Below are 144,179 nucleotides of genomic sequence, written 5' to 3'. Positions count from 1 at the left end.
AAAATCTTTGGGATGCAGCAAAAGCAGTCCTGAGGGGGAAAGGCATCACAATACAAGCATCCATTCAAAAACTGGAAAGAACTCAAATACAAAAGCTCACCTTACACATGAAGGAGCTAGAGAAAAAGCAGCAAATAGATCTACACCCAGCAGAAGAAGAGAGTTAATTACGATTCGAGCAGAACTCAACGAAATCGAGACCAGAAGAACTGTGGAACAGATCAACAGATCCAGGAGTTGGTTCTTTGAAAGGATTAATAAGATAGATAAGCCATTAGCCAACCTTATTAAAAAGAAGAGAGAGAAGACTCAAATTAATAAAATCATGAGTGAGAAAGGAGAGATCACTACCAACACCAAGGAAATACAAATGATTTTAAAAACATATTATGAACAGCTATAAGCCAGTAAATTAGGCAATCTAGAAGAAATGGACGCATTCCTGGAAAGCCACAAACTACCAAAACTGGAACAGGAAGAAATAGAAAACCTGAGCAGGCCAATAACCAGGGAGGAAATTGACGCAGTCATCAAAAACCTCCCAAGACACAAGAGTCCAGGGCCAGATGGCTTCCCAGGGGAATTCTATCAAATGTTTAAAGAAGAAATCATATCTATTCTACTAAAGCTGTTTGGAAAGATAGAAAGAGATGGAGTACTTCCAAATTCGTTCTATGAGGCCAGCATCACCTTAATTCCAAAACCAGACAAAGACCCCACAAAAAGGAGAATTACAGACCAATATCCTTGATGAACATGGATGCAAAAATTCTCAACAAGATACTAGCCAGTAGGATCCAACAGTACATTAAGAAAATTATTCACCATGACCAAGTAGGATTTATCCCCGGGGCATAAGGCTGGTTCAACACTCGTAAAACAATCAGTGTGATTCATCATATCAGCAATAGAAAAACCAAGAACCATATGATCCTCTCATTAGATGCAGAGAAATCATTTGACAAAATACAGCATCCATTCCTGATCAAAACTCTTCAGAGCGTAGGGATAGAGGGAACATTATTCAACATCTTAAGAGCCATCTACGAAAAGCCCACAGCAAATATCATTCTCAATGGGGAAGCACTGGGAGCCTTTTCCCCTAAGATCAGGAACAAGACAGGGATGTCCACTCTCACCAGTGCTATTCAACATAGTACTAGAAGTCCTAGCCTCAGCAATCAGACAACAAAAAGACATTAAAGGCATTCAAATTGGCAAAGAATAAGTCAAACTCTCCCTCTTCACCGATGACATGATATTCTACGTAGAAAACCCAAAAGCCTCTACCCCAAGATTGCTAGTACTCATACAGTAATTTGGCAACGTGGCAGAATACAAAATCAATGCCCAGAAATCAATGGCATTTCTATACATTAACAATGAGACTGAAGAAAGAGAAATTAAGGAGTGAATCCCATTTACAATTGCACCCATATCTTGCATAAGATATCTAGGAATAAACCTAACCAAAGAGGTAAAGGATCTATACCCTAAAAACTACAGAACGCTTCTGAAAGAAATTGAGGAAGACACAAAGAGATGGAAAAATATTCCATGCTCATGGATTGGCAGAATTAATATTGTGAAAATGTCAATGTTACCCAGGGCATTTTACACACTTAATGCAATCCCTATCAAAATACCATGGACTTTCTTCAGAGAGTTAGAACAAATTATTTTAAGATTTGTGTGGAATCAGAAAAGACCCCGAAAAGCCAGGGGAATTTTAAAAAGAAAACCATAGCTGGGGGCATCACAAAGCCAGATTTCAGGTTGTACTACAAAGCTGTGGTCATCAAGACAGTGTGGTACTGGCACAAAAACAGACACATAGATCAATGGAACAGAATAGAGAATCCAGAAGTGGACCCTAAACTTTATGGTCAACTAATATTTGATAAAGGAGGAAAGACTATCCATTGGAAGAAAGACAGTCTCTTCAATAAATGGTGCTGGGAAAATTGGACATCCACATGCAGAAGAATGAAACTAGACCACTCTCTTACACCATACACAAAGATAAACTCAAAATGGATGAAAGATCTACATGTGAGACAAGATTCCATCAAAATCCTAAAGTAGAACACAGGCCACACCCTTTTTGAACTCGGCCACAGTAACTTGTTGCAAGATTCATCCACGAAGGCAAGAGAAACAAAAGCAAAAATGAGCTATTGGGACTTCATCAAGATAAGAAGCTTTTGCACAGCAAAGGATACAGTCAACAAAACTAAAAGAAAACGTACAGAATGGGAGAAGATATTTGCAAATGACCTATCAGATAAAGGGCTAGTTTCCAAGATCTACAAAGAACTTATTAAACTCAACACCAAAGAAACAAACAATCCAATCATGAAATGGGCAAAAGACATGAAGAGAAATCTCACAGAGGAAGACATGGACATGGCCAACATGCACATGAGAAAATGCTCTGCATCACTTGCCATCAGGGAAATACAAATCAAAACCACAATGAGATACCACCTCACACTAGTGAGAATGGGGAAAACTAACAAGGCAGGAAACCACAAATGTTGGAGAGGATGTGGAGAAAAGGGAACCCTCTTACACTGTTGGTGGGAATGTGAACTGGTGCAGCCACTCTGGAAAACTGTGTGGAGGTTCCTCAAAGAGTTAAAAATAGACCTGCCCTACGACCCAGCAATTGCACTGCTGGGGATTTACCCCAAAGATTCAGATGCAATGAAACCCTGGGACACCTGCACCCGGATGTTTCTAGCAGCAATGCCCACAATAGCCAAATTGTGGAAGTAGCCTTGGTGTCCATGGAAAGATGAATGGATAAAGAAGATGTGGTTTATGTATCCAATGGAATATTACTCAGCCATTAGAAATGACAAATACCCACCATTAGCTTCGACGTGGATGGAACTGGAGGGTATTATGCTGAGTGAAGTAAGTCAATCGGAGAAGGACAAACAGTGTATGTTCTCATTCATTTGGGGAATATAAATAATAGTGAAAGGGAATATCAGGGAAGGGAGAAGAAATGTGTGGGAAATATCAGAAAGGGAGACAGAACATAAAGACTCCTAACTGTGGGAAACGAACTAGGGGTGGTGGAAGGGGAGGAGGGCGGGTGGTAGGGGGTGAATGGGTGACAGGCACTGAGGGGGGCACTTGATGGGATGAGCACTGGGTGTTATTCTGTATGTTGGTAAATTGAACATCAATAAAAATTAATTTATTAAAAAAATAAAGGAAAACTGCATATTGTATCTATTTCAAATTATGTCCAAATGATTGATCTGGAGAACAGTGATTTATTAATACATAGAATATGAATATAGTTTTTTTTGTTTCTAAAGACAATAACATATATGTTGTATAAAAAAATTCAAACTAACTTCATGCTTAGATTGTCTTTTCTGGAAGTTGTAATCAACTTGGACACGAGTGGCAAGAACATTTGGCATTACGCCATGATACACAAAAGAAAAAGCAAGCATACTTTGAAGGACATTGGCCTGTGGCATAAACAACTGAAGGAGGAAACAATAAAAAGAACCCTCTAGTTAGGTGCATGCCCATTTATAAAATGAAAATGGGAAAGATGTATCAAGATTATCCAACAATGTTTACTTATTCCAGTATCTAGAAAGGAAAATTGAGCATATAGTAATAAAAAAGAATACATTCAGCTCATTAGGGATTGTTATAAAAGTTTTCATGCTAGAGAAGAAATTATGCAAGATTTAGGAAATAAGCACTATAGAATGGTATAAAACAATTTTGACTGTGAAACATTAACATCTGCATTGTTATTCAGCACACAGAGACATATTTACACACAAAGACACATATGGTGGAATGATGAGAAAGAGAAAGAGAGAATGCATTTTATTATAAACAGAAAGAAAAGCTCCAGAAAAAGATACTGTTAAAGTAGGAATTGCATTAAATATCACACTCTCCTAGTTTTCCTCTAATTCTCATTCTCTTTTATTAACTTTTTCTACTTTTCCCAACCATGAAATGTTGAATCGTGAATTGTCCAGGGTTTAATCTCAATTCTCAGTTTCTCTGTAATGCAATTCCTTGGTCATGTCATCTGTTTCCAATTTTATACACTGCCTCTGAAATGATGACTACAAAATTTTAATCTGTAACTCAATTTCTTTTGTAAACTTTATATACATATATAACTGTATTATATATTAAGTATATTATATATTTTATAAAAATATAAATAAATATAAATATAAAATATATAAGGTATATTTTATATATTTATATATTCATGTATTTATTTACATATGTATTTATATATAATATATATTTTAATTTATAATAAAATATAAATAAATAATTTTAATTAATTAATATATAAATATATTTATATATAAAATATAAAATTACATATATAAAATATATTTTATATATATTTTTATATATATAACTGTATTGCAACATTCCACTTGGATTCTTTAGGGACAATCTCAAATTTAACCTGTGCAAAACAAAATCATTTTTTTAAAATTTATTTATGATAGTCACAGAAAGAGAGAGAGAGAGAGAGAGGCAGAGATACAGGCAGAGGGAGAAGCAGGCTCCATAGGCTCCGATGTGGGATTCCATCCCGGGTCTCCAGGATCGCGCCCTGGGCCAAAGGTAGGCGCTAAACCGCTGTGCCACCCCGGGATCCCTCATTTTGTTTTTTTTTATCCATTACCTGCACCTCCCCCACATTCATAAGTGAGGCCCTCACAGAGTCAGTGTCTGTGTTCAAATAATTCTTCTGTGACTCAAGAGTTATTTGGAATGTTTAAAAAACTATGAAAAGATCAGAAAAGGTTATAAAATATTTAAGTGACTGTCATGGAGAAAACATGATTAATGAAGAGTTAGAGGTGTCGCTAAAGATGTCTATGGAAAGTGTTATCCTACACACAAAATGCTATCCCGCAATTATCCATAATTGAAAGTATGTTTGAGGCTACCACTGACTATATGTAATTTTATTTTCATATTTGACATCAGAATCTTACCTGGAAGATGCAACTGCACCTTTTATCATCAGGTTTTGTTTTGTTTTGTTTTGTTTTTTTAGTTTTTCAACATGTTATTTATAATCTGTTTTAATATTTTTTATGGTTAGTCCTATTTGTATATTTCCTGTCTTTGAAAAAAAACTATTCTTACATATTTATTTGTCTATATTGAGTAGTATCAACTTGTGCAGGTGCATAAAAAACTTCTATTTATTTTTTAATGTTAGAACTTAAATCTTTATAACACTTAATCATCTACTAAGAGTGTCTATTTAATTCTACTTGTGTATTTGTTAAGAGTGTACTAGAGTTTTCCCTATATGTTTGCACATTTGAGGGTTTTGTTGTTGTTATATTAGCTTTTTCCTAAATATATTTGTTTTCTTTATTTCTATTGTAAATGACCTTTCCCTACAATTATATCTTCTAACTGGTTATTTTTTGTGTAATGAAAACTATTGATTTCCATATGCTAATCCTACACTGTGATATGCTTTGTTGTTTGAAAAGTTGAACATGTTTAAATTTTCTTTCTTATTTCTTCTAATATTCATGTATTACTTATGGCTTTTCTTAAAACTTTCATGCAGCTATTAGATATTTTCTAATTATCTTGTTGTTCTTGAGTTCTAGTTTAATAACATTGTGGTCAATAAAGATGATCTCAATAATTTCAGTCTTTTGCCAGACAGGCCTGAACTAGTAGGAGGAGACACAGATTAAATTAGATTTTAGGTAGATGTTTTAATTTGTATAGATGAGAAGTGTAATATCTCAAAGCAAAAGTGCCTTATTCCCAAAGGTAAATCTAAAAGCTGTGAATTTGCATAAAGTATTGCCAGGGTGAATAGCATTGCTGGGAAGTCACATTAAAAATGTAAAGCTTTGTGTCCTAATGAGTGCACCTGACTGAATTCAGCACTTTCAATGAATATTATGAAATAATATATTCTAGGGCAATAGAGATGGCTTGGGGAAGATCACTGCTGAAAGGGAAGGGGCTAAAACTGGGCCAGGAGTACAACTATCTAAAGCTTCTTTAATGAAATAGAGAAACTAGGTGTCATTAAGGTAGAGAGAAAAAGAAGTAATAATCTCTAGCCATGATGATTCAAGAAATTGAAAAGTAGCAACAAAAAGGTTGCTGTGTCTTGATAATGTAGTGTGCCCTCATGCAGAACAATTAAACATGCTACATGTCCACATCTTAGTGAGAACCCTGAGTTGCTACACTCACACTATAAACTGGGATTAATACAGCATGGCCAATCCAAGTTCTATCATTGACTCTAGGAACTAACTACATGTATGAATAAGAATTGATTTGGAAATGACAGGGATTTTTGTAATAAAAATCATCTTATTGATAATTACCACTAAGATATGTTAAAGGGGCTATATTTCTACATACTTAATAGACCTGGGTATAAATTGATAACTCCTGCTTTTAAGATCAGTTCTATTTTCATGTATTATATTGGATCACAGATTGTATGGAGGACTTTAGGTTGTTTGGCTATACTTTATAGGTAGTAGTGTGCTGTTAATAAAATGGATTTGGTAAAAATTCATGGTGAAAGTTCCTTTTTAAAGATAAAAAAGATATCCTGCTTTTCTTCAAGATAGAGAAAATGGAATAGATAAACCAACTATGGAGGTTTTGTAATAAACAATCGTAAACAGATAATAATATCATGTGAGTTACAAATGGCTTTGTTTATATAAAGAATTTGGTATTGAAAATGAATGAAACTGTTAATTTGATATATTATACAGGTCAAGCATCTAAACAACCTAGTTTATTTGTTTGGGCAAACCATTTAAACATTTGACCTTTTTATCTCATCAGTAATATGAAGAAAATAAAATCTCCTTTAACTATTTCCCACAGCTATTGTTGGAGCAAATTAAGATCGTGATTATAAAATAAAGGCTTTTGAAAAATAAAAGCTATAATAAGAATTAGGTGCCATTATAATTAGTTGTAAATGTTAACGAGCTCTTATAAATGTCTAAAATAATATCAGTTTCACTTTAAAAAGCCAAGTAGTGTTTTTTTTTTTTTCAGTCCCTCTTTACTTTTTATTCTTTCAGTTTTTCCAAATGAACATATGGGAAGAGTTCTCCTTTATTACATATATAAATTCAACACACATGTACACACAACACGAACACATTTTTCTCTGACATATCAGCAACATTTTTTTTCTCTGTAGCTACACATTTTTCCAACATAATTATTCATCTTTGAAATTATTTTTTCTTTCTTCATGAACAACCAGAATGACCAGATATTATAGACCTGGTAAATATAACATAAGCAGATTAAAAAGACCATCGTCACACTAATGCCAACCAGATAGATATTACAGCTTTTAAAATTTAATAACTCTGCTTGCTGCATTTATTTCCATTGTGTTAATCAGGCCTTTCATCACGGTCATTAATCAAGGTAGATTATGTATTGTTGCACAATCACTACTATGACATATGAAAGTTTCTGTATCCAATTAGTTGCAGAAAGTTATATTGGATCCCGAGGTCTAGGTTTCTGTCCATCTTTAGTTGCTAACAGACATTGTGACTAGACTAGACTCACTTTGAAACTGTTTTCTTTAAGATAAAAGAAGAGACTAGGGATAAGATTATCTTTCTGATCCCTTCGAGCTTTAATATTTTATGATGTTATGGAACATTAACAGTTTTGAATTCAAACTCTTACTTTAGACCTGGATTCTCTGAGAAATATGAGGACAGCCTGTAACATATCTTAGAGGTTATTTAATTGTGATTTCCTCAACTTTTACAAGGTCACAGAGCTCTTACCTCATATCCTCAAGAGAGGGGAATTGTAAAGATTACAAAAATGAAACAAATAAAAAAACCCAAAACAACAACAAAAATGAAAACCTTGAGGACTATATCCTTTGGTTTTCTAAATAGGGAATAAAAATATAATTTTGAGAAAGGCACAATGAGAGTTCAAGTAAAAAATGTGAAAGCATCCAATCACTTAATAAAATTCTGTGCCAGCTACTATTGGCACAGCTTAAAATACATTGTCTAGTAGAAAAGGCTATAGAAATCAATGTTGAAACCTAAGAAGAATTATAGACAAGAAGACTGATTGCACCTAAAAACTTATCAAGGTCATTTCTGATGGCATGTTAAAATATTCTTTAATATGACTTCTTCTTTATTGCATTTACTGAGATATCTTTCTTTTCCCCAATCTGGGACTTTTGAACACTTAACCTACCCATATAAGCATGATAAAAGGTGTATAAATGTGTGATCATCTTTATAAATATCTGATGCCTTACCCAAATAGAAGAGTAGTGCTGGTGAAGATGTGCACGCAAGTGTGAGTATGCATCAGCTTTATTTGTGTGAGAATAGTAGGATAATCTTAAAAAAAAAAAAAACTCCAATAGGCAGTCATGTGACATTACCTAGTTTCTTGCATAGTATAGGTCTCCAAAATATTTTCCTAAATGGGAAATACATCAGTATATCAGTAATGTATCTTAAGCAGTGGTTTGCAATCTAAATCTAATCAGGACAAAATAAAGGTCATCAAGATAGAAAGACTGGAGAATCTGGTAGGAAAAAAAGTTTTAAAGGCAGAGTGTAGGAAGGAAACAAAGTCTCTGGACTTCAGAGTGAGGGAGTCAGACATGTTTTTCATTTGGGTCCTCTGTACATGTGAAAATGCTCGGAAAGCTCAAGATTATGTAGGAGAAACTAGACTATATTGGAGAAACTAAAAACTATATTGAAGAGTTTAAGGACTATATTAAAGAAACTAAAAATAATTTGGTTTAGAAAAAAAAATAAATCAAAGTAGCATTTTTTGTTAATTTTTGTTGAACAATTGATGTAAAAACACAAGTTATTATAAAATGTAGTCATTTTGTTTTTCATGACCTCTTAAGGAGGCCCTGTTATTTTTAAAAGAATGATATAAATACTTCCCCAAGGAAACCTATGTTTTTTCAGATTTAGTATCTATTTCAGTACAGAACAAGAAACAAAACAAACAAAAAGGCCAAAATATACAAACATTCTTTCAAGGTAGTTATAAAATGTTATATTATTACTGTTCTAAAACATTGTTTCAAACTTTAATTTCAAATGTGAATTTATATTAGTTTATTATTTCTATTTTGCAAACTCATTATAAACCAGCATGAAAAAACTTGCATTTCAAAAACAGAAATAATGTTAAATTAAGTCTTATGAATTCTCCATGAGATCAAATTTAATGCAATTATTTTTAGAATTACTAGTTAGTAAATATGTTTTCTTAGATAGGATTTTCTAAGGTGTTAATATAACAAAACAACAACTCTGCATGTTTCTTTTAATCAAAGATTTTTATATGACTGTAGTATTTAAAACTGAATCCCACATTTTGCTTTGCTAATAAATTTGAGCTATTATGAGGTTATCTCCCAAGAAATGCGATGATCTAATTATCCACTTTCTAAAAGTTTTTATTCAAATTCCAATCAATTAACATATGTTTTCTTTCAAGAGTTGACTCAAAGTGGTGAAGAATTATAAATACACAGGAACATGAACATGCATATCCATATAGCAAAAAAACAAAATTAATTTGAAATACTTATAAATTTTCAACATAGAATATAAGCATTGGATCCAAAAATCTAACATTCTTTTTATGAGACCTTAACATCAAGGAAAATATTCAACTATTATTATTCCATGTGCAAGAGATACGTGAAATTGTTGTTAAGATATTTTCTGTAATTTATCTTTCTCTCTCTTTTTGCATACAGCAACAAGGAAATATTTGGCCCAGGTGGAAATAATAGATGCCATACTTTTAATAATTTAAAATGCTTGCTATTTGTGGTCAGACATGCTTTGATAATTTGTGAATGTAGATGGGGTAATATGCAAAACCAATTAGGGCCTCCAACATCCTCAATTAACTAACTGTTTCTTTCACCTCTTTAAAATAATTTTTAAAAATATGAGTTATTTCATTAAAAAATGGCGATTTAAGGATATCAACTCTAAAATATATTTGTTCTGGACTTCAAGATAATTCCTAAAAGAAAGGATACATATTCTATTATTAAACACATAGTAATCCATTATTTCTCTATCTGGGCCAAATATTTTGTTGTATATTTTCTAATCATTGTTCTATAGACTTGAGTAATTTTTACTTACCATTTTCCCATGATTCAACAAATCTCTCTCTTTCCTGGTTTCAAGTGTAAATTCCTCAATTAAGCTTTCCCTGGTATCTGGAATACAAATATTTTTCTTTTCTTTGAAATTCCACAGCATTTCATCTGACAATGCATCCTTTATGGCACTTTTCCCCGTTTTTATTACACTTATATAGGTTTATATCCTCCCTTACTCAACTATGATCTCTACTGGAGATGGTTGATTGAGCTTTTTATACTAGTAGTAACCAAATGAACCTTTTGTATATAACAAGCATCCAAATACGTGTTGGTAAATAAATGAATGAGTATTGGATGTTTTATGTTCAAAATAAAGCATGCTTTTCACAATCTTTCAAAAACACTTATTAGAAATATTTCTTTATGTAAAATAATTAAAGCCTTTCAGGATTAAAGATCAAAATATCATTTATGCCTCAATTTCATGGTCATTTCATATGGATTCTGTTTGAATTTCAATGTTACAAAACATTACTTCCTATCTTATCTTCCTTTTGTAATAGTAGAAACAGTTTTAATGATATTATATATATATATTTTCAAAGTTTTAGTGATTATATATATGTATACATATATACATACTCCAAAGAAATAAGTGACACATCATCTACTTATCAGTACTTGGATCTAATTTTTAAAATTTGCCTTCTATGTTTGAAGTGGTGGCCCTATGAAGACTATATTTTCCTCAGAATAGAAATATTCAACATTGAAATTATACATGTGATTCTACAACAGATTGTTTCTCAAATATGCTCAATTGCAGTTTAAATAAAATGCACACCGTTAGGTGCATGATATTACTAGCCCTGAAAGTAGGATATGACATATTTGAATCATTATGTGGTTCACACAGTGTGAAATGCAAACAGTACCATGAAAATCTGTAAATAAAATAAACATGAATTTCACTCAAGTTCTCAATTTAAAACTTTAGTATGATCTGAAAGCCAAACTTTTGATGTTTGGAAAATAAAAATAATATTATATTTATAAATTAACTTGCACCTATACGTTGTCAAGGTGTTAATCTTAAACCAAGTGTAATGCATCTTTAAATTTGAAGTAGTCATCAACAAGAAAGTGGCATTTCTGTATCTACCCTACCAATAACTGTGTGGAGGTATTACAAATGTCCTGGAGGTACTTTTAAGCAAATGACTCTAAGTGTCAAGTAATCTGAATATTTGAGCGGGGATTTCACTACCTAAGATGAAATTCATTTTTTTTTCTTTATTGCATTGTGAATCTATATTTCAAAAAATGCATATAAGAGTAAAAATAGCAGCATCATAAACAATAGTATATAAAGTTGTCAAGAAAAGCTATAATTTGTACCTTCACAAATTCATATGTTGAAATCTTAATAGTTTAGAAGGTGATTATTACCACCTAATGGTGACGGTATTTGTTAGGAGGTGTGGAGTTTGGGAGATGCATAGGTCAAGAGGGCAGAAGAGTGTTGTTATAAAAGAAACCACAGAGAACATTCCAGTCCCTTCTATTGTATAAGTATGCAAAGAGAAGTTTGCATAGCAGAACAGGGCCCTCATCTGACCATTTTGGCATTCCGATCTCAGGCTTTGACTTTTATAAATAAATTACTGTAGTTTGTGAGCAACCTAGACTGTGGTATTTTGTTATAGTAGCCCTAATAGACATAGCAACTGTGAAATAGGAAGGAGAGCTATCTAGTCTTCCCCATTTTATTTCCAGTGTAAGGAATAAAATGAGATTAAAAGTTACTATTCATATCACTGTCCAATCTAATGAGCATATTTATAAAACACATATCTATGTGAAATAAAATATCATTTGGTCATCTCATTGTAGTTATAGTTAAATAAAATATAGCATGAGGCTTAGCTGCAATCCTGCTTATGTGGTTAAAAAAACAACTAATCCAAAGTGACAGAAAGATTTCTATCTCTCTTAACACTCCCAAAAGATTCTCAAATTAATTTGAAGAAATCAAATAGGCAGCTCTTTCACCTCATAATTAGAAAATACAGCTTATCTCTATAAAGTTACTTCCTTTCAATTATTTTTATTTATGGTATAATCTGTCATGTAATTTGTAGGGCTTTGGAATTTTCAAAAGCTTTTGTTTAAATTCCAGTTAGTTAATACATAGTGTAATATTAATTTCAAGTGTACGATATAGTGATTCAACATTTTCATATAACACCCAGTACTAATCATAGCAAGTGCCCTCCTTAAATCTCCATCACCTATTTCCCCCAACACTCACCCACTTCCTCTCTATCAGTTTGTTCTCTATAGTTAAGAATCGGCTTCTTTGTTTTTCTGTTATTTTTTCTCCTTTGCTCATTTATTTTGTTTTTTAGATTCCACATACAAGTGAAATTATATGATATTTATCTTTCTCTGACTTATTTTGCTCAACATTATACTCTATAGTTCCATCCATGTCTCTGAAAATGGCAACATTTAATTATTTTTGATGACCGAGTAATATTCCATTGAATGTATATACTATATCTTCTTTATCCATTCATCAGTTGATGGACACTTAGGCTCTTTCCATAGTTTGGTTATTGTAGATAATGCTGCTATTAACATCAGGGTGTGTGTACCCCTTTGAATTAGTATTTTTGTGTTTTTTGTGTAAATACCTAATAGTGCAATTGCTGGATCATAGGGTAGTTCCATTTTTAACTTTTTGAGGAACCTCCATTCTATCTGTTTTCCAGAGTGGTTATACCAGTTTCATTTACAACAATAGGGCAAGATGGTTCCCCTTCCTCCACATCCTAGCCAACACCTGTTGTTTATTGTGTTGTTTATTTTCACCATTCAGACAGGTATGTGGTGATATATTTTGGTAGTTTTGATTTGTATTTCCTTAATGATGAGTGATGTTGAGCACCTCTTTCTGTGTCTTGGCCATCCCCATATCATCTTTGGAAAAATGTCTGTTCATGTCTTCCACCCATTTTTTAATTGGATTATTCATTTTCTTTAGTGTTGAGTTTTATAAGTTCTTTGTGCATTTTGGATACTAACCTTCTATCAGATATATCATTTGAAAACATCTTTCCCTATTCTGTAGTCTTTCTTTCAGTTTTGTAATTCGTTCCTTTGCTGTGCAGAAGCTTTATATTTTGAGGAAGTCCTAGCTTATTTTTGTTTTTGTTTCCCTTGCTTTAGGAAACATATCTAGTAAGAAGTTGCTATGGCTGATATTAAAAACATTACTGCCTGTGTTCTCTTCTAGGATTTTTATGGTTTCAAGTCTTCGCATGTAGATCTTTAATCCATTTGAATTCATTTTGGGGTATGGTAAGAAAGTGGTCCAATTTCATCCTTTTTCTTGTTGTTTTCTGGTTTTCCCAACACCATTTGTTGAAGAGACTTTTTTTTCCCACTAGATATCCTTTCCTCTTTGTCAAAGGTTGGTTGACCATGTAGTTGTGTTCACTTCTGAGCTTTCTATTCTGTTTCATTGATCTATGTATCTATTATTGTACCAATGCAATGCTGCTTTGACCACATAACATCTATCATATACTGAAACTTATGCTCTGTGCTGATGGTAATTACTAAGATATTTGGAGCACATTTTCATATTTAAAAAAATCATTTGGACACTAGCGTTATATTTTTAAAACCAAAATGAACAACTCTTGTGAAATATTCTTTTAAAAATATATCTATAAAATACATATATAAACCACACCTCTTTCCATTCATCAGTCAATGGACATTTGGGCTCTTTCCATAGTTTGACTATTTTTTTAATATACTGCTATAAACATTGGGGTGCATGTGCCCCTTCAAATAAGTATTTTTGTATCCTTTGAGTATATATACATAATGGAATGTTACTCAGCCATCACAAAGAATGAAATCTTGTCATTTGCAAAAATGTGGATGGAGCTAGAGTGTGTTAAGTTAAGCCAAATAAGTCAGTCAGAGAAAGACAAATCCCTTACAATTTCACTCACATGTGGAATTTAAGAAACAAAACAGATGAACATGGGAAAGGGGAAAAAAAAAAGAGAAGCCAACCCTGAGAGACTCTTAACAATAGAGAATAAATTGAGGGTTGCTGGATGGGTGGTGGGTAGGAGATGGGCTAAATGGATGATGGGCATTAAGAAGGGCATTTGTTGGGATGAGCACTGGGTGTTATATATAAGTGATGAATCACCAAATTCTCCATCTGAAACCAATTTTGCCATATATGTTAACTAAGTAGAATTTAAATAAAAACTTGTAGTAAAAGAATAAATTTTAAAAATACACCTTGCAAAAATAATTTTTTATTGTTTTGTTTTCCTCCATAGATTACCAATATCATTCAAATTATTTTCAGATATGATTTGTTCTGACTCATTCTATTTGCAGTTTTTAAATAAATCTATCATCAAGAAACTTTTATTTTCTCTTTTACTGGTTTACCTACATAATTCTCAGGGCAACTTGATATGAATTTTAGATCCTCATATATCAAAAAATAACCCCAGTAATACCTTTATTCTGTTGTTCTTTTTAGAACACTTACTATATTAAGTATATAGATACCTTCTTTTAGTATAGACAATTAGACAAATAGTGTTTATTTTATACAGACATGTTTTAATTTTAAGAGCTAAGAAACAGCTTGGTTTATTATATGGCTTATGAGATGTATATTCTGTTTTCTTTTTTTTAAGATTTTATTTATTTATCCATGAGAGACACAGAGAGAAAGAGAGGCAGAGACACAGGCAGAGGGAGAAGCAGGCTCCATGCAGGAAGCCTGACGTGGGGACTCGATCCCAGATCTCCAGGATCATACCCTGGGCTGAAGGCGGCATTGAACCACTGAGCCACCTGGGCTGCCTTATATTCTGTTTTCTAATATCAAAAATAAACTAGTGTGGCTGATGAGGTGAAGTGTAGAGATCAAAAGTGGTTGCACAATATAGGTAAAAAAATAGTCCACAGTTTTAAGTAAATTTTGTTTTCCAATGTGATTATCTTTATACATTACATATTTTTAATAAACAGTCTTTCTAGAAATTAAGAGAAATGCAGGAACACTTCTCATGGTGTGTCAATATTATAAAATCAGTGCCTCTTTTATTTACTGCCCAAGTCTTGGAAAAGGTTATTGTGTTTATCTGCATAAAATATGACTAGCAGTCAAGCATGTCACAGATTCAATTTGGGTCTCTAAATTAAACATAGAGTAATTTACTACTAGGGTCATGTGGCCAAATTTCCTGTTACCCATGCGGTTAAGGTATTTTGTTTAAGTTAACTCTCACTGTATCTATTTACAAGTTCAAATAAAAGACACACATATAGGGGCACCTGGGTGGCTCATTCAGTTAAGCCTCTAACTTTGGCTCAGGTCATGATCTCAGGGTCCTGGCATTGAGAGCTGCATGGGGGGGAGGGGCTCTGCTCAGCAGGGGGTCTGCTTGTCCCTCTCCCTTTGCAACTCCCTCCACTCATTCTCTCTCTCAAATAAATAAAATCTTAAAAAAAAAAACCACATATAACAGTGATAATGTCATTCTTATATATATGGCAAATAAATCTAAACCTTTATCTGTAAACATGTACCAGCAAATATATTATTAATGTAACAAACCCTAAAGACTAATCATAGGATGAACCATGGCTTTGAAAAGCTGGGATTCTGTACATGCAGTTCTTCAAATATGAGACAATTTCATACTTGTGAATTAAATTGCAAGGTATTAATAGCAAGCTAGGATTTTTAATAACTGATGCTTAATGAATGTTAATGAAGAAAATGGGCCTCTACTGCTAAAATAAAGCTCAGAGGTCTCATTTGAAGATAGATCAAAAGGAAGTTTTATTAAAAAATATATGTAATAGCACCTTCTTTCTAAAATTATTGTATTCAAACCTATTTTAATTAATTCACTTATTCAGTGAAGTTTTTAGTTTAATATAACAAATATAATAAGAATTAAGTACCAGTTTTTCCTTAGGTTTATAACACAGATTTTATTTTCTCAAAAATCTTAAAACTTTCCTTGAATAAAATGTTCTTCAAAAGGGCAATATTCTATTTTATTTATTCTATTTTAGTTATTTTGAAGGAAATCACAAATATCTGCCATTTATATTATTTGATTATTCTAATTTATGTGCTTGATCTCTAGATACACTTCATTGGATGATGAGTAGGCCCCCTAGGAATCCATGTGTGTTTTTTGATTACCACATTACAACTTTGATTCATTACCTATTAATTAAGAAGGTCATTTTAATGTATCTAAGTTGACTGAAGAGCACTACAGCAATAGGTAAACAATACTTAGAACTTCTACTATTTCAGCTGAGTGATGTCTGGAAACAATAAAAGAAAAAAAAAACTATTTGTGCAGGTGAAGTGATACCTGAGGAAAAGAGTGTTTCAAAGGAAGATTTGGTCTGGGGCACCTGGGTGACTCAGTGGGGCTAAATTTCTGATTCTTGCTTTTGGCTCAGGTCATGATTTCAGGGTCATAAGATCAGCCGAGTATCTGGTTGTGTGCTAAGTGTGGAGCCTGCTTAAGATTCTCTCTCTCTTTTTCCCCTTCTCTGCAGCCCCCCTTTTGCTGCAGTTCGCATCTGCATGTTCTCTCTCAAAAACAAACAAACCCAAAACAACAAAGGGTTGTTTTGTATGTGGAGTATGTATGTTGAGTACATACATGATAGTATGTACTCAGGACAATTTCTTGATCTATAAGGAGTTTTTGAAAATGTAGAGATTAGTATAGCCCAAATTCAGATGAAATGAGAAAAAAGTAGTAATTTTGACAGCCTTGGAAATGTACACATGATGGAAGCAATATTGTAAACTAGATTTTTTTAAAGACTATAATTTTTTTAAAGAAAATTAATAACTTGGGTCTATAACATTTGAAATCTGAAAGTAAGTTGTATATTGACGACCTGGGATTGCACACTGGTAAATCATGGAGATTCTTTCCATACTTCTTTTGTGAATAAATCCTATGCATTTGGGTGGAACACTACTAAGAAGACTTACTGGAAATAATCATAGTGTAGGAATAAATTCCCAAAGTAAATTCACTTTGCACAAAACAATGCATATTTAACACACTTTTAATCACTCTTCCACTCTTCAATATTTTAATTTTAAAATGTAGCATTGAATTGCCATTGTTAATTACTCAGACACGCATTTGATTATTTCTAAATGAGATTCAAAATCTATGGAGGTCTTTGATCTTAAGAATATTTAATTCTTAAATATTAACCAATGGTTAATTTGTTAGCTAATGTATTATCATAGAAAAAAGTCCTGCTTATTTTCTGTTATATATTTCAATGTAAGCAATTTTTGTTGGCAAAATTTTTATTTAAGTAGGACTAATGCTTAGTGTATTAATTAATTAATTAATCCTAAACCAGAATTTAAAAATTCACTTGTCAATCTCCTATTACATATTCTAGAACAAGTGATTTTTAGTGGCAAAAAAATTATCAGTGTTGTAAGTAATCATAACAATATATGAAATCATAGTAAAATGTATTTTTTAAGTATTTTTTATTTATTCGACAGAGAGAGAGAGCATAAGCAGGGGTAGCAGCAGAGGGAGAGTGAGAAGCAGGCTCCCCATTGAGCAGGGAGCCTGATGCAGGGCTTGATCCCAGGACTCTGAGATCATGAACTGAGCCAAAGACAGATGCTTAGCCAACTGAGTCACCCAGGTGCCCTCATAGTAATCTTTAATTAAATAACATGTGAAATGTGATATATGATCAATAAGTTTTCATACTGGAAAGGCTTCATATCATAAAGTGGCTTTTTTTGTTATTTTCAAAATATTAGTTTTAGGATTTTAGTAAAAACTAAGCAGAGAAGAAAGAACACACATTATTTGTTTAAATGACCCTAAGTCAGTTGGGTAATATTGTCAAGCCATCCAAGAGATCATCCAAATAATAAAAATAGCTGATTTTTTGACAGGCATCCATATTTTCTGGGAGGAGATAGAGTAACAGAAAACACTGATCTTTGATGCTGCTTTGGCAAATAATTTCATATTCTAAGAGGATATAAAGGAATGACAGAACAAAGTTGTTCAATAAATAGTAAATATAATTATTTAAATTTAATTTTTATATTTAAGGTACATTCATTTATTTTTAAAAAGAACAGTCTTATTTTCTGTATCTTTATTGGATTCACTTCAACCTAAGTATGAAGTATCTGTTGTCCTACTTACCAGGCTACAGAAAGTCATCCATGATTTGTGGGTCAAAAAGGGGGAGGTTTATTATTATCTCTTGCTGAAGCACTTTCACCTCCCTTGGCACTTGATTCATTAGATACTTGTATGGTCTTGGAAATTACTTTCAAACCTTTCAAAGTTAATTGAGCTCTGAACTAAGGTCCAAAGCATCTGTACTTTTCTCCTTTACTGAAATAAAATATAAATCAGTGAACCAAAAAGCCTTCTATATTGCCAGTAATCTTTGAAATCTGCTATAAAATTGTCACATTATATATTAAGATAAAATTATATTTTCCTTGACTGAAAATTTATTTTTCCTCAACTAGTGTGAGATATTTTAAACTACTTTTCTTTCCTGTATGCCATAGTATTTATTTTTGAATTTGGTTTCATATTCTAGCCAAAACAAACAAAAGACAAATGAACAAAAAACTGATCAACTAAATAACTAAACTAAATATAAAAACTAATGTGACTAGAAAAAAAGAAAATAAGATTAAGAAAAATATGAATTTTTTCAATGTCATTAAGTATATTTCTGGAAAAATGGACCACTTCACTCTATTTTTTTCTCTATAAAAAGATAACATTCAGACTTCCTCTTTCAGTAAGGATGAAGTGATAGTAAATGTATCTATATCAATAGTTTTTCAGACACTGGACATCAGGCAAGAAGGAAGTTATCCCTGAGAGAAGGGAAACAAATGAAGTAATACTTACAATAGCCCCATCTTATTGAATGAAGACAGTTTCCAGAATTGGAAACTTTCTATTCCATTGAATAGAAACAAGCTGTCTTTCTGAGTGGAGGGGACAACATTCAGGGTTTATAGAAGCTAAAGCTGACAACATTTCCAGAGCAGATTAGTGGGAAAAAGAGAATTTCATATAAATAGAATGGGATTTGGATCTGAGAAGGGTTTTTTTTTTTTTTTCAGACTTCAGCTAAGTGCATATCAGTGTACACATGTGAAAAAACTCTCGAAAGTCACAGAGAGACCACAAGAAAGGAACTGGCACATCAATCATTAGGAGATACACTGACCTAATATTAGTTCATGATCCTCCAAACTGGAATAGAAAAGCTTACAGAATAGAAATTCCTATGAATTTTAAAACAACATTAAGAAGATGTTAAGAACAGCTCCATGCCAGTGTGTTTAACAACTTCAATGAAACGAACACATTTTTTGGAAAGATACTGAAATTCCATCAAAAATAACAAAAATAGCACTATATCTCATTAAGACATTGAATTTTCTGTTTAAGCACTTTCTCATAAAGAAAAATTTAGGCCCAGATGACTTTCCCAGTGAATTTTGCTAAACATTTAAGGAAGAATTTAGTGCCAATTTTACAGGAAAATAAAAACAGAGGAAGAACTTCCAAATTCATGATATGAGACCAGCATTACTTCAATGTCATGGCCCAGCATAGATATTGCAAATAAAGATGATGTTTATGGCAGCATTATCAATAATAGTCAGATTATGGAAAGAGTCAGATGTCCATTGCCTGATGAATGGATAAAGAAGACTTGGTATATATATATATATATATATATATATATATATATATATATATATAGTATAGAATGGAATATTACTGACACATCAAAGAGAATGAAATCTTGATATTTGCAATGATGTGGATAGAGCCAGATTGTAGTGAAACAAGTCAGTCAGAGAAAGACAAACACCATATGATTTCACTCATATGTGGAGTTTAAGAAAGAAAACAGATGAACATAGTGAAAAAAATAAAACCAAGAGGGGCAAACCAGGAAACTAACTCTTTTTAACTATGTAGAATAAGCTGAGGGTTACTAGAGGAGAGGTGGGTTGGGGGTTGGGTTAAATGGATGATGGGTATTAAGGAGGAGCACTTGTGATGAGCACTGGGTGACACATGTAAGTATGAATCACTAAATTCAACATCTAAAACTAATATTACACTGTATGTTAACTGACTGGAATTTAACAAAAACTGGAAAAGGAAAAAAAAAGATATATTTCAAATAAAGAGAACTATAAGCAAAATGCCCTTTATGTATATACATACATTCTTAACAAAAATTTAGGCAATAAATATAATAATGAAAAAAAGTATAAAACAGCATGACTAGATGAGTTTTATCCCAGAAATGTAATTTTGTCTAACGTTTGAAAATCAATGCATTTGTCCATACTATCAATATAAAAAAGAAAAAGTATATGATCCTCTCAACAGATGCGTAAGACTCATTTGATAAGTTCAATATCCATTCATGATAAAAGTTCAGGTAAACTAAGAAGGAAGTAAATATTTTCAATTGATAAAGTGCATTTGTAAAAATATATAGTTAACATAGTTAATAATGAAAAAACTAGGGCTGGGAGTAAGGTCAGTATGTATACTGTTTTATCGCTTTTACACAGCCTTGTACTGGAGGTTCTAGCAGTCCAAAAGGCAAGAAATTGAAATAAAAGAAATATTAATCTAGAACAAAATCCTCTCTTTTCTCTATGAGAAATGAGATATGTACATTCCCTGACATGGAATTCAAATACATCATAGTACATTATTGTAGTAATATTTTGTTATCCATAAGTTAAAGGGAAAGGAAATATTCTAGTATTTCTATGAAAATATTACCAAGGTAACTATAGCTGAAAACCTTTTACATGTACTCAAGGCTTCCTAGAAAGGGCAGACAGCTCGCTTGAGGTCTGGAAAAGGGGCTGAGCAGAAGCAGCGAGTGAAAAGCAAAGCCCGCTCTCCCGGGGCCCTGAGGGTCGGGGCAGCTAGGCGGGGCAGCCCTGCAGCCGCTGTCTCTCCCCAGCTGTGCTCAGCACCTGGAGTGAGGCAGCCTCCCCGCGACAGTGTTTCGTACGCCTCAAAAGTCATGTGCTGGCTTTTTTCTCTCTCCAGCTGCCCTCCCGGGCTGCCACAGTTAAATGAGATGCTTTGGTTGTTTCTTCTGAGAAGGTGTGTTAGTGGGGAAAGGACAGACCTGGCCTGCAGGCGAGCAGTGGCTTCAGCTCAGGCCCGGTCGTGGGCCCTGGGCCAGCCCTGGAATGTCTGGAAACATCCGTGAAGGAGATGGAGAACTCCGAAGCCCCTTCCACCGCCTGGCCAAGCAGTTCCACCACCTGGACCGGGGGAAGGTGGAGGTTTTCCAGGCGCTGGTGTGAGGGCCCCAGGGAGGCTGGGATCCGGCCGTGGCTCCGGCTCCTCCGGGCCCAGAGAAGCTGGAATTGCCCTGCAACCTCCAACATAGCCTGACAGCTCTAAATAAAATGAGAAGATGTAGGAGAAAAAAAAAAAAATTATGACAGATAAGATTCTCAGGTAGTTTCACTAAAATTCTTCTATAGTTCATATTAGTTATTCATAAAAGATTATTTTTTCAGCTTTATTTATCTGGTTAGCTTTATGTTTTCATGTTGTTACTTGGCATACTTCCATTTCAACTTGAAGACATTCCTTGAGCATTTATATTAAGTGATGATGAACTCCCTCAGCTTTTGTGTCTGGGAATGTTTTATCTCTCCTTCATTTCTGAACAACAGTTTTTACTGGGTAGAGTATTCAAAACTATTGCCAAAACATGTAAAAAATTTTAGAAAATATAAAAACTTGAAGGTCTTTATGGATATTTGCCCTTTCTTTAATTTTTTTAAAGATTTTATTTCTTTATTAATGGGAGACACACCCAGAGAGAGAGAGAGAGAGAGAGAGGCAGAGACCCAGGCAGAGGGAGAAGCAGGCTCCATGCAGGGAGCCCCGCGTGGGATTCGATCCCGGGTCTCCAGGATCGCGCCCTGGGCGGAAGGCAGGCACTAAACCGCTGAGCCACCCAGGGATCCCCCTTATTTTTTTTTTTTGTTGTTGTTGTTGGTAAAGTTATGCACATGCAAACACACAAACATACAATTTTACTATATCCAAACCATATACTCACGTAAAACATGGGCTAACCAAATAATGTATGTTTTACTTTGTGACAAGTACTTTATATAATAATTTTTTATAAATATTAGTGTCAGTTTTAGGGCTTTCAAATCTCTTCCATTTGTCAATCTGCTTATTCTTGGGCTTCAATAATATTTATATATATTTATATATACTGATATGTAATATATATTTATATATGCTATATATTTAATTTGTGTTAATAATCTAATGGAAAGCTCCTTATATCAGTAATTCACTATTTCCCAATATTTATCCTTCTGGAAATAGATAATTGGTAGAAACTGTTTTAGAGTTATAAACCACTAAACATAATTTAAAAGACATTACTAATTTTTAGTAATTGTAGTATTTGTAGTATTAACTGTAGTATTAAACAAACCTCAAAGCCCCAAAACAATACGTCTTACCAATATGTAATTATCTGTTTATACCAGTCCTTAAAGTTCTATTATTTTCTTCATATAATTCCCCAAACTTCCATCTAGACTTATTCTGAGATATTTCAGGTATTATATTGTATGAATGGAACATGTTTTTCTTTTGATAGAAAAATTAATAACAAATCTAATCGGTAATAATATATTTCAAAATATTGGAAAATAATGTAGAATCTGTCTACTTATCTCCTTTTAAGGCAAGGTTATTTGGTGACCTAATTGTCTATATTTCCACTATCTCCATTGCTGGTGCTAGCTTAAAGAAAATCATCTTTCCTATATTGACTATCATAAATGAATTTTTTTAGATAGGAAATTTCAATAATTTATATAGTAATTCAACATTTATTGAGATTATAAAATGATAAATTATAGTAGCACTTTACAATTTTAAGACTGGGGTTAAGAATTTTAATGTCGCTAAACTTTTTTTTTTAAGATATTTATTTATTTATTTGGGAGAGAGAAATAGAGCACAAGTGAGAGCACAAGTAGGGGAGGGCAGATGGAGAGGGAGAAGCAGACTCCCCACTGAGCAGGGAGCCCTATATGGGGCTTGATCTCAGGATCCTGACATCATGACCAGAGCCAAAGACAGATGCTTAACTGATTGAGCCACCCAGGAACCCCATTGCTAAATTTTAAAAAACAGAGTAGGCTCATAAATAAAAAGCTATTTTTCTGTATCCACTTCAAAGAAGCCATACAAGTTGTTTTGTTTTTTACCTAGTTGAAGAATGAAAGAAACAGATATTCAGACAGAATTGCAAGCAAAAATAAACTATATGCATTATATAGAGGACTATAAAAATTGTGACTCAAAAAGATTCATAAAAGCATGGCCAAAGGGGCACCTGGATGGTTCAGTCAGTTAAGCATCTGTCTTTGGCTCAGCTTATGATCACCTCCTGGTATCATCAGGCTCTTTGCTCAGTGGGGAGTCTGCTTCTCCCTCTGATTCTCCCTCTGTGCTCCCTCTCTCTCAAATAAATAAAATAAATAAATAAATAAATAAATAATCTTAAAATAAAAAAATAAAAGCATGGCCAAAGGCATTAGAAAATTGCATTAAAAATGGAGGCTTCCAATATTATCAGATTACATATAACTTAGAGAAAAAAATCATTAGACAAAATAAGGAAGTCACTTATGATTATAAATGTTATCTGTATAATCAAATAAAGTTGGTGAAAATAAAGTAAAAAAATTTAAAAAGTAAGACATTTAAAGAGAAATTACTAGGAACATATTTTTAGTAAATAGTGTCATTTTTTTTCATTTCCTGATGAATCAAGTAGATGAATAATAAATAAGGGAATTGAGGTATTGATATAATAAATAAGGCAATACAAATTAAACATAACCAATTACATACTATAACAAAAATACACCTCTGCACAATTCTTGTGAAAAACTTATAATAATTGGCATAAAAATTTGGACGAGTTCCAGAAAATACAAATAGTAGAAATAATTCCTTAAAGGCAAATATGGGAAAACTGGAAACTAATAATGTAGAAATATTCAAGATTAATAATATATAATTTCTGGAAACTGATGATGAAGGAAAGAAATTAAAAACATGTTTCTTATGGGATAAAAACAGAAATCCAATCCACTGTTTTAGAATATTGATATTGATAACTTCAAATTGGAAAACTCTAAGAACAAAAATATCTCAGCCTTAAAAAAAGTAAACTATTAAATAGATAAAAATGAATGAAATAAGTATTCAGTTCAAAAAGGTTAATAAATGACCAAGTACCTTATGCAATAAGGTAGGACACAATTCTCTCCAATCCCCATAAAAGTGTAAAAGAATTTAATAAAGTTGAAACTGTAAGATAGCAACTTAGGAAAATAGAGAACATGACAAATAATGACCTGAGTTATTCCTTGGAAAATAAATGGAAACATCTTCAGGTCAAGGACAAAGTGGGAGATCGTCAGATACAAAAGTAAAATGAGAATGCAGATGCAACCACTGAACTAAAGAAATGACTATATTTTACAATTTTATGCAAATAAATCTGAAAACACTGATGAGTGACATTCTAGACAAATATAATGAACAATCCAGGAAAACAGGAGTTAAATTGTAAAAAAGAGAGCAAATAAAAACTGATATAAGAACATCTGCTAAGATAAATAAAAATACTGACCTAAAAGAAGATAATTACATGAACATCTCAGGATAAAGACATCTTTAAAAGAATCAAATGTTTCTACTAATTTTTTATTAATAAAAGAGTAGTATAGAGGCACCTGAGAGGCATAGTTAGTAAGTGAGTGACTCTTGGTTTTGGCTCAACATGATCTCAGGGTCCTGAGACTGAGCCCTGAGTTGGGCTCCACCTTCACCCAGCATGGAGTTTGCTTGAGATACCCTTTCCCTTTCCCTCTGCCCCTCCTGTTCTCTGCCTCTAAAATCAATCAATCAATCAATCAATCAATCAATCAATCTTTAAAAAATAGTAGAATATGATTTATGTTTATAAGTTGACAGAAAATGTTTTCTTAATAAAAATGAGGGAAAAGATGGGGTGCCTGTGGGGCTTAGTCAGTTGAACATCAGACTCTTGGTTTCAGCTCAGGTTATGATCTCCTGAGTGGTGGGATTGAGCCCCGTGGATCCTGTCTCTGTGATTGCTCAGTGTGGAGTCTGCTGGAGATTCTCTCCCTCAACCTGCACTCTCTCATTCAAATAAATAAATCTTTTAAAAAATGAGGGATAAGTTAAAGATGCCATAATTATCTAATATTAAACACCTATATTAAATAAGGGGTGACAGCTGCTACAATCAGGTAAGATAAAGAGAATAAAAAATGAATACAGGATTGCAATATGCAAATATTATTATTAACAGAAAGTATTAGTGTCTATCTGTAAAACCTAAGAAGATCAAGTAAAATCTTTTACATATGATATGAAATTTAAATAATTTTATCAGGTATAATGTAACATGTATAAATCAATTCTTAAAAGAACTTTTAAAATGTGAGTAAAAGATAAAAATATTAATAATATTTCTGAGAAAATAGAGTATCCATCATTAATTTGAATTTTAAAACTTCAATATTAAAAATGATTAAAATACCATAATAGTGCTAGAGAGACTTGTGGAACATGATGTTCACACAAATCCCAACTCTATGTAAGAATATAATATATAGTGAAAGTATTATTCATAATCAATGGGTAAAAATGTATTTTTTAATTTAAAAAATTTAAAAAATTAGGAAAAATAAAGGTGGACCTCACATGATACCTTTGAATAAATTACAGAAGAATTCAAAATTTAAAAGTAAAAATAAACATATATATAAAATAGAAATGTATAATATATTTAAAAATTGTTCTAGTCCTATATAAGAATCTATTTATCTATATCTATCTGTATCTATCTATATCTAGATATCTTCCAAGTCTCCAATTAAGATGATTTTTATATATGTATGATTATACTTTTATATATATATAAACTTTTCAAAAGTTTAAAAGTATATATACTTTTATATATATATATAAAACCCCTTTCAGGTCTCCAATTAAGATGGATGTTTATTCATAGTAGTTTTTGTATCTTTTTAGTTTTTATACATGAATCTAGGGTTGGACCCTGAAGCATTGAAAATTATTCTGATCAGATATAGAATCTTTGGCTTACATGAAGATTATTCAGAAAATAAAGCAAACAGTTTACAAACTCTTTTTAAGAACAAATAAATAATTCAAGAAAATTTTGTCATATTAAGAGAGGAAAAAACAAATTCTAGATATGCAGCAGTATATTATTTTATATTAAAGTTTTTTTAAAATCTTATTAAAAAATCCATTATATTTTTGGACCATGATGAATAAAATTCTTTTTCTGTGAAACTTTCATAACATTTTATATCTATTCAGGTTTTGTCCTCTATCTTTCTTTTTTTCTTTTCTGGAACAACCAGTCATTTTACTTTAGGATGATATTTGTTTTTATTTCCCCCTTAAACACACACACACACACACACACACACACACACACATCTTTCATACCTTAAATACTTAAAGTCTAAGGTTTTGAATAACCAAAAGAACTGGGAAATTAACCTTAAGATGATATAAAGCATAATTTGTTTTTTTTAAAGATTTTATTTATTTATTCATGACAGACACACAGAGAGAGACAGAGAGACAGAGAGACAGAGACACAGGCAGAGGGAGAAGCAGGCATGTAGCGAGCCTGACATGGGACTCTATCCCAGGTCTCCATAATCACACCCCGGGCTGAAGGCAGTGCTAAACTGCTGGGCCACCGGGGCTGCCCCATAATTGTGTATGATGTTTGTTAGAATAATGACTCGATGTGACTAAAGGCACATTTACATTTCAATAAACCTATACACCTTGTAGTAAAGTGTTATCTTATTTGACTAGTATCTGTATAAGTTTAGGGAGCTTATACCCAAATAGAATAAAATATATGTTTTGTCTTATAATTAGCATTGATGATTCAGAACACATAGTTTTTTTATTACATCAAGAATATTAAGCTAAATTTGTTTGCCAAAGTTTATGTAAGTTTAAACTTAAATGTTTAAAAGATTTAGATTAGTTTTTATAATTCTTTTTTTCATATTTAAAATATTTAAAGTTTAGTGTTTTTCTTTTTATTTCTTGGGAGCTTTCGATCTCTAATTTATATAAACATTTACTTATTTCTAACTGTTTAGAATAGAGCTACCTTAGGGATTTTATAATTTTAATTTGGTACTAATATGGTAATCGGAATTAAGAAAACATCATACATATACAGTATATATAATTATATATACAGTATATATAATGTATATGTATGATGTTTTCTTAATTCCAATTACCATATTAGTACCAAATTATATATTATATATATATATATATATATATATAGAGAGAGAGAGAGAGAGAGAGAGAGGGGAGAGAGAGAGAGAGAGAGAAGTAGAGAACTTTAGCTTTCATTCTATAATCTTAATCATAATTCAAATATAAACACAGAAATTCAAGTGTCATTGGCTTATAACAAAGACTTAACTCTGCCTCAGTTTTGTATTTTTATCATGATTGTGTTTTTGGCAGATGGAGAAAATTGAGATTGCCTGATCAATATGAGAACTAAAGAATATCCACCAATATTTGTGGAGGAGACTTTTAAGATTTCCTTTGTCCTGATGTGTGACTTTATGGAGGATTTGGACTAAATTTTGTGCAAAGATGGAGGAGATTCTGTGTAGCCATCTGGGTATCTCCAAAGTCATCTGTGTATATAAAATATATAGTCTATTTCTTTTTTTTAAGATTTTATTTATTTATTCATGAGAGACACACAGAGAGAGACAAAGACACAGGCAGAGGGAGAAGCAGGCTCCATGCACGGAGCCTGATGTGGGATGCGATCCTGGGACCCTGGGATCAGGCCCTGAGCCAAAGGCAGACACTCAACCACTGAGCCACCCTGTCATCCCTAATTAGCTTTTTCAACACCAGGTGGTTATTTTTGAGTTTTCTTTGAGTCACCAATGAGAGCAGGAAGCCTCAGATTTTAGTGATTATAATGAGTTGAGGAGCTGGATGAGTGGAAAATTCTGGCAGGAGTGGAAAGTGGATGGACAAACTAGGGGTATTGAAGGGGGACAGATCAAAGGATTCAAGGGACCTGAAAGGAAAGTTAAAGGCAGTGAAAAGGAAGAAGGATGAGCCGGTATAATAGAAGGGAGAGGTCTTACATGAGCCAGTTTGGGAATATCTCAAATTTTCCAAAGATCATTAAAATTCCAAATTATCCTTATAAAATTTTGCCATTTTAAAAGTCATTGAACAGAACTAGTAAAAAATATATATACAAAAAAATAAAATAAATAATACAAAAAGCTGTCTGATCACACACACACAAAAAAAAAACTAGTGTCATAGTGACAGATCATATAGTCAGGGAGGGAGATTAGACTCCAAATGGATTGAGATTTATAGCTAGGAAGAGGAGGATTAATCAGAAAAAAAGAGTAAGTGAGAAAATTCTAACAAGAGTTTTCTCTAACATATAATCCCTGTTAGAGTAATCTTATTAGACTTTTCTGTAACATATAATCCCTAACATATAATCCCATTTCACACGTAATCCCTGTTTGGGAGCCAAAAGTAGTTTCTCACACAATCCTTGTCAAGATGCTGAAGGAAGCAACCCACGGACAATGAGTCAGGAAATCAAGAGCCCTCAAAAAAAGCCAAGAATTTTTTGCTGCAGAGTCAGGAGCAAATTCTCATTCAGAAAGATTCAACTGTACTACTATTCAGAAAGATTCTTGTTCAAATAGAAAGGAACCAGGAAGAATGTGTCATTGTTAGGTATTATGGACAGAGGCAGAGTGCAGGAAGGAAATAGATAAGATGATAAAAGGAAGGATGTTTGAGGGTGGTGGAAACGTTCAGTATCTTGATTGTGGGGATGGATACAGAACCTACATGGAGGGTTAAATTGTATAAAATCTAGTACACATGAACAAGCACAAATAAAACTGGGGAAATCTGAATAAGACTCATGGATTGTATCCATTTCAATAGTCCAGTTGTGATATTACACTACCAATGTGCAAAGTTACCATTCAGAGAAACTAGAAAATACACAAGGGATCTTCTTGTATTAATAGTTGCATGCCAATCTACAATTATTATGGCCATTAAGTTATTGGCAGTTTGAAGCAAGACTCAGCTCAACCTTTCTTAAACATGATATTTGAATATGTGTATATAGTCATGGAGAAGAAGTCAATGAAGAGAGAAAGAAGAAAGAAGAAGCAAACACAGTTGAAAAATGGCTCCAACTAGAGGTTATCGTCTAAGAAGACAATAAAACAGAATTTTTATAAGAATCAGCAATATAGGGCAGCCGCGGTGGCCTAGTGGTTTAGCGCCGCCTTCAGCCCAGGGTGTGATCCTGGAGACCCGGGATCGAATCCCACGTCGGGCTCCCGGTGCATGGAGCCTGCTTCTCCCTCTGCCTGTGTCTCTGCCTCTCTCTCTCTCTCTTTCTCTGTGTCTGTCATGAATAAATAAATAAAATCTTAAAAAAAAAAAAGAAGAATCAGCAATATAATCTGAGGAGAATGCTTGTAACTGGCTTTGAATTGTAGCTTATGAAAGACTGAAGGAATATAAGTTGATTATTTAAACTATAACTCCTTCACACTCCCACTCCTTAATGTTGGCACTGTTACACTCATAAATGAAGGACTTCTCTTTCTTGAGGTACGGACAAAAAGAAAATTAAGAGTAAAGAAGGAATTTTTTTAGAGATTATTTATTTATTTATTCATGACAGAGAGAGAGACAGAGAGAGACAGAGACACAGGCAGAGGAGAAGCAGGCTCCATGCAGGGAGCCCGTCGTGGGACTAGATATCAGGACTCAGGATCACACCCTGTGCTGAAGGCAGGTGCTAAACCACTGAGCCACCCAGGGATCCTTGTAAGTCAATTAGGTGAGAATAACATTCAAGAACTTCCACATTTCATTGACTCAGTTTTAATACTGTAATGGAAGCTAAAGCTGTCTATTAAGAAATGGATAAGTACATTCAGCACTTCCAAGAGTATAGCTGGTTACTTATATGATTTGGTCTCTATTGTGTGGATATAATTACAAGAAGAAAAAATATTGAGAGGAAGATATGGGCAAATACAAGTGTATTTGGCATAAAGAAGCAGGAATGATAGGAATTTTGGAACTCATTAATTCAAGAGTTTGGAACACAATTCTGGGTGATAGCAATGCCTATAGGATACCTATTTTGATGCATGACCGAAATAAAGAAATAAAATAAATTGCTTTAGGGCTATTGTTGGACACATCAAAAAATTATGAATTTGGAATGACAAAGAATTATCAAACCTGATGTTTCATTTCCCAAATATCATGCCAGATTTCATGAAATACCTTTTATATATCTTTCGCTATGCATGTTTAACATTTACACATTATCTAAAAAAGAAAAAAAAAGGAGGAAGAAGAAAAAAAACATAACTCTTAATTCATTGTGGAGGGGGCAAAAAGTGGCACTTGTTAATTCACTTCCGGTAGTAGAGGTACAGCCTCAGCCTCACTCTGAAGGATTTCAGTAACTTACTCAGGGCAAGTTCTGGCTGACTACCCTGGCTCTTGGTTACCATGCTCCCAAGCACTAGACAGCGAGATATTTTCTTTACAGATTCAGTCATGCCCAGTATCTCCTTTTAGGAGATTCTCTCAAAATGCACTGACCATGTTTTCAAACTCTCTAGGGTCATTAGCACACTATCTCTCTCTCACCTCTCTCTTATCGTTTCCTAGACTTCGGAAATTTCAGTTCACTTTTCTGTGAGTTGTTAAAACTCTGAGGATGCAGTTCTCAGTACGTATCATGCTAGAAATGTTGATACAGAATGACAGAATTTATCCATTACTTCCTAAATTTCCTCATACAATGAAGGCATTCAATAGAAAATTTATGATTCAAACATGAGGAATAAAAGGCTTATTACGTAACTCTTTGAGGAGGCATTTAGGCCACGACTAATCAAATCTGCAGTGTTGTTTTGCCTATTAAAGTTTACAGCATTCTAGGTATTGCATCTTTTTCCTCCACATAAATTCTAAACTAAAAATTTGGATTACTTTTCATATGGAATGTTTTATTATATAATGGATGATATAATCATGATGGCTTGAATGAGGTTAAATTTTTTGAAAAACATCTTAACAATTTAAGAGATTAGTTTAACATGAATAGAAAATAAGTAAAAAACACCAAATATCATTCCTTCTCCTATTATCATGGACGCATACTCTTTTTCCAACAATAGTTTTCATAAAGCATATTTTGAGGTAGAGAAATCTGCATGATCATCTTTATCAGTTTCCATTTTCATAGAAGTAAAGTATTAGTTTTGTGTAAAACTCATCCTAATTGGGGATGCCTGGGTGGCTCAGTGGTTGAGCACCTGCCTTTGGCTCAGGTCGTGACCCTGGGGTCCTGGGATTGAGTTCCACGTCAGGTTCCTGAGCGGGGAGCCTGCTTCTCCCTCTGCCTCTGCATATGTCTCTGCCTCTCTCTGTGTGTCTCTCATGAATAAATAAACAAAATATTAAAAAAAAACTCATTCTAATGGAAAAGGAACCTAATCTATTATATATAAAACTGTCATTTTTCTATGGCCACTAGACTTTAACATATTATTTATGTAAAACATATATATTGCTGTAAATATTGCCTTCATATATGTATCTTGCAAGAAGATACTGTGTCCAAGTTCAAAAAGGGTGTTAAAAAAAAAGGGTGTTGCCTGTGTTCTCCTCTAGGATTCTGATGGATTCTTGTTTCACATTTAGATCTTTAATCCATTTTGAGTTTATATTTCTGTATGGTGTAAGAGAATGCTCTAGTTTTATTCTTCTGCATGTGGATGTCCAATTTTCCCAGCACCATTTATTGAAGAGACTGCCCTTTTTCCAGTGGATAGTCTTTCCTGCTTTGTCGAATATTAGTTGACCATAAAGTTGAGGGACCTCTTCTGGGCTCTCTATTCTGTTCCACTGATCTATGTGTCTGTTTTTGTGCCAGTATCACACTGTTTTGATGACCACAGCTTTGTAGTACAACCTGAAATCCGGCATTGTGATGCCCCCAGCTCTAGTTTTCTTTTTCAATATTTCCTTGGCTATTCAGGGTCTTTTCTGATTCCACACAAATCTTAAGATGATTTGTTCCAACTCTCTGAAGAAAGTCCATGGTATTTTGATTGGGATTGCATCAAATGTGTAAATTGCCCTGGGTAGCATGGACATTTTCAAAATATTAATTCTTCCAATCCATGAGCTTGGAATATTTTTCCATCTACTTATGTCTTCCTCAATATCTTTCAGAAGTGTTCTATAGTTTTTAGGGTATAGATCCTTTACCTCTTTGGTTAGGTTTATTCCTAGGTATCTTATGCTTTGGGGTGTAATTGTAAATGGGATTGACTCCTTAATTTCTCTTTCTTCAGTTTCATTGTTAGTGTAGAGAAATGGCACTGATTTCTGGGCATTGATTTTGTATCCTGCCACACTGCTGAATTGTTGTGTGAGTTCTAGCCATTTTGGGGTGGAGTCTTTTGGGTTTTCTATGTACAGTAGAGAGGGAGAGGGAGGGAGAATTGTAAAGAGGGAGAATTGACTTCTTCTTTGCCAATTTGAATGCCTTTGATGTCTTTTTGTTGTCTGATTGCTGAGGCTAGGCCTTCTAGTATTATGTTGAATAGCAGTGGTGAGGGTGGGCATCCCTGTCGTGTTCCTGATCTTAGGGGAAAGGCTCCCAGTGTTTCCCTCTTGAGAATGATATTCGCTATGGGCTTTTCATAGATGGCTTTTAAGATGCTGAGGAATGTTCCCTCTATCCCTACACTCTGAAGAGTTTTGATCAGGAATGGATGCTGTATTTTGTCAAATGTTTTCTCTGCATCTATTGAGAGGATCATATGGTTTTCATTTTTTCTCTTGTTGATATGATCTATCACATTGATTGCTTTACAAGTGTTGAACCAGCCTTGGATCCCGGGCATAAATCCCACTTGGTCATAATCTTCTTCTCAATCCCACTTGAATAATCTTCTTAATGTAATGTTGGATCCTATTGGCTAGTATCTTCTTGAGATTTTTTCACATCTGAGTTCATCAGGGATATTGGTCTATAATTCTCCTTTTTGATGGCATCTTTGCCTAGTTTTGGAATTAAGGTGATGCTGGCCTTATAGAACGAGTTTAGAAGTATCCCATCCCTTCCTATCTTTCATAACAGCTTTAGTAGAATAGGTATGATTTCTTCTTTAAACGTTTGATAGAATTCCCCAGGGAAGCCATCTGGCCCTGGACTTTTGTGTCTTAGGAGGTTTGATGACTGCTTCAATTTCCTCCCTGGTTATTGGCCTGTTCAGGTTTTCTATTTCTTCCTGTTCCAGTTTTGGTAGTTTGTAGTTTTCCAGAAATGCATCCATTTCTTCTAGATTGTGTAGTTTATTGGCATATAGCTGCTCATAATATGTTTTTAAAATCGTTTGTATTTCCTTGGCATTGGTTGTGATCTCTCCATTTTCATTCGTGATTTTATTAATTTGTGTCTTTTTTCTTTATAATAAGGCTGGCTAATGGTTTATCTATCTTATTAATTCTTTCAAAGAACCAACTCCTGGTTTTGTTGATCTGTTCTACAGTTCTTCTGGGTCTATTTCATTGAGTTCTGCTCAAATCTTTATTAACTCTCTTCTTCTCCTTGGTGTACGTTTTATTTGCTATTCTTTCTCCAGTTCCTTAGGTGCAAGGTTAGCTTGTGTATATGAGTTTTTTTCTAATTTTTTAGAGGAATGCTTGTATTTTCCTCCCAGGACTGCCTTTTGCTGTATCCCAAAGATTTTGAATGGTTGTATCTCCATTCTCATTAGTTTCCATGAATCTTTTTAATTCTTCTCTGATTTCCTGGTTGACCCTTTCATCTTTTAGGCAAGATGGTCTTTAACCTCCACATGTTTGAATTTCTTCCAAATTTCTTCTTGTGATTGATTTCAAGTTTCAAAGTTACGGTATGAAAGTATGCATGGGACAATCCCAATCTTTTGGTATCAGTTAAGACCTGATTAGTGATCCACTATGTAGTCTATTCTGGAGAAAGTTCCATGTGCACTTGAGAAGAATGTGTATTCAGTTGCATTTGGATGTAAATTTCTGTAAATATCTGTGAAATCCATCTGGTCCTGTGTATCATTTAAAGTGCTTGTTTCTTTGGAGATGTTGTGCTTAGAAGATCTGTCTTTTTTTTTTTTTTTTTTTTTTTATTTATTTATGATAGTCACAGAGAGATAGAGAGAGGCAGAGACACAGGCAGAGGGAGAAGCAGGCTCCATGCACTGGGAGCCTGACGTGGGATTCGATCCCGGGTCTCCAGGATCGCGCCCTGGGCCAAAGGCAGGCGCCAAACCACTGCGCCACCCAGGGATCCCAGAAGATCTGTCTTTTGAAGAAAGGGCTGTATTGAAGTCTCTCAGTATTAGTGTATTATTATCTAAGTATGTCTTTACTTTGGTTATCAATTGATTGATATACTTAGCAATTCACAATAGGGGCATAAATATTCATGATTGTTAGGTCTTCTTGTTGGATAGATCCTTTAAGTATGATATATTGTCCCTCTTCATTTCTTTTTTTTTTAATTTTTAATTTATTTATGATAGTCACAGAATGAGAGAGAGAGAGAGAAGCAGAGACACAGGCAGAGGAGAAGCAGGCTCCATGCACCGGGAGCCCGACGTGGGATTCGATCCCGGGTCTCCAGGATCGCACCCTGGGCCAAAGGCAGGCGCCAAACCGCTGCGCCACCCAGGGATCCCTCCCTCTTCATTTCTTACTACAGTCTTTGGGATAAACTCTAATTTATCTGATATGAGGTTTGCTACCCTTCTTTCTTTTGAGGACCATTCGAATGGTAATGGTTCTCCAACCTTTCATTTTCAGGCTGTAGGTGTCCTTAAGACTAAAATGAGTCTCTTGCAGACAGCAAATAGATGGGTCTTGCTTTTCTATCCAGTCTGAAACCCTGTGTCTGTTTATGGGATCATTAAGCCCATTCACATTCAGAGTCACTATTGAAAGATATGAATCTAGTGTCATTGTAATACCTGCTCAGTCCCTGTTTTTGTGCATTATTTCTTTGGGCTCTCTCTTTCTTTTACAGAGTCCCCCTTAATATTTCTTGCAGAGCTGGTTTGGTGGTCACATATTCTTTCAGTTTTTGCCTATCTTAGAAGCTCTTTATCTCTCCTTCTATTCTGAATGAGAGCCTTGTTGGATAGAGTATTCTTGGCTGCAGGTTCTTCCCATTTAGGACCCTGAATATATCCTGCCAGCCCTTTCTGGCCTGCCAGGTCCCTGTGGAGAGGTCTGCTGTTAATCTGATATTTCTCCCCATATAAGTTAGGGATCTCTTGTCTCTTGCTGCTTTAAGGATCTTCTCTTTATTTTTGGAATTTGCAAGGTTCACTATTAAATGCCAAGGTGTTGACTGTTTTTTTATTGATTTTAGGGGGGAATCTCTTTATCTCCTGGATCTGAATGCCTGTTTCCCTCCCCATGTTAGGGAAGTTCTCAGCTATGATTTTTTCAAATATGTCTTCTGGTCCTCTGTCCTTTTTGGCAGCCTCTGGAACCTCAATTAAATGTAGATTTTTCCTTCTGAGACTGTCATTTATTTCCCTTTACCTATCCTCATGATCTTTTAATTGTTTTTCTCTTTTTTCCTCAGCTTCCTTCCTTGCCATCAACTTGTCTTCTACGTCACTCACTCTTTCTTCCACCTCATTAACCCTCATCGTTAGGACCTCCAGTTTGGATTGCATGTTATTCAATTGATTTTTAATTTTAGCCTGATTAGATCTCAATCATGCAGTCATGAAGTCTCTAGAATCCTTTATATTTTTGTTCAGAGACATCAGTAGCTTTATAATTGTGCTTCTGAATTGGTTTTCTGATATCGAATTGTAATCCAAATTCTGTAACTCTGTGGCAGAGAGTACTGTTTCTGATTCTTTCTTTGTGGTGAGTTCTTCTTTCTAGTCATTTTGCTTAGTTCAGAGTGGCTAAAAACGAGTTGTACTGGAAAAAGGAAGAAATAAAAAGAAAAAAGAAACAAACAGAAAACAAGTGGAGGTATCCTTTATTTCTGTGTACTGTAAATCCCTCAACTTCCCCTTAAGCTTTCCAGCACTGCTTGTTCAAGAACTTGCTCTTCCCCTGTCCTTTACCTTGCCTCATAGTCTTTTAATTGTTTTTCTCTTTTTTCCTAGCTTCCTTCCTTGCCATCAACTTGTCTTCTATGTCACTCACTGTTTCTTCTACCTCATTAACTCTTATTGTTACGACCTCCAGTTTTGATTGCATATCTTTTAACTGATTTTTAATTTTGGCTTGATTAGATCTCAGTTGTGCAGTCATGAAGTCTCTTGAGTCCTTTATGCTTTTTTTCTAGAGCTACTAGTAGCTTTATAATTGTGCTTTTGAATTGGCTTTCTGACATCGAATTGTAATCCAAATTCTGTAACTCTGTGGCAGAGAGTACTGCTTCTGATTCTTTATTTTGTGGTGAGTTTTCCTTTCTAGTCATTTTGCTCACTCTAGAGTGCCTGTATGAATGGGATGCATTAAGAATATGAACCATGACTAAGTAAATTTCACCCTAGATGATTCTGCTGAGGTCAGAGACCAGAAATTGAAAACAAAGATCAGAACAAAATAAAACAAAAGGATCATTAAAGTGAAAAAAAAAATTAAAACAAAGTAGTAAAAAATAAAAGGCCATGAATCCCAAAAAGAAGGAAAAAAAGAGAAAAAGAAAAGAAAAAGAAAAAAGAGGGGAAAAAAGGAGAGGAAAATAAAGGGAGGTGACTGGGGGATGCTGGTGTTGAGGAAGTTGTAGTGGAGGGAGAATGTAGTCTACCTGAGGGGTCCTAGAGGGTGATACTCTTGTTTCTGAGTATATTAAGTTCTGTATGTTAGAAGATGCTCAGTCCCAAATTTATACAAACCAGAAATACTTATAGAGGCCCCCAATATTGACCACCAAAACATAAATGGGATAAAAGAGATGGGCAGAATGGGAATAAGGAATCTCACAGAATGAACCAATATGGTATAGCATGTAGTTCTGAGTGCATGATGGTCATGTTTTAGAAGCTTTCAATTTTCGCGTTTGTAGAACCAAAGGAGGCAGAGAAAACAAAAAACACAAAACAAATAAAACATATCTTGTATATCTCCCCAAGTCAAGTTGAGTATGTTTAAGGGAATCTAAAAGTGAAAAATATATCTAAGACCTGTAATTTTAGAAATATTAAAGTCAAAAAGGAAGAATTTTAAAAATGAAGAGGTGGTAAAATATTGTAGTTAAGGTGGGAAAAGAGAAAAAAATTGTAAATTTACAGTCTGATTTAAAAACGAGTTGTACTGGAAAAAGAAAAAAAAAAAAAAAAAGGAGGCGTACCCTCTGGTTCTAGATACTGTAAATCCAACGACTTCTCCTGGAGCTTTCCAGGCCTGCTTGGTGGAGAACTTGCTCTTCCCCTGTCCTTCTAGCTGGTCTTCTGGGGAAGGGCCTGCTGGCTGATTCTCAGGTGTGTGCACCTGGGGGAGATGCCCTGACCCCTGCCAGATGCCGGGCTCAGTGGGAGCTCTTTACCCCATGAGGCCTCTGTCCCCCAGTGGCCCTGCCTCTCCCAGGTGCAAAGTGAAACAAGCAGGAGGAACAACACTGTCGTAGGCCAGCTCCCCAGCCCTGGAGTCCGCTCCCCGCAGTAACTACCACAGTCTCCCAGTCCGCACAGGCCTAGGTGCCCCCGGGGCAGCAGGGGGCGGTGATCTGCACAGCTTGGGGGTGCCCAGTAGCAAAAGTGTCCTCACTGTCCTGGGCCCTCCCCACCTCTGCCTATCTGGGGGGTGGGGGTAGCACAGGGTGGTGGGCTGTGTGGGCCCAGCGCCCTGGGTCCGGGGCCTGTGCTGCTGCAGTCGTTCTCCCAGGGCCAGGGCCCCCGAGGGCAGCAGGCGCAGGCCCTCCACCCGGAGCTGCTGCCCGACCCTCCCGCTTCTCCCCGGGGGCGCTCCAGCCCTTTACGGAGATCCGTGCAGCCTGTGGTGGACTCTTCCCTGGGCGCACCTCCTCTCTTAGTGACTCTGCGAAACTGGAGGCTCCACTGCCCCTCCGGTTCCTCTCGATTTCCCTGCCAAGCACCTTTCCATCCGGGAAGAATCCGGTGCGGATTTTACAGCTCCTCCTTCTCCAGGGCTGGGCTTCCCTGTCCTGGGGGCTCTCACGGGGCCCCTCCCCCACTGGATTCTTTTTTATTTTTATTTTTTCTGCCCTCCTACCTTATTAGAAGCGAAAACCGTTGTCTCTGTAGCATTCCAGCTGTTCTCTCTTTAAATAACAGGTCGAATTCGTAGGTTTTCAGGGTGATTTGAAAGTAATCTAGGTAAGTTGGTGGGGCCAGGTGAGTTGGGGACCCTACTCCTGCGCCGTCTTGCCCTGCCCCCTCTCTATAACCCTAATTTTAATACAACTTGTATCAGATGTTATTGATGCTTCATTCAGAATTTCTTGACTGAGGACTGTTTTTTAAGGCATAGAAAATATAAGGCATTTTGGTGAAAGCCAGCACAAGTGTAATAGGATACACATACACTTTTTTAAAAAAAGATTTAATAGGGGGGAGGGGCAAGATGGCGGAGGAGTAGGGTCTCCAGGTCACCTGTCCTCAGCAAATTACCTAGAAAACCATCCAATCATCCTGAAAACCTACGAATTCGGCCTGAGATTTAAAGAGAGACCAGCTGGAACGCTACAGTGAGAAGAGTTCGCGCTTCTATCAAGGTAGGAAGACGGGAAAAAGAAATAAAGACACAAAAGGCTTCCAAGGGGGAGGGGCCCCGAGGAGCCGGGCTGAGGCCGGGGCGAGTGTCCCCAGGACAGGAGAGCCCCGTCCCGGAGGAGCAGGAGCTGCACCGACCTTCCCCGCGGAAAGGGGCTCCCCGGGAATTGGAGCAGGATCCCCAGAAAGGCGGGGACGCCCTCGGGCTCCCTGGGACAGTAACAGGAACTGCGCCCCGGGAGATGCGCCGAGCTCCCTAAGGGCTGCAGCGCTCGGCGGGACCGGAGCAGCTCGGAGGGGCTCGGGCGGCGGCTCCGCGGAGGGGGCTGCGGGGCTCCGGGAGCAGCTCGGCGGCGGCGGCTCGGGCGGAGGAAGAAGCTCCGCGGAGGGGGCTGCGCGGCTCCGGGAACAGCTCGGAGGGGCTCGGGCGGCGGCTCCGCGGAGGGGGCTGCGCGGCTCCGGGAACAGCTCAGCGGCGGCGGCTCGCGCAGAGGAAGAAGCTCCGCGCGGAGGGGGCTGCGCGGCTCCGGGAACAGCTCGGAGGGGCTCGGGCGGCGGCTCCGCGGAGGGGGCTGCACCGCCGGGAGCGCGAATCCAACAGCGCAGGCCCCGGAGCACAGGGCGCCGGGACACAGCCCAGGATCCGGCCTCCCCCGGGACAGGCAGAGGCCGGGAGGGCCCAGGACAGCAAGGACGCTCCTGCCTGGAACTGAGCAGATCAGCGGCCCCGCCCCGGAGCCCCCAGGCCCTGCAGACGGAGAGCCCCGGAGCTACTGCGGGGGCTGACTCCAGGGTCCCAGAGCTGCCCCCGCCACTGTGGCTTCCTCCCGGGGCCTCACGGGGTGAACAACCCCCACCGAGCCCTGCACCAGGCAGGGGCAGAGCAGCTCCCCCAAGTGCTAACACCTGAGAATCAGCACAGCAGGCCCCTCCCCCAGAAGACCAGCGAGACGGACCAGTTCCAAGGGAAATCAAGGGACTTAAACTACACAGAATCGGAAGATACTCCCCCGTGGGTTTTTTTGTTTTTTGTTTTTGTTTTTGTTTTTTTTTGTTTTTCTTTTGTTTTGTTTTGTGCCTTTTTTTTTCTCTCTTTCTTCTTGATTTCTGATTGCTTCCCCCACCCCCCCTTTTTTCTTTTTTCTCCTTTCTTTTTCTTTCTTTTTCTTCTCTTTTTCCCCTATTTTTTTCTTCTTTCTCTTTTTTCTTTTTCTCTTTTCTTTCCTTCTCTCTCTTTTTCTCCTTTTCCCAATACAACTTGTTTTTGGCCACTCTGCACTGAGCAAAATGACTAGAAGGAAAACCCCTCAAAAAAAGGAATCAGAAACAGCCCACTCTCCCACAGAGTTACAAAATATGGATTACAATTCAATGTCAGAAAGCCAATTCAGAAGCACTATTTTACAGCTACTGGTGGCTCTAGAAAAAACCATAAAGGACTCAAGAGACTTCATGACTGCAGAATTTAGATCTAATCAGGCAGAAATTAAAAATCAATTAAATGAGATGCAATCCAAGCTAGAAGTCCTAACGACGAGGCTTGACGAGGTGGAAGAACGAGTGAGTGACATAGAAGACAAGTTGATGGCAAAGAGGGAAACTGAGGAAAAAAGAGACAGGCAATTAAAAGACCATGAGGATAGATTAAGGGAAATAAATGACAGCCTGAGGAAGAAAAACCTACGTTTAATTGGGGTTCCCGAGGGCGCGGAAAGGGACAGAGGGCCAGAATATGTATTTGAACAAATCCTAGCTGAAAACTTTCCGAATCTGGGAAGGGAAACAGGCATTCAGATCCAGGAAATAGAGAGATCCCCCCCTAAAATCAACAAAAACCGTTCAACACCTCGACATTTAATAGTGAAGCTTGCAAATTCCAAAGATAAGGAGAAGATCCTTAAAGCAGCAAGAGAAAAAAAGTCCCTGACTTTTATGGGGAGGAATATTAGGGTAACAGCAGACCTCTCCACAGAGACCTGGCAGGCCAGAAAGGGCTGGCAGGATATATTCAGGGTCCTAAATGAAAAGAACATGCAACCAAGAATACTTTACCCCGCAAGGCTTTCATTCAAAATGGAAGGAGAGATAAAGAGCTTCCAAGACAGGCAGGAACTGAAAGAATATGTAACCTCCAAACCAGCTTTGCAAGAAATTTTAAGGGGGACTCTTAAAATTCCCCTTTAAGAAGAAGTTCAGTGGAACAATCCACAAAAACAAGGACTGAATAGATATGATGACACTAAACTCATATCTATCAATAGTAACTCTGAATGTGAACGGGCTTAATGACCCCATCAAAAGGCGCAGGGTTTCAGACTGGATAAAAAAGCAGGACCCATCTATTTGCTGTCTACAAGAGACTCATTTTAGACAGAAGGACACCTACAACCTGAAAATAGAAGGTTGGAGAACCATTTACCATTCAAATGGTCCTCAAAAGAAAGCAGGGGTTGGCATCCTTATATCAGATAAATTAAAATTTACCCCGAAGACTATAGTGAGAGATGAAGAGGGACACTATCTCATACTCAAAGGATCTATCCAACAAGAGGACTTAACACTCCTCAATATATATGCCCCTAATGTGGGAGCTGCCAAATATTTAAACCAATTAATAACCAAACTCAAGAAATACCTTGATAATAATACACTTATACTTGGTGACTTCAATCTAGCTCTTTCTACCCTGGATAGGTCTTCTAAGCACAACATCTCCAAAGAAACGAGAGCTTTAAATGATACACTGGACCAGATGGATCTCACAGATATCTACAGAACTTTACATCCAAACTCAACTGAATACACATTCTTCTCAAGTGCACATGGAACTTTCTCCAGAATAGACCACATACTGGGTCACAAATCGGGTCTGAACCGATACCAAAAGATCGGGATAGTCCCCTGTATATTCTCAGACCATAATGCCTTGAAATTAGAACTTAATCACAACAAGAAATATGGAAGGACCACAAACACGTGGAGGTTAAGGACCATCCTGCTAAAAGATGAAAAGGTCAACCAGGAAATTAAGGAAGAATTAAAAAGATTCATGGAAACTAATGAGAATGAAGATACAACCGTTCAAAATCTTTGGGATGCAGCAAAAGCAGTCCTGAGGGGGAAATACATCGCAATACAAGCATACATTCAAAAACTGGAAAGATCTCAAATTCAAAAGCTCACCTTACACATAAAGGAACTAGAGAAAAAGCAACAAATAGACCCCACCCCCAGCAGAAGAAGAGAGTTAATTAAAATTCGAGCAGAACTCAATGATATCGAGACCAAAAGAACTGTGGAACAGATCAACAGAACCAGGAGTTGGTTCTTTGAAAGAATTAATAAGATAGATAAACCATTAGCCAACCTTATTAAAAAGAAGAGAGAGAAGACTCAAATTAATAAAATCATGAATGAGAAAGGGGACATCACTACCAACACCAAGGAAATACAAACGATTTTAAAAACATATTATGAACAGCTGTACGCCAATAAATTAGGAAATCTAGAAGAAATGGACGCATTCCTGGAAAGCCACAAACTACCAAAACTGGAGCAGGAAGAAATAGAAAACCTTAACAGGCCAATAACCAGGGAGGAAATTGAAGCAGTCATCAAAAACCTCCCAAGACACAAGAGTCCAGGGCCAGATGGCTTCCCAGGGGAATTCTATCAAACGTTTAAAGAAGAAATCATACCTATTCTACTAAAGCTGTTTGGAAAGATAGAAAGAGATGGAGTACTTCCAAATTCGTTCTATGAGGCCAGCATCACCTTAATTCCAAAACCAGACAAAGACCCCACCAAAAAGGAGAATTACAGACCAATATCCCTGATGAACATGGATGCAAAAATTCTCAACAAGATACTAGCCAATAGGATCCAACAACACATTAAGAAAATTATTCACCATGACCAAGTAGGATTTATCCCTGGGACACAAGGCTGGTTCAACACTCGTAAAACCATCAATGTGATTCATCATATCAGCAAGAGAAAAACCAAGAACCATATGATACTCTCATTAGATGCAGAGAAAGCATTTGACAAAATACAGCATCCATTCCTGATCAAAACCCTTCAGAGTGTTGGGATAGAGGTAACTTTCCTCGACATCTTAAAAGCCATCTACGAAAAGCCCACAGCAAATATCATTCTCAATGGGGAAGCACTGGGAGCCTTTCCCCTAAGATCAGGAACAAGACAGGGATGTCCACTCTCACCACTGCTGTTCAACATAGTTCTGGAAGTCCTCGCCTCAGCAATCAGACAACAAAAAGACATTAAAGGCATTCAAATTGGCAAAGAAGAAGTCAAACTCTCCCTCTTCGCCGATGACATGATACTCTACATAGAAAACCCAAAAGCCTCCACCCCCAGATTGCTAGAACTCATACAGCAATTTGGTAGCGTGGCAGGATACAAAATCAATGCCCAGAAATCAATGGCATTTCTATACACTAACAATGAGACTGAAGAAAGAGAAATTAAGGAGTCAATCCCATTTACAATTGCACCCAAAAGCATAAGATACCTAGGAATAAACCTAACCAAAGAGGTAAAAGATCTATACCCTAAAAACTATAGAACACTTCTGAAAGAAATTGAGGAAGACACAAAGAGATGGAAAAATATTCCATGCTCATGGATTGGCAGAATTAATATTGTAAAAATGTCAATGTTACCCAGGGCAATTTATACGTTTAATGCAATCCCTATCAAAATACCATGGACTTTCTTCAGAGAGTTAGAACAAATTATTTTAAGATTTGTGTGGAATCAGAAAAGACCCCGAATAGCCAGGGGAATTTTAAAAAAGAAAACCTTAGCTGGGGGCATCACAATGCCAGATTTCAGGTTGTATTACAAAGCTGTGGTCATCAAGACAGTGTGGTACTGGCACAAAAACAGACACATAGATCAATGGAACAGAATAGAGAACCCAGAAGTGGACCCTGAAATGTACGGCCATCTAATATTCGATAAAGGAGGAAAGACTATCCATTGGAAGAAAGACAGTCTCTTCAATAAATGGTGCTGAGAAAATTGGACATCCACATGCAGAAGAATGAAACGGGACCACTCTCTTTCACCATACACAAAGATAAACTCAAAATGGATCAGAGATCTAAATGTGAGACAAGATTCCATCAAAATCCTAGAGGAGAACACAGGCAACACCCTTTTTGAACTTGGCCACAGTAACTTCTTGCAAGATACATCCACGAAGGCAAAAGAAACAAAAGCAAAAATGAACTATTGGGACTTCATCAAGATAAGAAGCTTTTGCACAGCAAAGGATACAGTCAACAAAACTAAAAGACAACCTACAGAATGGGAGAAGATATTTGCAAATGACATATCAGATAAAGGGCTAGTTTCCAAAATCTATAAAGAACTTATTAAACTCAACACCAAAGAAACAAACAATCCAATCATGAAATGGGCAAAAGACATGAAGAGAAATCTCACAGAGGAAGACATGGACATGGCCAACATGCACATGAGAAAATGCTCTGCATCACTTGCCATCAGGGAAATACAAATCAAAACCACAATGAGATACCACCTCACACCAGTGAGAATGGGGAAAATTAACAAGGCAGGAAACAACAAATGTTGGAGAGGATGCGGAGAAAAGGGAACCCTCTTACACTGTTGGTGGGAATGTGAACTGGTGCAGCCACTCTGGAAAACTGTGTGGAGGTTCCTCAAAGAGTTAAAAATAGACCTGCCCTACGACCCAGCAATTGCACTGTTGGGGATTTACCCCAAAGATTCAGATGCAATGAAACGTCGGGACACCTGCACCCCGATGTTTCTATCAGCAATGGCCACAATAGCCAAACTGTGGAAGGAGCCTCGGTGTCCATCGAAAGATGAATGGATAAAGAAGATGTGGTTTATGTATACAATGGAATATTCCTCAGCAATTAGAAACGACAAATACCCACCATTTGCTTCAACGTGGATGGAACTGGAGGGTATTATGCTGAGTGAAATAAGTCAATCGGAGAAGGACAAACAGTGTATGTTCTCATTCATTTGGGGAATATGAATAATAGTGAAAGGGAATATAAAGGAAGGGAAAAGAAATGTTGGGAAATATCAGGAAGGGAGACAGAACATAAAGACTCCTAACTCGGGGAAACGAACTAGGGGTGGTGGAAGGGGAGGAGGGCGGGTGTTGGAGGGGAATGGGTGACGGGCACTGAGGTGGACACTTGACGGGATGAGCACTGGGTGTTTTTCTGTATGTTGGTAAATTAAACACCAATAAAAGTTAATTAAAAAAAAAAAAGATTTAATAAATAAATAAATAAATAAATAAATTTATTTTAAAAAGATTAAAAAGATTATTAAATCTTTAAAAAAGATTTAAATAAATAATCTTTTAAAAAAAGATTTAATAAATAAATAAATAAATTTATTTTAAAAAGATTAAAAAGATTATTAAATCTTTAAAAAAGATTTAATAAATAAATTTATTTATTTATTCATTTATTTATTTATTTATGAGAGACAGAGAGAGAGGCAGAGACACAGGCCAAGGGAGAAGCAGGCTCCTCACAGTCCCCTGATATGGGACTGGGGCCACGCCCTGAGCCAGAAGCAGATGTTCAACCACTGAGCCATCCAGGCTTCCTGGATACACACACGCTTTATTTATTTATTTATTTATTTATTTATTTTTCAATAATAAATTTATTTTTTATTGGTGTTCAATTTGCCAACATACAGAATAACACCCAGTGCTCATCCTGTCAAGTGCCCCCCTCAGTGCCCGTCACCCACTCACCCCCACCCCCTGCCCACCTCCCCTTCCACCACCCCTAGTTCATTTCCCAGAGTTAGGAGTCTTTATGTTCTGTCTCCCTTTCTGATATTTCCCACACATTTCTTCTCCCTTCCCCAATATTCCCTTTCACTATTATTTATATTCCCCAAATGAATGAGAACATACAACTGGAGGGTATTATGCTGAGTGAAGTAAGTCAATCCGAGAGGGACAAACATTGTACACATATGCTTTAAATTGAACTTTAAAATATACTGTTTCTGTTATCAGGCTAAATGAGGATAAAAATCCTTTCCATATGCTATACATTCCTTTGTGAATATGGATCTTATTAATACACTTAAATATATCGGAATGCTTATTTGTTGCTTCACATTCTATTAACTGTTTTTGCCCCTCAAATTACTAAATATCAGATTTTTTTTCAAAAAAATCATATTGACAATGCCATACAGATTCTCAGGGAAAAAATATTGTATCTTCATATTGAGCTTACCAGATTCTTTATTAATCTCTTCCCACTATATCTAATTATATAAGCTATCTGTGTATTATCCATCTTTAGAAGATTATCCTACAGATAGATTAGAATTATTAAAACACTAGTCTGTGTAGATGTATCCAAGCCTGTGTCCAAGCATGAGAATGGTATTAATAGTAGAAAATATTCAATAAAATGAATATAAGAGTAAAATTTCTGAGTCAATACTTTGTACGCTATGCAATTCTGTTGCAACAAATTTGCCATCAGTTCAGTCCTTCAAGCTATAAGAGAATATGCATTTCCCCATATAACATAAGGGCACTATTATCAATCTTTGAAAACTAAATATGAGTCAGCCTGATAAATGAAAATAGTATCACTTTGTCATTTTAATTGGAATTTTTCCTGTCGGTTAAGCATGGTTTAGCATACTGTATGTTTTGCAAATTTGGCCATAATATATTTTTCCTCATCAATCCATTTAATGCCTTTAACATTAAATATCACATTATTTGCTATGAACATGGCAATTATACTTTGATATTATTATGTTGTCATTAATATTTGCTGGTATCTTTTTGCTCATGGTTTATATAAAGTGTTATATTGGTTTCAGATGTAAAATATAGTGATTTAACAATTTTATACATTACTCAGTGCTTATCAAGATAAGTTTACTTTTAATCCTCTCTACCTGTTTTACCCATTTTCTGACCAAACTCCCTTCTGGTAACCATGAGTTTGTTCTCTAGAGTTTTTTCTCATGAGTTTATTCTGCTTTCTGCTTTGTTCTTTTTGTTATTATTGTTCGTTTCTTTCTTTTCCTAAATTCCACATGAGTGAACTCCCTAGATCCATCCATGTTGCAAGTGGCAAGACTTCATTCTTTTTTATGTCTGAATAATACTCTATTATCTATCTATCTATCATCTATCTATCTATCTATCATCTAGCTATCTAACATGTATCATCATCTATCATCTATCATGGTTATCTATCACCTATCAATCTATCTATCAAATCTAATCTATCTCTTCTTTATCCACTCATCAGTTGATGGACACTTGGGTTGCTTCCATAGTTTGGCTATTGTAAATAATGCTTAAATACACAAAAATGATTTATATGTCCCTTTGAATTAGTGTTTTTGTATCTTTGGGGTAAATTTCAAGTTATATGATTATAGATCATATGGCAGTTCTGTTTTTCATTTTTTGAGGAGCTTCCATACTGTTTTCCAGAGTTGCTGCACTAGTTTGCATTCCCATCAACAGTGCAAGAGGGTTCTCCATTCTCCACATTCTCACCAATGCTTGTTATTTCTTGTGTTGTTAATTTTAGCCATTCGGACAGGTGTGAGGTGATATTGGATTGTAGTTTTGATTTGTATTTCCCTGATGTGTGATGTTGAGTATCTTTTCATGTGTCCATTGCCCATCTGCCCATCATTTCTTTGGAGAAATGTCTGTTCATGTCTACTGCCTCATTTCTTATTTGGATTATTTGGGTTTTTTTAGTGTTCAGATGTATAAGTTCTTTATATATTTTGGATACTAAACCTTCGTTGGTCATTTGCAAATTACTTCTTCCATTCAATAGGTTATATTATAGTTGTGTTGATTATTTCCTTTGCTGTGCAGAAGCTTTTAATTTTGATGTATTCCCAACTGTTTATTTTTGCTTTTGTTCCCTTGCCTCAGGAGTTCTATCTAGAAAAATGTTACTATGGCTGATGTCAGAAAAATTTCTGCCTGTGATTTTTCCAGAATTTTTATGGTCTCAGGTCTCACATTTAGGTGTTTAATGTATTTTGAATATACTTTTGTGTATAGTGTAATAAAATGGTCGAGTGTCATTTTTCTGCATGTGACTGTCCAGTTTCCCCAGCACCATTTGTTGAAGAGAGTGTCTTCTTCCCATTGTATACTCTTGCCTTCTTTGTCAAAAACTAATTGACCGTATAACTGTGGGTTTATTTCTGAGCTCTCTGTCCTGTTGCATCGATCATCTATGTGCCCATTTCTGTGCCAGTGTCATAATGCTTTGAATACTACAGCTTTGTATACCTTTAAATCTGATATTGTGATATTTCTAGTTTTTTTTTTTCTTCATTTTAAAGATTGCTTTGGCTACTTGGGGTCTTTTGCAGTTATGTTAAAATTTTTCTAGTTCTCCAAAAAAATGCTGTTAGTGTTTTGATAGGGATTGCATTAAATCTGTAGGTTGCTGTGAGCAGTATGTACACCTTAATAAAATTTGTTTTTTCAACCTATGAACATGGAATATCTTTCCATTTCTTTGCATCATTTTCAGTTCCTTTCATCAATGTTTTATAGCTTTCAGAGTACAGATCTTTCACCTTCTTGGTTAAGATTATTCCTAGGGATTTCATTATTTTTGCTGCAATTGTACATAGAATTGTTTTCCTAATTTCTCTTTTTGCTACTCAATTATTAATGTATAGAAATGCAGTGTTTTCCATATATTTGATTTTGTATCCTACAATCTTATTGTATTCATTTATCAGTTCTCTTAGTTTTTTGGTGGTGTTTAGGACTTTCTATATAGAGTATTATGTCACTTGCAAATAGCAAAACCTTTACTTCTTCCTTGTCAATTTGGAAGCCTTTTAATTATTTTTCTTGTCTGATTGGTATGGCTAGGACTTCCAGTACTATGTTAAGTAAAAGCGGTGAGGGATCCCTGGGTGGTACAGCGGTTTGGCGCTTGCCTTTGGCCCGGGGCGCGATCCTGGAGACCCGGGATCGAATCCCACGTCGGGCTCCCGGTGCATGGAGCCTGCTTCTCCCTCTGCCTGTGTCTCTGCCTCTCTCTCTCTCTCTGTGACTATCATAAATGAATAAAAATAAAAAATAAATTAAAAAAAAAGCGGTGAGAGTGGACATTCTTGTCATTTTTCCTGATCTTAGGGCAAAAGCTCTCTGTTTTTCAACATGAGTATGATATTAGCTGTGGATTTTACACTTATGGCCTTTATTATGTTGATGTATATTCCCCCTGAAACTACTTTGTTGAGGGTTTTTATTATGAATCGATATTAAACTTTGTTATATGTTTTCTTTGCCCCTATTGAAGTGGTCATATGGTTTTACCCTTTCTCTAGTTGCTTTGAGTTATTACATTGGTTAACTTGTGTATACTGAACCACACTTGCACCCTAGAAATAAATCCCTTTTGATTGTGGTGAATGATTTTTTAAATGTATTAATGGATTTGGTTTGCTAATATTCTGATGAGTATTTTTGCATCTATGCTCATCAGAGATATTGGTTATAGTTCTCTTTTTATTCATGTCCTTATCTGGTTTTGGGAACAGGGTAATGCTGGCTTCATAGAATGAATTTGGAAGCTGTCTTTTCTTTTATATATTTTGGAATAGTTTGAGAAGTATAGCTATTATGTCCTCTATAAGTGTTCAGTAGAATTTGCCTGTAAACTCATCTTGTCCCAGAATTTACTTTGTTGGGAGTTTTCTAATTATTGATTTAATTTCATTGCTGGTAATTAACTTGTTCACATTTTCTATCTCTTATTCAGTTTTGGTAGTTTATGGTTCTAGAAATGTATCTATTTCTTCTAAGCTGTACAGTTTGTTGACACATAATTTTTTATAATGTCTTATAATCCCTTGTATTTTTGTGATATTTGTTATTATTTCTCCTCTTTCACTTCTGATTTTGTTTATCTGAGTCCTCTCTCTCTTTCTCTTTGTCTCTCTCTCTCTTTGATGGGTCTTGCTGTCAATTGCAATTTGTCAATTGCATTGATTTTTTTCCCAAAGAAGCAGCTCCTGGTATCATTGATCTGGTCTATTTTTTTTGTTGTTGTTGTTTCTTTTTGTTTTGTTTTATTTTAGTTTCTATATCATTATTTCTGCTTTAATATTTATTATTTCTTTACTCCTATTGGTTTTGGGTTTTGTTTGTCCTTTTTTTTTTTTTTTTTTTTTTTTTAGCTCCTTTAGGTATAAGGTTGCTTATTTGAGATTTTTATTCCTATGAACTTCCCTCTTTGGAGAGTTTTGGCTGCATCCCAAAGATTTTGGACCATTGTGTTTTCATTTTCACTTGTCTCCATGGATTAGTTGATTTTACTTTTGAAATCTTTGACCCATTCATAGTCAGCATATTATTTAACATCCATGCATTGTTTTCTTTCCAGTTTTTTTCTTGTGCTTGATTTTTAGTTTTGTAGTGTTGTGGTCAGAATAGATGCAGGGTTTGACTTCAATATTTATGAATTTGTTGATATTTGTTTTGTGTCCTAATATGTAATCTATTCTGGAGAATGTTCCATGCACACTTTAAAAGATTGTGTATTCTGTTTTGGGATGAAAAGTTCTAAATATATCTGTTACATTAATCTGGTCCAATGTGTCATTCCAAGCCATTGTCTCCTTGTTGATTTTCTGTTTGGATTATCTGTCCACTGACATAAGTGGGGAGTTAAAATCCCCTACTATTGTAGTACTAAAAAGTATTGTTTACTTTCTTTATGTTTGTTACTAGCTGATTTATGTATTTGGGTGCTCCCAAATTGGGTATATAAATATTTACAATTGCTGTATCTTCAAGTTGGATTGTTCTCTTTATAATTATATAGTATTATATTTGTCTCTTATTATAATCCTTGTTTTAAAGTCTATTTTGTCCAGTGTAAATATTGACACCCTGGCTCTATTCATTTCCATTTGCATGATCCTATTCCATCCTTTCACTTTCAATCTGCATGTGTCTTTAGATCAGAAATGAAATCTCTTATAGGCAGCAGATAGATGGGTCTTGCTTTCTTGCCCATTCCATCCCATATATTTTTTGATTGGAGCATTTAGTCTACTTACATTCAAAGTCATTATGGAAAGTCATGTACTTATTGCTATTTTGTTACTTGTTTTATGGTGGCTTTCATACTTCTCTGTTCTTCTCTGATTTCTTTTCTTAAAATTTGTTGGCTTTATTTAGTGATATACTTTGATCCTTTCTCTGTTTTTGCATATCTATTAGAGGTTTTTGATTTGTGGTTATCATTACGTTTGTATCTAACATCTTCTGCATATAGAAGTCTATATTAAGTTGATGGTTGCTTAAATTTGAACCCATTCCTTATTCTTCCCCTTCCCACATTTTAGGCATATGATGTCATATTTTACATCTTTTAATTTTGTGAAACCCTTGACTGATATGTTATTAAAGATTAATTAATTAATTAATTAATTAATTTGAGAGAGAGAAGCAGACTCCCTGATCAGCAAGGACCCAAGCACTGGGCTTGATCCCTGGATCCTGGGATCATGACCTGAGTCTAAGGCAGATACTTAAGCCAACTGAGCCACCCAGATGCCCCACCACCCCTTTGACTGATTTTTATATTAATAATTTATTTTAGTTCTATTATGCTTTAGCTTCCCTACAGGTTTCATAAGTGATTAATCTCCTTTTCCCTCTCTTCTTCTATAATGCAAATATTATTATGCCTGATGGTTGCTGCTTTCCCTAAGTCTATTTTCATCTTTTTAAATTATTATTTCTCATTCCTGTTCAGCTTGGTTGTTTTCCATTACTCTGTCCTTCAGGTCATGATCTGTTTTTCTGCTTCCTTTAGTATACTATTTATTCCATCTAGTGTGTTTTTATTTCAGTTATTGTGTTCTTCATCTCTAATTATTTTTTTAATTTTTTTTCTTTGTTAAGGGACTTACCGAGACCCATCACTCTTTTCTCAAGTCCAGCTAGTATCTTTATGACTATCACTTTAAATTATCTACCAGGCATATTACTTATCTCTGTTTCATTTAGATCTCTTGCTATGACTTTGTCCTGTTCTTTTATTTGGGATATATTCCTCTGTCTCCTCATTTTGTCTAACTCTTTGCCCCTGTTTCTATATTTTAGTAAAGTCTCCTATGTCTCTTACTCTTGAAAACAGTGACCATATGAAGAAGAGGTCCTGTAGTGCCTGCAATGCAATGTCCCCTGTTAAACAAAACTTGACATTTCAGGGGTGCCTGGGTGGCTCAGTCAGTTAAGCAGCTGACTATTTGTTTCAGCTCAGGTCATGATCTCAGGGTGGTGAGATCAAGCCCCACATCAGGCTCCATGCTGGATGTAGCCTGCTTAAGATTGTATCTCTCTCCCTCTGCCCCTCCCCACACCTGCTCAAGCTCATGGTCACTCTCTTTCTCTCTCTCAAAAATTAAATTAAAAAAAAAAACTGACATTTCAGGAGTGTCTCCTGTGTGCATTACATGTGCCCTGCTATTGTGGCTGAGTCACTCACTTTTACCATTAGTCCAATTATCTGCAATGGCTCTCTTTGCCTGTTATGGGCATTGTTTAGTCCCTGTGTTAGTGAGTTAGTCTGGGGCAGCCTTGGTCTTGAGTTAAATTATATTAGGTGTTTGTCAGAGATGCAGTAGCCCTGAGCTGCAGGGCACTTTCTCTGTTGTCTCCAAGAAGCTTTCATTGGCAGTCAGGGTCTGCAGTCAGATCAGGGTCTGCCCCTAGCCCACTGCCAGTACCACAGTTGTACTGGTATATGTGGTTATCTCCTTCCTCTGGGGTAGGTGTCACTTTGGAGTAAGACTAGCAGCCCCCGTTGGAACTGCTTGCACACAGCTGGGCTTGTAGTCAAGTTTCAGGTGGGCTCAGGTCAAGAACATATTAGAGAAGGCAGGATGGCAGGAATACATGCGGCCAGGGAAGGCTGTGCTAGTAAAATTTGAACTGGTCTGCCATGTGAGGACATTCATAGCTATCAGGACCCAGGCAGACAAGGTTGGTGGGTGTGGATCCACAGAAGCACATGGGTGCAGGATCCAAGGTATTCAGGAGGCTGATATAGGAGGAGACTTGGAGTGGAGGTAAGGCTGGAGGGAGCATGTTCATAGGATAATAGGGTGTGTGTGTGTGCTGTTATCAAGTTAGGTAGACTGTTGGCACCACACTAGGTGTCTGTGTATCTAGCCCGCGGGAGGGCAGGAGAAGGAAATGGGGAATGCCAGCTCCTTTGTTCCCGGAGTAGTCTCCCAACTGATCCCTGCCCTATTCAGCACACACTCAGATTAGTAAACAAATCCCCCCCACCACCACCAAATTGCTGTTTCTTTTTATATCTCTGCAGGGCTGTGTGTTGTGCTGTCCCTTTAAGGACAAGACTCCATTTTCTCTAGCCCTCCCAGTTCTCCCAGAGCCAAGCGTGCAAATTTTTCAAGTTCCATGTGTTAAGTCCACCAATCTTAAGAACTCCTGAGATGCAGGGCAGCCTGGGTGGCTCAGCGGTTTAGCGCCGCCTTTGGCCTAAAGTGTGATCCTGGAGACGCAGGATTGAGTCCCATGTCAGGCTTGCTGCATACAGCCTGCTTTCTCCCTCTCCCTCTGCCTGTGTCTCTGCCCCCCCCCCCTCTCTCTCTCTGTCTCTCTGTCTGTGTCTCTCATGAATAAATAAATAAAATCTTAAAAAAAAAAAAAAAGAACTCCTGAAATGCAGCTCCTTTAGTTCTCAAAGCCGAATGTTAGGGGATTTGTCTTCTCAAATGGGGCTCCCTAGTAGGAATATGTTACTCTCCTCACTCTGCATCCACAGCATTTCTCTGTCCTTAAGAGAGTTTGCCCCTGCGCCTTCTTCAATGTGGCCTTCTCTCTACATTTAGCTTTGGAGAGTCTGTTCTGCCCAGCCTGGGTCATTTTCTGAGTTATTTACATTGACATGTATGTTATCTAGTTGTATCTGTGGAATGAGGTGAGCTGAGGATCCTCCTACTGCACCGTCTTCCTCTTTTTGCCTTTTATTTTTACCTTCTCTTTGAAACTTTCTTTTCTTTACTTTTATTTTGTAAGGACTTAAGTATTGTGTTTTTTGTTCTGTTTAATTCTGACTCCACATTTCATTTCTCTTAGTAACTGTATTCCTGTTTAATTGAATATATATTTGTTCTTATCCATATTTTAAAAATGACATTAAAAAATGACATACCAAATTAATTCTCCTTAATTCATCACCACCAAAGTGTTCTCTATATACACTCTTCATCTTTGATGCCAATTGAGCAAGGTCTTTAGAAAGTATTTTAACCCTCTAAATTCCCTTAGAGGATTCCCCTTACCTTTCTGTTTCCAAAGCCTACGTTTATGAGGTTTAATATTTCTGTTACTGTTGGGTAGTAAGGTTTTCCTTGCAATAGGTCTATTCTCTTATAAGAATGCCAGTAGCCAACCATTTTCTTTTTACATGGAAATATATAGCAAAGCTCATTGGTTAACACTACCCTCCATTATTAATCTCTTTCTGTACTGAAATATCATAGATTACTCATTTGATTTTTGTTTGGAGTATTTTCCTTGAATGCCATAAGGAGTACATGATTTACTCTCAATTCTTGCATATTAGGTAATATCTTTCCTTATATAGCTTGGTTATATTTAGGATGTTAGTGTCTGTAGTTTTTCAATATTATTGTACTGCTTTCCCTGTAGTGTGTTGTAAATGAAAAGTCAAGATGCCAAGTATTCCTTAACACAATATGTTTTTTAGGTCAGGAAACATTCAATTTCTTCTTTCTTTCTTTCTTTCTTTCTTCTTTCTTTCTTTTCTTTCTTTCTTCTTTCTTTCTTTCTTTCCTTTCTTTTTCTTTTTCTTTCTTTTTTAATATATCCTATCTAGACCATGGTGAACTATTCCAAAATCTATAGATGGCTATAGATGATGTTATTATGTTTTTTTATTGTATATTCTCTATCGCCTATTTATTTTCTCTTTGAAACTTGTGTTATCATCAAGTAAGTTCTCCAAGTTCTGTTTTCCTTTCATTTTTATTTTTTTCATTATCTTTCCTCTCCACTCATATTGATTGTGTCTTTTTTTAGATTCTGCTTTACTTATTTGTGCATGACTGTTTTTTTTCCTTAGTTCAGGCTGATAATTTAATACTAAACAATAATTATCATTTCATAGCTCATTTATTTGAATTAGTAAATTGAAATTCATTTTCTAGGAAATATTTTCTTGTAATTAAGTTTGTTTGTTTATTTGTTAAAGTAACCCCCTTACCCAAGTGGGGCTTGAACTCATAACTCTGAGATCAAGAGTCACATACTCTATTGACTCACATAGCCAGGAATCCTCCTTGTAATTAAGTTTTAAAATGTCTTTACACATTAAACTCTGATCTTCTTTTTACAAGTTTTTTGTTTTTGTTTTTTTATATCTCACCAAGAATTAACCGTTCTAAGTGTTCTGCCTGGCATGTCTTAGTATCATTGCTGACTACCCCTCCCCCTTTTCATTTGTCTGTGCAAAGCTCTATTTATTCCAGTGACCAGGTTATATCTTTAGAATGCTTTCTGTCAAAGCAAACCCACATGTTATGATGTAACCTGTGATGAGGCCTAGGAATCTCAGAGGTTTAAATGCTAGAAGGTGGGGAGTTCCTAATTTTGTTCCTGTTTCTGATCTTTCTTCTGCTAATGTCCTATTCTTATCCAGCTCCACAAAGATCAGTGTTTCTCTTCCAATATCTTGGCAGAACCTTAGAATTCAAGAACACTGGGTTATATCCAGTCATGAATAAAGAAAGATTAGTGAATATTCACAAGGAAGGCACCTGCACTTAAATAAATGCAGCTTCACATCTGTAACCCTCCTGTGATATGCACACACAACACACGTGCACACACACACACACAAACACACACCAGGGCGTGCTCTCTCTCTCTGTATCATCTATAATCTATCTATCCATCCATTCATGGTACTACAGTAAATGTGTGACTACTTTTGAGAGTTCCCTACATCCTAATGTGTAGACAGCAGACCAGTTTTTATAGGCTGAACTAAAGTGATATACATCACTTCTAACCACATTATATCTGGATATGTAGCTAAACCAACGTGAAATAAATACTGGAAAATGTACTGTAACTATGCATTTAGGAAGAATGAAAAACAGGTTATATGAACACAATGCTATTCTGCCCCACATATTTAATTCAGCAATATATAAATATATATATTTGATATTTCTATTTACAAAACGCAAAATCTGTGTTAATCAACATGCAAAATTGGTTTTCTTGATTAATAGTGTTTTCCATTAAACTTATAAAACATCTAAAACCATCCTGAGTGCAGGTAGCAGGCTATTTTCTTCAAATCTGCTCATGACTACCTCTGTTAGTTGAACTGAGTGAGTAATATATGCCAGTTGAGTTTCTTTCTAAACCTCTTTGTGTCAGTTGCACTTTTAGTTTGTATTTATGTAAGTGAAATTATGTAATTCAATGAGTACACATAAATGTACTGATTTTTTACTTCATGTTTCATCAAAGTCTCATTTGACAGTTTATTAAATTTCCTTGTTAAATTGTTCCTTTTATAATTATGTACAAAACTGTGTGTTTTATTTCTGTCTGGTATTAATATTGCAGACAGAATATTAATAATAATAATATCATTTGCTATGTGTTTTTCATATTCTTTACATCTCTTTATTTTTACCTTTCTTTCATATATGTATGTATATGTGTTTGCTTATGATTTAGGTACTTTCTTTGAAGAAACAAAATACTTTTCATATTTTTCCAAGCCACTGAAATGAACAATGGAAAATATAAACAGCTTTGAAAACATCAATTGCCAGAAGTCCATAGCTTAATTCTTACCAAAAGTCAGCACTGATGTCTGCCTTTTACAGCTTCTCCTAGCAACATTGAACAATTTTCACATTTACTAAGCGATTCTCACTTGGTCCCAAATGTCAGCACTTACCTTTCTTAAGAAGTGGAAACAGGTGTCATGTTTCTTCTCACTTAGTCATATACTTTATAAATTCCTGCCACATCACAGGTTTTCATATTTAGTATCTGATTTTACAAGAGTTTCAGTTAGGAATTAAGATGAGAACACATTTTAGGTGTGGAGCATGTCATATAAAAAATACATAGTGACTGAGAAGTAGAGAAGACAGATCCATTTTAGAAGTATGTCATGATCATGGTATTAAAATAAGCAGAGTTATTATCCTTAGTTTGTGCTTGGTATAATCCTGCCACATATCAGTGACATGACCATGGAAGAATTATTATCCTTTTGAAGTTTCAATTTTTTAATCTATGTAATGGAAATGATGATAGTACCTACCTTTGACAGATAAAGTTGTGTATGTGTACACTTACTTGGTATTTCAAGACTTACATTTCAGAATTTAATTTCTATACATGCAATTTTTTGAGTTCCCAGTTATTAAATACAAGAAAGTTAATAAAAAAACTAAAATACTGTTAATTGATATAGCAGTAACTTTACTACTTTGACTACACAAAGATTAGAGTCAATTTTAAAATACAATAAGCTGATATTCTAATTTAAATTCCATTTAAGTCAAATTAAAAATTGAAACTGAAATTTAAATCTCATTTAAGTTTCTTTTCCCTTTAACAGCCTCGAATTACAGAATTTCCTCATAACATTAATTACTCCAAAACAAATTTTTAGCACACAATTTTTTCCACATTTTCTTAAAGATTTATTTATTTATTCATGAGAGACGCAGAGACATAGGCAGAGGGAAAAGCAGGCTCCTTGCAGGGAGACTGATGTGGGACTCAATCCCGGATCCTGGGATCACACCCTGAGCCAAAGGCAGACGCTCAACCACTGAGCCACTCAGGCATCCCTTCCACATTTAATTTTAATTCTTGCTTGGTTAGCACAACGAAAAGCATTCAAAATTATTTAATAACAAAAAATATACATGAGAAAAATCAAATGCCTATTTTATTTAAGATAGATTGACTCCACATAGATTTTATTTTCCTCTTGAATTCATATTGAATGTCATATGAAGGGATTATAATTGCATAAATTGGGGGGGAAGCACATTTAAACTGAAAGGCAAATTTAATTGACTAAAACTGAATGACTAAAACTGAATATAATACAGGTAAAATAATGGAAATGTGCTTAATATCAATTTAAGTTACAATATATTATAGTTGATACTTCTATACAATTTACCATTGTCCAGGGAATTTTTGAGGAAGAGAGACATAAGAGGTAGAGGGAGGGAGTGAAGGTTATTTCTCAAAATAACTACATGACTTCTGTGTATTTTTATCTTTATTTTACAGATAAGGACACTGAGACACAGAAATAGTAATGAATTTCCCAAGGTTATATACCTAGAAGATGCAAACTTATTGACTTTATTTTCTTTCTTTACATATAGAGTTTAAAATTTTAAAGTCATATTTTGATTTTCTGAATGTCAAGAGTAATATATAGTTATAGTCATTCACTTTCCAATTTCAAAGGAAGATTTTATCTTATAATTTGTTTCAGTACTGCAATATAGCATTTGAAAAAGCGGTTTTTAATGGTTCTTTAAAATAAAAATGCATGGATGAATAATAATGTCATAACAAATTAAATTTAAAATATAAATTGTGTATTCATTTCTTGAGAGAAGAGATATTTAATTAGTATTTAATTAATACTTTCAAGTACAATTTACTTCTAAATAAAAATCATCATTTATATTTTTGAGCATTCACATACTTCTTATTTAAAGATAACGATGAAATTTTTATAATCTATATAGTATGTCAACTCTTAGTTTGAGATATATGCTTCTCAAAGTAAAATCTCATCCTGAGATTTTTGAAGAAAAAATATTTTGATATAAAAGATTCAGTAAGCATCTATATAAGGAGTAGTTTTATTAGATGATTGCATCATTTAAAGAGTATTAACTATATGACTTAAAGTGGCTTAATTCCTATTTGAGTATTTGCTTTGTTAAAATAAATTCTAATACACAGTTTGTGTAGAAAGAATATCAAATCTTTTCACTATAGAACCTCAAATATGCTGAAGTAACCCCTTTCACATACTATTTTTTGTTTTGTTTTGTAAAATAGATTTGTTCAGTCATTCCTATCATTTAGAATCTAACTATATCTCTCTCCCCTTCCTTCTCCCTATCTGTTTCTGCTCTCTTCATTCTTCTTCTTTCCTTTCACAGTCATATTATTAAACTTCAATATAAACTCTTTTCTTATCACTCCAATGCAACTGCTTTGCCAGTCACCAATAGCCTTCAATTTGTTTAATGCAATGATCATTTTTTTTGTCTTTATATTTCTAGATATTTCATCTGCATTTGGCTTACTTGGCTTACTTCAAGAAATGATCTCTGCCCTTTCGGTTTCTATGGCACAGTGCTACTAGTTCTCTCCTTTTCCTGACCAGTAACTAGCAGGATGATTGATGACTCAAACATTGATCCTATCAGAAATAGGTGGTTTTCTGACACTGACCTATGCATGCTCCTTGACTAACTTCATTCTTTCTCAAGATCTAGCAACTAAACACAATAAATCTCCAGCCCAGGGATCTCCTTGATATTTACAGTTGTATACTGCTTATTACCTCATGGCTATCTAAAACTGATGCGGGCCAAAAGGACTCATCTTCTCCCCCAAGATTTCTCTTCATCCAAGTCATTTCCTTAGTCTCCAACATCTTTTTATTCTCCTGAAATGAACCTTTTATTCACCTGAAAATGAACCTTATCTGCTCCTCATATTCAGCCCTCACAAAATTGTATCATTGGAACCTCATTAACAATCTTCACATCTGTAGCCTACTATCCCATCACTACTTATGTTTTCTTGATCCATAACATAAAAACCTCGTTTCTTTCACTGTCCTCCTTCATTCCATTTTTCACTGAGTATCATAAAATTCTGTTATCATATAGCTCCAATCCTATAAATTATATTTCCTTGTATTTCCTTCTTATGCTTTATTTCTTTGTTTTTACTCTTATCTATATTTTATTGAAATATAATTAGCACACATTTTTATATTAGTTTCAGGTGTACAACCTAATGATTAGAACAATTCTATACATTACTCAATGCTTACCATGGTAAATGTAATCACCATCTGTCACCAAAGTTATTACAATATTATTGACTATACTCCTTATGCTGTACTTTTCATCCCCATAACTTATTATTTTATAACTGGCAACTTGTACCTCTTAATCCCTTTTATCTGTTTCAACCATTCCCCACACCCACCTCACTTCTGGCAATCACCACCCTCTTGTGTTTTATTCTTCTCAAACAGCACATTCAAATTAAAGTTACTATGTTTTACTCCTTGTTCTTTGCCAAGTGTCATGTATTCAATTAGTGGCACAGCTTCATATGGTTGCCCCAAACCTAGTTACAGTTTAGGCTTATCTTTCTCTTTAAACAACCAAGCAAATGACAGTATCTAAAATTTGTTGGTAAATCTATATTTTGAATCCCATTACCTTGGTCCAAACCACCATCTTCTCTTTTCTGGATTATAATAGTAGAGAAAGACAAATACCATATAATTTCAATTATGTGGAATTTAAGAAACAAATCAAATGAGCAAAGGGAAAAAAAGAAAGAGAGGCAAACCAAGAAACAGACTCTTAGCTGTAGAGAACAAACTGATGTTTGCCAGAATGAAGGTCGTACGGGGATGGTTTAGATGGATGATGGGGATTAAGAAGGCTCTTGTGTTAAGCACCTGGTGCTATGTGTAAGTGTTGGGTCACTACAATTACACCTGAAACAAATATTATGCTGTATGTTAACCCACTGGGATTTAAATAAAAACTTAAAAAATAGTCCCTAGTTGTGCTTATCTTTATTAATAGTATCTATTCACACTACAGAAAAATGGTTTTAACCAAATATGAATACACCATTTATCCTAATTTATGACTTCTGGTTTCCCTCAGAATAAAGCCCAAACTCCTTATCAGAATGTAAAAGGCTTTTTAGGCTCTATTTTCATATGTTCCAGCTTCATCTTGACCTTTTTACCCTTTTTTTTTCAGCCATAACTTTCTTGAAAAGTTTACACTTTCTTTGCTTCTATTCCTTTACACAAACCAGTGCTGACTTCTGGAATGTCTCTTTTTCCTCAGCCCATCTCATACACTTTCCTTGTTAATCTGTTCTGTAGGATTAAATAAAACATTTCCTCTGCACTAAGCTTTCCTCATGCTTTTTCCTCTTTAGAGATTAATCCAATTATGACTTTAAATTACACTTTCCTGCATGCTTGCCAATTTTCCCAATATGTTATTAACAGCATTGAGGAAGGAGAAAACATTGTTCGTCGTCTCCCAAGCATTGACTGTAAAACCTGACACATAGAGCCCAATCAATAAATATTTTTATAATGAATGAATTTTCTCCAATAGCTGGGCAACTTATGATATTTCTCTCTTACTGCCACATTGTTAATCAACTAATTTCAATTTCCCAGAGCTATGCTGTCACACATAATTACATTCTTAAACTTTTTTGGATTGCAGTGCTTATCTTCAGCATGTTTCTATACTTTGATTAATTTCAAATTCATTTTGTATACATTGAAGGTGACCTCTCTTTTACATAACTGCATGTTACTAACTCAGACTTGGTTAAATATCTTTTGTAAGACTCTCATGTGCCCATCTTTATTAGGCCCTTATTGAACTCTCTTGTCTTGGATTATCATCGATAGTTGTCTATAGTCCTCCAATTGACTTTGAAATTTTGAGGAAAGGTACTCTAAATTCATGATTCATGAATTTAGCTTATTCCCCAATAACTAATAGGGACTCAATAAATATTTCCTAAGTGAATAATATAAGCTATGCACTATCCTACTGAATGAATATAACCATGTTGTTTTTGTATAGAATATTCATTCTCTACATCAAGACCTGCTGAGATCTCACACATTCTTAATAGTTTAGGACACAAATGCCCTTTCCCCTATTAAATATCACCTTAGATATCCTTTCCTGCCAACACTCATCAAGGCTATTTAAGCTTTGCCACAGGTAGTACATTCAGCATGTTTGATTTATACTGTTGTATATCTTGTATTGTAGTTTGACTATAAAGTTCTTGGAGACTGGAGCTTAGCTCTATTCATCTTCATCTGCTCAGGACATAACAGATTGCCTTGCACATGGTTTGCCTACAATATTTTTATTTTTATTTACTTATTTACTTATTTAGCTAAATTGAAAGGCTCATTATTTTTCTTACAGGGCTTAATACAACAATTTTTTGATAAATAACTCCTTTTAGACATTAAGGGAATTTAAACCTGAGATTGGTAAAACCAGAAAAACATACTGCATTTATCACGAGCAAGAGACATAATATCTTTAGTTCTATTTGCAGATAATTGTAATGAGACTATAGATCACATCATCAGCTGATAAAAGAAAGAAATCTACTATGAATTTCTTAATTTTAATTTGGATTATGAATACAGACTATAGACTCCATTATTTTAATGTTATGGGTTCTCTTTTCTATTGAAAAGAAGGATTCCCTTTTATAAGCCATCATATTGACTCTCAGATTAAGCACTGTCCCAATTGTTAGTTGTAATACTTAGTTATACTACTATTTGTAAAATTTCTTAGGGCTTATTAAATTTTAGATAAACTAAACAGAAAAGTTTTAAACCCTGTAATAATGAAACATTGAAAAGTTTTGCATAAATATAGCTACAATTTGAATACTTTCTTGGTTGTTAAATTTTCCATTTTCCTTTTTAATAGTCCATCACTAGGTTAGTCACATACAAAATTAAATAAAAAGGGAATCATTCTTTGGTTCCTGGAAATCTCTCTTGTGCTAATTCCAGAGAGCACCCCATTTAAAGGTGTAAGTACAAGCAGGCAGTATGGTGAGGTGGCCTTTTACCTGACAGAATTTCAGTGCAAGCAGAAGACAAGAAGAAAATTTACCCTTAGAGAATAATTTCTATGTCAATTTTTCTACAGCAATTCCCTAGAGGTTAGGTTAAGAAATAAACTGAACACAAATGCAACTCTGCAGAAAATTGCTTGGGTTGGCTCAATTCTCCACTGAAAGGTATAACTATTTTTGTACTTCCACTTTTATCAGAAGATGGCTTTAAATGAATTATGCTTTAATGGGGATATTTTAGAGATGGAGAAGAAAGTAAAACTACTACTGGATAATTGCTTCCAAATCTAGGTTATTTTAAGGAAATGTTTAACTATCAGAGTGGTTACTCTTCCTTATATAATTTGTTGCTGGCATATTTCCATTGTTAAGTCAGCTAACACAGAATAAATCAGTAACTCCATTACAGATATTTAATAACAAAATATGTAACACCGCATGAAGGAAGCATCTATTATTAAAAAAAACATACTTTATTTTTAAGTCTGCAGTCTTCTCTGTTCCTTGATTTTTTTTCTGTTTATGATAAAACTACCAACATTAGAGATAGAAAGATGGCAGCAGAGTAGGAGACTGAGCTCTCTTTGTCCCACAAATACAGCTAGATAACTATCAAATCATAGTAAATACTCTTAGAAATCTACCTGAACAGTGACAGAACAAACTCCACAACTGTCAAGGGAGAGAAGAGGCCACATAGAAGAAAGTAGGAAGTAGAGAGAGGTGGTTTAGGGGAGAAACAGATCCTGGCTGCTGTGGAAGGGAGGGATCTATGGCCATGGAGAAGTATGATAGAGAGTGAGAATAGAGCATACAGGGGAATGTACAAGAATGTTTCTCCATAACCATTGTCTTGTAAAGGAGAGGGGCTGAATTTCTTGAGTTCTTGCAACCATCAGGGCTTAAAGTCTGGCGTTTTAAAAATCAGAGAGCTTTGCTGGGATAGAACATGGAGGGCAGCAGGCTGCTCCTGGAGAGAAGTCAGGCAAACAACCCTGGGGACACAAAGATTGGAAATAGCAATCTGAACAGTGTGTAGGCACACAGGGGGGAGATTATGTGCTTTTATTGGAGAGTTCTTCTGGGAAGCAACATTCATGGAGACACGTCTCTGAGAACAAAGGAGTTGGCTGGTGATATTTCCTTCCCCCATCCCTCAACATAAACACAGAGCTACCTGTGGGAAGCAGGCCGGTTAGACACGGCTGCCTAACTTCCTTATGCTAATTCCCACTCCCCTGCACTCTGGTGGAACTGTCTTTCTGAGTCACACTTGCCTCAATCTCTGTACAGCAAGCCCTTCCCCCAGAAGACCAGCATAAGCTCCTGCCGAAACCATGTTTCCTGACTAAATAGAGTTTTGCAGGGCCTCAGTTCCTGTGGAGGTGGTGACAAGTCTCATTTCACAAGAAGACCAAAGCACACCTACTTAAAACTCATTGCATTCAGGACAGGGATCAAACACTGTCCACAGCAGGCAAGAAGAGCCTTTGCAGACATCTTGCCCAAAGGATAAAATAGCCAGAACACAAGAGTAGAGGGCATGGCATTCCCTGAATACCAGGCTGTGGGTGCTACAGGGCCTCGTCTTCATAAGGCCATTACTTTCAGGAGCAGGATATATATATATATATACTGACTTTTCTAACAAAGAGTAGGCAGAGACTAAGACAAAATGAGAAGATGGAGAAATTTATCCTGAATGAAAGAATAAGATAAGGCCACAGCCAAAGATTTAAGTGAAACAGATATAAATAACATACCAGATGATGAATTTAAAGTAATGATTATGAGGATACTCACTGGGCTTGAGAAAAAAATAGAAGACACCAGTGAGATCCTTACTACAGAGATAAAAGAGTTAAAAAACATCAATCAAAGATGAAGAGTGAAATAAATGAGATTAGAAACAGACTTGATGCAATGAACAGTAGGCTGGAAAAGGCAATTAATGATGTAGAAGAGAAAGTAATGGAAAGCAATGTAGTTGAACAAAGAATGGGAAAAATATGGAACACAAGAATAGACTTAGGGAATGCAATGCAGTGACCCCATCAAACATAATAATATTCATATTATAGGAGCCTCAGAAGAAAAGAGAGGAAAGGGGGCAAAAATTCTTTTGAAGAAATAATAGCCAAAAACTTCCTTAATTTATGGAAGGCAGCAGACATCTAGATCGAGGAGGCCCAGAGAACTCCCATCAAAATCAACAAAAACAGGCCCACGACAAGACATATTGTAATTGAATTTGCAAAATATAGTGATAATGAAAAAACATCTTAAAAGCAGAAAGACAAAAAAAAAAAAAGTCATTAAATTACAAGGGAAAACCCATAAGGCTAGCAGGAGATTTTTCAACAGAAACTTGGTAAGTCAGAATAGAGTGCCATGTTATATAATAGAGTGTCAAAGTGCTAAATGGGACAAAATTGCAGCCAAGAATTATGTATCCAGAAAGGCTACCATTCAGAATATAAGGAGAGATAAAGAGTTTTCCAGACAAACAAAAACTAAAGGACTTTATTATCACTAAACTAGCCCTGGAAGAAATATTAAAGGGGACTCTGAGTGGAAAGGAGAGACCAAAGTGACAGTATAAAGGCAAGAAACAAAAAAGGAGTAAAAATAAATATTTATCTTAAAAAACCAGTCAAGGAACCCACAAAGAAAGGATATAAAACATAATAGTATATACCTAAAACATGGGAAGCAGAGGAGAAAAGAATAGGTTCAAACTTAAATGACAACCAACTTAATATATACTGCTATTTGCAAGAGGTTATGTATAAACCTAATGGTAACCACATTTCAAAACCATGGATAAACTTGCAAAGTATGAAGAGAAATAAATGCAATCATATCACTAAAGAAAATCAGCAAACATGAAAGACAAGAAAGGATCAGAGAAAATCCGTAGAAACAAAACAAGTAATAAAGTGGCAATAAATACACATCTATTAATAATTATTCTGAGCATAAATGGTTTAAATGTTCCAATCAAAAGACATAGCATGTCAGAATGGATAAGAAACAAGACCCATTTATAGGATTCCTACAATAAAGTCATTTTAACCCAAAGACTCTTGCAGATTGAAAGTGGAAGGATGGAGAAACAGTTATATGCAAATAGGTGTCAAACAAAAGTCGGAGTACCTATACTATATCAGACAAACTAGACTTTAAAACAGAGATTGTAACAAGAGAAAAAATAAGAGTCTATTCAATATATAGGGGACAAATTAACAAAAAGATATATTAATTGTGAATATTTATGCACCCAACATAAGAGTACCCAAATACATAAAACCATTAATAACAAACATAAAACAAACATAATAACAAACACACAAACTCCACCTTAAAATAGCAGAATACACATTCTTTTCAAGTGTACATGAACATTCTTCAAAATAGATCACACATTAGACCACAACACAGGCTTCTGGAATACAAGAAGATTGGAGACATACCCTGCATCTTTTATGACCACAATGCTATGAAACTAGAAAACCAGAAGGAAAAAAATTTGGAAAAGCCACAAATATACAGAAGTTAAACAATATGCTACTAGATAATGAATGGATTAATGAGCAAATCAAAGAAAAAATTAAAAAGTACATGAAACAAATGCAAATGAAAACACAATGGTCCAAACCTTTGGGATACAGCAAAACTGATTTTTTTAAAGACTTTTTATTTATTTATTCATGAGAGACACGCACAGAGAGAGAGAGAGAGAGAGAGAGAGAGAGAGGCAGAGACACAGGCAGAGGGAGAAGCAGGCTCCATGCTGGGAGCCTGACATGGGACTCCATCCTGGGTCTCCGGGATCGCAGGCTGAAGGGGGCGCTAAACTGCTGAGCCAACCGGGCTGACCACAAAAGTGATTTTAAAAGGGAAGATTGTAGACTGGGTGGTTCAGTCAGTTAAACATCTGCCTCTGGCTCAACTCTTGATCCCAGGGTCCTAGGATTGAGCCCTGCATGAGGCTCCTTGCTCAGTAGGAAGTCTGCTTCTCCCTCCCTCTGCCTCTCCCCTAGCTTGTGTCCTTGCTCTCAAATAAATGAATAAAGTCTTTAAAGAAAAATAGAGGGAAGTTTATAGCAATACAAGCCCCCCTTAAGAAGCAAAACATTCTCAAATAAACAACCTAACCTTACATCTAAAGGAGCTAGATAAAGAACACAAAAAGCTTAAAGCCAACAGATGGAAGGAAATAATAAAGATTAGAGTAGATATAAGTGATATGGAAGCTAAAACAAACAATAGAAGAGGTCAAAGAAACCAGGCGCTGGTTCTCTGAAAAAATTAATAATTGGTAAACCCTAGCCAGACTTATCAAAAAGAAAAGAGAAAGGACCCAAATAAATAAAACCATAAGTGAGAAAGGAGAAAAAGTAACCACCACCACAGAAACACAAAGGATTATAAGACAATAGCATGAAAAACTATATCCTAAACAGATTGGACAAACTTGAAGGAATGAATAAATTCCTAGAAACATATAAATTACCAAAAACTGAAACAGGAAGAAATATAAACTTGAATAGACCTACCTATAACCAGAAAAGAAATTGAATAAGTAATCCAAAACTCCCAACAAACTAAAATCCGGTACCAGATGGCTTCACAGGAAAATTCTACTGAACATTCATAGAAGAGTTAATATATATTCTTTTCAAACTATTCCAAAATATAGAAAAGGAAAGGAACTCCTAAATTCACTCTATGAGGCCAGCATTACCTTGATATCAAAACCAGATAATGACACAACAACAACAACAACAAAGCAAACTACCAGTCAATATCTGATGAACATAGGTACAAAAATCAACAAAATACTAGCAAACCAAATCCAACAATGCATTAGAAAAATCAGTCACTGTGATCAAGTGGGATTTATTCCTGGGTTGAAAGGGTGGCTCAGTAATCACAAATCAACCAACATGATACACATTAATAAAGGATAGGAACCATATGTTATATCGGTAGATGAAGAAAAAGCATTTGACAAAGTATAATATCCCTTGATGATAAAAACTCTCAATAAAGTAGGTTTAGAGGGAACATACATCAACATTATAATATATATTATGAAAACCCCTCAGCTAATCTCATCCTAAATGGGGAAAACCTGAGAGCTTTTCCTCTAAAGTAAGGAATAAGACAGGGATGTAATTGGGGTAACTGGGTGACAGATATTAAGGAGGGCATGTTATGTAATGAGCACTGGGTATTATTTAAGCCTGATGAATCACTGACCTCCACCTCTGAAATAAATAATGCACTATATGTTAATTAACTGAATTTTTAAAACTGTTTCTACTTCCTAAAGAAACCTACACATTAATGCAATCCCTATCAAAATACCATCAGCATTTTTCACAGACCAGAACAAACAATCCTAAAATTTGTATGGAACCTTGAAAGCCCCAAAGAGTCAAAGCAACCTTGAAAAAAGTATATGTAGTATATGTATATATTATTTAATAAATGGCATGATACTCAAAAAATATAATTGTCTTAGGTATCTGTGTTTTCAAACTAATTTTTTCCTATGACTTTGCATTTCCTTCCCTTCTAATATGCGTGTTCATGTTCTATTTTGCTATTGATTTTGGAATATAATTCCTGACATATGCTATTTGCTATGAATTTCTAGATATAATAAAAGTCTAAGTAATATATATTTTAAATATAGTTTAATTTGTAGGAACAATTACAAATAGGGAGTGTTCTAATTTCTACCATTGGGAATGAAGGTAGGACAAAAAGAAGAAGTATATTGAATGAAGTAGACAGAAATTTTTGATCTGTTAAGTCCATTAATTGAATTTTCTACTCCAAAATAATTGCATGAAATATCATAAAAATGTAATGAAATGTATTTATGACAATTTATGATCATCACACACATGAAATATTATAATATTTACCACATTTATCATACCAAACATAATAAAATGAGTTTTCTGATATTAGGCTGAGTTAAAGGTAAAATACAATGTATCAAAGTTAGAAATAAAGAGAGAAAGAAAGAAAGCAAGAAAAAAGGGAGAGAGGGAAGTAGGCAGTGAAGAATACAGGCAGGGAGGGAGAAGAAAGAAGGAAGAAAAAGAAGTAAGGAGGGTAGAACAGAAGGAAAATAAAACATGATATTGCTTCTCCTGACCCATTTTGCACACAGCAAATAAATTAGTCCTTAATGGGACTTAAGTCATACTGATCACTACCCCAAATACTGACAAAGTTTCTTAAAGTTAAAGCTTTATAGTTTAACCAACCAATCAAGCTTATTTCTTACTTTATTTGTTTTACTCTTTCTTGCCAATTATAGTAATTTATTCTATATATTTTTTGCATGAATGTATATGTAATAAGCTATTTAAATTTACATCAAAGGAGATTGATTTATTTTTTTTTAATTTTTTTTTAATTTTTATTTATTTATGATAGTCACAGAGAGATAGAGAGAGAGGCAGAGACACAGGCAGAGGGAGAAGCAGGCTCCATGCACCCGGAGCCCGACATGGGATTCGATCCCGGGTCTCCAGGATCGAAGGAGATTGATTTAAATAAGGTATGATGCATCTATAAAATGAATCACAGTTAAATGAGTTAAACATATACATGCTGATTTTTTTTAAAATATCAAATATAACTTCTTAATGGAAAAAAGGGAAATTGTAGAACAGTGGGAGTTCTTCCTTGTATAGAGAGATTGAGAATTCATACTATATAAAAAGCTATGAATATTGAATATTTTAGGAAAGGTACACAAAGACTATGTACACACAGTCATGGGACTGTGACTACAAGTTAAATGAAATTTTATGTGCATTATGATACCATTTACAAAATTTATTGAGTGCAGATCTTACTTTCAAATTTTTAATTTTAAGCAAAAAGGTATCTTGGTTAAACATTAGTACAAATAAGAAATAATTCTGCACAATTGCAAATCATATAATGTTCTTCCAAATAACTTATAATTCTGCATATACATATGGATTAGATTATTATTTAATTAAGGATTTTTATTTTCTAATTATAAAATAAATATACCATATTGGGGAAAATTAAAATATATTAAAACATATTTGACTCTAGTAATATATATGCATGTTTTGATACCTATAAATAAGCTTGATTTTTTAATTTTTTATATAAATGGATTTTGTATATTATCTAAAATATCACTTCAATGATTATAAATACTTCCATCATATAAATATCATAATTGATTCATTATTTTATGAATATTACATACATCCCTGAGTATCCCATAAGGCAGAATTAAAAAGTAAAAGATTATGTATCTTTATTTTTTATTTTTATTTTTTTAAGATTCTATTTATTTATTCATGACAGACACAGAGAGAGAGAGAGGGGCAGAGATGCAGGCAGAGGAAGAAGCAGGCCCCATGCAGGGAGCCCAACGTGGGACTCGATCCCAGGTCTCCAGGATCACACCCCAGGCCAGAGGTGGTGCCAAACTACTGGGCCTTGTGGCTGCCCAAGATTACATACCTTTAAAGGCTCCTTTTCTATCACTTGACCAATTAAAACTCCCACCACAGTGTATGAAAATTCCTTTTTCCTAAGCATTATGGCTTCCTTTAGGCTAAAGTATCATGTTTAAGAAGAATTTGTAGGTAATAAAGTTTTGTTTGCTTTCTGTTTTGTTTGTTTTGCTTGACATCTTTAAGAGGATCTTCCTTTTTATCTTCACAAATAAGTTGGGAACATGGCTGTAAGGAAAATTCTTGAATCACAGTATTATTGAAGTGTTAACTTATAAGAATAAACAGGGAAATCTATAAAGTGTAATACTTTATATCTGAAGATGCATTGAATTTCTGATCAAATAATCAATCAAGTAAATAAAATGACCAGAGACAGGGACCATCAAATATGGAGTGCTGAGAAAGGACAGATGGCATATTTACTCTGAATCACTTGTTCTAACATTTTGCTGAATTCTGAGGTTGCTTTAGATTTAAAAGGCTGTTGTGTCTTGGGAAGCTTATTTGTATTATTTTTTTTCTCTAAGTTTCAACTAATATATTTTCAAGTTTTCTCCCCAAGAAAGATGAATCAAAGGATACAATCTTATAGAATTTGAAGATTAAAACTTATTGATAGCTTTTGTTTTCAGTATACAAAACCATTTCTCACTCTCTTAAGTTTCTCATTTTGCTTATGTTTAATCCCCACAATTATTTTCAACTCCAAATTCTTCATTAGACTATTCCCTAAGCAGTACCTCTTAGCAGTAAGAGGTACATTTTCAATACACTTAGAAGGAGTCTTTGAAGGAAGATTATTGCAAGCCTAAAAAAACATTATAACAAGGAGGTGCCTGGATAGTTCAGACACTTAAGCATGGACTCTTGATTTCAGCTCAGGTCATGATCTCAGAGTCCTGGGGACAAGACCTATGTCTGGTTCCCTGCTTAACAGAGAGTCTGCTTGTTTTCCTTGTCCTTTGTCCCTCTCCCTGTTCTCTCTCTCTGTGTGTCTCATCAATGAATCAATCAATCAATCAATCAATCTTTATAAGAATGACTTTTGTTTATTACACTAAGTATAGACATACATTTATTTTCTGAACCTAAGCCACTAGTGATATAACCTCTAATAATTGGAGTAATGTAAGAACATATCAGGAAGAAAGTGTGTTTTTTAAAGATTTGTTTCAGAAAGAGACAGAGACAGTGTAAGCACAAGGGGGGCAGAGGGCAAGGGAGAGAGTCCTAAGCCGACTCCACACTGAGCACTGAGCCCCAAATGGGTTCAATCTCATAACCTTGAGATTCCAATCTGAGCAAAAACCAAGAGTCAGTAGCTCACCCTTGTAGACCACCCCGGTGCACCAGGAAAATGTGTTTTATGTGGCTTATTAATTTAGATGGGATTTCTAAAGACTGTCATTAGGAAGAGGATTATCAAAAGAAGAGGTTGACTCTAAAAAGTACAATGGGTAAATAATATTTACATAAAAATAGAACATTTCAGTCTGTAAAGTTTACAAGAGTCATTCACCTGAGAATAATGGTTGTAAGACATAAAAGGTATATTAAATACAACCTGAAAAATATTTCAATGTATTTCATTCAATATGATAAGTGATAAATATAATTGTATCTTCCTCCATTTGAATGTGTCTATGTTATAAAATGAAGCCCCCTCTTTGTTACTGAGGGTATCACTTTACTTAAAATAAGTGCTAATTAAATTCAGTTACATGCGAAATCTCAGCATAGAGCATTTGGACATGTGTTCCTACCATGGTAAATCATTAATAGCAATTTCTGTCTCTTTTTAAATTGCTGCAGTGGGGATACACTTTCAACCACAATTTCTTCTTTTTGCTTTTACAGTTCACTTTTCCAAAAACTATCACCAATTCTTCCTAATCCATTTCTGAGATTTATCATATCTTCACTCTGGCTCACCTTGTAAATGGCTCAGCCACTTCAAGCGATCATAAAGTTCTCATTTCGAATTTTTAGTGTGATATCTTGCTGAGCACTTTTACAGCACTGAAAACACTTTCATTCTGCAGACACCATTCCCCAGAATGCAAATGAGCGGTACACGAGATGCCTGGAGTGAGGACACAGATGGGCAAGTAGTTCTCAAACTGAGAAGACTGCAGTAGAGCAACGTGGCTGTCATTTATTGGTTGAGTTTGTGAAGTAGTACTTATGTAACCATATCATTGGGTGCCATAATAAATATATTGGGTATGGACTATTTGTATATGTGAATGTACGTATGTATATATGATGAATCAACATGTATAGGTTTATTACATTTCATTTTTAATATAATGTGTGCCAGAGACATACCAATATTTGTTAAATTTATGAATTGTTTTTGTACATTTCACTTTGTCAAATTCTTATAGATAAAAATAAAGTTTTACACTGTGTCTCTTTGTTAACTAGTTATCCAACTGATTCATTTTCAAAGTATGTTTATAATCTATGGAATTTCTGTGTATCTTTCATGTATTTTTTTGGCATTTTTATGTATTTCCTAGACTACATTTCATAAGACTCTTAGAGACATTTTTTCTTTCTTTTTTTAAATTTTTTTTAAAATTTTTATTTATTTATGATAGTCATACAGAGAGAGAGAGAAACAGGCAGAGACACCGGCAAAGGGAGAAGCAGGCTCCATGCACCGGGAGCCCGACATGGGATTCGATCCCGGGTCTCCAGGATCGCGCCCTGGGCCAAAGGCAGGCGCCAAACCACTGCGCCACCCAGGGATCCCGACATTTTTTCTTTCAATGTGAAAAAAATATTAGTTTTATTGGAATATTTTTAAAAAGTTTTAAACATTTAGAAATTAAATATTAATATGTAAATTGCTAGTAGAAATCACAAAAGTCATTTTTTAAGATTTTATCTATTCATGAAAGACACAGAGACAGGCAGAGACATAAACAGAGGGAGAAGCAGGCTCCCTGTGGGAGCCTGCTGTGGGACTCAATCTGAGGACTCTGGGATCATGACCTGAGCCAAAGGCAGATGCTCAACCACTGAGCCACCCGGGTGCTCCAAAAGTCAAGATTCTTAACTTCCTTAGAATATTTTGTGATTTTTTTTTCAATGTTAGATTATTTGTCTCTTTGCCAGTTACATATATGTCATAAAATGGAACAATTGATGAAAATCCATGGTATGCCTTTCTCATTATTTTATCCATATTTAGGTTATGAGGAAATCCATAAAAGTAAAATGGAAAAGGACAGAAACATCTTAAATGAATGAAAATTACAGTAAATGTCTATAGCAAGTTGCATATGAATGTAAGGTGAATGGTCATTAGCTCCTGTTTTCTTTCTATCTCCCATCTCAAACAAGGACTAAAGTTTTTACTTATTTTGCAGAGAGTTTTTAAGAAATGACTATTTCTTGATCACTTGGTCCCAAACTATATTGTATAGTTGTCTACTGTAGAAGCTTCATTATCTTTATTTTGGACTTTTTGTGATAGTATAGACCAAATAAAAAGTATTTTTTTTCATCAACTCACATAAAGTTGACCCCTTATATTAGATTATTAGATTTTTGAATCACAAGTATACAATAATGGCAAAATCTCCTATTATATATCAAGAATGGTAATATATATGTTATTTTGACTGAAACTGAAACGTTTCTTTAAAAAAAGATTCTGCAATGTCTTTTAAATAGAAATTCAAGTGAACAGAACTTTATCAATTAAAAAAGTGTTCTGTTTTCACATGAAATTTAGGTAATATAAAGGAATTTGAATTGAGGAAAGATTTGTGGTGAACACTGAACTAATATCTGCTTGAGAAAAAAAAAAAAAACACGATGATTAGATATCTTCCATTTACTGCATCTTCTTATGCTGCATCTCTATCTCTCTCCAGCTTCCTTCTGTGGCTTAGAAGGCCACATGGGGAGTGTCAAAGATTCCTTGCTCTCTCAGTTTAATTTAGATTTGCCTCCTCAACCTACAGGAGATCAGAAACTGGGAGTAAAGGAGGTAAAGGAATTATTCACAGGAATCACTTCCAAATATGCTGCCTCAGGCTGGTCATGTCTGTCTTTAGAATCACCACTCCTGTCAAGCAGCACTCTCCATTCAAGAGCCTCCTCTGGTTCTGATAGTATCATGTCTACCCATTCAAGAGCAGAGTGATTATCTTACCTCCCATTGTATTGCACTCTCCTTTCTGGTTTCCCTAGATTTCTTTATTAAATTGTTGACAGTTTGAGTGTATATGATTTCCTGTTTGAAAGCTAACAAATACAGCACAATTATTCAAGTATGCCTATTCTTTTCATTATACTTTTCTGAAAAATGTGACTGTTATCTACTTGCAAATAGAAATGTCTTGATATATTTCATCATAATTAAAAACAAATAGCAGCATTTATGTGAGCTTTTATTTGCTAATCTGTGGGTGCCTGAATAGAATAGGCTCTTGATTATTAGACAATGATAGTCAAACACCACTAACACATAAGAGGAAAAATCTAAGATTATTTGAACATTATGATTGGAAAAAATATAAAGGAACATAATCATAATATGATAAGCACTAACATTTTGATGTCCCAAACCAATAAAAAAAAGTAAAAAAAAAAAAAAAAAACATAGTTTTTTCTTTAAATAATCTATTTTTAAGATTAAAAATATTCCACCATAATAGACATTTCTGATAAGGAGCCCTATTTAGATCCACCATAATAGACATTTCTGATAAGGAGCCCTATTTAGTACAAAGTAAATTTTACAACTCTTCCATGCTTTAATGATGTAAGAAATGAACTAGAGTAAGCTTGAAATTTTTATAATTAGTCATAAATGTGTTAAATTGAGCCAAAATAAAAGTTAAAATGGTTATAGTTTGTGAAATGTAACATTATTTAAAACTAAACTGAGATGATCAATATGATTTCATGGATATAATTCATAATATCTATCAAAGGGTATACCTTGTTAGTTACAAATTATCAAATGAAACTGGAAGAGATCTTAGGAATTAATTCAGGCATGCCTCCCAACATTTTATCTATATCATCTACATATATATCTTAATACATCGTTTTTTAGAAGAGAAATTGAGAAGGTACATTAAGTATTAAAAATACTTAGGAATTTTAAAACTTTCCATAATAAATTTTCTAAATGCAAGAATTAGAGAGAAGCTCCTCATCCACTTTCTCTATGTTTCTGGGCATTATTTTATTTTTTAAATTCAACTTCTGTTTTAATAATTTAAATGAAATGAGATATATGTATCTTAAGTGTTTATTTTGATGCCTTTTAACAAATGTTTATAATCATAGAAGCCATGTTGAAGTCAAGATTAGAACATCTCTATCACATCAAAGAATTCTCTTGTGCTCTTTTTGAAGTCAAGTTTCACGTAAGAGGTATCCACAGTCATGATTTCGAAAAGTATACATTAGTTTTGTTTCTGCATGAAGTTCATGAAAATATAATCATATAACATGTGCTCTTTTGTCTCAAACTCAAAATAACATTTGAAAAGTCCATCCATTCTGTTGTATCAGTTACTTGTTCTTTTTTTTGGTTGCTCCATTGTGTGGCTATACATTTCATATGTTCTCTGTCAGGTGGAGAGACATTTGGGTTATTTCTAGTTTTTGATTCTTATGAATAATGCTACCTATAACATTTTACACAAGATACTTTATGAACACATATTTTCATTTCACCTGAGTGAAATGGCTGTGTCCTTGGATAGGTTTAACATTAGAATAAGCTGCCAGACTGTTTTCCAAAATAGAGGTTTTATTTTTTGTTTTACCAACAAGGTATGAGAATTGCAGTTGTGCCACATCTGGGGCAATATTATATCCTGATAATTATCTTGATTTTAGCTATTGGATTAATATTTGCTGTAATAAATACAAAACTTTGACAAATAAAATATAAAAATATTGAAAAATTAAAAATATGGATTATTACTAGAAAAAATGGACACAAGTGAAAAATAGCAATGTACATTCAATAAACATATGGAGAAAAACTTCACATTTCACATATCAAACAGCTGCTAATTAAAATATGATCCCACTCTAAAATGTGTCAAATTAGACATAATTAAAAATAAAAACAAACAATGTTGGGAGGGTGGAGTACAAAGGGGATTTTATGTTTTTTAATTAGGATATAGGTTTTTTAAAGTTTTTTTTTAATGTAAGTTTATACATATGAATATTGTACAAATGGATTCTAATTGTGTGATTTTTAAAGATTTTAACAGAACATGGTGTAACAACAGTGGTGTTTTAAACTTTATTCATTTCAATTATATATATTATACCAAGACAGACATATTTATGGGTCTTATTTCTTAAAAGAGCTGCTTCACGTATAAATGTCTCTAGTTAGTAGTTCAGCCATTCAATGTATAATTTAATATACTTTCTATGAATTATTCTGAAAGTTTTAAATGGATGATCTCATAGGATGTAGATTTTTATATATTTCTTGGAGAAGAATTAGTAGTATTTATAAAAAGTTATTAACATGTCCTACATACTTGTTATCTAGTATTTCATCTTCTACATACATATAAAAGGACATAGTGAAGGCTAGATATGGAGAAAGAGATATTAGCAAGGATATTTATTGAAAGCGTGTAACGTTAACATACTGAAAATATTTAAGAAACGTAATTGACGGATGCCTGGGTGGCTCAGTGGTTGAGTGCCTCCCTTCAGCCCAGGTTGTTATCGTGGAGGCCTGGGATCAAGTCCCACATTGGGCTCCCTGCAAGAAGCTTGCTTCTCCCTCTGCCTGTGTCTCTGCCTCTCTCTCTCTGTCTCTCATGAATAGATGAATAAAATCTTAAAAAAAAAAAAAAGAAAAGAAAACCAAAAGTTTAAAAAAAATAAGAAATCTAATAGGAAATTTTTAAATTACAGCCTATAAAATATTCTTGAATAATATATAGCCATTATAACACATTTTAGAATATTGTATAAGCCACTAATGTTTAAGCTTAAAAATATTATGTATAATTTGATTTCTATTTATAGTAATATATAATCACATATATAAAGTGTGCACAACTATATACCTGGAAGAAACATTTGAAAATTATTTGTGCTAAATCTGGATGATGGGCAGCCCCGGTGGCACAGCGGTTTAGTGCCACCTGCAGCCCAGAGTGTGATCCTGGAGACCTGGGATCGAGTCCCACATCGGGCTCCCTGCATGGAGCCTGCTTCTCCCTCTGCCTGTGTCTCTGTCTCTCTCTCTTTCTCTTTCTGTGTGCCTCTCATGAATAAAAAATAAAAATAAAATAAAATAAAAATCTGGATGATGCCATTATTTCTGATCTGTCTCCTTTCTTCCTTTCAAAAAAAACCTTATAATATGTATTATTTTAATTATTTTAAAATGACTATTTTCTTTCTATTCATATATATTGTTTTATATATGATCTGTATTGTTTACCTTCTATGTGCATTATCTCTAACTCACAAAGTGGTATTATTCTCCTGTCCTACTATTTTCCACCACATTTACTTATTTGCTTGGTACTGTGGAAAAGACTTCAAATAATGAAACTGTATCCTTAATTTTACTTTCACTCACTACCCCTTCAAAACATCCTTCTTCCCCACATTCACACACATCAAAAGCATTTAGTATGAGGTATATGCACTTGTCATCTCATATTTATAACATTTAACTTGTAGCACTGAAGTGGGCATAAAAATACTGTAAATAATTTGCATAAACATGAATAATCCAAAAATACTTTCATAAGAGTAGAAGTGTGAACTGATTGCTCCACATGGTGAGTCAGTGAGTGGGGTGTTTGTATGCCCTCACAGAGCTTCAGATTTGATTTATTTTCATTATTGAAATATTTCACATAACAGATTTTCAACTTTATTCAAAATATCAAAAAGATTTGACAATACTGGATGTGTGACTCTGAAACGGCTGAAGAAGAATATCGAATGTCCCCTGTTTGTGGATACTTTTTTCCTAATATACTTTACAGATTTTAACTATTTGTTTTTATTGAATGAAAATTCACATAACTTAAAACTAAGCATTTGAATGTGTACAATAACTTGTGTTTAGTATGTTCACAATGCTGTGCAACCACCAACTCTATTAGGCTTTAAAATATTTTCATCAGCTCAAAACAAAACCACATATTCATTAAGGTGACACTTTCTATTTCCAACTGACCCCACACACTGACAACAACTGATTTGCCCTCTGCTGCTATGGATTCACCTATTTTGGATTGTTTCACATAAACAGAATCATATAATTTGTAATTTTTTATGACTGACTTCTTTTAGTTAGCAAGATGTCTTCATTGTTCATTCTACTTCATTCACTTTTATGGTTGAATAAAATATTCCATTGTGTCTATATACTATATTTTTGTGTTTTCCTTCATCTGTTGTGAACATTTCTTTTTTTTCCCCTAGCTTTTGCACCTATGCACTATTGTGCTATGAATACTCTTTTTTTTTTTTTGGTTTTATTTATTCATGAGAGGCACAGAGAGAGAGGCAGAAACACAGGCAGAGGGAGAAGCAGGCCCCACGCAGGGAGCCTGATGTAGGACTCAATCCCAGAATCACACCCTGGGCTGAAGGTGGCACTAAACCGCTAAGTCACCCGGGCTGCCCCCTATGAATACTTTTGTATAGGATTTTTAATTCTTTTTGTTATATACTGGGAGAATAATTGCTGGGTCAAAAAGTATATAGGCACTCCTCATTGATCACCAGCATCTATTATTTTGCTTGTTTCTTCTCTCTTATTTATTTATTTATTTATTTATTTATTTATTTGTTTGTTTGTTTGTTTTTGGTTTTGGATTTTATTTTTCCTTGATTCTTCCAGCTGAATTTCAATTTTTTAAAAACGAGATTTTATTTATTTATTCATGAGAGACACAGAGTGAGAGGCAGAGAGAGACACAAGTGAGGAACAAGTAGGCCCCATGCAGGAAACCCGATGTGGGACTCGATTCTGTGTCTCCAGGATCACGCCCTGAGCCAAAGGCAGATGCTCAATCACTGAGCTACCTGGGATGCCCCTGAATTTCAGCTTTAATTAGATAGTCAGTCTTTGCCTATTCAAATTATGGAAGTCAAGAGAAACTATTTATCCAGGTCTAAAAGTGAGTCCTCGGGATCCCTGGGTGGCGCAGCGGTTTGGCACCTGCCTTTGGCCCAGGGCGCGATCCTGGAGACCCGGGATCGAATCCCACATCGTGCTCCCGGTGCATGGAGCCTGCTTCTCCCTCTGCCTGTGTCTCTGCCTCTCTCTCTCTCTCTCTCTCTGTGACTATCATAAATAAATAAATTAAAAAAAAAATAAAAAAAAATAATAAAAGTGAGTCCTCATTAGTTTGGCCAATTGTGATAGCTAGATTTCTCTTGCAGGTAATAGCTTCAGAAAAAAATCAGCTTAAACCTTGATGGGGTGAATATTTACCTGGGGGTTGTTTTAGCCATAAAATGGACATGCGACCTAAAGCGAACCAAGCCAGATAAAGAAAGAACTTCTATTCAAGCCTTATAGGGAAGGCTCTTTTTCATCTTCTGGACATCAAATGGAGGTAGGTATTGTCAAGAAGGCGCCACAGTGCCAATACAGAGATAATAGGGGTAAACTAGAAGAAATCGAACAGAGTCTTAATAACACTATACCTGATGCTGACCTTCTAGCTGGACTTCCAGTCATGATAAACAGATTGCATAAGCTTAGTTGTTTGAGTCAGATTTTTATTACTTGCTGTGGGAAGCATCTATTTAATAACCCCATTTAATGGGAGCATATACTCTTTCACTTGGAAAAGATTCATTTGCATTTATCTTCTGGGACTTATTTATACTTACCCATTTATATTCCCTGTGTGGCTCTTCAAGGTATTTGAATTAGCAAACCCTGATCTAGAGAATTTCAAAGACAGATTATATTTCAACTAATCTTCCCCAAATGATGTTGTATGTGTGTGATGAGGGAGGTAATGATTTTGATTACATATCCTCATATACATTATATATATATATATATATATATTTATAATATGTATCTAGAAAAAAAGACATTTGATATTATATCTTAAAGAAATAAAATAATATATTTGTAATAGCTGTGTAACTTAATTGGTGTACATCACTGATTAAAAAGTATTCTCCTCCCCAAACACCTTACAATGCCATGAGTTTCCTCAAAAATAACTTTGAAAACTGAAATATGAACAAAATAAATTCAGTTCAAATATTTGTTTGGCCTACAATAATATTTTAAATTATATTACAACATAGTAAAATTCCACTATAAATTATATCTAGAAAGTTAATGTTTAAACATTTAACATAAGATGTTTAAGAAGTTTCCTCCGGATAACAGAAAAAGATTGACTTTTATTGTGACACTGACAAGTCTTTTGATTAAATAATCATCAGAGAGTTGAGGAGTTATCAATAAAGTGCTCTTATAGTTCTTGAAACAGCACAAAGGAAATGTTTATATTGCTATTTCTTTATGACAAGAGAGAAAGGTAAATGCACCTATTTCATTCAAAAGTTCAATCAAGACATTAATATGAGTTAAAAGGAATGGAGACAAGAATACATCTACTTTTTTAACCTAGTTAAAAAAATTTCTGATTCTCTAAAGAGTCTTCCTTGTCTCCCTTTAGTATTAAAGTGTAGTGCTATATCAATAAAACCCCAATATATAACATGTTGTTGACATTTGTGTGCCTAAGAACATTGAAGCATAAAGAACTGTTTCAACTGCTCTTCCCTTTGGAAATTTTTTTTCTAATGAAAAAAAATTGAAAATTATTATAAACACATATTTTTATGATTACTAATAGAATGATGTAGCATGATGACACTAGAAGTATTAAATGACACAGAAAATAAATTACCTTCTCAAATAAAATTACCTTTTTCTAAAAAAGTGGAAAATTACTTATGAATAAATGTATTTTTAAAATCATGTACAGCCAAAGAAGTTCTGTTGTAGATACTTCATGATGCAGATACAATATTAATCCAGGAAATATTAGTGGAATTTCTTTTTTTCTAGAAAACTGTATTACTACAATATTTTAAGGAATTTCTTTCACATATTATATAAAGGAATGTGAAGATTTTATGGAAGGAAATTAATTGGGAGTATTTGAATTCTTTTTCTAATGATTTTATTTTTAATCTCTATACCAAATGTGGGGGTCACACTCACAACCCAGATATCAAGAGTGACTGAGCCAGTTAGGTACCTAGGAGTTTTTGAATTCTTATCTGAATATTTTGCAGTGGGGTGGGTGGGAATGTAGCATGAAGAACTATTATGCTTAGCATATTCAAGCATATTGTTTCAAATGTAGTTTTGTTTTCTTTAAGTATTATTAGATATTGATACACTATCCTAATTTTATAAATTGGTTTTTCAAATACATAGCTGCATATGACTAGAACTAATTTCTTTGAGAATAAAATTAAAATTAATGTAGTGATTATTTTAATAGAAAAGTTACTTACCATAAGTATCAATATGATGACTAGTTCTATCATTTTCAGATTTTGAAAATATTTATTAAAATATGTTGTTATTTGAGCAAACTAATATTTTTATAGATGAAGGAAATCCATTAACTGTAAGTAGACATATTTTTTAGGGTAAATAATCTTTAACATTACTAATTAAAATAGTTTGTTAAATCATTTAACAGACAGCTTTAAAGGGCTAATTGACTAATTCAGTCATATTTATTTGTTACTGAAGACCATTCAAAATACTGAATGAAATGAAGTGTTTTAAAACAAAATTAGAAATTACATGCAGTCCTGAAAGAGGAACTCAATTTACTTAAATATGTACAACATCTACTTATCCATCCACAAATCTCTCTAGCTAACTTTCTATGTATGTTCTTATATGTGCTAGTAAGAAAATGTTAACTGTGTTAGCCTTTGGAAATGGGAGTTAGATTAAATAGATTAAGGGGTATTGTTTTATGATGCACATTTTTTGTATTGTTTGATTTTTATGATTTGCATACAATTGTTTATAAGGAAAAGGTCAAATAAATATTTAATAATATATTATACAATCAGTAATTTTAAAATTAAATTACTAATTCAACTGTTTGAATTAGATAAACGATGGGACTGCTGTATTGTTCAAGCTATTAGAAAGAAATATAGACTGGGAATTAAGATATAAATTGACAATCCAAGCATCACCGTATTGATGTTTGGTATAAAGAAATAATAAATAAAAAAATAATTTAGAGACACTCTAAATTTAAAATCTCCATAATTGCAAAATAATTACATACCTATTTAACTGAAAAGTGTATGTTAAATAGAAAATAAATTAAAAAATAGGCCCCCAAACTGTTTCTTGTAAAGGACTAATGATGCTACTATTTTTTTTTTTTTATTGAAATCATACTTCTTTTATTACCACTTAGCCAATGCCAAAAGTGGACCAACTCAGCCTGGATGAAAAAAAAGGACGTTATACAGTTCCATATACTATGTTTTAGAAACCAAGCAAACAAACAAACAACAGCAACAAAACATCAACAATAATGAGAGCAGTAGCTGCAACAATATCAGGACATAAAACAATGGGATAAGACAAATGTAGCTTAGAAAACTAGATGTAAAGTTAACACATGAGAAATACATTATAAACTGATTTTTTTCATGAGGTTGCCAGTAGATGAGTGGAGTCATATCAAAATATCATCTCTAAGAAGGAAGATACTAATCAGTGTTCTTATATGCCCTTTCACTCCCATGTTCTTGTAAGAGTCCATGATTGCATGCACTTATACCTAAATTCCTAAATGTTGATATGTGAATGAAAACTCCTTGGTATTTATTGGAGCTATAGTGTTTCTGAAAATCATATTTGGTTTAATTTCCTGTTTTAGTCAGAGAATATTCTATTAGCCTCAATTGGTTAGAGCATAGTAAAATTGTAGATCATTATTTCACTCAAAAATATGAACATTTAAGGAGTGTCTAGGTGGCTCACTAGGTTAAGCATCTGCCTTCAGCTCAGGTCTTGATCCTAGGGTCCTGATACTGAATCCTGCCCTGGGCTCCCTGCTTAGCAGAAGCCTGCTTCTTCTCTCTCTACCCATCCCTTCCCCACTGTGTGTGCATGCCTGCTCTCTCTTTCTTTCAAATAAATAAATAAAATCTTTAAAAATATGTACATTTAATATTTCACAGGTGTTTTATAATAGTCATGGCTTCAATTATGAAAGAGCTTATTTATCCAACATACACTTAACAGAACACAAGAAATTTGCTCTTGTGAATTTTCCCACTTCTATAAAAGAGGAAATATTGCAAATAAAGGGTGGAATCCCTATTCCAATTCTGGCAGCCGACAGGTATTAAAATCAAAAGGAGAAGGTTATTTAGTAATTGAATTCAAAATAAGAAGGCTGATCTAAGATTTACTGAGCACCTACCTTTATGTGCCATGTAATTTCATGTGTATCATATCATTTAATTCTCCAAACAACATTCTTAAGTAAAAATTACTGTCTGTCTATTCTAAGTGTATTTCTATAAGCTTCAGAAAAAAGGAAGTTCTCAACAGTTAAACAACTGGAGCACTTTATTCTCACCAATACACAAAATTTTAAAAAGAAAGATTAGGGATAAAGGGATAAATTACACGATTGAAAAATATCTTTTATTGGAGTATAAAATATGTAAAGAGATAAATATGAGTTATAACTATGCAACTCAATGAAAATTTATAAAGTGAATTCTCTCATGAAACCAGCAGCTACATCAAGAAATAGAATATTACCAGCACCAAATATATCTCTGGTGCCTCCTTCCTGGTACTGACCTTTAAGATAAGTGGAACCTAGATTTTCATGCCATAGATTTGTTTTCCTGCTTTTGATTTACATATAACTGGAATAATACAATTTACGCTTGTAAATTCTGGCTCCTTTTGTTCAAATTTTGAATGTGTGAAATAAATTCATGCTGTTAGAGAAATAGGTTATCTTCCAAGGAGCAAAGTTCTTAACATTTTACTCCTGGTGGCCAATTATCTTGCTTCTAACTTAGGACCATTATGAATAGTTCTTCTATAAACATTTTTGTGCATGTGTTTTTGTGAAAATAGGAAAGCATTTCTGCTGTGCAAGTAAAGAATTTCTGAGTCACAATGTAGATGTATTCAGCATTTGTAGCAAATGCTCAACAATTTTCCAAAGGAATTATGTCAATCATAAATCCATCAGCAGTGTACCAAAGTTCCAGTATCTCCATGCTAAAATGTCGTTTTATATCTTTAAATATTTTTATTAATCATGATAGAATGAAGCATATAAAAGACTATTTTTTGTGGTTTTAATTTTAATTTCCATGATTACTAATAAGCAGAGGGCACATAGTCATATATGTTTTGGCTATTAGGATGTCTTCTTTTGTGAAGAGGATAAAACTCTTTTTTGCCCATTTTTACTTTATGGATTGACATTTTAATGTCTTGTTTAAGAAATCTTTGCCTGCCCTGAATATACGATGATAGTCTCCCATGTTTATTCTGATATATTTATTGTATTATTTTGTTGTTTAGATATAGTGCCTACTTTTGGGATATATAATCCATGATTTTTATATTAGTATATAAGATAAGCATCAAATTAAATTTTATATGGCTGTCCAATTCACCTAGAATCATTGATTGAAAAGATATTTTCTTCTCAACTGTGTTGTAGTATCAATTTTGTCATGAATTAAGTAAGCCTAATTTTGAATGTGTTTATTAATTTCTGTTATGCTACCTTTTTTTTTGCTAAGGCCATAATGTCTTATTGTATCCTTAGATGAAATGTTTATATTTATTGTTATATATCATGTTGATTTGTTCTTCTTCAATATAGTCTTGATTATTCTTAAAATGTAAACTTCTGTCTAGAAACTACCCCTCAATTTCTATGTTGGCATTTGGTTGGGATTCCAATGTACTTGTAAATCAATCTGAGTTTGACTAAATCTTTTACACTTTTCAGTGCTGAGGTCTTGCAAATCTTTCAGTAGACCTATTTCTACATTTTAAGTGGTAATTTAAATGGTATACTTCAAAACTTTTATTTTCTATTTGATGTATATACATATAAACACACATATATGCACACATGCATACATATATATACACATATATCACTATATAGATTTCTTACATTTTTATTGTAGTTCCTCTAAGTTGTATTTTTCAAGAATCAGAACCATTTTATCAAACTTAATTTAATTATAAAATTATTTGTAATTTCTTCTTAATTTGTTTTTAATATATTTAGAATCTTCAGTGTTGACACTATTATTCTGCATACCAATATTTTATGCCTTTTCTTCCTCTCTCTTTCTATTGTCTTTTTTTTTAGTTATATCAACTATTTAATGATTTTTAAAAACTTTAGTTTGGTGTTGATATTTTTCTAACTTGAAAATATTCATTTATTTTACTAATGTTATTTTATTTTTATTATTCGTTCCTTTTATTTTCTTTGGGTTTGACTATCTCTTGTTATTTCCTTGCTAGTTAGTGAGGTTAATGCATATATGTATTGACACTTTATTTTATCATTTTCATTATATTTATTTTTGTCATTTTGTCCTCTTACATGTTTGTTTACGTTTTCATTATTTCCATGAGTGACTACATGTTAATGATACATATCCTTTGGAAATTAACATTAGTATAATTTTACAGGATATAATTGAAATGTCAGAAGAAAATAAAGTACTGGGACATGGAAATCAATAACCTTAACAGAAACAAAAACCAGGTAAGAGTATAGTAATAAAGACACACCTTTAAATATCAACTAGAAGGTGAAATACTTAGGGATAAACTTGACAAGAAATTTGCAAAATTTATATGAAAACAATTTTATTTTTTTTTTTAAGATTTTATGTATCATTTGACAGAGAAAGAGAGAGAGCATAAGCACGGGCAGCAGGAGGTAGAGGGAGAGGGAGAAGCAGGTTCCCCACTAAGCAGGGAGCCAGTTCCATCCCAGGCTTGTTGCCAGGCTCAATTCCAGGACGCCGGGATCATGACTTGAGCTAAAGGCAGAATCTTAACTGATTTGACCACCCAGGTGCCCCTGAAAAAAACTTTAAAACATCCCTGAAAAACATGCAAGTAGACTTGTACAAATGGACATTTTTTTTCTTATTCATACAAACATTTGTTCTCTTAAAGAGTGAGGGGTACTAGCCTCACAAGATATTAAAATGCACTATTAATATATAGTAAAGTATGTATGTAATAAAATATAAAATCATATATACTGTCTAAAATATACTAGGAAAGTTAGACTTTCCTCTAACATATGAATAGACAGATCAATGAGTTAAATAGAAATATCAGACTGTACAAATATATAGAAATAAATTACATAATAAAGGTGACATGAAAACAATGTATCAAAGTTACATATTTAAATAAATAATTATGGAACAACTGAACAATTATTTGAACAAAAGATGAAAATAGTTCCGTGCCACATACTATATACATATATATCAGAAATCCAAATGTAAAAAAGTAAAACAGATAAAGGCTAGTAGCACCAATATATGAAAGCTAAAATATTAAGGATGAGGGAACAGCAACATCCAACAGAAAATTGGGCTCAAGTGGTAAACAGACAATTCTCAAAGATAATATAAGATATACCATTAAATGTTTCTTTGTCTGACTTACTTTGCTTAACATAACAAATACCATATGATTTCATTCGTATGTGGAATTTAAGAAACAAAACAATAAGCAGAGAAAGAGAGAGGAGCAAACCAAGAAACAGGTTCTGAATTATAGAGAACTAACTGATGGTTACCATAAGGGAGGTGGGTGTGGGGAGATGGGTTAAATAGGTGATGGAGATTAAGGAGGGCGCTTTTGATGAGCATCAAGTGTTTTATGTAAATATGGAATCAATAAATTGTACATTTGAAACTAGTATTACACTGTATGCTAACTGGAATTTAAACAAAACTTTAAAAAATGGCCGTTAAATTTTTTAAAGTTCATTTACACTCAAAAGAGAAATTAACTTTAAAAGTATACTGAAATATACTAAATATTAAAAGACTAAATTTGTCCTTACCATCAGGAAAAGGCAGGATATCTACTCTTATCAATCTTATTCAGAATACCACTGGAAGTTCTACCTATTGCAATAAGGCAAGAAATGTTGATAAAATGCATATAGATTGGAATGGAAAACTAAAACTGAAGATGGCATTATTAAGTAGAAAATGATATGAGTCCTAGAATAAGTGAGTTCAACAAGGTCACAGTATACAAGGCCAAAAACACAAAAATGAATCACATTTTGACATACTAACAATGAATACAAGGAAGCCAACATTAAAAATACGCTATCTCCCGTAAACAATCCAAAAAAAGTAAAATATTCAGCCATAAACATACAGCTAAACACATACTGAGAACTACAAAGTACTGATAAAGAAATCAGAGCAGGCTGAAATAAGTGGATATATGTTTGGAGTTCATAAATTGGAAGACCTTATATGGTAAAGATGTTAATCCTCTTCCCTCAAATTGATCTATTGATTTAAAACAATTTCTGTCAGAACCCCAGTGTTCATGACAAAGAAGAATAAAGAGAGGAATCACTCTGCTGATATTCAGGCTTACCATGAAGCTAGAGTATTCAACCCATAGCCAAAACCAACCAACCAAAGCCATCTCAAACTACACATTATAGGCTTTAAAACTTGAACATAAATACATACAAGATTTATAATACTCATGTACTGTAAAACACAAAATCATAAAACCTTTAGAAAAATGCATAAGATAAAATCTTTAGGATCTAGGAATGAGTAAAGAGTTTGTAGAGTTCACGCCAAAAAGCACAGTCCATTAAAAAAAAAGATTAATTGTACCTGATCAAAAAGATTAATTGTACCTTTGTGAAAGTCTATATGAAGAGAATAAAAAAACAAACTGGAAACTTATGGAAAATATTTGCAAAACACCTGGCAAAAGAGTAGTAGCTACACTTATGCATAAAAAAAACTTCAGACTTTCAACAGTGAAAATAATCTAATCAGAAAGTAGGGAAAAATATGAATGAACATTTAACTGAAAAGGATATGCAGATGAAAAAAATGAATAAAAATATGTTCAATGGCATTTGACATCTGGGAAATTTATACTAAACCACAGTGATATATCAGAATGGCTTAAAAAATTGTGGTATCACTAAATGCTGGTTATGATATAGAAAAATTGGATCAATAATGCGTTCTGGGGGATCCCTGGGTGGCTCAGCGGTTTGGCGCCTGCCTTTGGCCCAGGGTGCGATCCTGGAGTCCGGGATCGAGTCCCGCGGTGGGCTCCTGCTGCTTGGAGCCTGCTTCTCCCTCTGCCTGTGTCTCTGTCTCTCTCTGTCTCTGTCTCTCTCTCTCTGTCTCTCTCTCTATGTCTATCATGAATAAATAAATAAAATCTTAAAAAAATATTACGTTCTGGTTGAAGTGTAAAATAGTATAGCTACTTTAAAAAATGATTTGGAAATTTCATATAAAACTAAACAGTTTCCTAGCAAGTATACTCTCATACATTTAACCCAGAAAAATAAAAGCTTATGTTTACATGAAAACTTTTCTGTGATTTGTATAAACTTTATTTGTAATAACCCCAAACTAGAAACAGTCCATATGTCTTTCAACAGGTGAATGGTTAAACTGTTATACATCTATGCCCTAGAATACAAGGAATCAATGCTAGTATTATGAAAGAACAGATTTGTTATACACACAACTTGACTCAGTGAAAGATGCCAAAAATCGCACTGTATGATTATATGTATACAACATTTTTGAAATGACAAAGTTTTAGAAATGGAGGGTGGATTATTTGTTTACAGGGGTTAGTAATGGGAGTAGGGGTGGGTGAGGGAAGTCAGTATCATTACAAAAGGACAACACCAGAGGTGCTTGTGGTGATGGAAATCTTCTGTATGTACACTATGGTGATGAATTCATGAATACATATATGATAAAGTTATGTAGAATTAAATTCACATACACACACATAATACAAATGAAGAAAAGTAAAACTCGAGAAATCTGAATATGACTGGTGAATTATATCAATGTCATTAGTCAATATCCTGGTTGAGATAGTTTTACTACACAAGGTGTTTCCTCTGTTAGAGGAAATGAGAAGAGTACATGTGATCTCTCTGTATTATTTCTTATGACTTCAAGTAAATCTAAAATTATCTCAATAAAATTTTAATACAAAATATTACCCTGGAACATTACTTTTCATCTATTATATTGGAAAATTACAAAAGCTTGATAAATCATTCTTTTGTCGAGGCTGTGAGGAAAGAGTTACTTTCATATACTGCCTGTGAAAGATGAAATGAGTACATTTGTGGAGAATTGGAAAATGCATAATAAAATACATGTGCTTACTTTCTGATTCAGCCATCATTGTAAATATTTATCCTGATTATACTTATCCAAAAATATCACTTATATATCCACAATTTTGTTCCATTATTTATAAAGACAATATATTGGAAATAAATATTCAAACACAGAAAAGTAATTAAATTGAGGTATATCTATCTTTACAATGAAGTATCAAATAACACTTAAAAAATATGGACTATCTTTATAAATTGAACTTTCAGGGAGTAATTCCCAAGGTGTAGTTTTAATGGAAAATGATAAAATTTTAAAGATACATATAGTATGATACCAATACCTTTTGTATAAGAAATAAGGACAAATGTATATATCTGCTTCGTTTTCCCAAAAAGAAAGAGAGGAAGGGCACCTGAGTGGGGGCTCAGTTGGCTGAGCAATGGACTCTTGATTTCTACTCAGATCATGATCTCCAGGTCATGAGATTGAGGTCCACCTTGAGCACTTAGGGCAGAGTCTGCTTGGGATTATCTCTCTCCTTCTTCCTCTGCCCCTCCTCCTTCTCAAATAAACAAATAAATAACCTTAAAAAGAAAGAGAAGAATGATAAACCAGAAACCACTGAGAGTGATTACCTACAGGATTTGATTGGGAATGGGTAAAAGAATAAATGATGGGGATAAGGTGGAATTAATTTGTGAAAGCAGTACTTCTCTGAGTATACATTTTTAAAAAACATTTTATTTAAATTTGATTTGCCAACATATAGTATAACACCCAGTGCTCATCCCATCAAGTGCCCCTCCTTAGTGACCATCACCCAGTCACCCCAACCCCCCAATCCTCCTTCCCTTCTGTAACCCTTTGTTTGTTTCCCAGATTTAGGAGTCTCTCATGGTTTGTCTTCCTCTCTAATTTTTCCCCACTCAGTTTCCTCCCTTTCCTTTATAGTCTCTTTCACTATTTCTTACTGAATTTACATTTTTGTACCATTTTGACATTTAGAATCCTGTCAACATTCACTAACTCAGAAAAAAAAAAAAAACTTTTAAAAAGACTGGAGAAAAACAAAATATATAATAGAAGACAAAAAAAAAAAAAAACACAAGTTAATCCAACTATATTTCAAATGATTAGAGATGTGGGTAGCAAACTAACTTCAATAGCTATTGAACAGAGTATTTTGATGATAAATCCTCAGATTAAAAATACAAAAGTACAGAGTGACCTAAAAATACTAACAGTGAAACAAGTACTTTCAACATTCCCTTTCTAAAGACAAGGAATCTGAAGCTGTAATGTGATTTTCTCAAACTGAGGTATGTATTTGGAAATACAAAATAATTATAGTAACCAGTACTTAAATCATTTTATTTTATTTTTATTTATTTTTTTAAATCATCATTTTAAACACAATTCCAAACACATCATTTATACTTATTATTGCATGGATTATTCAGTATAAAGAATCTCACTCTTTCCATTACTATGTGCCGCAGTAAACCCAGAATTCACTGAAATGCTAAATAATGATATAAACATCCTAATTATTTCAATAACTGAAAGGAAAATGACCATAATGAATTTAGTTATTTTTTTTTTTAATTTTTATTTATTTATGATAGTCACAGAGAGAGAGAGAGAGGCAGAGACACAGGCGGAGGGAGAAGCAGGCTCCATGCACCGGGAGCCTGATGTGGGATTCGATCCCCGGTCTCCAGGATCGCGCCCTGGGCCAAAGGCAGGCGCCAAACCGCTGCGCCACCCAGGGATCCCGACCATAATGAATTTAAAATTCAAATGCCTATGCTAAAAACAAATATTATCTTGATATTTCCAGTGACTGACAACTCAAAATATTTTATATGAAGCCATTCATATGTCAGTGCATTTTAATTTTTGAAAAAGAATAATGCCCATGAATAAGCTGTCACCTTAATTTTGTTGTTTTGAATTCATAAAATTAGTCACAAGACATACCCTAAAATTAAAAATAAATTAAGCTCTATATTAATTTTTCAAGAAACTAATTTTATTATATATCATTTATTCAAGCTGAGAAATATTGACAAACTCTTATCACAATATATTAAAACAAAACTAACTGGATATTAAAATACCACCTAAGTAGTTATCCTAAAGCCCTACTGAATGATTATATTACAATTAGGTTCATACACTTGTGCACACATACAGATATTATATATATATATATTCACATATATAATACATACATAGTTTTAATAGGTCTAGTTTTTTACATATGTCTATTTCTCTTGGAATTTGTGGACATCAGTTATTACATTAAATCTGAATAACAGATACCCAAGGGTTATGCAATACAGAATGTTAAGCACATATTTTGTTTTTTGTTTTTTTCCTAAGATTTTATTTATTTATTTGAGAGAGAGAGAGAGAAAGAGCACACAAGCGGTGTTGCAGGGGCAGAGGGAGAGGGAGAAGTAGACTCCCTACTGAGAAGGGAGCCCTACACGGGGCTTGATCCCAAGACTCTGAGATCATAACCTGAGCCAAAGACAGATGCTTAAGCAACTGGGCCATCCAGGTGCCCTTAGCATATGTTTAATGAGATAATATCCATAAATTACCTGGACTTCATTAGAACCAGGTATTATATAAATATATCATGAATATCTCAAATCTCAAATGTAGGTGCAAATTAATTTAAAAAGTTTAAAATAGCATAAAATCCAATTTAATGTGTTTGTGAGGTTTTTTTTCGTTAGGTGGATCAATAGCCTGCTTTCAAAAATTGATTCAGAATCCTAGGAACTGAAGTAAGATTGATGTTTAGATTTCTGTATATTCCTGAAAGATTATTTGACACTTCTCCATTTTTCTATGCCATTTTGACCTGAACATAGTGTCCTTTGAAATATGCATTGATGATTTGAGTCCTTTGAAGCTAATAAAATTCTCAAAATTATGCCTGCCCTGATGTGCAAATGTGCCAAACAATGCCATTTCACGGATGTCATTCACTGTAAGACAAGGTCTATGATGGTTAGTACATGACTTCCAGAAATGCCAGAAGTACTTTACTGATGAGCCTGCCTTCTTGTTGCCAGGCCACTATCATTTCATCCTGGTCTGACCAATAGGTCTCTGTGTCAACTCCATTTAGAGTATAAAATTTGTTGTCTCTAAGTTTATCTTTTGTGGTGCGGTAGTCTGTTATTTGAGGCCCTGTCTTCTCTGATGCTTTATTGGAACCACTAGGCAAACACAAATATAAAAAGAGGGAAAGGGACATCAAATAGGAAAAAATAAAATGTTATAGAGTCATCTCTATGACTTCCATCATTTAGTTTTTTTCTTTTCACTTTTTAATGAGGAAAACTTAAGTGAGAGTGTAAATGAGAAAAAAGCAAAGTGAGATAAAGATAATAATGAGCCATGAAGATATAAACTACAAATGTAGTTTGAGGAACAAGAACATGGAGGAATTTAGGCATTTTACTTCGGAGACAAATGGAAAATCTTTTTAAAAAGTTAAAAAAAACCACCAAAACCAACAAGTGCAGAAATGGTTGCCAGTTAGTTAAGATACTTATAACCTTTCTCCATTTTGTATTTTAGGTTAGTTTGGCTCTCTGATGCACAAGCTATGGCCCCTCGGTCAAAATCAGCTCACTGCCCATTTAAATAAAAGTAAATAATAAATAAATAAATAAATAAATAAATAAATAAATAAATAAATAGTAAATAAAAATGTAGATAAATAAAAATTTAGGTAAATAAAATTTAATTAGAGCAAAATATGCTCCTCTCTGTCTCTGTCTCTCCCCCTCTCTTTATAAAATATATACATATATACAATCTATGACTACAATCGTGTGAAAATGGCATACTTGGGTGGTTTTCTCAGAATTTAAATAACCCAGAAAGGTTTAATATTCACTATCTGGCACTTTGTATAAAAAGTGTGCTAATTCTTGCTGGTCTAAATGACTCGCTTCTGAAATGCCTCTATGCCAGTTCTTTTGAATCAACTTTATGTCACAAAATGCTAGAAATGTGCACTTTTTGAGCAGATGAAACTATTTGAAATAATAAGCTGAAGTTATGTACTATCATCTGAAAATCATAAAAAAAATTCCAAAGAATATTTGGAGGTTTATGAATTATATTTGATGATATTCAATGAAGGGTATAATTTAAACTCCTCAAACACTATTAATTTTTGGAATATGTGTGATTTTTTTTACAGATTTATTACAGATTCAAAATGCTTGTCTTAGAATAATATTCATGGATGCTTTAAGAAACGTGCTATCAAATGTACTTTAAAATAAACACTAGCATTCACATCAGCAAGGTCTACATAAAATACAATTACTAAAAATATTGCATAGCTGGAACTTATTAACACTAAATTTCAGCATAATTATTTAAAGGCCAGCTTAAATAGTTTTCTTTTAAAACCTAAAGGAGAACATAATTAATATAAAATTTTACTTCTAATTTGAAATTTAATATTCAAATGACTTTTAGGGGATAATCAAACTAGGATCTATTCAATACAGGTTAAAACATCTAACTGCTTTATTCAATATTTTAGATGTAGACCTACCAAAAATTGTTTCTATTATAAACAACTAATTGAAATCTTTTGAATGTTTCTCTTTTCATATGTAAGATGTTGGCTCAACCTCCCTAAAATAATTTCATATACAATATATTTTTTAAAAGTTGCTGTAGACAATCTATCTTTGGTTTCATGTTATTTGTATTTGGGAAAACTCTTTCCAAACATTATTTCAAGAAAAATATATACATTAGGGGTGCCTGGGTGGCTCATCTGTTGAGCTTCTGTCTTCAGCTCAGGGCGTGATCTTGCAGTCTTGGGATCAAGTCCCACGTCGGGCTCCCTGCATGGAGTCTGCTTCTCCCTCTGCCTCCGTGTCTGCCTCTCTCTCTCTCTGTGTCTCTCATGAATAAACAAATAAAATCTTTAAATATATATATATATACTTAAAATTTTAATAAACAAAATGATATTATGCTCTTTTTTTCCTCTACCATAAATGACTTGAACTTAATGTACATTTTATGGACTTCAGCTTTAATTGAGAAATAAGTTTATTTCATTGGGATGGTGAGTCAATTAGGTCAGACTTTTTGGTTTTAAGTGAGACAAAATCTGTTCATGAAGTCCAAGGGACCAAGGGATCAGGAAATGGACATGCAGATCTTTGGACACAAGGAACTGGTCACAACCCTGAAAGCAGGGCAATAGCCTCACCAAAGTGAATGAGTGGTCCCTGGAGATGATGGAGCTGTCAAGCTGCAAAACAACCTCCTCCAACTGTTCTGCTTCTGGGTAAGGCGAGATTTGTTAGTATGAACATCTGAGTTTGCTTGAAGGCTGACAGGAGCATGGCCCAGATTTATGCAATCCACCAGTCCATTTTCAAAACCCTGGTGGCTTTTGATATAGTCAGATGAGGCTTCTCAGAAGAGATTGGAGACATCCACATCCAGTATGACAGGCCCTGCTGGTAGCTGATCCCCATCACAGCAAATCCAAAATGTTTGGAGGTATGGTGTCTGTGCTCCTATTGGATATCCTACTGATAATCATATAATCAGAATCAGTGTTTGTCTTTATAATAAACAATGATGGTAGGACATAAAGTTTCAAATATATATATATATATATATATATATATATATATGTATATACTATATATATATATACAATGATGGTAGGACATAAAGTTTCAAATATATATATATATATACAATATATATATATATTATATTATATATATATACTTCTTTCCTAATATTTTATTTTTCATTTCTAGCATATCCAATTTTCACTTTTTCATAGTTGTCATATCTCTGCTAAAATTTGTCATCTGTCTATGAACGTTTCAGTAGTTTTCTTCTTAGCTGCATATATGGCAGCAATTTCTCTTCTGCATTCTGACTACGGAGAAACTCTTTGAGTCTTCTCCTTTTTTTTTTTTTGAGAGGCATGTCACTTTTTTCACATTTAGTTCACCTGGTTGCTTTGGGAACTCAGCACTAAAATTGATTCTGAGGGCAGCCGCGGGGGCTCAGCGGTTTGGCGCCTCCCTCAGTCCGGGGCATGATCCTGGAGACCCAGGACAAGTCCCATATCAGGCTCCCTGCACGAAGCCTGTTTCTCACTCTGCCTGTGTCTCTGCCTCTCTGTCTCTCATGAATAAATAAATAAAATCTTTTTTAAAAAATAAAAAAATAAAATAGGTTCTGAAACACTACAACTTAAATGAGTTTTATGGATTTTTCTCATGGTTTGGATGAATGTGATGCTCTCTTGCTTCTATTTAATTCCAAATTGGGAGAACAAAATTTGAATTTATGAAAAAATCAAATCATTAAAGTACTAGATGAAAATATGAACAAATTGCCTTATGAAGTAAGAAAACAGAAATCTTTCAAACTGTGAAAGCAGTTGACATCTAGAATCCTATAAAGTGATACTTTTATTATATACAAATAAGAGCTGCTTTATGGCAGATGATGCCTTAAGGAACATCAAAAGAGATGCAAAGGGAGAAATATATTCACAGAAAAAGACTAATCTTCCTCATTAGAAATATGGCTCCCAGTAATTGATAAAGAACAGACAAATTCTACTGAGGAAGTTCAGGAAGTATATAATAATGCAAAGAAAAAGGAATACAAAATGGCTCTTAAGCTTATATGCAAAAATGTTCAAACTCAATAATAAGTGTCAATTATGTAGAAATGGCATTATAAACATTGCATAAGTCAGTAGTAAACATTTTTACTATTATTCACAAACCTACAGGTCATCTTTGTATATCTATAGATCCAAGCTGGGCTTGCTCCATTCATCTGTGGTCAGCTGTTAGGACAGCTGAGGATATTAGGCTCATCTAAAATAATATCACTCACTTTGTTGATGGGTAGTTGTTTGTGGGCTGGCTGTTAGTTGGCTAGGGTAATAGAAGTGAATGGGCCTCGTTATCCAGCAAGCTAGCCCAGGCCTATTTACGTGGTGGTAGAAGAGTTCCAAAAGAAAGATCAGAAATACACATTATCTCTTGAGGCCTAGGCTGAGAACTGGCACACTGTCACTTTTGTGAAATTACATTGCCAGAGTATGTCATAAGGCCAGCTCCTACTCTACAAGTGAGGAAACAGATTTTGCTTCCCAATAGTAATAAATGCAAAATCATACTACAAAAGGTATGAATATAGGGAAATTGGAGAATTTGGGTCATTTTTGTTATCAATCTATCACAATAAAAATACAAATTAAAACTCTACTGAGATAAAATTTTTCACATCACAGACTGGCAGAAAAAAAGGGGCAATGTCTAACAGCATTTTCTTTGTATAACTACATGTAAATCGGCAGTGTTATTATGTCATAGGAGGGTCTTTTTGGCAATATTCATCAAAATTGCAAGTGCATTTGCCCTTTGACTTAGCAATCTCATTGTAAAGAATTTACATGCATATATGATTTATTGGGCCCACCACGTATATAATATTATCTCTTATCAAAATAAAAGGCTAAAGAAAATTAAAAAAAGATCATTAATAGGAAATCAACTTAAGAGACTCATAGATTCATATTCTTATTAGAATGGTGCAAAAGAGAAAGAAAAAGTGGTAATACATGCAAGAGTGTGGAAAATTCTTGAGAGGACACTCCTGAGGGGAGGGTATGGATTTACCATATAAGAATAAAGGATAACACACTCTTTAGTCACACATATGATATATTGGTACAGATATAAACTGTTGAGAAGTGGTGGAAGGAGATGTAGGGATTATTTTCTAATTGTTTCATATATAACTAACAAAATCTTCAAAAGGTATAAATTAATCATGTGAAAGTACAGATAACTGAATGTTACTCGTCCTTTGAGATTCAAGGGATAATATGAAACAATTGTTGAAGAGAATAGAAGAGTAAATATGGGCTTTCTAAGCCCCACTAAGGACCAAGGAAATGTAGATTGAATAACTGTCATTTGCATTTCTCCAGCCAGTTGTAGCTTCCTCTACACTGTGTAGTAAGAGTGCACTTAACACTTGTAGTAAGAGGGTAAGAGAGAGTTGGGTTTAACTGGAGTTGCATTTTTTCTTAAAAGATAAGGTGGAGAAAGTAAGTGAAAAGTGCTTATAAGAAAATTAGAATAATATTCCTCAGAATTTAAGTTTGATAAAGAAGGGAATTAGCTTGCAAGGAATTAGCTTTGCAAAACCAAATGGCTGTAGGCCCCAGTGGGGTCAGAGAATTATTGCAGCTAGGTACTTGTGAGAGGAACCTAAAAACACAGAAATTTTCTTCCAGAATGTAATAATAAAAGTGAAAATTAGGAGGGAAGTAAAAGTAAGTTACAGAAATAAGACTTACATCAATAAAGAATTGAGGACACTGTTTATTTCAAAAACTGAAATCTCCAGGAAATGATATAAGAGAGAGGGTAATAGCTGGTCATACAAAACAGTCGCCTAACCCTCAAAACTGTTTATTATTGTTGCTATTATTGTTAATATTACAAAGGGAGCAAAGCACTGATCTGGATGTAGCTCAGAAAAATGCCTCTGTCTCACTGTCAGTTGGCAATGAAGAGTATGATAGAGAAGTGGCAAATGAGTAGAATGGTTTCAAGATATGCATATCATCAGGTTTCAGTTAGAACAAAAAGTTAAAGAGGACATTCTTAGAAAAGTTTGGTGACACAGGTGTTTTGCTGGTGCCTATTAAGCATGCCTTTAGGCTTTAGGAAATAGTTATGGGAATTGAGAGGGAGAGTTGGAAAATGAAATCCAACAAGGTGATGTTAAATGTCATTTGGACTGTGGATTTTGGGAATAATAGATAATCTGGAACTAGGGTTTCTTATAGGAATATCTAAAGAGATAAATATTATTATGGAAATAACCTATTTAATTACCAATGGAGATAGTACTGGTTGGACTGTGAGTATTAAAGAGTTTAGAGAGGGAGATGATTTTTTTTCTAGAATATTCATGATTCTGGCGCCTCTTCCCTCTTACGAATGCAATTTGGAGCCCCGTGGGAGGCAGTGGTACAAAAGAATGGGAACTGTGTGAGCACTTTCTTCATTCATTCACACTGTAATATAGTATCTGATTCTCCAAGTATTTCTTACAGGTTTTCTTGACTATTCAGGGGTACACTAACCTCCTCCTTTTTTGTGGCATCTCAGAATGGGTTTAGGACAGGGTATCATAAATTAAACCAGCAACATTCTATTCTATGACTTTCTTCTATAGTCACATCTTCTGACTCTCTTTTAAATCTCCCCTTTCCACTTCCAACTTAATAATTTATACAAAGTTCCTTAGGTAACCTATCAGAGGTTCTAGGGAATAGGACATGAACATATTTTGAGGGCCATTATTCAGCCTACCAGATTCCATTCTCTGTCTCCCAAAGATTCTTGTCCAACTTACATGCAAAATGAATTTATCCTAAGTTCCCCAAAAGGCTATACTTAGGATCTAACCAAAGTCCAAAATCTTATCTAAATATCATCAACTAAAAAGTTATCTAAATCATCTAAATTAGTTTCTGGATGTGATTTATCCTAAGACACATCTTCATCATCTGTAGACCTCTGCCAAAATGTGATGGTGTTACAGGCATAAGGTAACTATCACAGATGTTCCAACTCAAAGGGAGAAAATGAAGGAGCCACCAGTCCTAAGCAATTCTGAAACCTAGTCTGGCAAATTCTATTAGGTGTCATAGTCTAGGAATACTCTTTTGTGGCTGTGGCTCCATACTCTGGACTTGTGTCTCTGACTTCTGAAATGTAATGTAATAAAATGAAATTTACTATTTGAGACATTTTGTTGAGCTTGTTTCCTGCCTATAGAGATTTGGGGTTATGAGAACCTTTTTTAAAGTTTTCTGTCCTTTTTGGTCCCGTCTAGTGGGTAGCATTTCTACTGGTATAAAATACCAAGAACTTCATAGTTCTTCTATGTATATCATGAGGATTTATTCCATTACAGAAGAGATCATACACACATCTTTTCTATATAACCCATTTCTATTTTTGAAAGAGATGACTCAGGGAACATATCCATCGAGTTCCTAAGATTCTTTCTAATTTGATTGAGAGCATCTGTGATATATCCTTAATCTCTCTAAAGAGACTTTAACTGAATCTTTTGACCTTCTCCTCTTTCTAAGATATTAGCTAAAGGTTGTACGGCCACACTTAAGTCTTTTTTTTTTTTTTTTTTTTTTTTTTTTTTAGATTATATGTTCATAGCAGTGAATTTTAGCATGTTTTGTAATCTGGATAGACTAAGAATTTCCCAAATCATCGATTCCTCTTTTCTTTTTGTTTAGTAATTCTTCTCCCAATTTATTTCCCCCCATCATTTTTTTACTGTTTGTGCCTAAGAAACAAATCAACATCTTAACACTTTGCTTAAAAATTGCATCAGCTACATGTCCAATTTCATTGTTTACGATTGCTGCTTTCTACTTAACTGTAGGTCATAATTCTCCTAAGTTTTCTGTCATTATACAACAAGAATTTTCCTTTCCTACAGTTTCCAGTAATATGCTCCTCATTTTCTTCTGAATCAGCAGTGCCTTTAGTATCTATGCTCCTAGCAACAGATGAATTAGGTATTCTCTGATGTGATACATGTTTTCTATACCATGATCTTTTCATCTTTTCAGATAGTGATATTTTTAACATGCACATTTCTACTCATAGTCCTTTTAAGGCAATCTAAGTCTTTTCTAACTTGTTCCTAAAAATTCTTACAGCTTCTATTTATTGTCCAATTCCAAATCTACATTCACATTTGTAGGTATTTGTTATAGCAATATTCTACTTCCAGGAATAAAAATATTTATGAGTTTTCTATTGCTGCTATAACAAATTACCACAAGGTTACTGGCTTAAAATGACATAAATTTACTGTCAAATGGTCAGACATACTAGATAGGCCTGTTTGATCTAAAATCAAGGTGTCAGCAAGACTGTATTCCTCTTTGAAGTATGTAGGAGAGACATTTTCCATGCCTCTTCCATATTCTAGAGACCTGTTCCTACTACTTCTAAAGCCAGCAATATTGCACATCCCTGTGCCTTATGTGGTAACATCTCCCTTTGACTCTCATCTCTTTCTGTCTTCCATTTTTAAGAACTATTGTGATGATTTGGGTATATCTTGTTAATATACTATGATTTCCCCATCTTGAGTTCCTTATTCACATCTGCAAAGTCCTTTTGCCATGTAAGATAATACATTCACAGACTCTGGAGATTAAAATATTTAGAGGGCTATTCTGTCCACCATATCTCCTTAAAGATATGTGTTAGATATGTGTATTCCTATATCTATCTATCTATCTATCATCTATCTATCATCTATCTATCTATCTATCTATCTATCTATCTATCTATCATCATCATCTATCTATCTAATTATCTGTCTATCTTATCTATCTATCCATCTATCTATCTATCATCTGTTTTCCAGAATTGCTACATCCTGTATCATAACTCTGCTCAAATCCTGGTCATTCCTCCCCTGAAGTGTTTCAATAGCTGCTTAAATAGTGATTCTGTTATCATGCCTGTACACCTAAACTATATTCTCAACACATCAGCCCAAATGTTATTTTTCCAGTATTATCATACCTTGCTCATATAACTCCAATGTCTTTACCATATCTATGGTAAAATCTAATAATCTTAGGATGCTACAAACCGGGATCCCTGAGTGGCTCAGCATTTTAGCGCCTGCCTTCGGCCCAGGGCGTGACCCTGGAGTCCCGGATCGAGTCCCACATCAATCTCCCTGCATGGTGTCTGCTTCTCCCTCTGCCTCTCTCTCTCTCTCTCTCTCTCAAATGTGTAAATAAATAAAATCTTAAAAAAAAAAAAAAAAAGTAAGCTTCTCTTTGGTGGAAGACAACAAGCTTTGTAAGCAGAAACTGATCAGTTCTCACACTGGGCCCATAAATGAATTTCTAGCCCAAATATCACTACAAAGCAGGAGCAACAGCCTGTGTTTACAATACCTGGCTTAGGATGGAGACTTATGACCAGGTAGTACCATCAACACAATACTGCAAAACTGTGAAAAAGTCAGGGATAGATATATAGAAGAATAACAGCTAAAACAATGAAGAAAAACAAAAATCCCTCCTAACTCAGCAAGTGCCTGCAAAACAAAGTTGCCAACATACAAAAGAAATCTATTATTTAATGGTAACAAAAATAAATTTTACCACAAAAGAATATGACTTTAGCCAAATTAAATAATTTATAAAATGTTTAAATTGAAGATATTCCAGCCCTTAAGGTTGAAAGGTTGGTCAGCCACATACTAATCATTAGATTATCATAATAACAATTATTAATGTTTTGCCATTCTTTTATGTGTATATGTTTATATGCATATATATGCTTACATGTATATATAAAACATATATACTTGCACAGAACTGTATGTATTTGTGTGTGTGTGTGTGTGCATGATCCATGTTATATTTATGGAAAATATTTGTAGGCAAAATGACGGTTTCTAAATCTTGTATCATGCACATTGTAAGACAAGGACATTTCTCCTACATAAATACTTCTATCAAACCTAAGTACTTAGTATCTCAACCATATTCAAACTCTCAAAATTGTTTTCAAAATGTTACATATCTTTTTTTATGTTAAATCAAATATCCAGTCAAACTTCGAATGTTGTTTTAGATATTCATCTTTTTACTCTAGAAACATGACTCCCTCCCCACCTTCTTAATATAACACTAACTTTTTGATGAGACCAGACATGCTTTCTTGCACAATGTTCCATCTTCTGATTTCCAATAGAATGATATTTATACTTAAAGGTTTAATTGAATTTAAGTACTTTTTTCAATATAATTAAGTGATGCTATGTATTTTATTATTAAATAACATCATAAAACATGCACATATGGTTTACTCATGATTATTGATGCTGAGTTTGAACTTGAATGCAATTTGCTACTCGTCTATTAGGTGATAAGGTGACACTATTGGAATATCTTGTTTGCCACCATATTGTATCTATTATTTTAACACTCATTGGTGTTCCTTATCAGCATATATACTTATTGAATATTACAAAGAAATTATATGTTTTTTACCACCCCATCTATATTTATAATTTAGGATTCTTCTATAAAATAGAGCTTATTTAATCTACTGGAATGACAAAGGTTACTCATAAAATGAAAAAGTATATGCTTATAGCTTTTCCTCTAACAACTATCTTCATTTTTTTAATGGAAAGCCATGTATTGTCTTCATTTATTGTATTTCAAATAACTGTGTTTCCTAGTACAAAAAAAAACCCCTAAAAATTGTTTCTGTAATGTAAAGAAACATACAACTTTAATAGTGAAAAACAAGCACCATAATTACTATAGTCATTTCTACAGTTGCCATATTTCTTAACTATCTTGTCTGATAACCAACACAATGTAAAGAGCAAGTATGAAAAAGATATATTTACATATAGTTCTAATGACTTACTAGGATTTTCTATTGGCATTGGATGGCAAATTATAAGCACAGCTACAGTAACAGCATATGCAAATGCCTGTTGTTTCATAACACTGTGCATATTTGAAATGTTACTTCTATATTATTGAGTGCTATCATAACATTCTGGGAAGTCCCCATTGGATCAGAGAATTGGACCATTTTTCAGATGAAAGAGTTGGTATATAGTCATCTAAAGTGGAAACATAAAATTTTAAAGGTTTACCTGACTAACACAGTGGACTCCGATTTTTATTTAGTCAGTCTTTGAAAGCAATTAAAACAATCCTTTTGATGTTCAAATTGTCTTGAATTTGGTGGTTGCCAGCCTGTGTCCATTCATTTTACTTCCATTAATCTTCTAACACTGCTTTTTGGCATAAGATACTCCAAACTTAGCCTACACTTTCATGGCTCCAGGTCTAGAATCAGATAATTTTCTGAGGCGCTTGGGGTTTTTTTATTGGGATATGATATTTTAAAAATCAACATGGACATTAGGAGTCCTCATTTCAACTAAAGTATTATTGCTTCTAGGCTCCTATTAGTGAACAGAGTTAGGTGATATTTTTTGAAAATATTTTTTAAAAATAACCGTGTTTATGGTTAAAAGTAAAGAACTGTTTGCTGAAGTTATATGATTTTATATTAGCATCTCTTCTCTTAAATAGAAAGGATTTTTTTCTAGCATTAATATGTTACTCTATTAATGCTACTATAAATTAATAAAATTAAAAAGGAACAGAGCAAAAGAATAATCAAGCCATGATTATACATGAGAATTTCCCCATATTAATCTATATAAATAAACGATTAATATTTATGGGAATAGGAATGCATATATATGCATATATAATGTTTGTCTCTCCATTATATGCAGTATCAGGAAATTCAAAACAACTCAAATGTCTAAAAGTAGGAAAAGAAATATATCATTTGTGGTATACTCATATAATGTGATATGGTACAGTAGTCACAATAATGTAGTAGAGTCAGATTTTCTTTATGAATAACTGCTCAAAAATAATATTGAGTAAAAAAAAGTGGCCAAATAGCAGGGTATAATTATATTTGAATAAAAGAGAAAATAACAAAATGCCATATACAGTCTGTAAATATGTTTATATCTCTAGTAAGAATAACAAATATGCTAGTGGCAGTGATTGCTTTTAGGTAAGAAGGGGAAAGAATATATTCGTCATTGGATAAGAATGCATATTTTTATATGTGATTCATACATTTTTAATATATTCATCCAATAACATTTATTAGAACCTATAAATGCTAGTCTTGTAAATACAATTGTTCTCAGAAATAGTTTCTAATTTAGAACCTAGTAGGGAAAATATAGAAATAAATAATAATGATGATAGATTTGCTAAATGCTTCAGTAGTGATTAACAAAAGATCACTAAAGAGAAGACAACATATCCTTGAAGGATCAAGAAGGATTTGGGGGAATAAGGAGCATCCTATGATAAAACCTGAACTTAAAAAAGCAATAAAGAAAAAAAATCATTAAAGAAGCAGCATGCACAAAGATCTAAGTTCAAAGATACCATCAATGTATGTAAGCAAGCATTACTGGCAAAAACCAAGTAGCAGGGGAATACTTGAATATACCCCTTTAAATAATAAAAGAACTACTTACAGATAATTTGAGATTATTAAAAAGTTGAAGGAAGTGTGTGTATGTGTGTATATATGTAAATATATATACAAAGTCATTGATCCATTAATTAATTCTTCAGAAAAATTATAATAATATATCCTTGACTCATTTAAAGAAGAAGAAATTAATGGTTACTAAAAGCACAAGATTTGGACTGAGAAAAATAATTTTTTTAAAGTGATTTTTCTAGTTTCATACCACTGTGGCCAGAAAAGACACAGAATATGACTTTAAATTTATTGAGATTTGTTTTGTGGCCCAACATGTGATCTATTCTGGAGAATGTTCCATGTGTACTTGAAAATAATGTGTATTCTGTTGGTTTTGGATGGCATGTTCTGTACATATCTGTTATATTGAACTGCTCTAATGTGTCATTCAAAGACATTTGTTTCCTTATTGATTTTCTGCCTTGATAATCTATCCATTGATGGAAATGGGTTTTGAAGTCCCCTACTATTATTGTATACCATCAATCTCTCTCTTTATATCTGTTAATATTTGCTTTATGTATTTCGGTGCTCCAGTGTTGACTGAGTAGATATTAACAACTGTTATATCCTCTTGTTAGATTCATCGTTTTCTTATTATGTAATGTCCTTCTTTGCCTCTTGTTCATCTTTGTTTGAAAGTCTATTTTGCATGAATATTGCTACTTTGGCTTTTTGGTGTTTTTTACTTCCCTTTTCATGGTAAACGTTTTTCCATCTCTTCACTTTGAATCTATTTGTCTTTTTAGGCTTGAGTCGAGTCTCTTGTAGGCAGCGTATAGATAGATGGGTCTTATTTTGATCCATTCTGCTATCTTTTGATTGGAGCAGTTAGGCAGTTTTTATTTAAGGAAATTATTATTTTTTTTAATTTTTATTTATTTATGATAGTCACAGAGAGAGAGAGAGAGGCAGAGACATAGGCAGAGGGAGAAGCAGGCTCCATGCACCGGGAGCCTGATGTGGGATTCGATCCCGAGTCTCCAGGATCGCGCCCTGGGCCAAAGACAAACGCCAAACCGCTGCGCCACCCAGGGATCCCTATTTAAGGAAATTATTAATAAATATGTACTTATTGCCATTTTGTTAGTTGTTTTCTGGTTGCTATTGTGGTTCTTGTCTGTTTCATTTTTCTTCTTTTCCTCTCTTTGTGATTGATGGGTTTCTTAGCCTTATGTTTGGATTTCTTTCTGTTATTTTTCATGTGTTATTATAGGCTTTAGGTTTGTAGTTACCATGAGGTCCATATATAATATCCTAAGTGTATAGCAATTTAACGTAATTTGGCATCCTGGATAAAGGTTATATGTGCAAATAGATTTGCAACATTTTGTATAAGTATACTATTTCTTGAAGATTCATTATGTGCATTGTCATATTAAAAGCTCTGAGAATGATGAGTAATGAAGTAAATGAGTGTGCATATTAATATTTATAAACTCCATTCTTAAAGAATAAACAATTCTTTGTATTTCTGTAGGAGCTCAACTGTACTACTACAGCTAATCAGCCAAGCAATATAGCAACTACAAATCCTAAAGTATTGTCTATAGTAAAAGGACAATTTTACAATAAAAGTAATAGAATGTTATCTCAGCATCAGGTGTGGTTGCAGGGAATTAGAAGAAATTTAGATTTCAGTGCCAAAGAGTGGAGATATCTGGGCCAGAACTACATTTGGCAAAGATACATATGAGTTTAAGAATATTCATCAAAAGCTTTAACGGAGGTTGCCTACAGTGAGGAAGAAAAAAAAGGAAATAGAGAAAAAACAGGAATATATGAATGAATAGGTAAATAAATACATCACAAAAAGAAAACAGGATAAATCAAAGAGACTGATAATAGTAATCCATGAGCACTGAGGTGGAATTAACTCAGATCTCTAAATCTGAAACGAAAAAGAAAGAAGCAGAAAGAGATAGGCAAGAGGAAGAGAGGAAGAGGAGGAGGAGGAGGAGAAAAAAAAAAGAGAGAGGAAGGAGGAGAAGGAGGAGAAAAGGAGGAGAAGAAAGAAGAGAATATGGTATTACCAGTGGGGAAAATAATAACAATGAATATATTGCATATGCATCCTATTATACATTATGTCCCATGGGTAAGGAGAGGAAAATTCTTAGAACAAATGTAAAATTTTTGAACAAATGTAAATATAAAAAATAAAGATAAAATTGATTGTTTAAACAGTTAGGTAGTCTGAAAAAATAAAACAGCAAAATAATCCAGAAATAAAGTATAATTATATATATAAAGAAATGGTTTGTAAAATAAGAGAATTAATGAGTTCCAAAAGTTCACCTTTTAAAAACAAGCATTAAATATATATGCTAAGAGACAATTGAATTATAAAATGGGGGACATAAATTATAATACATAAAATTGTAAGTAGAAACGTAACAGAAGTATAAATAATAAGCTTTTAAATTTGAAGAATTTAATGAAATCCATATTTCTTTAGGAAAGTATAACATAAAAGGGTGATCCCAAGGAAGCTAGGAAATTCATATTATTCAATTACTGTGACAGTAAAAAGGAAAAACTACCAAAGTGTCCTGTTCCAGGAAATCAGGAAGCCAGAAAATTTCATGTATTCCTCCTATCAAACATACAGAACTGTTTAAACTTATGCAGACCATACAGACTTCAAGCCTTTATATAGACTCAGAATAACATAGATACCAGCATCTGATCATCTACACAAAGGCAAATGGGATAAAAATCTCATTGTGAATATCAAAAAAAAGATTCAATAAATTTTAACAAAATGTAGCAGGATATTCAAAGAAGAATACATTTTGACTTATTACAGTTTATTTCAGGAATTAAAAATATTTTAATATTAGAAATGCTAGTCATATAATTCATTGCGTTAGTAACTTGAAAGATTAAACTGGTGTTTTTAATATTGAAAAGGTTTTTCATAAGAAAAAAAATCATTGGGAAATACTGAAAAACTTCCCCCAAAAAGTTATAATTCAATTTATACAAAAACACATACATCTATAAACAAAAATATCACTCTAAAGATGTAGTGTAATATTTTCTGCAACATGGGTAAAAACTATTAAATGAAACAGAACTTTCAAAATAGTGAGAGTATATATAGAAACATATGTGTATAAAGTGTCTGGAAACTGAACAGTGGTTGCCTCTAGGGAGAAGGTGGGAGACAGACGATGAGGCACTGTGTTAGGTTTTTACTTGAGATGGGTTTAAATATTGCTTGTTTGTTTTGTTTGTCACTTTTGTCCTTATACATAAATCTCTTTTATATTTAAAAGGTATAAAATAATAGAAATTACATTACTTACTTCAACTTACTTATGCACTTGACTTAAAAGAGAAATATGGCCCTGGGTGAATCTGGAGTACATGATGCCAAGCGAAATAAGCCAGTCACAGAAGGACAATACTGCATGGTTCCACTTATATGAACTATCTAAAAATTGCCGAATTCATAGAAGCAGAGAAAAGTATGGTAACCAGGGAAGGAAGGAAGGGGGATGTGGGGAATTCAATGGGTATAAAGTTTCAGTTATACAAGGTGAACATGTTCTAGAGATCAGTTATACAGCATCATGTCGGTAGTTAACAATAATGAATCATTCCCTTCAAAATTTAAGAGGGTAGATCTCATCTTAAGTCTTCTTAATACAATATAAAACATATGGTCATATAGATTTGTCCTTATATGTACAATAACAATTTTTACCCAATCTCTAGAATTTTCAATAGTTCTCCCAGCATTTTGCAACTTTACCTAAATCTTTTAAATGAGGTTATTTCTAAGCCCTTATATTAATAAGGAAATTGTCATTGGATATCAATATATTTGACATAATTGGTCATATGTACATATGATTACTATATTCTGATATTATTGATCACACTTACTATAACATTGATTTAAATCAAATAATAAATGACTTGGATATATTTATGAAAAATGTCTTCATTATTGGAAACAACTGACCTTTCTGTCTCCTAAATTTAATTAAAACAAAGCCCTATGTACAATTTTAGTACTAATAGTAAAAAAATTGTATTAGGTTTTACTTCATTTGGAAAATTAAAAAGAACTTTTTGGTCACAGAAATGCTGAAGGGAAACATTGTATTGCTGATTTCAAAATCACAATACAGAGGATTTTTTTATTTTTACTGGAATGTTGATGCCTAATATAATGCTCACCAGCATGACAGTACTATACTCTCAGTGAGTCTCCAATGTAAACTATCAAAGATTAGAGGCTTGTTGTACCTTCCAGCCAATGACCCTTCAATTGCAGGGGAAAGATTGAGACAAAACAGTTTTTCTATAATATCTTACAATACATTCTTTCTGTTGTTGTACATTTATCAAAACTATATGGTAGCCCTCCTAGAATCAAATCTTGATTGTAGGCTTATTTGAAATGTAATCTTTATAGCTAGAAAATTAAGGAGGAAATTAATAACTTTCATACTTATTTGATAAAAATATATAAGGGAAAATTATTAAAAGAAGTGAGGCATGGAAAAATAAATATAAAACAAGACATTTTTAGAGTAGTTTAAATTTCTTAACTATTTGAGTAGAAGGTTCAGAGAATTCTCATATATCCCTGCCCACACTTGCATAGCTTCTTCCACTACCAACATTGACATGTACATTTGTTACAATTAATGGATCTATATTAACACATCATTATAACCCACAGACCATAGATTACATTAGGGTTCACTCTTGCTGCTGCACATTATATGGATTTTGGACAAATGTATAGTAATGTGTATCTATTGTTATGGTATCATATAGATTTTTTTCATACAGATTGCTTTTACTCCCCTAAGAATCCTCTGTTCTCTCATCTATCATCTCTCCCTCCCTTGGAACCACTGACAATTTTCCTTGAGAACCACTGATATTTTTACTATCTCCATATAGTATGTAGCCTTTTCAAATTGGCTTCTTTCACTTTGTAATATGCATTTGAGATTCTCTTATGTTTTTTCATGACTAGATGACTCATTTCTTTTGAGTCTTGAATAATATTTCATTGTTTGCATGTACTGCAGTTTATTGATTTACTCAACTAATGAAGGACGTATTACTTGCTAAAAATAGGTCTTTTAAACAGAGGTTCTTACATGGGTTTCAAAGTCCTGAATCCTCAAATTTTGCATACATCATTTGGGGCATATTTTTATTTTTCTAAGGAGTAATTTTATCAACATTTATCAGATTCTAAACTATGCAGAAGACCCAACACAGTTTAGAGATATATGTAATTAAATAAGTGATTTTAATATAGAATTTGCATTGCATAATATGTGGTATTTATAATTAGATAGACTTTGCCTTTGTTACTTTTAAAGTTTTAACCACAAAATATGTGTAGTGCATTTATGGGTATCTCAAAACCATTTGTGTGGGAGTGGGGAAGTAGGGGAGATTATGAATGCAATTTATTAACTTAAAGTGTATATGAAGATATGATAGGCCAAGAAAAAAAGGCACACCTGAAGAAGATGAACAGAGTGGAACTATTTGCCATACTGTATATCAAGACCTCCTATAAAACTAGAGAAATTAGAACACTGTGGTCCTGAGGCAAGAACTGAAAAAATGCATCCCCTGAAAAAAATTCCAAAACAATGGTCATATATAGGACAACACATAAATGGACACTTTGTTGAGGGCAAAGTTATAGATAGAGCACTGAAGAAAGGAGAGTCTTTTCAAAAAAGAATTCTGGGTTATTGTTATGTGTATATATATATATATATATGTTATGTATATAGTCATATTACATATATCATTGTATAAAATACACACAATTTACATATATATGTACATACACAACTGTGTATTTACATAAGGAAAAAGAAAATGATCTCTAAAGACAAATTTGCCTCCTATACCCAAATTTAATTCCAGATGAATTGTACATCTTAAAATCAAAGGAAAAACAATAAAGCATCTGCAAGGAAACATATAAGAATGCCTTGTTGTCTTTTAATAAGATTTCTTTTTTCTTTTAATATTTATCTATTTGAGAGAAAGTGCACAGTGGGGAGGTGCAGAGAGAGAGAGAGAGAGAATCTAAAGCAGATTCTATGTTAAGCATGGAGCCCAACGAGGGGTTCAATCCCATGATCCTGAAACCATGACCTGAGCCAAAACCAAGAGTTGGATGCTTAACTGCCTGAGCTACTCAGGTGCCCCTTGATTTCTTAAGCAGAACATAGGAAGTAACTAACCATCAAAATACGATTAAAAAAAAAAGAAAAGAACACCTCAATGGCCACATGATCATTTTGCTGCCCAATCAGAAAATGTTCACAGTCCTGTTTATAGTTGCTATTTTATCTTCTCACCTCTCTTTCTCTCTCTAGCCTATTCCAATTGGTTGGTGGTCCACACAGCTCCTCTGAAATTATTTTAATCAAAGTCCTTATTGACTTTTATCTTGACAAACCAATAGATATTCTCTGACCTCACCTTACATTAAGCAGTGTTTGATACGTTTTGCCACCTGCCCCAAGATGAAACATGTAATTATCTGGAATTCCAAGACGCTATGCTCTTTTGATATTCCTATTGCCTCACTCTCAGCTTCTCCTCGATGTTTTTTGTTGGCTCCTCCCACTATTCCATCTATTACATCAGCATTTATCATGACTATAACCTGGTCTCCTTCTCTATATACCTTCTCTAAATGACCTCATCAGTCTTATGATTTTAGAAAACATCTATATGCTAATTATCCCTAAACATGTATCTTTAGTCTTGGACCACTCCCTGATTTTCAGACTCATATATTTAATTGCCTAAACTTCTCAGTCTGTATACCCAATAAGCATTGCAAATTTAATGTGCTTGGGACAGAACTATTCATTTTCTTTATGTACCCCCACATAAAATCTGCTGCCTCCCTAATCATCCTACTTAGACTAAATGATTTTTATTTTCTAGAAAACACTGAGTATTCCTTGATGCTAGTGTTTCCTTTAACTCTCATATTTGATCCACCCTCAAGGCCTGTCAAAATTGCTTCCTAAATTTAATCCTACTTTAATCTTTTCTCATTCTCCACTGAAATATTTCTACCCTGATACACAAACATCTCTACCTGAATTTCTAACAGCTTCCTAAAGAATGTCACTAAACACTTGACCCATTCAATTCATTTCCTATGTAATAGCCAAAGTGATTTTTTTCAAGGTTTACAGTATATCATATCAACGCTTCCTCATAAGATTTCCACTTTGTGCCAGAATAATAAGCAAATCCTATATCATGCCCTCTCAGTGAAATTGTATCTTTATTTGTCAGTTCTCTATCTCACAATTTTCTCTCTCTTTGAGGCTGGCAAAATAATGCTATTTATTGATACACACCTCAGAATTTGGTGAGTAGGCTTGCCATTTTGACAAATAGGAGTGGAGTAAAGCAACCAAAATGATTGAGATTTTGATATGTTTAGTATAAATGTTTTGAGCTCAGGCCTTGGTAAGCACTAAATAGGGAGACCCTAGTAAAGCCAGCCATGCAGAATTTATAACACAGGCTGTAGACACAGTTGGGCATTATTACATTTCAGATTAGACTGAAGAAGCAGTTAAACCTGGGAAGAAGCTTCTCAGTGAAGCCTCATCTGGAAATTATTATCAGTGGTTTGGCTTTTACTATGTCTCAATCAAGTCTACAGGCAAAGGTTTTAAACTCCGAAGTCTGTAGATTCTATATGGATTCATATATTCTATATGTTTTTATTATTTTGGGCTTCAATCAAGGCCAAGACAAAGAATTCTCTTAGAGGCTTTATCTTGGATTCATGTGGCTTGTCTAGTCTCAAATAAAAGTCAATACCAAACAGCCACAAATTGTCTCTGAATTTCATAACATAAGCACTAATCAATGCTTCCCATCCAGTAAGTAACACCAACTGAGAATTCACCTATGGGCATATATTTTATTGGTAAACATACAAAATGTTAGGTGAAGTCTAATGGCATTTTCTTGAGTTAACAAAGTAAAGTTAAACCATGGCAAGTCCAAAGACTAAGAAAATAAGTTTAAATATCTGTATCTAGGATACTCTGTAGGAATTAGTCTGTATTATGAAATAGGGGAGACACTTTGATTGGATTATTATATCATTTTTCATAAAACTCAGTTATTTGTATCTTTTAAAGTGGCTAGTCTATCCTGACCAATAAATATATTAATACATTGTAGTAGAAATCTTCCAAAGCAAATAACTATACATAAACGTAGAACTGGCTTTAAAACCAGGTAATGGACACTACAGGTGGACACTGCAGATATAGTGGGGTGAAAAGCTGGAGGCTATTGCTGTATTATGGCAAAAATATTGCCTGTTTTAGTTTGGAAGGCAGATTGCATGCTTGCCAATTATGTAGGTCTAGGCAAAACTATTGGAAAGAACAAAAAAATATTAGCAAGTGTTGATCATTCCTTGTCACTTATAGCAAAGTATTGTAATAAAGTATTTTAGGTATTATAACAATATGGATAGGAATCAGTTGGCTAACAAGGATATATTGGGAGAAATACAGAAAATCCAAAAATTTAAGGGCTTCACAATTGTATATAAAATATACAATTCTCAAAAAAAAAAATACAATTCTCAGTAAATTTGCATTGCATATTAAAAAATATTGTTTTAGTATGAGAATACCCCAATTGCATAGGGTATAATAAAACAATATTCATTGTTTATCTAAAATTCAAATTTAACTGGGCACCTTGAATTTTTATTTGCTAAAACTTGCAAACCTATTTGAAACATAAAGAAGCCACATTGCTTCTAAACCATGAAAAGATGAGATAAAGCTAAAAATCACTTGAAGTAATGAGATCCATGAAGAATTTTCACACAAAAATAGCCCTTTAGCAAATATAAGAACATAGCCTATATTTGCTATGGTGACACAGCCTTTTAGCAAAGATAGGCACATGAGTGTTGTCATCCTACTGAAACCTATTGTTTCAAATGGTCTCAAGATAATGGCATAAAGGAAAAGACAGGCATGAAGGCAAGGAAGAAAAGAAATAAATCCCGTGTAATATGCATGGCCAGGAAAAGAATTTGGTTACAGTGTGGCTACTGACACAAAAGAATGACCAGAAGTGAAAGAATCAGAAGCCTTCTAAGTTTTCAAGGAAACTGTATTGCAAACTTACCACAACCTGTACTGGAAGAATCTGGGACTGATTGAGTGATCCAAAAAAATAAATGCTACTCTGGCACAATTGTGGCAGGAGGAAGCAGGCTTTTAAAGTTGCAATCCCTCATTTAGACCATCCACTGAGATACCAAATTCTGACGTGGTCATCTGAGTATATTGGACACAAAAGAACTTCACAGATGGCAGATCTGGAGCCATAAGAAATAATAATCAAGAAAGTTTCTCCCGGAGAGTAAGACTTTGGTCTTTTGGAGGAACTTTCTTATCTGTCAGGTCAAGGTAGCCTGACTACACACACATGGACTACACACACATGCCTTCCAGGGTTCCATCCACAGTTACCACTGTGATTTTCTAGACTTCCTTTTTTTGATAGCACTTTTTATTGTGTCTAATTTCTCCTTGCTCCATCTTTATATACTATGTATTTGGCATAAGGAAGCAATATTATAACTTGCCTTTTATTTCATAAAGTGCCTGGTCCACAAGAAGCTCACTGGACAGAAATTCACATCGTTCAAAGTTCCTGGACTTTGAGCTGAATGGAGCAACCAAGTGGATTTTGGTTTTTAACGTTAAGGGAAGATAGGATGTATTTTGTTTGCATGATAAAGGCTTCCCTCACACTAAGGTTGCTACCTATCTACCCAAATCTGTTCTCCTCTTTTTCCCAGACTCTTGGCTGCACTACATTTGCTAGTCTCTGTCTTACACCAAGGCAGAGCCATATGTTCTCTGTAGTAGCTGTTTCTGATTCTCATTCACTGGTCAATGTGAAAAGGTATTTGATGAGATGATTCTATTTAATATTGTAATAGTGGGATACATTGGTATAGTAGGTTTCTGACATAAGCATCATTAATTTTTATTTATTTATGTTAGTCACACAGAGAGAGAGAGAGGCAGAGACACAGGCGGAGGAAGAAGCAGGCTCCATGCACCGGGAGCCTAATGTGGGATTCGATCCTGGGTCTCCAGGATCGCGCCCTGGGCCAAAGGCAGGCGCCAAACCGCTGCGCCACCCAGGGATCCCCATAAGCATCATTAAAAAAAAACTCAAATGTAGTGGAACTTCTGGCAGGTTTAGAGAGAAAGAAAAAAATATTTTTAAAGTGATGTAGATTTTCCATGGCTCTCCATACAATGTAAACAGCTCTATGCTCTCCATATATAATGTCAGATATGTACTAAATTACATTCTTGGGGCCATATCTAATAATATATATTCTGTAACATATCTAAAATACTGTGTTGAATGTACCCTCCTTTGACCTATTAGCCCTATTCTAATTGGATATTAAAAGTGGTGTGTGTTTATGAACATGGTGAATTTTACCCAGATAGATTAAACACAGAAAGCAAAAAGTCAAGGAAAATCAATTAAAAATTTTGCATAGACTAATGACTGTCCAACTATTTCCTGCAAAACTTCTAGGAGACTAAATTTGTACAACGAATATTTAAGAGCCAAGTGTATTAGATATGGCCTCTAATTTAAAACTCACAGTAAAATACTATATCTACCTAGAAGAAGAAAACAGAGAGAGGGGAGAGAGTGAGTTAAATATCACATTTGTGAGAACTGATTCTAAGATCCATACTGTAAATTCTTTTTTTTTTTATTTATTTTTTATTTTTTTTTAGATTTTATTTATTCCTGAGAGACAGAGAGAGAGAGAAGCAGAGATAGGCAGAGGGAGAAGCAAGCTACCTGTGGGGACCCAGATGCAGGACTTGATCCCAGGACACCAAGATCACGCCCTGATCCAAAGGCAGAAACTTAACCACTAAGCCACCCAGGGGTCCCCATATTGTAAATTCTTATGCTACTGTTAATTCTTTGCTTAAAAAGGCTCTAAGACCTTTCTATTTATAGTTCAAGATTCTAGTGATAAGGCACAAAGGCAGGATCAAACTGGCTTTCTAAGTTTGGAAGCTAACTCAGCCTCATTTTTTTTTTTTTTTTTTTTGGTCTTTCTGGGCAACATAGATTATCTAGCCATGACTCTTTCCTTCTCTGTAAGATGGTGATAATGCAGACCATGTGCTAAACAGGTTAGAGAGCAATATTAGCTGAATGGTTCTCGAGCTTTAACTTTGTCACAATCACCCTGAGTTCCTGCTGAGGTTTTTCATTTCTAACAAGTTCTCAGTCAGAGAGTGCTGATCTAGAAACCACACTTTGAGAATCATTGTATAAAGTAATATGTGTAAAGCACTACTAAATTGCCTGACATTATAAGTGCTTGATATGTTTTTACTATTAATTTTCTTGGTGGTTTGTTTTTCATCTTTATACTTGTAAAAAGAAATAAATGTTTACTTTGTAAATATTGTTACTTAAGGTGAACCTTGCTTTGTTAGTATATATATATATTTGTAATATATATATAAATTATATATATTATATATATATAATTTATAAATTGAAAGGGTTTTTTGGTGATATAACAGAATGCATCGATAAAAGAGCACTTTATGGAGTAAATTATTCTGTGTTATCATTTTGGAATTTTAAATCTTGGATTTCCTTTAAAGTGGCGTTCCTATAATGGGTTAATATTTAAATAGTAACTGATTAAGGAGATTTAACTTGAAATGATAACATGCTCAATAATGTCCTCAAATTCTTCATTGCCATGATGTGCAGGTATAAGATTTCCCTACATGAAACCTTCACAAAGAATGCAGATATCTGTTTTCACTCTTATTTCCACACTATACTTAGGCAACTATTGAATACATGATAAATAAGTAACATATCATATTTGTTGAAAATTTTCTTTTGACTTAATGATATGTTGCAATATGATATGCATATAAAAGAAGATAATGATGACATGTTCAAAGAAGGAGCATAGGAACCATAAGCCAGGTGATGCCTGGGTGGCTCTGCAGTTTAGCGCCTGCCTTTGGCCAAGGGTGTGGTCCAGGAATCCCAGGATCGAATCCCACATCGGGCTCCCTGCATGGAGCCTGCTTTTCCCTCTGTCTGTGTCTCTACCTCTCTCTGTGTGTGTCTCTCATGAATAAATAAATAAAATCTTAAAAAAAAAAAAGAACCATAAGCCAACTCATCCAAAATAAAAAAAAAAAAAGTTAGAAAATAGTCAAGAAGGATTCTTCTTTCATGATGACATGAAATGAATGAATAGTGAAGTGAAAAAACAACGAAAAAATTGCATCAAAGGCAGAAAACTTTCCAAAACTTTTTGTTTCATTTGTTTTGTTCAGAGGCCACCAACAAGTTAATGATGGATAGGAGTGTCAGAATACACTTGAGATTTTGAAATGAATGACAGGTTTGTCAGCACCTTTATCAATCAAAATTTTGCCTTATTTAATAAAAAAATATATTGTGAAAGTGTCAGTCTACCATACGTCATTTTTTTATTTTTCCTATCTTTAATGAGTCATATCGAACTGTTTTATCTAATCCCAAAGAAAATATTTTTCTACTACCAAAAGAAAGAAGGAAAGAAAAATGTTTAGCATGCAAATTAAGCAGTAAATACTAGTAAAAAACTATTGGTGACATCTACAGTTTTTCACAAGCCAAAACAATATACCTCCACTTATTTTTACCATTTTTCCCTGCAATTGTGTGAAATAAAATGGTGACAACATTTGCATTAAGTAGCTTGTGGAAACTGAACAAAGTCTCTGGGCTGGTAAATACATTGTCTTCTTCAGTGAAATTATTTACTTCTTTGACAGTTTCACTGTTGATGAGGACATGAGAAATTACTTTTACCACAGGCTCTATGATATGTGGAATTTTTATCAGATGGTTGTTATTAAACATTGTTTAAAAGAAAAGGGACACAGTCTCTTTTAATGGGCTGAATCTTCAAAAGATTAGCAAACAAAAAAGCTTCTAGCATGAACTCAATTTTTATGATTTTCTTCTTACTACACTGCCATACTGTGAAAGTTTTAGATGATTTTAAGGGCTACCTGGAGTGGTCTTAATTCCCAATTCCCCTAGGAAGCTCTAAAATACTAAGTATTGTCTTTGGCTTCTTCTTGGGAGACCTTATTTCTTTCTTTGGCCTTTATTGATCCTAACCATCTCTGAAAACACAGTTTATACCAACAAATGCTTTCAACACAAAGTAAAGAAGAATGAGTGATAAGAGCAAAAGCAATAACTGTATCTTGATGAAAAATCTGGACTGAAGGAAATGTTCTGTTTTTCAGGTAAACAAGAACTTTTATACTTTATTTACAACTATATTTTATTTCTTGTATGATCTTGGGAAACACATTCCATTGTCTAGACAAGAAAGATTTATTAAATATATACCTCTATGTATAAAGGAGGAGACTACATGAAGGAGACTATGTGAAAACATTAGTATATTCCAGAATACTATTATATACTTTTCCATCATGTATAATTATTCAATGATGAATATCTATTTTAGATGGAGATCAATATTTAAATAAACATATTTGCAGATTAGATGTACAATTCTGTGATACTGAGCATTATTAACATATTGAAGTTATGTTTTAAATATCCTACACTAAACCTTTCCAATATCTGGAGCAAAATACTAAGACAAATTTTGTCTTCAAAATCTGTCTTACCTCAAATTAATAAAATCATGAATGAGAAAGGAGAGATCACTACCAACACCAAGGAAATACAAACGATTTTAAAAACATATTATGAACAGCTGTACGCCAATAAATTAGGAAATCTAGAAGAAATGGATGCATTCCTGGAAAGCCACAAACTACCAAAACTGGAGCAAGAAGAAATAGAAAACCTGAACAGGCCAATAACCAGGGAAGAAATTGAAGCAGTCATCAAAAACCTCCCAAGACACAAGAGTCGAGGGCCAGATGGCTTCCCAGAGGAATTCTATCAAACGTTTAAAGAAGAAATCATACCTATTCTACTAAAGCTGTTTGGAAAGATAGAAAGAGATGGAGTACTTCCAAATTCGTTCTATGAGGCCAGCATCACCTTAATTCCGAAACCAGACAAAGACCCCACCAAAAAGGAGAATTACAGACCAATATCCCTGATGAACATGGATGCAAAAATTCTCAACAAGATACTAGCCAATAGGATCCAACAACACATTAAGAAAATTATTCACCATGACCAAGTAGGATTTATCCCTGAGACACAAGGCTGGTTCAACACTCGTAAAACCATCAATGTGATTCATCATATCAGCAAGAGAAAAACCAAGAACCATATGATCCTCTCATTAGATGCAGAGAAAGCATTTGACAAAATACAGCATCCATTCCTGATCAAAACCCTTCAGAGTGTTGGGATAGAGGTAACTTTCCTCGACATCTTAAAAGCCATCTACGAAAAGCCCACAGCACATATCATTCTCAATGGGGAAGCACTGGGAGCCTTTCCCCTAAGATCAGGAACAAGACAGGGATGTCCACTCTCACCACTGCTGTTCAACATCGTTCTGGAAGTCCTCGCCTCAGCAATCAGACAACAAAAAGACATTAAAGGCATTCAAATTGGCAAAGAAGAAGTCAAACTCTCCCTCTTCGCCGATGACATGATACTCTACATAGAAAACCCAAAAGCCTCCACCCCAAGATTGCTAGAACTCATACAGCAATTTGGTAGCGTGGCAGGATACAAAATCAATGCCCAGAAATCAATGGCATTTCTATACACTAACAATGAGACTGAAGAAAGAGAAATTAAGGAGTCAATCCCATTTGCAATTGCACCCAAAAGCATAAGATACCTAGGAATAAACCTAACCAAAGAGGTAAAGGATCTCTACCCTAAAAACTATAGAACACTTCTGAAAGAAATTGAGGAAGACACAAAGAGATGGAAAAATATTCATGCTCATGGATTGGCAGAATTAATATTGTGAAAATGTCAATGTTACCCAGGGCAATTTATATGTTTAATGCAATCCCTATCAAAATACCATGGACTTTCTTCAGAGAGTTAGAACAAATTATTTTAAGATTTGTGTGGAATCAGAAAAGACCCCGAATAGCCAGGGGAATTTTAAAAAAGAAAACCATAGCTGGGGGCATCACAATGCCAGATTTCAGGTTGTACTACAAAGCTGTGGTCATCAAGACAGTGTGGTACTGGCACAAAAACAGACACATAGATCAATGGAACAGAATAGAGAACCCAGAAGTGGACCCTGAAATGTACGGTCATCTAATATTCGATAAAGGAGGAAAGACTATCCATTGGAAGAAAGACAGTCTCTTCAATAAATGGTGCTGGGAAAATTGGACATCCACATGCAGAAGAATGAAACTGGACCACTCTCTTTCACCATACACAAAGATAAACTCAAAATGGATGAGAGATCTAAATGTGAGACAAGATTCCATCAAAATCTTAGAGGAGAACGAGGCAACACCCTTTTTGAACTTGACCACAGTAACTTCTTGCAAGATACATACACGAAGGCAAGAGAAACAAAAGCAAAAATGAACTATTGGGACTTCATCAAGATAAGAAGCTTTTGCACAGCAAAGGATACAGTCAACAAAACTAAAAGACAACCTACAGAATGGGAGAAGATATTTGCAAATGACATATCAGATAAAGGGCCAGTTTCCAAAATCTATAAAGAACTTATTAAACTCAACACCAAAGAAACAAACAATCCAATCATGAAATGGGCAAAAGACATGAAGAGAAATCTCACAGAGGAAGACATGGACATGGCCAACATGCACATGAGAAAATGCTCTGCATCACTTGCCATCAGGGAAATACAAATCAAAACCACAATGAGATACCACCTCACACCAGTGAGAATGGGGAAAATTAACAAGGCAGGAAACCACAAATGTTGGAGAGGATGTGGAGAAAGGGAACCCTCTTACACTGTTGGTGGGAATGTGAACTGGTGCAGCCACTCTGGAAAACTGTGTGGAGGTTCCTCAAAGAGTTAAAAATAGACCTGCCCTACGACCCAGCAATTGCACTGTTGGGGATTTACCCCAAAGATTCAGATGCAATGAAACGTCGGGACACCTGCACCCCGATGTTTCTATCAGCAATGGCCACAATAGCCAAACTGTGGAAGGAGCCTCGGTGTCCATCGAAAGATGAATGGATAAAGAAGATGTGGTTTATGTATACAATGGAATATTACTCAGCAATTAGAAACGACAAATACCCACCATTTGCTTCAACGTGGATGGAACTGGAGGGTATTATGCTGAGTGAAATAAGTCGATCGGAGAAGGACAAACAGTGTATGTTCTCATTCATTTGGGGAATATGAATAATAGTGAAAGGGAATATAAAGGAAGGGAAAAGAAATGTTGGGAAATATCAGGAAGGGAGACAGAACATAAAGACTCCTAACTCGGGGAAACGAACTAGGGGTGGTGGAAGGGGAGGAGGGCGGGTGTTGGAGGGGAATGGGTGACGGGCACTGAGGTGGACACTTGATGGGATGAGCACTGGGTGTTTTTCTGTATGTTGGTAAATTGAACACCAATAAAAATTAATTAAAAAAAATCTGTCTTACACAGGTAACTTTCAATTGCACTGATAAATAGGAAGGACCTGGTTGTACTACCCTGTACTTAAAGATCCTTAATAATATGTGTTGTATTTATTGGTGTATTCTTATCCTGTAGTGAAATAATAATAGTTATTAACAAATGGCAGATATTCATTCTCTTATTCTCACAGGTTATCTACATTTCTTCTTCCTAGTCATTTAATTAATTATAAACCAAGGTCAAAAATCCAAATTATCCTTTGCAATTCATCTGCCTGTTCATTTGGCTATATGTGAAATAATTGACTTTTTAAATTTTCTTTGCCAAATACCTTTACTTTGTTTTGCATGACAATATAAATACCTGTTTATTTACATATCTTTTTTTTCTGTTTGATTTATAAGTTTGCTTTGCTTTATCTAAATACCTTGCATCTCCTTTCAAGTTTTTCTTTGATTCCTCCCCTACCACCACATTTTAAATTATAATTGCTCAGGATTCTACCCTGAGTCTCCTCTTACTTTTACATTCTTTCTCTACTTACCTTCATCTACTATACACTGAGGGTCAATGATAAACCATGAAAAAAAAATTATCTGAAAGTCATTACACCTCTGAGATCACTAACTCAAGCTTTCAAATGTCTGTACTCATAATCTTCCCTTCTGTGACATCTTGATTGATAAAGAATTCCCACTCAAATTATCAATGTCTTCAGTGGGACCTCCAGATTATTGATGACTTAATTGATCCCCCCCTTTAAAAACTGAACAATAGATTTGTATAAAAAGTTATATAATCAGATTTTTACTTTAAGTTCCATGAGCTCAGTATGTCCAATATAGATCCATTTACATTTTTCCTACCAGATCAAAACATCTATAACTTCTCAAATGCTTCTTTTCCCAGAAGGGACAATATGCAAGTTCAAATCAGAATTCTAAAAGGTTATCCTCACTTCCCATGTTCAATACATTCCAAATTCCATAAATTCTGCATATTAAATATTTTTAATTTTATCCACCTCCCTTTATGTCTACTGCAGGTATGAGGATATCAATCCTCTACAAAGATGAAGTAAGTTATGGATATCCATATTACCTCTACATGGCTTCAATATATTATTCACAAAGCAGCTAAAGTCTTATAGTTTAAAATAAAATCATATATTCAGCTGAAATATTTCACTGGCTACCAACATGGCCCATAGTCCTTTGTCATGTGGCTTCTGCCAATCTCTAGCCATATATCATATTTCCTCTCTTCTTCTTTGAGCTACAGTCGTAATACATTTCTTTCTATTTCCAATTCTGATTTTGTTCATGTCCATTTTCATATACCATTTCTTATTCCATGAATTCCATCCCCTTCTCCCACCCCACCCTACCCATAAGTACACATTAAATTTAATGACATGTTTCAACCTAACGTCCCTTTTTCTGGAAATCCTCCCTGACCATTAAGGGCTACATAATATCATATACCATGTATCTTTCTCACTAAAGCTGACACAAATACTAGGTAAAAGCAGCATTAGATTTGGATCCCATTGTAATCTTAGAATCACCTCGCTGGCTTGACATACATTCAGCACTCAACAGCTATTTACTAAATGATTGGCTATCTATATATTGACTACCCTTAAGTCTATACCTAATTCCAACCATAATATTTTATATACATGTCACATGGAAATTTCAAACAATACATTTTTCACACTATGCACAGAAATCTGTGTGTCATCCTTATTCTTCATTCTTCCTCACATACAATACCAAATTTGTCATGAAATTCTAATGCTTCTTCCTAAATGTAGCCTAAGTTCATCCACTCCTCTGCATGCCTATTATACTATTGTAGCCTAGGACACCATCATTCATTATCTGCCTATTGCAAATTTGCAAATCTTCCTACTAGGACTTCCCGCATTCAATGTTGCCACAATTCAGTAAAAAGAGGTCAGTTATACAAATTTTATTTCACCTACCTGCTTAATATTCTTTAATATTTTTTCATTTCCCTAAAATAAACTCCAGAAGGTTTAAAAGGCCCTATACTATTAATTGTTGTTCATAATTTTAGAAGTTTTTAGTTTGTGAATATTTTCTCCTGTGTAACTACATAGCAGAAAAATAAAATTCCTTCAATTAAGCATCTCTTTTATATAAAAATGCATAAGGAAAGTAGATACCTTTCTTAGGAAATACAAAATTAAGTGTTTTTTTTTTTCTGACTTAAGCTATCTTTAGAACATTTCTAAGCTGTATCAAGCCATTCCTCTTGTCTAGAGATTTATATTTCATAATTCCTTGGAATTACCCTTAATTATTCTGTGTCACACATAGTATGATGGGCTAATTTTGGACACATAAGCTTCTCATTAACATATTTTACTTCCAGAAGAGAAAATTCTAAAAATAAAATACTCAAAGAAAATTTTAGTAAAGTCTCAGACACTTTAGAAACTTATACATACAATTGGATAATATGATTTTTAACTGAAACTATTTGCATTATGATGTTGCTTGCCCTATTTTACTGATCTTTTGATATGCCTACAAGTTCCTAACAAACTAAAAACCCACACTGGGAAATCTCAGCTCCTCGAAGCCTGGACATGAGAAAGCAAGTCTTTCTCTCTTGATTCTTATTTATTGTCTAATTCCTGAATCTTCACTGTATGAATAATAGTATAATAATATTCATATCTTCCAGGAAAAGAAAAAGAGAGAGAACGAAAAAAATAAAACAGAAGAGAGGCAGGGTGCACAGTAGTTAAGAGCATTGACCCTGAGTAGCTATGTGATTTTGTTGCTTATGCACTTTGTATCTCAGTAAAATGGGGAGAGTAAAAGTAACTACCTTAAAGTGCTGTTAGGGAGATGTAAAGAGTTATTTGTAGAACTGCTAGGACCCAGGCCTGAGACTGAGAAGAACAATACAATTGTTAGTTACTGTAACTCAGGAAAATGCTTATGTAAGGAATATACAAATAACACAGTTCTTTTGTAAGGGAATTATTCAAATATTTTCTTTTTTTTAAAGATTGATTGATTGATTGATTGATTGATTTGATTGATTTGAATGAGAGAGAGAGAACACACAAGTGGGCAGAAGGGCAGAGGGAGAGAAAATCTCTTTGGTGAACAGGGAGCCAATGTGGGGCTACATCCCAGGACCCAGGGATCATGACTCAGCCGAAGGCAGACACTTAACTGACTGAACCATCTAGGTGCTCCTTAAATATTTTTTAAAAAATAACAACCCTTTCAAAACTCTTCACTCTTTTTACATTAGATGTGCCTAGCACTATTAGTCATTTATCAAAGAAGAACATGTAAAGTGTCTGAAACAGCTTGCCTGTTAATCTCTCAATGCACATTTGTGTATATTTCACATTTAAAATGAGAACTCTAACAATGAAAGCAAAAACATGTAGGGAATGTAGCCTAAATGAGGTTGGTCACATCACCTATAATTCATTCGTCTATCCATATAATTGCTTAGCAAGTCTGTATTTAGTACTTACTGTATGTTAAGAACTAAGCTAGGTATTAAGGACACAAAGATAAATTTCAATCAACCACTTCCCTGAAACAGGTGAATACACATAGGGAAACTGTTTAGATATCACCCACATGCTTAAGGATGCTGAGGAATAAACTTTGGCTCATATGGTGTCTTATACCCAGAGTTAAAGAAAGAAGAAAGTGTCTAGAAAACAGCAACCCCGAAAATGGAAGCTGAGGTTTAGTGAGGCAAAAGAGGATCTTGAGGTATTTCCATAAAAATTATTTTAAATGTAAACTTGGACTCTAGAATTTCAAATGATAACAGCTTACATGAGATTAAAGGTTTCCACATAAACATGCTTTTGTGCTGGGAATGGTCACTTGCCAAGAACAATTTATTTTGCTTGAATGTTGCATTTCTTATGCTAACCAAGGACAGGGATTATGTTTGGTTTCCTACTGAAATGGCCACATAAAGTAAGGAAACACATTATTTCAACATAATAGATACTGAGCCATTACATTTGTGAGGCCAAAAGCAAGAAGGACAATTATATTTAAGAATTAGAGGGGTGCCTGGATGGCTTAGTCAGTTGAGTGGCTGACTCTTGATTTTGGCTCAGGACATGATCTCAGGGTCCTGGGATCAGGCCCTACTTTGTGCTTTGCACTGAGGAGGGAGTCTTCCCTCCCTGCCCCCCTTGCTTGCATGCACACACCCACTCTCTCTCTCTTTCTTTAAAATAAATCTTTATAAAAAGAATTATACATTTTTTAAATTTTTTTTAATTTATTTATGATACTCTCACAGAGAGAGAGAGAGAGAGGGAGAGGCAGAGACATAGGCAGAGGGAGAAGCAGGCTCCATGCACCAGGAGCCCGACGTGGGATTCGATCCAGGGTCTCCAGGATCGCGCCCTGGGCCAAAGGCAGGCGCTAAACCACTGCGCCACCCAGGGATCCCTTAAAAAGAATTATAAATTCATATAACAAATTTTAAAAATATTCCATTCTTTCCAACTGTTATAATTATACCTTCAGACCAATAAATTATGGAAATTATGTAAAAATCTATGATATTTATATGACTGAAAATCAGCAAAATACCAGGGATCATTTAATTTGATATTTATGTTCCACGTTTGTTTAATTGAGGGGGTAGCAATATTTGGAAGAATGATAATTTAAAAATAATAAATTACTATAAATTATTCCATAAGATTTTTTTTGTCATCACAGAAGCAAAATTTCTTCTTGTTGATATAAAAAAAATTTTTCACAAAATTTTTGTCCTATTGATAGTAGTATTCTAAGAATCTAATATAGTTGTACTCAAAATGTGCAACTTGTATATACATTTCCAAAGTTAAAATTAAAGTAAGTGTAAAATTCAGATATATTTTTTCAGACAATTTCTTTTCCAATATAAATAATTACTAAAATTAAAAGAAAATTAATGCTTTATTTATTTTTATTTTTTTTTTGGAGTTCAATTTGCCAACATATAACTTAAGACCCAGTGCTCATCCCACCAAGTGCCCCCCTCAATGCCCATCACCCAGTCACCCCAAACCCCCACCCACCTCCCCTTCCACTATCCCTTGCTCCTTTACCATAGTTAGGTGTCTCTCATGTTTTGTCACCCTCACTGATATTTTCACTCATTTTCTCTCCTTTCCCTTTATTCCCTTTCACTAATTTTTATATTCCCCAAATGAGTAAGACCATGTAATGTTTGTCCTTTTCCAATTGACTTATTTCACTCAGCATAATACCTTCCAGTTCCATCCACGTTGAAGCAAATGGTGGGTATTTGTCGTTTCTAATGGGTGAGTAATATTCCACTGTATACATAGACCACATCTTCTTTATCCATTCATCTTCCGATGGACACCGAGGCTCCTTCCACACTTTGGCTATTGTGGACATTGCTGCTAGAAACATCGGGTGCAGGTGTCCCGGTGTTTCACTGCATCTGTATCTTTGGGGTAAAACACCAGCAGTGCAATTGCTGGGTCTAGGGCAGATCTATTTTTAACTCTTTGAGGAACCTCCACACAGTTTTCCAGAGTGGCTGCACCATTTCACATTCCCACCAACAGTGCAAGAGGGTTCCCCTTTCTCCACAGCCTCTCCAACATTTGTTGTTTCCTGTCTTGTTACTTTTCCCCATTCTCACTGGTGTGAGGTGGAATCTCATTGTGGTTTTGATTTGTATTTCCCTGATGGCAAGTGATGCAGAGCATTTTCTCATGTGCATGTTGGCCATGTCTATGTCTTCCTCTGTGAGATTTCTCTTCATGTCTTCTACCCATTTCATGACTGGATTGTTTGTTTCTTGGTTGTTGAGTTTAATAAGTTCTTTATAGATCTTGGATACTAGCCCTTTATCTGATATGTCATTTGCAAATACTTCTCCCATTCTGTAGGTTGTCTTTTAGTTTCATTGACTGTTTCTTTTGCTGTTCAGCTTTTTATCTTGATGAAGTCACAATAATTCATTTTGCTTTTGTTTCCCTTGCCTTCATGGATGTATATTGCAAGAAATTGCTCTGGCCAAGTTCTAAAAGGGTGTTGCCTGTGTTCTCCTCTAGGTATTTGATGGATTCTTGTCTCACATTTAGATCTTTAAGCCATCTTGAGTGTATGCTGTATGTATATGTATCTTTGTGTATGCTGTAAGAGAATGGTCTAGTTTCATTTTTCTACATGTGGATGTCCAATTTTTCCAGCACCATTTATTGAAGAGACTGTCTATTTCCAGAGGATAGTCTTTCCTGCTTTGTCGAATATTAGTTGACTATAAACTTGAGGGTCCACTTCTGGGTTCTCTATTCTGTTCCATTGATCTATGTGTCTGTTTTTGTGCCAGGACCACACTGTGTTGATGACCACAGCTTTTTTTTTTTTTTTTTTTTTTTGTTTGCAATTAGCAAGAGGGTTTATTGGACGTTTGCGCAAACGGGCTCTCCGCCTCCGAAGAGGAAGAGAGCCTGATTAGCAATTACAGGTATCTTTTAAAGGCAAATGGAAAAAAAAAAAAAAAAACCGCTTAAAGACAAAAGAACCTCGGGAGTCGCATAGCATTCAGGTTATCGATTTCACAGAGGGTCAACATGAACCTATTCAGGGACATTCCAATCAGGGTGTGGGGGGGAAATGGTTTTCTTATTGTAAACAGAATGCTTTTAGTTGCTAAAATTTCAGGAAGGCGCCTGGATGGGCTGCCTCTGGATTAGGGCTGGCCCTACTTACAAGGGGGGAGGTTTCTTCATTCCCTCCTCTTGTTTGGGCTGATTTTAACCTTAAAATCTTAGGGAACATTTATTTTTTTCAGTTTGGAGGGCCCGACATTGTTGAGTTAATACCAGAGCTTGGGTAATAGACAATCTTTCTCGGACGAAATGGAGCAGCCGGTTGAGGACGCAGGGGCCGAAAGTCAGCAGCAGGAGCAGGATAACTAGAGGGCCCATAATGGTAGAGATTAGGGTGGTCATCCAGGGAGACTGGTTAAACCAGCTTTCAAACCAGCCCTGCTGGGCCTCCCGGTCCCTTTGTCTTTTATTTAGCCTATCCCTGAGTTTGGCCATGGAGTCCCTGATGACTCCAGAATGGCCTGCACAGAAACAGCATTCCTCTCCCAGGGCCGCACACAGGCCTCCCTCTTTCAGGAGTAGTAAATCCAAGCCTCTCCTGTTTTGAAGTCCTACTTCTGAGAGTGAGGTGAGGGACTGTTCTAACTTAGAAACGGACTGCTCTAGTGCCCGTAGATCCTCATCTACAGCTGCCTGGAGTTCTATATAACGTCGTGAGCCCTGGATCAGAGCAGCTGCGCCAGTACCCACCCCAGTAGCGACCCCTAGTCCCAACATAACGGCTAGGGTTAGGGAGACAGGTTCGCGCCGAAAACAGGTGGGATGTTCATCATACTGATTTTCTAGAGTTTCAGCAGGGTGATAGAACACCCTGGGTATGATCTGCACCATGACACGGAAGTCGTTTGAGCTATTTAGAACCTTAGCTGACACACAGGGGGTGAGGCCTTTGTTGCATGCCCACCAAGTTCCCGGCTGGGGCTCCAGGTAAGAGTCAGTCCCTAAAATCGGGGCGGTAGTATTGCAGAGTTCCTGGTAACCGCGGGTGAGTACAGTTAGCCTTGACAGTGATGTAATCCCAGGAGGAGGGCCTCTCATCCTGTGTCTCCCTAGTCTCGCACCCCCAATTTTTACAATAGAACTGTTCCCCCCTCCACAGGTGGGATTTAGCCTGCGATCTCTGTGGTACCCGGGACAGACATAAAAGGGAAGAGTGCTGAGCATGGCCCTTCTGTCAGGCGAGCCACATCCTCCCCATGGGTCTAATCCCAGTCGCCCTGGAGGGCTTTCTCGGTTAGGGGCTCTAGAGGTGTCCAAGTATCCCTCTAGGTCCCATGGGCTAGGGGCCCCTATGGTTAGCTTGCATAGGTCAGGATATAGGTTAGGCCACCAGGTTGCCACGGGGGGTGGTCTTAGTTATAGACCAGACCTCGTCACCCCCAGACGTTAGTACCTGCCAGGTTAACCTTTTGAGGGCATGAGGGTCACCTTTGGCGGAGATGAAGAGGGCTAGGAGAGGTAGGAATATAACAACTGTCATTGAACAATTTTTGAAAGTCTTATCTTGAGCGGGTTTTGGGTGCGGTGGAGCTTCCATTGGGGTGGCTCGCCCGGTCCGTCCTGGCTGGCGTCAGCTGTGCTCGTTGATGGGGCGCGCTTGACGTGTGAGGCGTGGACCCAAGCAGCAATGCCGTCTACCTTTAAGGCGGTTGGGGTGGATGACCACAGCTTTGTAGTACAACCTGAAATCCGGCATTGTGATGCCCCCAGCTCTAGTTTTATTTTTCAGTATTTCCTTTTCTATTTGGGGTCTTTTCTGATTCCACACAAATCTTAAGATGATTTGTTCCAACTCTCTGAATAAAGTCCGTGGTATTTTGATAGGGATTGCATTAAATGTGTAAATTGCCCTGAGTAGCATTGACATTTTCACAATTTTAATTCTTCCAATCCATGAGCATGGAATATTCTTCCATCTCTTTGTGTCTTCCTCAATTTCTTTCAGAAGTGTTCTGTAGTTTTTAGGGCTTTTCCTCTTTGGTTAAGTTTATTACTTGATATCTTATGCTTTTGGGTGCAATTGTAAATGGGATTCACTCCTTAATTTCTCTTTCTTCAGTTCCATTGTTAGTGTAGAGAAATGGCACTGATTTCTGGGCATTGATTTTGTATCCTGCCACACTGCCGAATTGCTGTATGAGTACTAGCAATCTGTGGTAGAGAGTCTTTTGGGTTTTCTATGTACAGTATCATGTCATCTGCGAAGAGGAGAGTTTGACATCTTCTTTGCCAATTTGAATGCCTTTGATTTCTTTTTGTTGTCTGATTGCTGAGGCTAGGACTTCTAGTACTATGTTGAATAGCGGTGGTGAGAGTGGACATCCCTGTTGTGTTCCTGATCTTAGGGGAAAGGCTCCCAGTGCTTCCCCATTGAGAATGATATTTGCTGTGGGCTTTTTGTAGATGGCTTTTAAGATGCTGAGTAATGTTCCCTCTATTCCTACACTCTGAAGAGTTTGGATCAGGAATGGATGCTGTATTTTATCAAATACTTTCTCAGCATCTATTGAGAGGATCACATAGTTCTTGTTTCCTCATGCGGATATTATCAATCACAATGATAGCTTTATGAGTTTTGAACCAGCCTTGCATCCTGAGGATAAATCCCACTTGGTCATGGTGAATTGTCTTCTTAATGTATTGTTGGATCCTATTGGCTAGTATTTTGTTGAGTATTTTTGCATTTGTGTTCATCGGGGATATTAGTCTATAATTCTCCTTTTTGGTGGGGTCTTTGTCGGGTTTTGGAATTAAGATGATGATGGCCTCATAGAATGAGTTTGGAAGTACTCCATCTCTTTCTATCTTTCTGAACAGCTTTAGTAGAATAGGTATTATTTCTTCTTTAAACATTTGATAGAATTCCCCTGGGAAGTCATCTGGCCCTGGCCTTTTGTGTCATGGGAGGTTTTTGATAACTGCTTCAATTTCCTCCCTAGTTATCAGCCTGTTCAGGTTTTCTATTTCTTCCTTTTCCAGTGTTGGTAGTTTGTGGTTTCCCAGAAATGCATCCATTTCTTCGAGATTGCCTAATTCATTGGCGTATAGCTGCTTATAGTATGTTTTTAAAATCGTTTGTATTTCCTTGGTATTGGTGGTGATTTATCCTTTTTCATTCATGATTTTATTAATTTGAGTCTTCTCTCTCTTCTTTTTAATAAGGATGGCTAATGGCTTATCTATATTATTAATTCTTTCAAAGAACCAACTCCTGGTTTTGTTGATCTGTTCCACTGTTCTTCTGGTCTCTATTTCATTGAGTTCTGCTCAAATCTTTATTAATTCTCTTCTTCTGCTGGGTATAGAATCTATTTGCTGTTTTTCTTCTAGCTCCTTTAGGTGTAAGGTTAGCTTTTGTATTTGAGTTCTTTCCAGTTTTTGGGTGGATGCTTGTATTACGATGTATTTCCCCCTCAGGATGGTTTTTGTTGTATCCCAAAGATTTTGAATGGTTGTATCTCCATTCTCATTAGTTTCCACGGATCTTTCTAATTCTTCTCTGATTTACTGGTTGACCCTTTCATCTTTTAGCAAGATGGTCTTTAACCTCCACATGTTTGAATTTCTTCCAAATTTATTCTGGAGATTGATTTTGAGTTTCAAAGCATTATGCTCTGAAAGTATGCATGGGATGGCCCAACCTTTTGGTATCGGTTAAGACCTGATTAGTGACTCACTATGTGGCCTATTCTTGAGAAAGTTCCATGTGCTTTTGAGAAGAATGTGTATTCAGTTGCGTTTGGATGTAAAGTTCTATAAATATCTGTGAAATCCATCTAGTCCAGTGTATCTTTAAAGTTCTTGTTTTTTTTTGGAGATTTGTGCTTAGAAGATCTGTCGGTTATAGAAAGCGCTGTATTCAAGTCACCAAGTTTAAGTGCATTATTATCTAAGTATGTCTTAACTTTGGTTATTAATTGATTGATATACTTGGGACCTCCCACATTTGCAGCATAAATATTCATTATTGTTAGGTCCTCTTGTTGGATAGATCCTTTAAGTATGATATAGTGTTCTTCTTCATCTCTTACTACAGTCTTTGGGATAAACTTTAATTTATCTGACATAAGGATGGCTACCCCTGCTTTCTTTTGAGGACCATTTGAATGGTAAATGGTTCTCCAACCTTTTATTTCAGGCTGGAGGAGACCTTAGGTCTAAAATGAGTCTCTTGTAGATAACAAATAGATGGGTCTTGCTTTTCTATCCACTCTGAAACCCTGTGTCTGTTGATGGGATCATTAAGCCCATTCATGATCAGAGTTACTATTCAAAGACATGAATCTAGTGTCATCATGATACCTATTTAGTCCCTCTTTTTGTAGATTGTTTCCTTGGACTTCCTCTTTCTTTTACAGAGTCCCCCTTAATATTTCTTGCAGAGCTGGTTTGGTGGTCACATATTCTTTCAGTTTCTGCCTATCTTGGAAGCTCTTTATCTCTCCTATTCTGAATGAGAGCCTTGCTGGATAAAGTATTCTTGGCTGCATGTTCTTCTCATTTAAGACCTTGAATATATCCTTCCAGCCTTTTCTTGCCTGCCAGGTCTCTCTGGAGAGGTCTGCTGTTAACCTAATACTTCTCCCCATAAAGGGTCGGGATTTCTTATCTCTTGCTGCTTTAAGGATCTTCTCTTTATCTTTGGAATTTGCAAGCTTCACTATTAAATGTCAAGGTGTTGAGCGGTTTTTATTGATTTTAGGGGGGATCTCTCTATCTCCTGGATCTGAATGCCTGTTTTCCTTCCCAGTTAGGGAAGTTCTCAGCTATGATTTGTTCAAATATGCTTTCTGGTCCTATGTCTCTTTTGGCGCCCTCTGGAGCTTGTATTAGACATAGAGTTTTCCTTCTGAGGCTGTCATCTATTTCTCTTAACCTATCCTCATGATCTTTTAATTGTTTTTCTTTTTTCCTCAGCTTCCTTCCTTGCCATCAACTTGTCTTCTATGTCACTCACTCATTCTTCCACCTCGTTAACCCTTGTCATTAGGACCTCTAGCTTGGATTGTATCTAATTTAATTGATTTTTAATTTCGGCCTGATTAGATCCAAATTCTGCGGTCATGAAGTCTCTTGAATCCTTTATGCTTTTTTCTAGAGCCACCAGTAGCTGTAGAATAGTGCTTCTGAATTGGCTTTCTGACATTGAATTGTAATCCAAATTCTGTAACTCTGTGGGAGAGAGGACTGTTTCTGATTCTTTCTTTTGTGGTGAGTTTTTCCTTCTAGTCATTTTGCTCAGTGCAGAGTTGCCAAAAACAAGTTGTACTGGAAAAAGGAGAAAAAGAGAGGGAAAAAAAAGGGGGGGCAAACAGAAAACAAAAAGCAAGGGGGAGTATCTTCTGATTCTTTTTTTTTAAGATTTTATTTATTTATTCATAGAGATGCAGAGAGAGAGAGAGAGGTAGCAGAGACACAGGCAGAGGGAGAAGCAGGCTCCATGCAGAGAGCCTGAGGTGAGACTGGATCCAGTGTCTCAGGATCACGCCCTGGGCTGCAGGCGGTGCTGAACCGCTGCGCCACCGGGGCTGCCCATCCTCTGATTTTATGTACTCTAAATCCCTCAACTTCCCCTGGAACTTTCCAGTGCTGCTTGGTCAATAACTTGCTTTTCCCCTGTCCTTCCAGCTGGTGTTCTGAGGGAGGGGCCTGCTGTGCTGATTCTCAGGTGTGTGCACTTTGGGGAGCTGCTCAGCCCCCTGCCTGGTTCAGGGCTCAGTGGGAGCTGTTTATCCTGTGAGGCCCCTGCTCAGTCTCAGGTACAAGGTGACACCAGGCGGAACAACAGTGGCGGCGGCCAGCTGTCCAGCCCTGGCGTCAGCTCCCGCAGTAACTATTGCAGCTCCCAGTCCCCAGGAGCCTGGATGCTCCGGGGGCGAGGGCGCTTATCTGCACAGCTCCGGACACCCGGTGGCAGGAGTGTCCTTAGTGTCCTGGGCCCTCCTGGCCTCTGCCTGTCCTGGGGGAGCGCTGGATCTTGGGCTGTGTCCCCCAGCGCCCTGGGCTGTGGGGCCTATGCTGCTGGAATCCCACTCCCAGGGCTGTGCAGCCTGCTCCGGGCAGAGCCGCCGTGCCAGCAGCCGCCAGAGCTGCTCCCTGGGCCCTGGGAGGCACACACTCCAGCCCTTTATGGAGCTCGGCCCACGGGGTGTGGCACACTCTCTCCGGGGGTGTACTTCTTTTGTTAGTGCCCCTGGGAGCTTGAGGGCATCCCCGCTCTTCCTGGGATCCTGCGGACCTCCCTGCCAATGCCTTTCCATCCGGGAAGATTGGTAAAGCTCCTGCTTCTCAGGACGGGGCTTCCCTGTTCTGGGGGCACTCACCTCCCCCCTTAGCCTGGCTCCTACCGGGGCCCCTCCCCTTTGGATGCTTTTTTTATTTCTTTTTTTTTTTTTCCGTCTTCCTACCTTGATAGAAGCAGAAGCTCTTCTCACTGTAGCATTCCAGCTGTTCTCTTTTTAAATCTCAGACTGAATTCGTAGGTTTTCAGAATGATTTGAAAGTTATCCAGGTAAGTTGATGGGGACAGGTGACTTGGGGACCCTACTCTTCCGCCATCTTGGCCGCCTCCAAAACTAATGCTTTAAATTCAAAAGGATATAAACATTAAGGTAATAATTTAAATTTTTGAAAAAATAATTAAACCATTAATGTCTCATACAAAATAAAACTATTCAAAATTCTCATGATCAATTTTCATCTTGTTACTCATATAAAGAAGTGAAATCATGCTATATAGTATCTTCACTTACACATATACATACACTTTCAATAAGAGAGATTGTTTAATATTTCAGTATGTTCTTCAATCACCATGTGCAACTGTTCTGAAAACCCCATGTAATTCAGAGTATCTATGGAACCATGGATTGAAACAAAAGTGAAGAACAAAAGGTCGCTCAGTGCTACTGGGAAATGATACTTGGTTATGCAGGAATCTATTGCATTCATGCTGAGAGGAAGGATTTGACAAGTTAATTAATTTGCCTTTTCTCTTACCTAAATGCTTCTGCTGCTCAAATCATCTCCACACTGTCGCAGTACATTTTATAGTGTAGGCAGCAGCACAATCTACAAATGTTTTCAATATTCAGACATCCATTATTTCAAGGACATGTGCAAGAGGTGCAGTGAAGCATTATCCCAGGTCCAGAAAGGCATTGCTCATAGGAGCAGACATTTAGGGTTATGATCACCCTGTGCCAAACCCTGAGCATTGGATCCAGAATGACAGAGTTGCCCACTTGATTAAATTGAATTTTTTTCTGTGTGTTTATGATCTGAATCTTCTAATGTACTAGCCAAGATCAGAGGCTTCTTCTGCCCTGTTCAAGGGAGATATTGACTGAGGTATTATACATGTGTACCTTAAAAGTTGTAAAAGATACAAATACATTTGTTTTTTGTGTGGAGAGAAGATTCATAATTGTTCCTCAGAATTGTAATAAATGCAGCTATATAATTACCAGTGTACTTTTATGAAAGAATATTGTGTCTTAGAATTTCAGCATTCAGAACCAAATATTTAGAGATTGAAGAAAAAATACCTTATACATTTTAAAGATGAGCACACTGAATATCAGAAAAGTGAATAGATTCACTTGAGATTCTTCAGATAATTAATACTAACATGATGGTTAAAACCTGGTTCCCAGAGTTCTATTTAATTCACAGTAACATTTTTTTTTTCTCTAAATAGCTCAAAAGACAGGGAGAGTTATTTTTACAGGCTTAGAATGTTTAATATGTTACATGTATTAGGTATGTAAAATATATGAAATATTTACTAATTTTCTAATATTAAATTATTAGAATTTATTGTGTCGTACATTAATCCTAGTAAAAACTTACAAGGAAAAATATTAAGAGCAGAAGAATCCAGGATAAGTCCAAAGTGTCAAAAGCAGCCCTTATAAAGTAGTTCTCATAGGAAACTAAGTCAGGCAGTGAATGGAAACCAGAAAAAAATAAATCTTAAGAATCAAGAATACTCCCAAAACCAAAGAACATGTTTTTAGAAGTTTGGAGGAGCTATGATCCATAAAAAACATAGCTTTGAAAACATGCTGTATTATAAGAGGAATATGTTCATTCTCAAAAGAATAAAAAAATGAAATTTAGAACCAGTTACAGTTTTCCTTCAGAATTTTCCAGGTCGAAAATATCAGACTATTGGAGCTAGTGTGAAACAAAAATAGCATCACATTCTGCCATTTTTAATACTGAAAAATACTGAAAATACTTTTAAAAATAAAACTAGCTTATCAGTTGCATGCAAATTCATATAATAGGCATAGAATGTGATTCAAGACAACTGTGGATATTTTTCAAAACAGATATTATACCTGAAGTCATTTATATTGAACAAACATTAATGTGCAAATCTTTACAGATGAGCAAAGAATGTATGATTTTGGTTTCTGTGACTTTAATAATAAGAGTAATAATGAAGCTATTAATAAAGCTATTCTCTAGCATCTTGAGGTCCTATTATGCTAAGTTTAAATTATGTCTACTAACCACTTCCAATAGGGAAACTATATGCTTAAGTGAAATAAGTTAATTATCGGGCTCCTGGGTGGCTCAGTGGGTTAAGGATCTGCCTTTGGGGATCCCTGCGTGGCGCAGCGGTTGGACGCCTGCCTTTGGCCCAGGGCGCGGTCCTGGAGACCCGGGATCGAATCCCACGTCAGGCTCCCGGTGCATGGACCTTGCTTCTCCCTCTGCCTGTGTCTCTGCCTCTCTCTCTCTCTCTCTGTATGACTATCATAAAAAAAAAAAAAACAATAAAAGATAATGTTGCTGCACCTTTAAAAAAAAATAAAGGATCTGTCTTTGGCTTGGGTCTGATCCTGGGGGTCCTTGCTCAGTGGGGAGCCTGCTTCTCCTTCTCCCTCTGCTGCACTTCCTGCTTGTGATTTTTCTCTTTGTCAAATACATAAATAAAATCTTAAAAAAAGAAATAAGTTAAAATAAATGTCTATTTGATCCATAATGTGAAGTTCTAAAAAAATTCAAATTCAGAGATGTGTTTGAAAATCATATTATCAACTATACTTAAAACATGCTTTCTCATATTTTTATAAATAGGAGTATTATACTATACCAATATAAATCCATAATTCCTTAAAAATTATAAGGGTTAGGTGATAAGTAACAATCCTTGTCTTGTTTCAGAAACTAAGAAATACTGACTAGATTAAGAAATACTACTTAACTTTAGACATAGATCTTTTTTCCCAAATTCTAATATAATGGCAGAATAGGGCCTCAAAAAGGATTACTACCAGATAAGTATTTCAACAGATATAAATTGTTCATATACTAGTTACTTTTTGGGTTTTTCTATATGAAAGATTCGCAATCTGTTTATGGTACAAATTCTAATAATAGGAGTCATTTTGAAAAGACACAAATGCCCACCGAGTCTTTCTTTGTAATGTATGGAACACACTATGGAAGCTTTTATAACACATCATCAGAGTAGGAAGGACCTTAGAGACCAACTAGTCCAGCCCTCTCATTTTACTCAGAGATCTATGGGCTTCAGAGAGGCCCAGAGACTTGCCACAGGTACCAGAACCAAACGATTAGTGACTAAGCTAGAATGTGGGCCCTGTATTCCCAGTGTCATATCAATGGTCTATTTGCAAATGTTTCTTAATAAATTCTCCTGCCTCTAGTTATGTCCACAACTGATCCATTCTCCACACTGCTGCCAGAATGATCTTTCATAAATACAAATCTGACCAACTTATTGCTCTGCTTAAAAACCTTGAATTGGCCCCATCACTCACAGGACAAAGTTCAAATTTTTTAGCATCAACTACAAGATTCTGACATCTGCCTGATTTTCTGGATTCTTCTCTTACCAATTCTTAAAATCCACAGCTTGAGTCATCTGCAGGTGTGTCTGCAAACACACCATGGTTTCCATGAATCCTGCATCAAAAAATAAATAAATAAATCTTAATTTCAAAGGACTATTTCCTTAAAAATCTCTTTTTATTATCACATGGCAAGCTACAGAAGTAGGATGTTATTTTTTATTTTGTAGAAGAGAAGATATTTTTCTATCCTAAATATATGCCAGCTTATTGACTGACTTAAAATGACAACTCTATCATTTGCCCCTTGATATCTTTATCAAGATCATCATGATCATGAACACAAAAATAAAAAAAAAAACATAATGATTATTCTCAAAGACAAATTTGACAAAATTAGCATGAACAATTTAATGCAATTTTAAAGAGGAAATGTTAGAAATATTCTTAAAAATCAATGTTTAAATTTGTATCCATTTTTTTCCTTTTACATAATGGAAGTGTTTAATACTATTTTATTTTTGTTTTAAAAAGTAAAAATAAATACTAAAATAAATAACTTCTTTGACAGATGTAGAGGGTATTACACTAACTGGAATAAGTTAGACTGAAAAAATAATACCATATGATTCTAGTCATAAGTAATAATAATTCCACTTGAAATAATAATAATTCAACTCATTAATAATGATAGTAATAATAATCAGACAAAAAGCAGAATAAGACCTATAAATACAGAGAACAAACTGATGGTTGCGAGAAGGGAGCACAGTGGTGGGGGGATAGGGCAAAGTGGGTGAAGGGGGGAGGGACATAGACTTCCCTTTAGAGAATGAATAAGTCAAGAGAATAAAGGACACAGCGTAAGGAATATAGTCAAGACTGATAGCAGCTACACTTGTGGTGAACACAGCATAATGTATAAACCTGTCAAATCAGTAAGTTGTATAACTGACCCTAATGCAACATTGTGTGCAACTACACTCAAATTAAAAAATAATAAAATAAAGATTTTCAAGTTTCTTTTAAAGGAAATCTTCCCAAATTTAGATTTCACTCAAAACTTGATCCATAAGTGAGATCAATATATCTTCTATTTTTTTAATATTTTTTATTGGAGTTCGATATGCCAACATATAGCATAACAATCATACTTATCCTGTCAAGTGCCCCCTTCAGTGCCTGTCACCCAGTCACCCCATCCCCCGGCCCACCTCCCTTTCCACTACCCCTTGTTCATTTCCCAGAGTTAGGAGTCTTTATGTTCTGTCACCCTCACTGATATTTCCCACTCATTTTCTCTCCTTTCCCCTTTAATCCCTTTCACTATTTCCTAAATTCCCCAAATGAATGAGACCATATAATGTTTGTCCTTCTCAGATTGACTTACTTCACTCAAAATAATACCCTCCAGGTCCATCCATGTGGAAACAAATGGTAGGTATTTCTCGTTTCTAATGGCTGAATAAGATTCCATTGTATACATAAACCACATCTTCTTTATCCATTCATCTTTCAATAGACACCAAAGCTCCTTCCACAGTTTGGCTATTGTGGACATTGCTGCTAGAAACATCGGGGTGCAGGTGTTCCGGCGTTTCACTGCATCTGCATCTTTGGGGTAAATCCCCAGCAGGACAATTGCTGGGTAGTAAGGCAGTTCTATTTTTAACTCTTTGAGGAACCTCCTCACTGTTTTCCCAGGGGCTGTACCAGTTCAAAGTGCAAGAGGGTTCCCCTTTCTCCACATCCTCTCCAACATTTGTTGTTTCCTGTCTTGTTACTTTTCCCCATTCTCACTGGTGTGAGGTGGGATCTCATTGTGGTTTTGATTTGTATTTCCCTGATGGCAAGGTATGTGGAGCATTTCCTCATGTACTTGTTGGGCATGTCTATGTCTTCCTCTGTGAAATTTCTGTTCATGTCTTTTGCCCATTTCATGATTGGATTGTTTGTTTCTTTGCTGTTGAGTACTAAGTTCTTTATAGATCTTGGAAACTAGCCCTTTATCTGATAGGTCATTTGCAAATATCTTCTCCCATTCTGTAGGTTGTCTTTCAGTTTCGTTGACTGTTTCTTTTGCTGTGCGGAAGCTTTTTATCTTGATGAAGTCACAATAATTCATTTTGCTTTTGTTTCCCTTGCCTTCATAGATGTATCTTGCAAGAAGTTGCTGTGGCCAAGTTCACAAAGGGTGTTGCCTGTGTTCTCTAGGGTTTGATGGATTCTTGTTTCACATTTAGATCTTTCAACCATCTTGAGTATATCTTTGTGTATGGTGTAAGAGAATGGTCTAGTTTCATTCTGCACATGGCTGTCCAATTTTCCCAGCACCATTTATTGAAGACACTTCCCTTTTTCCAGTGGATAGTCTTTCCTGCTTTGTTGAATACTAGTTGACCATAGAGTTGAAGGGCCACTTTTGGGTTCTCTATTCTGTTCTATTGATCTATGTGTCTGTTTTTGTGCCAGTACCACACTGTCTTGATGACCACAGCTTTGTAGTACAAACTGAAATCCAGCATTGTGATGCCCCCAGCTCTAGTTTTATTTTTCAATATTTCCTTGGCTATTCAGGGTCTTTTCTGATTCCACACAAATCTTAAGATGATTTGTTCCAACTCTCTGAATAAAGTCGATGGTATTTTGATAGGGATTGCATTAAATGTGTAAATTGCCCTGGGTAGCATTGACATTTTCACAATTTTAATTCTTCCAATCCATGAGCATGGAATATTCTTCCATCTCTTTGTGTCTTCCTCAATTTCTTTCAGAAGTGTTCTGTAGTTTTTAGGGTATAGATCCTTTACCTCTTTGGTTAGGTTTACTCCTAGGTATCTTATACTTTTGGGTGCAGTTGTAAATGGGATTGACTCCTTAATTTCTTTTTCTTCAGTTTCATTGTTAATGTAGAGAAATGGCACTGATTTCTGGGCATTGATTTTGTAACCTGCCACACTGCCAAATTACTTATGAGTTCTAACCATCTTGGGGTGGAATCTATTGGGTTTTCTATGTACAGTATCATGTCATCTGCGAAGAGGAGAGTTTGACTTCTTCTTTGCCAATTTGAATGCCTTTGATTTCTTTTTGTTGCCTGATTGCTGAGGCTAGGACTTCTAGTACTATGTTGAATAGCGGTGGTGAGAGTGGACATCCCTGTTGTGTTCCTGATCTTAGGGGAAAGGCTCCCAGTGTTTCCCCATTGAGAATGATATTTGCTGTGGGCTTTTTGTAGATGGCTTTTAAGATGTTGAGTAACGTTCCCTGTATCCCTACACTCTGAAGAGTTTGGATCAGGAATGGATGCTGTATTTTGTCAAATGCTTTCTCAGCATCTATTGAGAGGATCACATGGTTCTTGTTTTTCTCTTGTTGATATGTTCTATCACAATGATAGCTTCATGAGTTTTGAACCAGCCTTGGATCCCAGGATAATACCACTTGGTCATGGTGAATAATCCTAATGTTTTGCTGGATCCTATTGGCTAGTATTTTGTTGAGTATTTTTGCATCTGTGTTCATCAGGGATATTGGTCTATAATTCTCCTTCTTGATGGCATCTTTGCCTGGTTTTGGAATTAAGGTGATTCTGGCCTCATAGAACGAGTTTGGAAGTATTCTGTACCTTCCTATCTTTTTTAACAGCTTTAGTAGAATAGGTATCATTTCTTTTTTAAACGTTTGATAGAATTCCCCTGGGAAGCCATCTGGCCCTGGACTTTCGTGTCATGGGAGGTTTTTGATGACTGCTTCAACATCCTCCCTGGTTATTAACCTGCTCAGGTTTTCCATTTCTTCCTGTTCCAGTGTTGGTAGTTTGTGGTTTCCCAGAAATGCATCCATTTCTTCTAGATTGTATACTTTATTGGCATACAGCTGCTCATAGTGTTTTTAAAATCGTTTGTATTTCCTTGGTATTGGTTGTGATCTCTCCTGTTTCATTCGTGATTTTATTAATTTGAGTCTTTTCTCTCTTCTTTTTTCTCTTCTTTTTAATAAGGCTGGCTAACGGTTTATCTATCTTATTAATTCTTTCAAAGACCCAACTTCTGGTTTTGTTGATCTGTTTTACAGTTCTTCTGGTCTCTATTTCATTGAATTATTCTCAAATCTTTATGAAGTCTCTTCTTCTGCTTGGTGTAGGTTTTATTTGCTATTCTTTCTCCAGTTCCTTAGGTGCAAGGTTAGCTTGTGTATATGAATTTTTTTTTCCAGTTTTTTTTGGGGGATTGCTTGTAGTTCCCTCCCAGGACTACTTTTGCTGTATCTCAAAGATTTTGAATGATTGTATCTCCATTCTCATTAGTTTCCATGAATATTTTTAATTCTTCTCTGATTTCCTGGTTGACCCTTTCATCCTTTAGCAAGATGGTCTTTAACCTCCACATGTTTGAATTTCTTCCAAATTTCTTCTTGTGATTAATTTCAAGTTTCAAAGCATTATGGTCTGAAAGTATGCACGGGACAATCCCAATCTTTTGGTATCAGTTAAGACCTGATTAGTGATCCACTATATGGTCTATTCTGGAGAAAGTTCCATGTGCACTTGAGAAGAATGTGTATTCAGTTGCTTTTGGATGTAAAGTTCTGTAAATATCTGTGAAATCCATCTGATCCTGTGTATCATTTAAAACTCTTGTTTCTTTGGAGATGTTGTGCTTAGAATATATGTCTTTTGCAGAAAGTGTTGTATTGAAGTCTCTCAGTATTAGTGTATTATTATCTAAGTATGTCTTAACTTTGGTTATTAATTGATTGAAATACTTGGCAACTCACATTAAGGACATAAATATTCATTATTGTTAGGTCCTCTTGTTGGATAGATCCTTTAAGTATGATATAGTGTCCCCCTTCATCTCTTACTACAGTCTTTGGGATAAACTCTAATTTATCTGATATGATGATTGCTACCCCTTCTTTCTTTTGAGGACCATTCAAATGGTAATGGATCTACAACCTTTCATTTTCAGGCTGTAGGTGTCCTTAAGACAAAAATGAATCTCTTGCAACAGCAAATAGATGGGTTTTGCTTTTCTATCCAGTCTGAAACCCTGTGTCTGTTGATGGGATCATTTAGCCCATTCACATTCAGAGTCGCTATTGGAAGATATGAATCTAGTGTCATCGTAATACCTATTCAGTCCCTGTTTTTGTGCATTATTTCTTTGGGCTCTCTCTTTCTTTTACAGAGTCCCCCTTAATATTTCTTGCAGAGCTGGTTTGGTGATCACATATTATTTTAGTTTCTGCCTATCTTGGAAGCTCTTTATCTCTCCTTCTATTCTGAATGAGAGCCTTGCTGGATGGAGTATTCTTAACTGCATGTTCTTCTCATTTAGGGTGGAGAGGTCTGCTGTTAATCTGATATTTCTCCCCATACAAGCTAGGAATCTCTTGTGTCTTGCTACTTTAAG

Source organism: Vulpes lagopus, chromosome 10 (genome assembly GCF_018345385.1).
Source record: "Vulpes lagopus strain Blue_001 chromosome 10, ASM1834538v1, whole genome shotgun sequence".
In the NCBI taxonomy this organism is placed as follows: domain Eukaryota; kingdom Metazoa; phylum Chordata; class Mammalia; order Carnivora; family Canidae; genus Vulpes; species Vulpes lagopus.
The sequence above is the reverse complement of the archived record's forward strand: the minus strand, read 5'-3'. Positions refer to the sequence as shown.